General features: G+C 40.5%; 5 protein-coding genes across 8 annotated transcripts; 3 read left to right on the top strand and 2 right to left on the bottom strand.

Annotated features, from left to right (window-relative positions):
* The first annotated feature begins 27,339 nt into the window (after positions 1-27,339).
* fndc5b (fibronectin type III domain containing 5b) lies at positions 27,340-47,251 on the top strand. The gene is made up of 6 exons (XM_072675906.1): positions 27,340-27,681; positions 33,900-34,015; positions 35,900-36,098; positions 38,849-38,938; positions 40,506-40,692; positions 41,348-47,251. Exons 1-5 carry the CDS (start codon positions 27,612-27,614, stop codon positions 40,643-40,645), a joined length of 615 nt encoding a protein of 204 aa, XP_072532007.1. The 5' UTR covers positions 27,340-27,611; the 3' UTR covers positions 40,646-40,692; positions 41,348-47,251.
* Positions 47,252-54,761: 7,510 nt separating this feature from the next.
* ldlrap1a (low density lipoprotein receptor adaptor protein 1a) lies at positions 54,762-79,757 on the bottom strand. Of its 2 annotated transcripts, XM_072675905.1 has the most exons (10): positions 79,588-79,757; positions 68,777-68,919; positions 67,494-67,606; positions 66,520-66,634; positions 65,122-65,194; positions 64,436-64,525; positions 61,938-62,050; positions 61,038-61,072; positions 58,989-59,020; positions 54,762-56,071 (listed from the first exon to the last, which is right to left on the bottom strand). In XM_072675905.1, the coding sequence occupies exons 1-10, from the start codon at positions 79,646-79,648 to the stop codon at positions 56,025-56,027; spliced, it is 822 nt and encodes a 273-aa protein (XP_072532006.1). In that variant the 5' UTR covers positions 79,649-79,757; the 3' UTR covers positions 54,762-56,024. The 2 variants fall into 2 exon arrangements, with proteins under 2 accessions (XP_072532006.1, XP_072532005.1); XM_072675904.1 differs by lacking the exon at positions 58,989-59,020.
* Positions 79,758-81,434: 1,677 nt separating this feature from the next.
* On the bottom strand, positions 81,435-94,938 carry maco1a (macoilin 1a). Of its 2 annotated transcripts, none has more exons than XM_072675900.1 (11): positions 94,671-94,938; positions 92,862-93,003; positions 91,038-91,164; positions 90,075-90,198; positions 89,536-89,714; positions 87,573-88,086; positions 87,321-87,479; positions 85,464-85,646; positions 84,961-85,081; positions 84,222-84,396; positions 81,435-83,299 (listed from the first exon to the last, which is right to left on the bottom strand). In XM_072675900.1, the coding sequence occupies exons 1-11, from the start codon at positions 94,754-94,756 to the stop codon at positions 83,097-83,099; spliced, it is 2,013 nt and encodes a 670-aa protein (XP_072532001.1). In that variant the 5' UTR covers positions 94,757-94,938; the 3' UTR covers positions 81,435-83,096. The 2 variants fall into 2 exon arrangements, with proteins under 2 accessions (XP_072532001.1, XP_072532002.1); XM_072675901.1 differs by lacking the exon at positions 94,671-94,938 and adding an exon at positions 93,997-94,654.
* srfbp1 (serum response factor binding protein 1) lies at positions 94,695-100,039 on the top strand. Of its 2 annotated transcripts, none has more exons than XM_072675903.1 (3): positions 94,695-95,071; positions 97,245-97,786; positions 98,180-100,039. In XM_072675903.1, the coding sequence occupies exons 2-3, from the start codon at positions 97,268-97,270 to the stop codon at positions 99,623-99,625; spliced, it is 1,965 nt and encodes a 654-aa protein (XP_072532004.1). In that variant the 5' UTR covers positions 94,695-95,071; positions 97,245-97,267; the 3' UTR covers positions 99,626-100,039. The 2 variants fall into 2 exon arrangements, with proteins under 2 accessions (XP_072532004.1, XP_072532003.1); XM_072675902.1 differs by having other exon boundaries at positions 97,242-97,786.
* Positions 100,040-102,553: 2,514 nt separating this feature from the next.
* e2f3 (E2F transcription factor 3) lies at positions 102,554-112,414 on the top strand. Its single transcript, XM_072674780.1, has 7 exons — positions 102,554-103,022; positions 105,319-105,421; positions 107,070-107,289; positions 107,810-107,978; positions 108,498-108,608; positions 108,977-109,115; positions 109,489-112,414. The coding sequence occupies exons 1-7, from the start codon at positions 102,747-102,749 to the stop codon at positions 109,767-109,769; spliced, it is 1,299 nt and encodes a 432-aa protein (XP_072530881.1). The 5' UTR covers positions 102,554-102,746; the 3' UTR covers positions 109,770-112,414.
* The last annotated feature ends 11,117 nt before the right edge of the window (positions 112,415-123,531 follow it).

Raw genomic sequence — 123,531 nt, 5'->3', positions numbered from 1 at the left:
TCGCAAGTCTGAACAGCCAGATCAGAATTCATGCAATTTTAAGCTTGTCCAACTGGACATTTGTTAGATATCTGCTGAAGAGAAAGGAAAATGGACAACAGTACTAAGGCCGGATTTCCGTAGCACCGTGTTTGAAGAAAGTTTGAAAGAAATGATCGAACATCTACCAGTGGCTGCAGCATCAAAAGAAAAAAAGTTAAAAGAAAACCAAGGACGCAAACCAAAGAAGTGTCCATGGCTGAATAGCGTGTCCTTTTTATACCAAGCTCAAACGCACTCTCAGTGATCAGCCCAGCTGTCAGCCACAGAAACTTCTTGATAGCTTCTATGATGCAGCAAAGATGAAACTGAAACATCACATGAAGCTCTGCTCTCTCCTGCACGTGTACATCAGTTTATGAGCGTGAACTGTTCAGAGAATGTCAGATAGGTCACTTCAAAAGTGTGTGTGAACAGCCTAAAACATTTGGATTTGGACCATTTTACCTGCTGTGTGAACGTAGCCTATTTTTGCATGCACACTGCAAGCAGTAAATAAATAATAATAAAAAAAAAATTGGACAGTGTCGCCCGTGCAGCAGGTGATGAGCCGCTCGCAGGCGCGTCCATCAGCATGCAGGCAGGCAGCAAGTTGGTCTGAAATTCGTCCTTAAGCAAACCACGTTTTTGAAGGAACAGCAACCAGTATAAACAAACAGAGCCTATGTAGACTTTATTTATTCACTAAATGTTCACAACCCAAAAATGTATTTTAATTTGAAGATGAAAAAAATCAACCAATAAACTGGTGCACGTTCATTTACTTAGGATCTGCTGATTAACAGATAAGCAGCATTTCCTCTAATGCAAAATTTGAACTGTCCTTTGAAAATACTGAATCCTTTTCAATGGTATTTTTCAGCTATGGATACGAGAGTGCTTGTCTTGCTGACTGTTCGCATGCTTCACCTACGCTAAAAAAGCCAAGGTCAGTGGAGTGCATAAACCTTAATGCATTAAGTTAAACAGAGCTCAACTTGATCATCTTACTGAATTCGCCCACTTCTCATCACTTATGATCGCGCCCCTAAAGGCCACTGAACGTTGCTGACTCTCATTGAAAATGGAGGACTTTCAGTCGCTGTGTGCTTTCTCATGGAAGAGTCCTTGGACAAGACTTCTTACTTTACATTCTTCTACCTATGTAACATCGTTGTTCTGGATAAGAGTGTCAGTCAAACACCTTAAATGTTAAATGGGTTAGATGTTGAGGACACATTTTGCTGTACATAGTACAGTGACAAATACGTGCACCTTTACAAAAATTTAAAGAGGCATAAATATGGTCCCAGTGGCGAGGTGTGCTGTGGTTGGTCCCTGGTAAGATCAGTGGGATCAAATTTATGTGTTTTTCCCACATTGTACAATTCATCCATACAATACAGTCCAAACATGGCAAGGAAGCTTTAGGAAGTTTGCAGAAATGTTGTTCAAATTGATGTTAAAATCACACATGAAATTGATGATCAAATGTAGGGGTGCTTCTGGTCTTGTCACATAATCACAGTATCACATTTTTACCAGCAAATCCAGAGACCAGTGATTCATGACAATGTAAACACAGCAGTTCCACTAATCAGCCGTAACATTAGAACCACTGACAGGTAAAGTAAAGAACATTGATTGGGGCATTCTATAAAGGGGCATTGAGGTGGGTGTGGGTGGGTTAATTGGCTCTGCTAAATTGGGGAGAAAATTGAGTAAAAATGTTATGCCGTTGTACATTGTCAATATCTTTCTTGCTTGGTAGGCACACAAGAAAGCTAAGAGAAGCCCAGAGCACTCTGCCCCCGCATCAGACATTTACCAGAGAGGAGACACTTTTCCTGATTGATTTAATGCGCCAGTATTTAATAAGCACAAGTCCACACTTCTCTAAGAGTTTTGCAGAGCCCAATTTAAAAATCAGACGAGTAAGAGGCCAAAAGGCAATATTCTGGAAGGAGATGGCATCTATATTAACAAGCAGGTTCAACATGGCCTTTGAGCATGACAAAGTGGCTTGCAAATGGACTACCCTAAAGGATGGTTCCAAAAAAGTCTAAGATAATCAGAACTTGAAGAACTGGCAGGGGAGTTAAAAGATTTCAGTTTTACACTGAAAGGAAGTCTAATTGCTGAGAACCATTATGTTGATTTTCCCATGGTAGCCACAGCCAAAGGTGTTACAGTGAGAAGACCAAGGAAATCTAGCCCAGAAAAACACCTGGAGAACTTCAAGAACTTCAAGACATAAGCTGCTATTTTCATACTACCAGTACAAGTTCCTCCAGGAAGCTAATACTGTTAGTCAAACGTGGCGCAAAGGACAGTTAAAACAAATGCAAGAACAAATGAGCACTTTTGAAAAAAATGTTGCAGCAGCTCATCAACAAACAGTGAGCAGTTTAGTCCAGGGGCTTTTTTCCCCAAGCTCTAGGCTAGTTCAAGATAATTCTGCACACTGGCCCAGTTATAGCAACGCTCCTCTATATTTGTCAAGTGCAGATTTACTATAGAGTTACTATAGAGTAAGTTTGTATTGCAGAAATCACCCGCCCTAAAGATTGTGTAAAGATGTTGTGTACTAACAAATCTTTTGTTAAGTGAATGTTAAATGGTTGAGTAACTTGCGCAAAACATACCCTGTTCTGAAAACGTATTTGTTGAATCATATTGCACAATTTTTAACATTTAGGCCTACAAATGTTCAAAAAATACTCTGGCTAATACTCAGGTAAAGAAAACATTAATAAATCTGTGTGCTCTTTCATCAAGAAAGGGGGAACTCAGTGTAATGGCTCTGAACTGTCAGATACACTGGAAACCGTGATTACTGAGTAATGGTAAAGGTTTAATATAACATATATCAAACATATTAAACCTGAAACCTTGAAAGAAAATCACAGGTAATGACAGTTTCTCCTTTAAGGTCTTTTCACAGTACGGATGCTATTTTTAACATAGTGGATCCTTTACACCAAGTCAGGCGCATTTTTTGCTTTCCGTGCTCTGCAAACGGGACTACAATTCCCTCCTCCACATGAGTCATTAGTGAGGGAAGATCACAGTTCTTTGTGGACATGAACAGACAGGCACCTAGGCAAATTTAAAGATGGCTACCTGAAGTCATTGTAAAGTACTCATCATTGTTCTCTCATTTAGGCTGCAACTATAAAAATGGAGCTCTGATTTCAACGCATCAGTAATGCAGAAATTGAGCTGGGGGCATCTCAGTGATTGTTCGTCACATGTATCTCCAGATGTGCCAATCGTGAAGTTATTGAGAGAACAAGCAGAGACAATGAGCTTGGTCGCTATGTCAACCCTGAGGTTCTGCACATCTCTCCTGCCGTCTTCTCCATTTGCATTTCAAACGTCCAAAGGCTTATTCAACAACAACCCGGCCTTATCTTTGCATTTTGCCATTCCTCCTCCATAGGTAACACACTGCTATCTCACTTAGGCGTCACAATACATGGAAAATTGAAGTGATACCAAGCAGTTTACAAGGTCCCATAGATAATTTCCAGTTTTCCATGAATGGTGAAGCTCCTTCCCTTCTGACATCATGAATTCTGCTAAAAGGACTAGGGCAAATACCAAAATTTGCTCATGTCCTCAACTATTCCTTGAAGCTAAATGGATCAGAACATTTTTGTGGTTGAAGACTATGACATCAGAAATTCCACATTCTTCGAAATACTCCTGAAATTGTTTGCTTTCACATTTTTACAGAGGGCCAAGAAACAACGGTCTCTGCAAGGGCACAGGCTAATTCAAACACATGGAAGATGACGTAATGTGCAGCAGCTTGTGACACATCAAATTTATCAGAAATGACCATAAATGAATTCTGAGTTGGAAGATTTATTTGTTGTAAAACAAATAAATGATTCAGAGGTTGCTATTGATGGGTGTGTGCTATCTAGTCAGTGAAACTGCATAAACAACGCTTCCCTTTAAGGATTCCTGGCCTTTCTTTATCCAGTAGATATTTTTAGCAGCTCTGAAGATATTTGTTCACAGCAATGACTAGCCACACAACATAAGAAAGCTTGACAGCCTCCATGTTTTTTAACTTCCCACACGAACATTGTGAGCGCGGACAAGTCGGGTGAACAGGTTTTGCCTTGGAGAAACTTCCATCTTGCACTTAAGCTGCATAACAATCCCATTCCAGCACTGCAGCTATGCATGTGCTAACAGAACTCACTCAGGGTGAACCCATACAGATAACCAGAACTATTTGGGCAAGAGTTACAGGAGTTTTTTTTTTAAGGTTCGGCAAAGAAAAAAAGATTGGTCAGTCAAGACATGATTGGTGTATAAAGTTTCTTTTGTTTTGCACTGGAGCTATGGGGCTAATGTGCCTAAGAAGCTATTTCAAGTCCATGCGTCCATTAACAAACTGGATACCTAAAGTCTTCGAAGAAACAATAGCAGAGAAATCAAATTGCTAAGTCTATCACTACCACCAACAGTTTACCAAGAAAAGAAAAATAGAAGAACAGAAGTTGAAAAAGAATGAATTTGATAGATCTAGAGCAAAAAATGAGTGAACATCTGTGCTCCTGAGTGGTACAACTATCTAAATGTTGATTCGATCCCCTGAGTCAAAGAGAGTCCAAGAAAGTACGCAAAAAAGGGTTCTTTGGTTCAGCACAATAGTTGAAGCCTTTTTGCTATAGAACAATTTACTAAATGTATTTTTTTTTACAGAACAACTGAGAGGAATTTGTACAGATGTGAATAAAAGACCATTTCAGGATTTGTACTTGTAGTAAATATTATATATATATGCATGTGTACAAATTAATGACACAACCCAGACACACCAAAAGTAAACAGTAACAGCAAACAGTGAAACTTTATTACCTGAACCTACACTTAATCTACTACATCTAAACCTAGGTCTGAACTTAACCTAACCCTTACCCTAACCCCCGGCCTCAGCATAACCCTACTTCATCTTCATGCAAATATTACGAATGTCTTGGGGTGCACTTTTAATCATTTATGTACAAATTTTATCATTTGTTCCATCAGAGTGAAGAATTTTTTAACCATTTAAAAACGTATTTGCTTTTCCCACAAACCTTTGGGGGAAAACTGTTTATGAACTACTTGGATTTTTTAACTAGTCTTTTTTTTAGCAGAACATTCACCATCTAAGTCCTTAGGATCATGAGAAAAGCAATTTCTTTTCATATAAAATTTAAATACATTTTTTCAATTTATTCTATTACTTTGTTTTCAATTATATTGTGAAAGTGCAACCTGTAACCTAAATGATAGAGTAAGAGTGAACTCATTATGTAGAAAATATCATTTAAGTAAATCAATAGAATGTCCCTGATATGGTATGATATTACAATGGGTGTGAGAAGCATGAGTGTTTGCTAAAAACTCAACCCTGTTACATTTACCTCTTTACTCAGTTCATTTAAAATTAGCAAAGAAACCTTTTAAAACCTTATTCATTGTTTTTGAGATCGGTTGACAAAGTTCTGAAGAGGTCTAAGTGTTTGCTGAGTATGACCTTAAGTAAGGAGCTAAGCTTAGCTTCCATCAGAGATGATAAAGAGAATTTCATAAATGGGAAACATACAGTGTTTTCAAACGAGTTAGCAATGGACAGGAGATGAGGGATGGTTGTGGGCAGCCAGAGGCAGATCCCCCAGAGACTCATTCACACATCTACATTCATCCACTCAGATACTCAGATCCACTCATCTACACACATCCACACACATCCACTCATCTACACATCAACTCCTGCTCCACAACGTGACATTTATAAATATGCATTAGAGCCCACACAACAGCTCTACCGCACGCAAAAAGGTCTTCCATCAGCAAGCGCTCTCTCACTCTCTCTCTCTGTCTCTCTTTCGCGTTCTCTTTTTTCCACCCACACTGGCGCACACAAGCAGCACAGCTCTCATACTCTCTCACAGGAAGAGGCTCATTTCAATGCTCATATTTTCATATTGGACAAAAAAATCAGAGAGAGAAAATGAGAGAGAGAGAGACTGAGAAAGAGAAGAAGTGTAACTGGAAAAGGGGAGAATGAGGACAGAGAGGTACGTAGTGAGAAGGAGAATGTGTGTGTGTGTGTATGTTAGAGCGAGATAAAGAGAGGTGCTGGTCTTGCTTTGGAGGTCAGTGCTGATGGTGTTAGTAGAGCTATAAAGGCTGCAGTGTGCTGAAACTGCCTCTTTAATAATGTGTCTGGATGAGCTTATAACAGCCTTAAAACCAAATGGAAAGAGTCCGCAGCATTGCCTGAACATTACCACAGCTACTCCCACCTCTCAGGCCTCACTGATTACTGCCAAGAGCCCAGGACTGGTGTCCTATAGTGTATGATGTTCTCTGGATGATTGACAGGGGAAATATACATGCATGATGCACAAGCAGATGTTTCATATCATGTTCAAGGGGGGATCTAATATCACTGCAGAAAAACGGGGAAATCCATTTGGCCTCTGCAGTCTCATAAATCAAGTGACACTCTCTCATAAACACCAGCTTTAATGTCCTTCACATCATACAGAGACAGAGAGAGAGAGAGAGAGAGAGAGAGAGAGAGAGAGAGAGAGAGTATGTGTGTTTTCAGACCTGAAAGTCTGAATACAAGGCCTGAACCAAGGTTCTTAGTTTTGTCGAACTGGGGGCTGGATGGGTAACCAACACCAGAACAGCCTTACCTAGTGAAATAGGTTGATTAAGAAGCTCCGGTGAAATGGACGCATGAGGATTTGTGAGGCTATCAGGTAACACGGTGGCCTAAGCACTAACCTACCAGGCTAAGGCATCCACTTCACTGGAGCTTCATAACCCAGCCATTTCTGTCGGTAAGGATGCTCTGGTGTTGGTAACCTATCCACAAAATGGTAAGAGCAGATGTTTTTTTGTTATATATTTGACACTTTTACCCATAGACACATACACATAGACACTCTTCTATAGAAGGCGGTGGATATTAGTTATATTATATGATATATATGAGCTATATGGTGCCTCACAGCACACAGTGTTATTCATGTTATTGTGACACTCTCTAACTAAGCATATTATAGTACTCACTTTATGTTTATCATTGTTGTGGTTGTAATCTGTATCAATGGATCCACTGTAGCACTGGACATTCTACACAGAATAAACAAAGATGGCCACCCCCATTGTTAAATGGGAAGAAAGGTGGATACTTGACATTGATTGATTTGTAGAAGGGGCAATTCTGCGAGTTAGATTTCAGCACGAATGGATCTTGCAATTGGTCCAAAAGTCCATCCAAAAAACTGTTTTCATTATGCAAGAAACACAGACCACAGTCGGGACAAATTTTCGATTTGATCGTGGTTCACAAGCACCGTTTACACCTGCTATTTTAGTTCAATTCAATTCAATTCAAATGTATTTCTATAGGCTTTTCACAACAAATGTTGTCACGAAGCAGCTTTACAGAGATCCGGGTCCGAGCCTCTTTTGAGCAAGCCAGTGGCAACAGTGGCAAGGAAAAGCTCCCTCAGGTCAAGAGGAAAAAACCTTGAGAGGAACCAAGACTCAAAAGAAGAACCCATCCTCCTCAGTTCCACACTGGATATCACAATAAAAAACAAAACAGGAATAAAAACAACAAATGTGCCGTTAAGGCCATACAAGCTGAAAACCTGAGAGAGGATGATAAAGTCCATGCTGCTAAACAGTCAAAAGCACAGTCATGCAGTGAGGTGAGGCTAAATCGATGCGAGGCCCCAGAGCAGGACAGCAGGGCAGGCTGCAGGGTAGTGGAGAGCCAGGTCAGGCAGTACCGGGATGTAACAGTTGGAACCAGGATGGAACAGTTGGAGTTCTGACCAAACTGAAAAGTCTGAAGGTCCAGACCAAACAAGGTAGGAGTGAAAGGGAGAAATAAATAAGAGATAGAAAAATGACAGAGACAAGGAGAAACAGACAGAGAGTGAGAAGGACCCAAAGAGGAAGAGAGAGAGGGAATGTGTAAGGAAATGAGTGAGAGAGAGAGAGACAGGATAAGAGACAAAGTTTGAAGTCATCCACAAACAGAATGAGAGGGAGAATGAGAGAGAGAGAGAGAGAGAGAGAGAGAGAGAGAGAGAGAGAGTGAGAGTGAAAGGAACACATAGGAAGACAGAGAGAATATGACAGAAATGAGTGAGATGTCAGGATAAGGATAAGAGAGATAGAGAGTGTAGCTCTTTTTCTTTGCATTTAATTATTAGTAAACTATTGTGTGTATAGATATTAGCATGTAAAGTATTCATACATATTTTATATATATATCCTTATATAAGTCTTTATTTTAATTAATGCTATTTCTATTCGCTACTGTTGTCACTTATTCTGTAATTATTGTTACTTTTATTGTACTGTCATTATGTTATTATTATTGTTATTTTTGGCAATATTGTTGTCATTACAATCATACAGCTTCTTTGAATCTTGAATCTTGAGAGGAACACAGAGGAAGACAGTGACAAAAAAGAGTGAAAAGACAAAGAAATGAGTGAAAGAGAAAGGAGAGAGAGGTGGGGGCACAGAGGTAGAGGGAGAATATAAAGACAAATAAGTACGAGACATGATAGAGAGAGAGAGACACAGAAAGGAAGAGAGACAGACAGACAGAGAGTTAAGCGCAATTCAGAAAAAAATGTGAAATAAGTCTATTTTTTTTTCATTTAGATGGACGGAAACATGAGCGGCATCAAAACAAGCAAACTGGAGAGATAAGTCTGTCTTTGCTTTTAGTAGAAGCAGCTTTACGGTCATTTGTACTCCTTTTATGGCTGGTTTGTTGTTTGCAGTTCAGAGACGCTGGGCAGGACGGGCTGTGGCCCACCTAATGAGGGCTGAAATCTCTGTGCCACCTCAACGATGCCCACCATTTGGGAGCTCAAACACACCAGACAATTCTGGGAGAGCAGAGTAGAGCCATTTTTCAGATGAACTTTGGATTCGGAAATTCAGAACATGGAAAAAAAAGTTGTGTGTCGTGATTGGACCATCCATAGGGCCAGTCGTTTCTACAGTCACCTGAAAAAGAATCATCCTTTATTGTTTTCTGATACAAGAGCTGACAGACTCCTGTGCTGACCAACATCACTCTAGGAGTGATGCGGAGAGGAAGTGTCATCAACCCGCCCCTAAGCGAGCAAGGCCAGTTGTGCTCTCTCGGACTCCGAGAGAGAGGCTGAGAAGGAGACAAAGAAGACTAAGAATAAGAGACTGATTGAGAAAGAACTTTATGGAGAGCGAGTGACAGAATAGAGGCGAGAGAAAACAGTTAGGAGTGCAAGGATTACATGTGTGCTCTTCTTTTATTGACTGTTATTAATCCTGTAAAGAGCTCCTGTTCTGTTCAAATCTACAGCCAGTGTCTTTATTTCCCTTGCTAATGTTTGCTTGTTGATTTTTAACAAGGCTGTTGATAATGTATATATTGGAACGTTCATGCCAATAAAGCACCGTTGAACTGAACTCTGAGAGAGAGAGAGAGAGAGAAAGATGTAGGCTAATGTGATATTTCTCCCTCCCCAGTGTCCATGAATACAAATGAGAGATGGGAAATGGCCAGCAGTGCAGGAATACAATTTAAAATTCCTAGGAAGTATTCAGAGTGTCCTGGGGCCTTTCCAGCTAATTAAAGTGCACCAGGAGCAGCGACTGCTGGAGTAGGACTTTTAGACATCTCCTTTAATACCCCTCCAACACACACACACACACAAACAGGGGGAGCCACAATTTTCAGCCTACCCAACAGTGAGATTCAAAACAACATTTTATTATGGCAGGACCTTTTCTTTCATTGATCTTGGGAAAATGAAATGACATTTTTTGTTTTTACATGCAAGCATCACAACTCCCACAGGCTCACTTTTACATTATTAGAGACCATGTGCAGAGACGGCAAGTGAGATAAAGAAGAAGAGAGTGTTGCCTCAAGAGAGTGTGTGAAAGGGTCTAATGTCAAAACCCATTGTTCAGCTCATGACTTTGCTGGTTGCAGGTTGTGAACATCAAGGGAAAGATCAGAGCACCTTTAACTGCAGACTAATCCAGACAGGGTACAGAAATCCTGTGTATTTAGGAATATGCAAATTGTCTGTCTATCTAATGTATCTGTCTATCTAGCCATTCATCCGAACACTCTACTTCCATCTATATATATAGCGAGGTTTATCTCGTTCTATATATATACACAGTCAGATCCAGAAGTGGATGGTTACTGTGTGTGATTGAAGTGTAGACTGACAGCCCTTTAAGGGGTTTAACATAAACAATATATAAATCATAGAACTGTTTAGGAATTAGACATATTTTACATAGTCTCTCCATTTTCACAGTGTCAAAAGTAAATGGACAAAGTAACATAAGCCCCTTTCCAACAAGCACGGTTATCCAGAACCTTTCCTGAAGAGCTGCATGTGTGAATGAAAATGTCCGCTGTACCGACTGTACTAAGACTTGAATAGAGCAGAAGATTTTTCCCACAAAATTCACAGTGGGGTGCTGATGACATTATTTTGGATCAGTCGGCAGCCTCATTCTGCTTCTTTAGTGTGCTGTAAACAAAACACCGCTATTTTCCACACTTTTTTGCGTCCTGCTGTGCCTCCTATACATGCTACACAGGTGCTTCCCCTTGCCTAACATTTCCTGTAGTGAGAAGACATCAGACACCAAAAAATATCTGGCTGTACGCTACATATGTGAAAGGGTAACACCCGATAATGTCCAAACCTCCAAGAATTCATATGTAAAAGCAGTGATAATTAGACAAGACAAGCATATACACCATTTGTGTTGGACACAGATTGAATTTGGTTTCCACAGTGACAGTATCGAACCCACAAGCCTCTCATCAACCTCTGAGACAACACTGCCTCAAGTATACAGTGCCCAGTGAGAAATTATGAATATAATATTTTAAATACTTGGATGCAAATCCTTTGAAGTTACATGGACATCACCAAATGCTAAATCCCTTAAGATGCTTTGCAGGCCTTTACAGCAGCCACCTTCTGTTTCTGTTGTTTTCACCAAGGAAAGAATTCTGCTGTTTGGTTGTCTTTCATGGTCTTCCAGTTTTCTTGGTGTTGCTGAGCTCACCAGTGCATTCCTTCTTTGCATGAACTTACCAAAGTGTTGGTACTGGTACCAATGTTTGGTACTGATACGTTTGTTTTGGTTTTTCAGCCTAATGTTGACCTCCTTTTCTTGCATCGCCACATCTTTGAATCGAGAGTTTCCATGAACATCAGTGAAACATTGGAATCATCTTCCGATCTTTTATGTGCCAGATTTGCCACGAAATGCCAAGGGAACGGGCTATGAAACTGCTTATCAAACAATTGTCCCATTACTTTTGTAGCAGGCTCATAAATGACAGAAATGGTCATCATCCGAATACTTTAGGACTGTACAACTAACATTTATTGTTTACCTTATTTTATGTCTAATGTTTTCTTACACTTTCTAATTCTTATCTGAGAAATGACCAGAACGTAGCTCCACAGAGCTGCCACTGGATAGTCAAGCCAATGATACAGTGTCCAGTGAGAAAACACAACACCAGTATGTGCTGTGTTGTATACTTTGTGTCCAGTGAGCTGCTAGCCCAACTGTCTTCTGAATGTTCCCGCACCCACTCACAGGCTGGGTAAATATTTGCCGGGCAAACAAAGCCTGCGGTCCATCTGTGCTGAAGTTCCGGCCTGCGTGTATTCTTGGCCAAGTGTTTGCCTCCAAATCTGGCCACTGCTTTGGATGAAACAGGAGCAAATAACACCTAAATGATGACTGAGATCAATCCTGATTAACGCATGTTGCAAATGCAGTGGACAGCATACTCCAAGTATAAAGTGAAGTGTTTTTGGGCCTATTTGACTTATTCATTAAGATATATGTCACTTGGGACAGATCTCAGGAAGTTCACCAGCCAAAGGGACGTCTACCATTTGTCCACACCTCATAACCTATGGACCCGAGTGCTTTGGGGCCTAAAAATTAGATTTCTGTAACCTCCACCCACACACACACATATACGGTGCTATCTATAATGTTTGTGGGGAAAAACAAATAATTTAAGGGTATTTGCATACATTGCAGATCATTTCACCATGTTGAAAATACAACACTTTTTACACAGTCCCCCTAATTTCAGAGCACCATAATGTTTGGGACAAAACAATGATAGGTACATTAAAGCAGTTATGTTTAGCACTTTGTTGCATATATCTTGCATGCAATGACTGCTTGACGTTTGTGATACATATACATCATCAGGTGCTGAGTATCACCTCACCTTCCTCTAATGCAGCCATTTATATTTACATTTACGGCATTTGATTTACAAGGTCACTTGTATTACAGAGGTCGCGCCAATGTAGTGTTAGGAGTCTTGCCCAAGGACTCTTAATGGCGTAGTGCAGCATAATCATCCAGACTGGGAATCGAACCCCAGTCTCCCACATGCTGTGGTAGCTCACTGGCCAGTAGTGCTGTTATCTGTTGCGCCACACAAACCAGCCAGCCAGCCCTCCGCTTCAGGGCCTTGTTCTCTTAAGTTCTAAAGTTTTAAATTGGGTGACTGGTGAGAACTTTCCATTTTGTACTTTGAAAAACACCTGTGCATTAGCAGCATCATTATCTTGCTGTAGGATATGAAATGAAATGAGCCAGTACTTGTGACAGCCATACATGCCCAAGCAATGACAACTCACCACCATGTTACATAGATAAAGTAGTATACTTTGGATCATCAGCAGGATCTTAGTCTCCTCTGTCCACAAGACCTTTCTCCAGATTTTTGCAGGCTCTTTTAGGTTCTGTAATCTGGAATTCCGTTAAGTGGTTTGCATCTTGTATTGATATCCGACAGAATATCCAGCAGAAACAGACCAGTGATAATTAGCGATAAGAATGACTGACACTGGATTCCCCTTTTGAGTCTTAGTTCCTCTCAAGGTCTCTTCCTCTCGATCTGAGGGAGTTTTTCTTGCCACTGTCGCCACTGTCTTGCTCAAAAGAAGCTCGGACCCGGATCTCTGTAAAGCGCTATATGAATAAATTTGAATTGAATTGAATTGAATTGAATATTTTATGTACCAGAAACAGCTTTCATTCATGTTTCTGTTGCCAAACATGCTGTATTTTACTGTGTTCTTACAGTGATACATAATATGACCATTGTCCAATAAAGTAGAGCATATTGGTTTCGTAGTAGTTACTTATTAATAGCAAAAGATGAATAACTGAGTAATAAACCTGCTGATGGTTATTTAGGGCCAAGTGTTTCTGCAGGAAGAGCATGATGTGGAGCAAAGCCAGACAGCTCTGGTGAACACTTTCCAATCACAGGGATTGCACCCTCAGCAGCACTGTATTCTCATCCGTGCCCTTGTAGGGGCCGAGTAAAAGAGCTGACGTCAGATTCAGGGTCATTTACCAACTTCTTCCAGCTACTTTTGTCCAGTCTTGTCAGGAGGACAGGCTCTCCTCCAGTAGCCAGTGCCAAGTTTGCATTCCTGCACCACTTTAGCAGATTTACCCATGACCACCAATCACCCCCTGTGATGGCCGAGAGGATGAATGAAGACAGGCAGATTGGGAAGAATAGTGTTGATACATGGTTGACAAATTAAAACCCCTTAAACACTACAGGACCCTCACTTCTGTTTGCAATAGCTTTAACACCTAAATACAGTAGCTGAAAATAAAAAAATAAAACATTTTAAAAGGCTCTTATCATACATTAGTCTTGTATTTTAGTCTCGATCCTGTCCTGATCCTGTTTTCAACTTTTATGGCTTGATGGGACCTTTTTTGCTTTATTGTGATATCCGGTGTCGACCAGAAGGGAATGGATTCCCCTTTTGAGTCTTGGTTTCTCTCAAGGTTTCTTCCTCTCAATCTCTCAAGAGTTTTTCCTTGCCACTGTCGCCACTGGCTTGCTCAAAAGAGGCTCGGACCCGGATCTCTGTAAAGCGCTATATGAATGCATTTTAATTGAATTAAATTGAATTGAATATTTTATGTACCAGAAACTTTCATTCATGTTGCAAACTTCCCAACCATGCTGTATTTTTACTGTGTTCTTACAGCTGATACATATAATGACCATTGTTCTGATTGGCTGCCTTGCTGCATTGTACTCATTCAAAGCAGTCTGCATTAAAACACTCATATAACTTCAGTGTGAATAGATGGTGCTAAACTGCTGTGGTGACATCACTAGAACAATAAATCAAAAACAGGCTGTTTGATAAGCTTAATTGACATATAAGGACGGTATGGAGTAAATAGTACAGTATGATACTTCAACAATGTTTACCTACGACATCAAATCCCTTCATTTGAAAGTAAATCATGTTGTCCATGAAATGGGCCCTTTAAGATTAATAAAGGAATAAAAAGCAAGAAAGTTTCGAAGAGGGATTCTGATGAATAGGGCTTTAGCACCATTTTTAGCGTGGCTTGGTAAGTGCTGAATTTATGATTGTGTGTTATCAGTGACTCCGCAGAACAGGACAGCCTGAAAGAAGGACCGAAAGTGCGCTGCGGCCGCTCTCTCTCTCTTCCAGAATGTCAGCTCTCTCAACCTTGAAAAATCCCCCCTCGTCCATCCGTCTTTCCTTCTGCGTGCCTATTTCTATCTCTCCCTCATTCTGTCTTCTCTCTCTAGCTGTCCTGAACTGCATTCGCCCCTTCATTCCTCTTCCTTTCACTTCTCTGTCATGCTCGGTTGCATTCGTCAAAATGATTCTGGAGGTCATTCTCTCTTTTTAATGAGTATTAGCCAGGCTAGGATGGGGAACTAGATGGGCTGCATGTAACAGGAAACAGCAAGTAACTGGAATATATTAGAACTGCAGAAAACCACCAGATTATGTACAGGGGCATAGAGAGAGAGCGAGGCAGCAAAACGTGGGGCAAAATGTAATATGGACATTTTCAGATATTACATTATTTCTCAAAATGTACTGCTTTTGTACTGGTTTACTTTATTTCATCAAGTATTTTGGGGTTATTGAGTTGTGTGTCTAGATGACAGCAGCATTTATTTTCAAACAGGAGGCTGCAGAAAGGGGATAAATGAGGTCATTTGTATGTTGTATATCCACATATTTGTGGACACCCTTTCTACTGAACGCATTCAGCTACTTTAAGTTGCACCCATTGCTGACACATATGTACAAATGCACACACACACCACTTGCCTGGTCCCTGTAGAAATGTATTACCAATAGAATATAATTCTCTGGGGGACATAAACATGAACCTATTGGCACTATGCCCAATGACAGGCATGAGCTAGATGGGTGTTTTGTTTTGTTTTGTTGGTTGGTTAGGTGGTTATGTAAGCTCTGGTCCTGCACCATAACAAAGATATACCATGTAATGACTTGTATATACCTGTGAACGTTATAGTTCCTGAAAAGGGGACTGCTATTGTGGTGTGGAATAAACATTAATGATGTTATTAGGCCTTGAATACTTGTAATGCATTATAATATTTCTAAAACCATTGAATCAAATTACTTAGTGCACCATTTAGGGCTGCCAATCAATTTCTTCTCAAGTTAATTTTGAATAAAAAACTATGAATAATGAACAAAGTCTCTCTGCTGTCAGCTTAAAGACTCACTCCTGCCATTTGCTCTCAGAATCAGAATCAGAATCAGAATTAGACTTTATTGGCCAAGTATGCTTACACATACAAGGAATTTGGTTTTGGTTACAGTAGCTTACAGTGCACGATTACTGACATTACAGAAGTAACAAACACACCCAACCTACACACACACACAAACAGTGACATACACACACAGACACACCTGTAAACCTAACATGTGCAAAGTTGTATATTTAAAGTAAAATGCTAAGTGCAGCAGTAAAGAACAGTGTAAACTGGATTAAATAGATATGAATATGGAGAACATAGAAGTCACTGGTTGAGACGGTAGTACAGATTGTTCTGAGACACTATCAGATAAATAAAAGTGCAGTACAGAGAAAGGAGAGTGAGAGAACATCTGGATAGGATGTATGTGTGTAGTAGACTGTATTCAGAAAGTAGTGTTGTAATGTTCAGCTGTTCATGAGTGTGATGGCGTGTGGGAAGAAGCTTCTCTGTAGCCTGGAGGTCTTGATCATCAACTGGCTGAAACGCCGACCTGAGGGAAGATACAGGAACAGGTGATGTCCAGGGTGTGACGGATCACGGACGATGTTCTCGACACGCTTCCTGGTTCTGGCCGTGTGCAGGTCCGGTAGGGAGGGTAACTTCACACCGATGGTTCTCTCTGCAGACCTGATGGTGCGCTGCAGTCTGTGGGTGTCATGTTTGGTGGCTGAGCTGCCCCACACTGTGATGGATGCGGTGAGGACAGATTCTATGGTAGCGGTGTAGAACTGCACCATCAGCTCCTTGGGCAGGTTGAACTTGCTCAGCTGACGCACGAAGTACAGCCTCTGCTGAGCTCTCTTGATGATGGTGCTGATGTTGCAGTCCCATTTCAAGTCCTTGGAGATTATTGTGCCTAGGAACTTGTAGGAGTCCACAGCCGTTACAGTACTGTTGAGAATGGTGAGTGCTGGAAGGGTTGGAGGACTTCTCCTGAAGTCCACTCTCATCTCCACTGTCTTGGCTGTGTTCAGCTCCAGGTTGTTGTGATTGCTTCAGAGGACCACCTGCTCCACAACCCGTCTGTAGGCAGACTCGTCACTGTCCCGGATGAGACCAATGACTGTCAAATCATCTGAGAACTTCAGGATTTTGAGGATTTTGAGGGTTTCATGGATGTACACTCATTTGTGTATTGTGAGAAGAGCAGTGTGGTCAAAAAAATAAATTCAAACAAAAATATATACTTTTACTTTGGTTCAATTTTACATATTTAGAAAGTTGCATGCTCTTGTTAGCCCTCCTTTAGACAGAAATAAAATACTTGCATTCACACTGCAGTGCGAGGCCTTTGAATGTTATTTAAAACAAGCAGAAAGTAATTAATAAATGCTGTTCAGGTTGTGTGGTGTATTGCATTATTTTGCTGATTAGGCCAGAACTTTAATCAGGTCATCAGTAATCAGAGCCTCGCAATGAAAGCAACCTTCCTAAGCCCCGGCATTAGCATAGCTACTCTGGGAGAAACTACAAATGAGGAGTATAAATCATACTGTTAACAAACAAATACTAAAGCCAGTGCTTGATCAAAGCGAGCTGTTACAATGTATTACAGTGTTAATCTTTAATTGAGCACCCGCTAGCAGTTTACAACGTTAGTGAATGGAAGACTGCAGACGGCTACTTAACACAGTGCTTAATGGTTATTTATATGCATATTGCATCATGCATTTAATGGCAGGCAGTTTGGAAACACTGAGATCCGCACGTTTCTCCTCAGTCCCATTAAGGACGACTTAGTCAGGTAGGATTATAAAATCATCTTTCAGCCAGAGCTGGACTCAGCCACGAGAGGAACAGATCACTATGCCGGCACAGAAATCCATGTCTTCCGGTACCACAGGTACGAGCTGAGGCGAACTCCGTGGAGGACAAACATTACGCAGCGGTTATTGGAGCAGTTATTATGTATTGTGTTGCAATCTTTGTTTAAATGTCTGTTGTTGTTGTAATTAAATCTGTACAATGACAGGCCAGTACAATGCCAAACAATACGGTGTAAATGTCTACATCATTTCCACATGAATTAATTATACCAGCACAAATACTGCCGTTCGGTTTACTTCCTTTTGGCAGTCATAGTGTTGATGTAGTGTAGTTATTCACATGGAAACAATGAGGCAAGTAAATTCAATGCATCTCTGTTTTTCAGTGTAAAGAGAAACATTATCTTTATCAACACTGTCACTTCATCTGCCTCTCCCAGCTCCTTATTTTATTTGTTGTTTGACTGAAAGATTCAGTTTCAGTAATTAGTGCAGAGCAAATAAACCTGAATTAAATGATAAAAAACACTCACAACCTAACACTCCAACCTAATGAAGTGAGAAGCAGTGCAGTGCTGACATGGACCACGCTGAAACTGACAGCTAGATAACACAGCTTGGTGGCTTGGCTTGATCTAGATAGAAGAGCTAAATATGTACCTAATTTGTTTGTGTTTGTATGTTTATATCTGAGAATTGTACATTTACTCCTACTATTTAACCCCTCAAACAGCCTATGGTCTGCTGGCGAGCAGAAAGTGTTATTACCAGCTTCTAGAACCAAAGAATAGCCTCACTAGTTTGTACAGAAGTCATTACTAAGTAATACTAAGGTGCATTACTCTGTGTCGTTACTGAGTAATACACCTTAGTGTGCAATTAGCCTTTCTGCATTAAAGTGGTGCATCAGCAACAGTTCGGCTTGTCTGTTCCCTGTAGAGAAGTACTGTCTGGAGCAGAGAGCCCTACAAACTAACTGGCACTATGCCTAATATTAGTGGTGGGTTAGAATGGTATAAAACTCTGAGCTGTGGAACTGTGTTCTTTGGAATGATGGTGCTTCGTCCAACACTTTTGGGATGAGGTGGTGTAGTGATCCTCCAACATCCCTCACTAATGCTCTTGCATTGCTCTTGCTGAATGCAGTGGTGCAGTGGTGGCTCAGCGGTAAGAGCTCCGAACTATTGATGACAGGGTTGTGGGTTTGAAACCCGGACTCAGCAAGCTTCCACTGTTAAGCCCTTGAGCAAGGCTCCCCTGGCTCCCCAGACAGCGCAGCAATGCCTACAACATGTGTCCACTGTCCACTGTGTGTGTTTAACTGGTGTGTATGTGTGTGTTCACTGCATGGATGGGTTAAACTGATGGGTTAGTGGAAGCCAAATTCCATCTGAAAAAAGCAGGATAAACTCTTTTTTTATTTCCTTGATTTTGGAAGAACTGAAAAGGAGCAGGTATTCCAATATTTTAAGTATTAAAAGTATAGTACAAAAGTATAGAGAAAGTACATTCAGATCTGTCATAATGAGGCATAATCTTTAAGGTGCAGTGCATTCTAAATTGCCATAACTGCAAACATTGGAATTCAATTTAATTTATTATATACATATATATTATTTGTCAGCAAGCTTTAATGTTTTTCCTTAGTTAATTGATTCATTATTATGCAGATTAGTGATGCTGAATAACAATATGTGTAATATTACACCTGTGCTCATCAGAGACCATCTTTTTGTTTATTTCAGTCAGAACAGCCATTAAGCCATTAAGGAAAGAGTCAAAGGAAGATATGAGGAAAACACAAGAGTTTCTAAAATCTTACTAAAATATTCACAGAAAGTGGGACATGCAGTCCCATGGTAAATCAGAGGTTTACGGGTCTTCTCCAAACCTGCTGATACAGTTCTGTGTCACAGTGTACCTGCTGTTCTCAAAGTGTCCTCAGCCATTATACTTTAGGTATATACTTCAGTATGAGAATACGTTAAGTGCTGGGAATTGGAATGAGTACAACTAAAAGTGTTGAAAATTATGTTCACCTGTATGAACTACTCCAAGACTTGAACCTGTACCAGTGCTTATGTTTTAGTTATGATATTCCAGTATAAACTATTCTTCAGGGGTGTCATTTATTCTGAAAGAAGAAGCTGATGAGCAGAATGTCTTGAGAAAAGAAGAGACTGAAGAGAAGCAATGTCGAAAGAAATATGCTGTACAAACAACTGAACAACCTTTAACATGCTTTCACCTTGGGGGAACCCAGCATGAAGATCCTCAGAACCATTTGATAGTTACCTCCAGAGAAAAAGCCCTCACTTGTTTTCAGTGTGGGAAGAGCTTCTGCCATGTGGAAAACCTTGGAAAGCACCTAAAAAGTCGGACTGACAACCTCAAAGCTTTGCTAATGCAACTGGTTTTAAACAACATCAAAAGATTCTTGCTGGAGAAAAGTCTTACCTGTGCAATCTCTGTGGTAGGAGCTTTGCCCGCCTAGGACTGCTGAAAACACACGAAAGAGTACACACTGGAGAAAAACCTTTTACTTGTCATGTGTGGGAAGACTTTCTCCAGCAAGATCAACTTGCAACAATGCATCTGAAAATTCATACTGGTGAGAAATGTCACCAGTGTTCTCAGTGTGGGAAAAGGTTAATTGAGGCCAGAAATCTCAAAGATCACATGAGTATTCACGCTGGTGAGAGGCCATTTACCTGCTTTCAATGTGGGAAGAGGTTCTGTAGGCCAGACCACTTCACTGAGCATCAGAAAATACACACTGGAGTGAGGGTTCACATGTGCTTTCAGTGAGGGAAGACCCTTCCTAATGCCAGCCATTTAAAATACCATGCAAGTATTCATACTGGAGAAAAGCCGTACCAAAGTAGTGTCTGTGGGAAGAGTTTTAACCAGCGAGGATCACTGCAAAAACATCAGTGCATAGTACAAAAGGATCATGCTTGAACGTTCTAATGACACCCCTGCTCATCTGTATGAACTACTTCAAGCTTTGAAACTGTAGCTTTTTTCCTTTTCCTGGAAAGTTGACATTTTGGAGATGCAAGGTTTTGAACTACTCTTCTGGGGCTTCCTTGGTTCTGAAAGAAGAAGCTGATGAGCAGAACGTCTTGAGAAAAAAAGAGAGTGAAGAGAAGCAATGTCGAAAGAAATATGCTGTACAAACAACTGAACAACCTTTAACAGGCTTTCAGCTTGAGGGAACCCAGCATGAAGATCCTCAGAACCATTTGATGCAACTCTCACTCGTTCTCAGTGCAGTAAGAGTTTCTGCCATGTGGAAAAGCACCTAAAACGTCATCCTGTCAACCTCAAAGAGCATCCAAAAAAAAACATGCCACTGCTTTCAGTGAGGGAGGAGCTTTAACCAGTCAAGTGGTCTCAAAAAGCATCAGTGCATTACACATAAGGATCATTATTCATTATATCATTATGTCATTAATTTTTTTTTAGCATAAACACATTTTAAATACCATTAATAGAAACTTTCACTCTTAAAAATAAAGATTTTGTCTTTGTGATGCCATAAAAGAACCACATTTGGTTCCATAAAGAGCCAATTTTCATCATAGAGATGTAATGTGTGTGCTATAATGGTTTAAAGAACCTTCACTTTACGTTCATGCATCATCACAAAGAACGTTCTTCACGCTCTCTATTAAATCCATCTCTATTACAAAAATAATTCTTTATGGAACCAAAAGTGGTTCTTCTATGGCTTCACTCAAAGAACCTTTAGTAGCATCTTTTATTTTTAATAGTATAGATATCTTAGATGTGCTTTAGCTTCTCAAACTCAGGGTCAGTGATGATGGTCCATGTGGGATTAAGGTGGGCTGTAACGAGGGGGCCCATTTGGGAAACCCACCTTGCCAACGTTCCTCCCATGTGAGTCTCACTTGAGCATGAATATGTAAGTGACCAATGCCACTTCATTTAACGTGTATTAATATTATCATTAAGGGCATTCATTGGTAGAGAGTTTGTCCTTCGTTACTGCAGTTACTGCTTCTTCCGTTCTGGACGGCTTCATGCCAGATGCTGGAACATTTGCTGTTATGATTTGATTAATTGCATTCAGCCACAAGAACATTAGTGAGGTCAGGTACTGATGTTAAATGACTAGTTTTGGATGACAAACGCCACTCCAACTCATACCAAAAGAATTGTATTGTAGTGATAATTCTAGTGTATTCTACAGGCAATACCTTGCTAAGGAGATCACTCAAGCTCTGTGTGCAATATTAAATATCTGTGTCATCAGTCAGAGCACCTTAGAGTTGCTAGACTCACTAGCTTCAGGGGGTTCTGGATACTTTTGGACATACAGTGCACGCATCAAGTGTGGTTACATTCCTCCATTAAACAAAGGAGTAGCAGATTTTCATGTGACGTTCCTGAAAGATTTGAAATTGTGATAAAACAGCACCCGGCAAAAAGACAGGACACAGCTGCCTGCTGGACCGTTCTAATGCGATGGTTGACTATGAAATATAATGGTCATCAGGCTAGTGTTCAATATTCATGGCGGCTCTTTGGTGTTCTTAATTAATCCCTCTTTGAATGTGTGAATTTCTCTAAAGTGCATGAATCATCTGAAGCACCTTCAGGAAGGACTTGAAAGTGATTCATGAGGCTAATGGAAGAAAGGACGAAGAACACTATGATTTATTTTTTTATATTTAGGGAAAAAAGTACAATAAATATCTTAATCTGTCACTTATGACAGAGATCCAGGTCACAAAATATTCAATCCGCAACAATCATTGCTGTCCAAAAAAATACCCTTTAAAATAGTAACTTTACAGGAGAGGGAAAACATTCTTAACCTTCAAATTATTCCAACATTTGAATAATTTCTGTTGGCCCATTCATCATGAATTGTTCATTCACTGTAAAGGACAGCTGCTGTGATTAAATGATTTAAATGAAAAAAACGTTTTTTGTTGGGGGGGGGGGGTTGGCAGTGACCTTGAGTGTAAATGACTGTTAGGGAATTAGCTATTAAATTGTTTAACTGATATAGGCTATACGTCCAATTTACTTACTGTTATTTACCCTTTTTGTATTATAGCCAGTTACCAAAATAGTGTTCAAAATAAACCAAAATGAAATTCAACTAAACCATAAATCTATGGAAGCCCATTCCCACAATATATATAGAACAAACTTATTTTTGAAATTACATTTAATCACTGCTTAATACAACATGGCAAAAATAACAATAAAATAAATGAAACATGGATGGCAGAAATGGGCCTCCAAATGCATCTGCTCTGCCCTGTGTTAAAACTTATATAAAGATATGCTTTAATGGGGCACATATATTTGGGTACCTTGAGTGCGTACCAACCACAAACTGAAACAAGACAACCAAGTCAGTTGTTTTGAGGGCTGTCTAGTTAAGAAAACAGAGCAATCTATCAAAACCCCCTTGATCTGAGTACCTCTACCCACTTCCATTGCGAAGAGCTTGAAAAGATGTGAACTCAAGGTGAAGTAAATGTTTTTTTACTTTACCTTGATTTATGTTTACTGTAATAATCACAAGTAAGATATAAGAAAACCTGCAGCCTACACCATTGCCCTTTTTTTCTAAATTACATTAAGAAAAGCAGGGATTTGAGTTCCCAGGCTAGTCCTTACATCTGCAGTGAACCATGACTAGGTAGCGGTGGAAGTTGCCCTTTAATACAGCTCTGAATCTAATGTTCCCATTACCCAGAGAATAAGTGTAGAAGCAAGCAGCTAAAATGTGTTTAGAATGTAGAAAGTTTAGAGAAAAAATACTCAAATTTCCTCAGACCAATTAATTTGATTAAAACACACTAGCCTTCATACATAGTTGTTTATGACCAGATTCGTAAAATTTTAGATTAAAAAAAGACTTTCTTTTATATTACACTCAAGTTATTAATTTGTAAATTTAGGTAAGAGGTGAAATACTGAATTTGTGCTTTTTCTAATTTAGAACTAAGGTTTAAAATTGATTTCATTGATTTCATTTGAACAATATTTAACTGTATAATTATTATACCTAATTTGTGAGGTATGCAACTTTAGGTTCAGAACTAAGGATTAGTTTTAGACTTGGAGGAACTAGAATTTTGTGATCTATTTTCTTACAGGATTTTTATTGTAATGCTAGAAGGCAAATGTGTGTCCTGTACATTTAAAGCATTGTCCCATTTCTACACACAACTGTTTTACCTACGAGTTTTTACATTTGTGACACAAAGAGTGTGAGTATACAGCCTTTATGGGTCCTCTGTTGTATTTACCAAAATGTCCCACACTAGCTTGCTGAGATCATGAGACATGAGAGCTTCTACGGGGATTGTGGAAAATAGTAATAATAATAATAATGCTTATTCCAAAAATGGTTATTCCATGGCATTGCTCAAAGAATGCTTTGGAGAGTGTATCTGCTTTATCAATGTTTTCTGACACAACAACACAAAGCTGCACAGCCATCTAAGCATTAAACCCATTCTTGGAAATTGCTGGTTCAATTGGCTGATGATTAGGTCTGGAACAACAATTACGCGATTCACTTATCCTATAATATATGATTTTGACCTTGATAATTTTTGCTGAAGTATTGCCCATTGTGTATCAGTATTGCCCATTGTGTTGCAGTGTATTTTAGCAAAGACTTTAATTTTAGCCAGTCACACTGTTCTGTTCCGTCATCTGCTCTCTTTCGCCCCACAAGAGGACGAGTCTGCCACTGACATCTTTTGTGTCAGAAAAGAGTGCAGAGCATGCAATGGCAAATGCATCAATGATGGGGCCTCCATCAGAACGCATGTGAACTGTGAATTAACTGCCAAGAAGAAGGTATTTTCACCATGCAATGTGTGTGTGTGTGTGTGTGTGTGTGTGTGTGTGTGTGTGTGTGTGTGTGTGTGTTGTAAAACAAGTGACACAGAAAGGTTCCAGGCCTTGTGCAAAACAGCAGAACCGCTGTGTTGTATATAAAATGTGTTTACTGTCTGTCAGTGATTTTTTAAATATATCTCACTCAGCCAAGACTGCTGTAAAATGTGTAGAACTAATAAGCCTCTTAGGGAAGCAGAGCAAAGACACTACAGATACACACTGAGAGTACATCACTTAGCCCATTATGTTTTTTTATGTTTTATGTATTTAGGATAATTAAACATTTTTACATTTCAATTCCAATGTCTAAATATTCTCAATACTTAAAGGTTTATGGATCAGGGGACCACAATGGTTATTACAAACTTCTTCCAAAAAATAGCCCCACCAGTTTGGCCCACCAGTAAGTCCATGTAGTTAATGAATAATTACAAATGTGTAATAAGTCTTTCTGTGCTAAGGGGTAAAAGGGCTGTGATGGCATATATGTTATGCTATTGAAGAACCAGAATCAGTGGCATAAAATCTTGGTCTTAAAATGACAATAACATTGTTTATCACAATTATATATATATATATACTATATAATAAAATAGTTATTGTGACAGGCCTACTGGTGATGCCACAGCCATTCCGGTCCAGGAATCCCTGACAGCACTGAGAGTCATTTCTGGTGGGCACTAGCAGTTATCACTGTTATCAGCATTGCAGTGGCTGGATTCATGTGTCTTGAGGGAAACACATGCTAGCCTTCACTCTCCCACCATTGGTGGCATCGTGTGATGGGGAGTCCTGCCGACTGAATGCTGAAAGAACTAGACCAGTTCTCTCTCTCTTACACACACACACACACACACACACACACACACACACACACACACACATTCACACACTGTGTTATTGACTGTATGTTTACTTTTTCCCAGGGGTGAGTTATTTTCACTGGAGCAGCATGCTACTGACTGGTCAGGAAACCAGGATGTGGAACCGTCTCTATGGACCATCCACAACAGCAGGAAGTCACAGATTCACCTTTTACACCAATTTACAAACTCTCCACACACACACTGACCTGCTTGCCAAAGCCTGACCTCACCACAAGCAGTAATGCATTCGCTGCCCTGATTTCTCTCTTTTTTCAGCAAAACATACATTAAAAATGGAACCATAGAAATGCTAACATGCCTACAGGATGTGGGTAGAAATGGAGGGGAGCATGTGACAGCATTATGTGGGCCTGACTGCAGCTGTGTGTTCATGTGTGACATAAATGTATGTACTGATATATGTATGTGTGTGTGTGAGGGAGTCCCTGGTGACTTGGCTGTCGTCCGCTTCCCTGACTGTGTGTGTTCTCTGGTGGAAGGATGATGCTGAAGCACCTGCTGAACATTTTTGAGTGGGCTGTGGACTGCACTTGTCAGAGACGGTTCCCCTGACAACAGGTAATGGCCTGAGGGACTTTTCCTGGAGTCCAGTATGTATACTCATCTACCAACTTTGCAAGTCCACCCTCCAAGAGTCATTTGTGCATTTCTTCTGTTTGTTTGTTTTTACAGCAAAAACCTTTTCCAATTTCACTGGCATCCAATTACTTTGCTGCCCAGGTGGGTATTACAGTTTACTTGCAGCGTTACATTTCTATGCAACCATTTTCAAATGACTCCATTGTGGGGCATTCCCCGATCAGCCATAACATTAACACCTACGGGAAATTGTTAAGGAGCATCTGTCAAGAGGTGGATATATTAGGCAGCAAGTTCTTGAAGTTGATGTGTTAAAAGCAAGACAATTGGGTGAGCAGAAGAATCTGGACCACTTTGAATTGTGAGAACTGGACGACTGGGTCAGGGCATCTCCAAAACATCAGGCAGGTCTTGTCGTTTTTTTTTTTCTGGCATGCAGTGGTCAGTACCTACCAAAAAGGGCTTCAAGAAAGGACCACCAATGAACCGACGACAGGGATACAGGCACTTAGGAAGGTTCACTAATTCAACCCATGGAGGCCCAATCTCATAAATTACAGGATCTACAGATTTTTCCTTGAAGAACAAATTCATAAACTTGGCCCATACTTTTTCACAGCAGCTAATTTATTGCAACCACTTGTGCTTGATATTCGATTAATTTCCTCATTTATGCTTTTAAAAGGCGATACCAAGGATAACAATTTTTGCTCCTATAAGGAACCATTTTTGTAGAAATAGATGAGAGTGTGAAAAACCTTTAAATTAACCAAATATATAGATATATTTACGGTGATTTCTCTAAAAGGTCTCTAGAAGGTTCTTCACACCTTCATCTCATCTCTTCTTCCATGGCATCACACGGTAGCACCTTTATGTAGGTTGTAGTGTTGTAGTGTTGTGGTTCCCTGGATGGATCAGTTAGCATTACTGTTTTCTTTGGTTCTGAAACATTTTAAATAGCATCTACGTTTGTGTGATAAAATGGTATTTGGAGGTTGTCTACAGAAGATGTTCAGACATGCTGCAGCAGATTTGACTCATGCTCATTTTAAATGCAACCGACATTGGACAGGGGCTCATAATAAACAAAATGTGTGAGAGAGAGAGAAAAAAGAAGAAGAGCAGTGAGCCTCTTTCTGCAGTAAAGAGTAAACTAGCTAGCTTATTTCGCTGTGAAATGGGTCGAGCAGTCCAGCGGTCCTCCCGCTGTCCTCCCTTTCGCCGTTCATTTGTACAGCGCTGCTATGTTGTACTCAACGTCACTCTGAAAAACCGTTGGTGTTTAAAAAGCGTCCTAACGGCCATGCGCGCGAATCGAACGCTTTTTTCCCCCACCTGCATTGAGACAAAGCTCGCTGATTGGCGGGTCGTTCGTGAGTGTCAATTAAACGCCAATCGTAGTGCAGGAGCTCCGACCACCGCGCCAATCACTGAGTAGGAGGGGCGGGCTTTCTCGGAACCTAGGTGGGAAACGAAAATGACGCCGCGTCTCAGGTAGACTCCGCTCAATAGTGCTCTGATGGCGCCTTTCCGTGTGAGTGTGTACGAGTGCGTGTGCGCGCGCGTGTGTGAGGGAGTTCTGCTCTTCGCCGTTCGCTCATGAGACGAAAAACGCGGCAAAGACGACGAGCCGTGGCGAATGCTCCCCCCCCCAAAAAAGCGGCCCGTCCTAGCTTTAGCCGAGCGACGGCCCTCTTGCGAGTAAATGGGATTCAACGTCGTCCGAGAATGTAAAGACTCTTCTGAAGGATGGGAGGAAAAGGCTTCGCTGCTACGCTGCTGTTTTTGGGCTGCATCTCCGTGTCCTCGGTCGATGCCGGTAAGTTTAGCGTGGCAGGCAGCCTTAGCAGGCTTTAAACGGCATGTCTGAGGTAAAGTCTGTGTTTTCGGTGCCTTGAGCTGAAAAAAAAAACAAAAAAAAAAACACCCAACAACAACATCTGGCTGGAATGAGCAAAGGCATTAGGCAGACACTGTGGGACATGGTCAGCGAGAGTAAGGGCAGAAGACATGGACAACCTGTTCCTCACATACATGCACGGAGCAACAGTACGGTCAGCCAGTCCAGTATGCATAAAGATGAAGAAATGGCATAACCTGGGCCTCAACCCTGCATTCTGTGGGGTTTTAGGATTGTGTGTGTTTGTCTTCATTCATCTCATCCTCTGCTCATTTGTCATTGTGAGCCAGGGAAAATGGATCGTGCTTGGCAGGCAGTACGGAAAGCTTCAAAGTTTGATTAGAGGCTGCAGATTGGGTCTTAATGAGGGGCATTTGTGTGTCATTTTGCCTAAATGTCGTCTGTTGATAGCCACACAGCTTAAGGTGGACTGCTGCATGCACAATCACGACGGCAGCTTTCCTGGAAACCACAGGTTAAATCATGCATTAGACAGACACGTTTCAGGACCTTTCATCAATAGTCAATCCCCGGTTCATCAGGGTCATTCATTGGGACTGGGCTGACTTCAGCTGATTCAGATCAACAGAATGATTGCTTCACGTCTTTTATCTGCATAAGATCCAGACCACTTTCCCCAACATAAGATGCTCTCATAATGCGAACTAGTCAGAAATAAGAATAAGGAAACCCTTCAGTACCCTTCTTTTTATGTGAGAAGAACAGAGTGATCTGTGCTCACGTCAAGGCCGAAGAAAAGCTCTGCTTTGTGTATACAGTGCATTACAGCCCTAATAGTGTTTTGCACAGTTGTTTTGATCAGCAGCACAGTGGGCCTGTGGTTCTGCTAACCTGTAATATTCATTGCAGACCAACCCAGCAGGTCTGATCCCAACCACCCACGCTCCATTATCCCCACACGTTCAAGGAGATCCACTTTGAGCTTTGTGTGCGCGCATGTACCTTTATGAAACGAGGAGCAAATGAGCACGGTTGAAGAGGTGTGGAATCCAGGCTGTCTAATGGGATTACATGTTCAAAATACAAATCAGTAATGACAATCCTTGAATAAACAAATAGGTAAATAAGCCATAAACAGGTTGGATGTCTGTGTAATTTGCTCTCCTTTTCTCAGTATAGAAGAATGTAAACAAAATGAACTGCAAAAGGAGGCAAACACTGATGCTAAAAGCATAATCTCATGAAGGAATGTGTGTACTGGAGCTGAAATGCAGCTGGGTTTTTTTTTAAACCAGAAAATTGTCCTATAAACTGAGTTGAATCAAAAAGCAATGAAAGATATATATATATATATATATATATATATATATATATATATATATATATATATATATATATATATACCGTGTGCACAATAATCTGTAACCCAGTACATCTCAAATAACCTTGTGAACAGCATAACCCATCACACGGAACAAGCAGCATCTAGTTTTCCCTTTCATGTGAACAGGAGAGGCTCCATCAACAAAGCCCCTAACCATATCATCTCTAATCAGGCAATGCAGCAAAGAATGGCACCGATGCACGGCGAGAGAACAAACGGCCAGCGCTTTCACTCCTAATTGAGGGAATAACCCAGTTTACAGACAGTCAGTTTACTACAGAGACACAACAAAGACGGCAGGTGATGCCAACATGCAGCAAATGTGCTAGAACGCTGAATAGCCACAGTGGTTTCATGCGACACTTTATCTGCTCGTTGTGATGAGTGTGTGTGATGAAAGACAGAGACGTGAAGAGCTAGGCTCTTCTCCCTCACTCACTAAATGGCTGTTTCGTCTGACAGCGACAGTTGTTTCATAAAAGTTATGAGAGGACCTCATGAATATTGCATGAGGCTGATATTGTTTTGCCCAGATTTGTATGCTTCCAAAATACGCAAATTGCACACAGAATGACGACACAAATCCAGCCCTTTTTGCATATGTCACAACAAAGAGATTTGAAAATGCAGTGGAGGACATTCAATAAAATAAATACTACACTATAGTATAGTATATTGCAAATGCTATACTTTAAAATATATAGACCCTTTTCACTAGAACCGGTTTACTGGGACTAACACAGACAAAATTCAGACGGCGTTAAACTTCACAATGGCACCATTGGCCTGTCAGACTTAAAGAGACAGAGTTGCTATTTGGCCCAAAAGCTAGAGCTTGAAGCTCAGAGGGCTAATCCGCTCAGCCTAAGGCTGGCATCCAGTTTGGAGTGCTGCTGACACTGACTGCGACATGTGAAAAGAGATGGGAGGTCTGTTGAACGAAAAAAAAAAAACAATTAACAAGAACCCCACTGATTTCCATTAATACATTTTAAGCATGTTTTGGGACTGGCTTGCAAGACAACGTCAGTATACTTTCACTACTATTTTATTCTACTCACTGCCATTAATAACAGACATTGCATTAATAATGCAAAACCATATATACACTCTCTAATTAATTATTTAAAGAAATGTATTTTTGGCTGCAGTTTTTTTTCTTTGTTAAGCCATTGCTGGCATCACTTTAGTTAATTTTGCCATAAACTATATAGTCTCTATCATGAACAACTTAATATCACTAAAATGACAACTTTTACAGTCGAAAAACCCTTATTTGGGGATTTGTATTGGTCCAGATTTGACACAGTGTAAAGAACAACAGCAAGATTCACATGATGTGAAAACAATGGGGACACAAGGCTTTTTTTTGCATGACAGCAATGATATGTATCATTTTTGGTATTGGCACATACATTTATTTTTTTTAATCAGCATCGGACAGCTATTTAGATTTAACCAATTTCCATCCAGTATTTGACAACACATTTATTGTACTTTGGAAGAGCAGAATATTTAACCATGTACTGCATTTATTTATGTAACTGCATTTGCAACTCCACAGAAAGGATTCTACATACAGGTGGATTTAGTCCCAGTTTCTACATTTTATACATGCTTATAGCTTGCATTATATATATATATATATATATATATATATATATATATATATATATATATAGACATTGGCAGATGTGTATCATAAATGTACATTTATTTATGTACCATAGAAAGTCCATATTTACCTTTCATTTTCTGAGTTCATTCACAGCCTGTTCCAATTTTTCTTTTAGGGCTTATTCAGTGTGTTGGAATATGTGATGTCAAAATTATCTTAAGAAAATCCATAGTTTTGAGACTAAGTCCACAAAGTCCATCTCTGTGAAGCTAATTCCCTTTACTGCCAGCACAGCTTGAGATGAATTATATTTCTATTCACTCTGTAAGTGAGGGCCAAATGTGTCTCCTCAATTTACAGGTTTATTACACATTTCAAGCAGACTTGCCAAGACAGACTGATTTCCAAGTGTATTTCATTTTAGAATTCTCCTCATGTGTAATGTGTGTACTCCATTATTCCTACCTGTAAAACCCTGAATGAAAGATGTATCTACAGTACACTCCCACACTTGTACAACTCTGTGGGTAGTAGCTCTTTCAAGTCAGTCAAACAGTGTCCAATTGAATGATCTTACATTTATAAAAGAGTAGCGTTATATAAGTTAATAACTGTGAGTCAAGGCTGAAGATAGTTACAGTCACAGCTGCATACTCGCTCATCAGCCAGGCCTGCGCACCCCTCTTCACTCTTCACCCTTTTAACTAATTTGCTTAGGCTTGATTGTTCCAAAGCGTCCCGAAAAAGCTGCTTGCAATCAGATGTTGACACAAGAACAATGGGAAATCACACAGTTAGGAACTACTTCCGCGCTGCATCTGTGTTTACATTTAGAAATCAGTTGAAAAAAAAAACTGCATTCACATTGTACTTTTTAATGATCTTTAAACAACAGAGTTTATCCAGAAGCACTGGAGATGTGTTAAGCTTTAGACTCTGGACTGAAATTTGCCACAATACATATTTCCTTTAGCCTGCCTCAAGCAGAGATAGATGTTGTGACCCGGCTTATTTACGAGTCCTGGCATGGCCAAGGGCTGAGGAGGCGGCCAATCCATGCCAGCATCCTCAGCCCTCAGCCCTGGTGGAGTAAATCACTGCAGCAGGCGCAGGTGGTGAGGAAGTGAACCGGCTATGCCTATGTCCTACATTTTTCACACAGCTCATACTCACGCTGCCACTGATAAACCTACAGCAGATAGAACAGCACAGGAGATCGCGACTGTGATTAAAAACCTTGCAGAGCTTTAATGTAACCTTGTGTGTGGGCTTTAGTGTGAAAGTAAACACCCCATGAATGCTACAACCTTGTTAAAGAACTTGTGATGGCATCACTTCTCCACCAGGTTAAGGCCAGAAGCCAGAAATGACAATACAGTGGCATCACAGAGTAAAGGTGTTTAATAGAACTCTTTTGTACAACAAACAGTATCATTTTCAAGTGGTTTCAGCACTAGTTCTAGCCTGAAAGGAACAAAAATGAAGCACAATTGTCATTAAAAAAGAACTACACATCACTCCAGTTAACTGGATGCACTTGGATGCTGGACTGAGCGAATGAAATATGCAGGAGGGTTACAGAGCTTTGGGTCAAGTGGAAAGCCCAAGAGCCAATCAATAGATTCAGAACACATTTGTCTCTGAGGACAGACCAATGCACTTTGCTTAGGCACGATTTGTGAATCATGGGGAATATAGATCACTCAGGCAAGTCCAGTGAGACGAGTTATTACTAGGCAATGAGATCCAGTTAAACTAATTGAACACACTGGGACATCATTTTACCCTTGATAGAGTAACAACTGCAATGTTTGGTTTTAGCACCATTTGAAAAATGTGGTGTTCAACAATAGACTTGGGCTTTAATTTCCAGGCTCACAGAGTTGGTTGTAGAAACAGGCATGGCCATGGAATCATCACTTCCATTTGAGAAGGGATATTTCTGCTCTACCGGTGGAAGAAACAGTGGTAGATATGCACTATCCAAGTAAAATCAACAAGCTTTATTAGGTTTAATGGTACTGGTACTGAAAGTTCAAACACATCAGTAGTGTAGTACCCTCACGTATTGTGTTGCTGTTGCAGTATTAGGTTCCTCCCCGATCCACAGTGAGTGTATGGTAGAATCCCCTCAGGTCCACAGTGACACTTTGCTGAATCCAGGTGTCACTGCAGAAATCATGAGATCATACCAGTGATGACTCTGACTTTTAAGCTTTACTTCCCTTGTTATCTGTGCCTGAGGCCTGATGTATAAATCCATCATTCACTGTGGATCACCTGCTTTAATGCTGGACTGTTGTCTGCTATTTCTGGCTAAAATGGAACACCTGCAAGCAAAAGGGAATATGTTACATCACTAGCCCCAATATGACACTATAATATATATCTTAGAAATAAACAGGCAGAAACATTGTGATATAGAGACAGTGAGAGTCAGCCATTTTCTTTATCAGGCCCCAAATAGAGAATAGAGTAAGTATGTACTTAGTGCTCAAGTGTTAAATAAGATGAAGTTCCCCTTTAAATGTTGTTGTCTTTTAAGATATTTTTCATTTTTAAGGGCAATGGATTTGTGATATTTTGATAGATGGTGCAAGGCAGATAGTATCCTCCTTTGCTGTCAGGAAACATTAGGGATGACTAGGTATTAACTGCGGTGATTTATGCATCACCACTTTACTATTGTGATGAACGACAACACAGTCACAACATCTGAGGCCTTTTCCCTGCATGCTTCTCATTTAATTCATGAGGACAAAACGCAGTGGAAAAAGGCAGACGGCAGCATGTGCTGTGAGCTGTGCCGAGCCGTTTGTTTTGTTTTCCGACCATTAAAGACACTGTGGCTAGTTCAGATAACAATGTGAGAGCTCCCACATGAGTAAATAAAAGTAAAATGTAATGGAAGTATTGATTGAGAGCAATCTTAGAAGATGTTCAGCATCAGTGGGCTTCTGCGAACTGGAACTCAAATACATATGGTTCTGTTTGGTGTTAGAAACGAGAGAGGGAACATTTGTGTGAAAAGCAGCATGTGATCTTTTACACACGTAGACAGGGATGTTCTCAGATATGCTGCATGTGCTGTGAGTCAGAAATGTTAAAAAGAGATGTGATGGGATGCCCTCTCAATACCCTTTTTCTCTTTTCTTTTGTGACTTTTATCTTCAGACAGTTTGTCTGCTCCGCTCAATGTGACCATCAAGACACTGGAGGGCAACTCGGCTGTGGTCACATGGGACATCCTGGAGGGGGACCCAGTCATCGGCTTTGCCATAACACAGCAGGTACTGACTGTTCAAACTCTTGAAACTGAAATGTAAGGTAAATTATTAACTTGTGTTGAGGTAAGTATGTGCTTGTGCTCATTGCACTTAGGTAAGGTAAAAAATATTGGTTTGGACACATTTTACCAGGTTTTGTTATTTTAACCGTGATGGTGTACAAACTGACCAGTTCTCCTCAATATAAGTTCTCACATCAGAGGATTCTGTTTGTTACCGTATAAAATAATCCACTAAATATTGATGCTTTGTTAGTGGGATTTTCACAGATCCTGATGAATCTGCAGGATCTCAGTATTGGGCAATATTATCATCCAACTGATATATTAGTCACGTACTTCTACACTGATTCTCTTGTTGATGTGCTACAACACATTGTTGACTTGTGCCCACATCCTTTTGTATGTGTGGGTGTGCATGTCCAACAGCGGCTCTGGTGAGATTGACTGATAGTCTGTGTGGACCAGTAATAAGGACAAGAATGATTGTCATTGCTACCTGTCACCCAAATCCCACACCAAACACTATATATACACTGTGGCTGTGTGTCCATAATGTTAGCTTTTATAGCATCTTATGTCAACTTGTGGATAATAAGGTACAATCCGGGTTCTTATTAATTTTAATTAAACAAATGAGGCTAAAATGCAGAATCATGTAGGCTGAGAAACTGGATAGCTTAGTTAGCAGGATAACTGGCTGACTGAAAACGCACTTATAAGCATTTAAACTATGATGATTTGGATCAAGGGAGTGCTGTTGACAGGACACTGAATTTAAAGATTTTTTCTGTGGTTTTGGACCTGTAGCCTATTCACTGTGCTAGCGTTGCTTTGCTAGCTCACACACCTAAGAGCTTAGAGTTGGAGTGTTTTAAACTATTTTCAGGCACATTCAGCAGACTGGTTCATCCAAGCCTGCATGCTCTGCTTTTTGATCGAGCTAATCCAATATCCTGTTTTTTAACATTCATGTGGTTCCAAATAGTTAAGATGCTGCTGTACACTTCATTTCATGCTGCTGTCTTGTATATCATCTATAAAAATGAGTGATCCAGTAAAATATGCCCATACAGAATGTTTGCTGTGGGCCACATGCATGTTACTATTTGTAGGGTTGCACTAAGATATCAATCATATTGGTATTGGCAGATAAAAAGGTAGATGATTAGATAATTATTGTGTTCTGGAAGAGCAGAATGTTTAGGTGACACTGGATCACTATGGTACAGTCTGGATTTAGCATTAGTGTCTACATAAATGTTCATAATCAGAATAAATACGTAGGTGAAAAAATCTACATTAGTCCAGAATTGAGTATGGTTGACTTATTTAAAGCATCAGGTTGAAAAGTAACTTTTGGTATCTGGTTGGTCCTCATGTTGAGAGACCAAAGATATAAATGGCCATTCTGCTGTGGAATCTAGAATACATGACATTTTGTTAGTTTCCTTGTACATAATTTAAACATGCAGTGAAACAGCTGGGAAAGAAACACCTGAGCAGCCACTTGTGCAGTATCTTTGGGTCCTAAAATGGTCCTAAAACAGTCTTAAAGCAGATTACAGTTGAGTAATAAACTATAATTATGAGTAGTAAATGAAAATCATGCTGTAACGATCAAGCGGAATAGTATATTTTAAGCAGTACAAATTTGCTTATGTATTTGGGGAGAGATCTTTCACAGTGTTTGGTCCTGCTTTTGTAAAAACTGCAGAATTGAGAAATACATTAATGTGATTGATTTCCCCCCCACCCAATATTTTTGTGAAATGTATTCACATTCCTATTGCCTAAATGTGAATATTAACAGAGATATAGACAGATAAATGTAATGTGTGGGGTTTGGGTCCCTCATGTTTCTGTCTGTGTGTTTGGTGTGTTGTAGAAGAAGGATGTGCGCATGATGCGCTTCATTCAGGAGGTGAATACCACCACTCGCTCCTGTGCATTATGGGATTTGGAGGCAGATACAGAATACATTGTCCATGTGCAGTCCATCAGCATGAGTGGCACCAGCCCTCCCAGTGACCCGGTCCTCTTCCGCACCCCTAAAGAATCGGAGAAACTCGCCTCCAAAAGCCCTGGTAAGTCAGGGTAAATGCTTCCATATCTGACATTTAGACTAAGTATAAACCTTTTAAAACATCCCCTTCCAGAGCACGTTTATTAGTACAGATATTGACCAAAAGCATTAAAGCAAAGGTTATGGTCAGCTTATCAAAAAGGGCTGAAAAATGTTTTTCAGCCAGAGCTTTCTCATTGAATGTTGACTGCATGAGGGGATAAACATGTCAGGGTAGCGATTATACAACCACTCTAAAAATACACTGAAATGAAAGATAAAATTGCTTGAGTTTGTGCATTTTCCCATAGAATTCCAAGACAGCCTGTCTTATCTAAAATAACCCACAATATAGCGAATTTTATAATCCATTTAGTGACCCACTTATTCAAAGAAACTTATATTTATCCTGGAGATATTTGGTCTAGAAGTGCCGCTATTTCATTATCCGAACGGTTTCCCAGCACCGAATAACTGGGGTAACCGATGCTGACATTTAGCTTGAAACCTTGGCCATGCAGTAAGAGGTCAGGCATAATTCACACTGTGCAGGGGCTGAGGTGACATGGAGAGTGATGGAAGACTGCTCCGGTAAGATAGAAAGGCTCAAGCTTTGCTGGAGGCCCCTTTTTAACTCCAGACGTCTGTAAATACTTGACCATAGCTGCCAACATTTCTTGTGACTCCCACATCCATTTCTGAGAATGACCAAACGTTATTTTCCAAGAACCATCTAGTGTGACTCATACAGTCTCACACAAACAATTGGAGCCTTCAGGAGAACAACCTAAAGCCAGGTAAAGAACTGACAAGCAAACAAAAACTAAATGCATTTTGTTTTAGATTTGTTTCAGGTAGGCACAGTTATAGACGGATGACTAAGTGATATGTTGATTTTATTGCTCAAATGTTGACCCTTGATGTCTCCCTTTTATTTCAGTTTCATTTAGAAATCAACTTTGTAACAAATGTTCACAAATTACCTAGGAGAAACAGCATTAGACAAGAATGAGAGCCTATATCTCTTTGTTGTCTTGATTTAATCTCTTTTTTCTGTTGGAAGGAACAGAAGTAACTCAGTAAAGCAATGAAAAGCTAGCAATATCATTCTGAAGTTAAGGACTACATTTCTGTAACTCAAATTAAACATATACAACTGTCCAGACAGTTTTACCCTTTATTTTGGAACCTTTTGTTTCTTGAACAGAAATCATTTTGCATAGTTTCTCCAGAATATCCTGTCTTCTGTTTGTTTCTTCAGGTTTATTACTAGCTCATCCATGATTCCCTTGTTTATATCCCTCCATCTTGTTGCTAGTCATCCTCTGTGTCTTTTACCTTCAACTGTTCCAGACATAATCGTTTTTTTCCAGTGAACTGGTTCTTCTCATAATGTAAAATAAGAGAGCTTTAGTTTGGTTATCTGTGCTTCCAGTAAGAGAGGATGATTTGTTTGTTCAAGGATCACAGATACTGCAAAATCGCTGGTTTATTAAAATAAAACATTCATAAAACATATTTGTTGGATGTGCAGGTATTAAGTTTCATATTTAGACTCATGTCTTTTGTAAACAAGTATCATTTACAGAAACTTTACAGAGATCTATACTAAAATGCAAGAGGAGACACGTGAGATTACTGAAGTCTCTATCTTAGGATTTTTCTATCCTCAAGTTTTCTAAGACTGCTAAATGAAATCATTACTGTTAGCGCATGCTCATATTCTGTAGGGAAAAATTGCACATATTTCTAAGCCACTGCCATTTCCTAGACGTAAGCAGATATTTACACTGATCCAGTCTCTTACTGCCATCAGAACGCGAGATGCTTTACAGCTGGGTCACACTGAGCTGATGGCACGTGTCAACTGTGACAGGCAGATAACAGGAGCATTTACTAAAAACACTGTTTCATAATCAGCCATTAGCACTCACGGTACTCTCCAATTAATCAACCAAGCAGTATTACGCTTCACTTCATTTCACATGGCTCGAGGGTGGCTAATGAACACGGACAGTTAATCTTTCTCTCCATACGCCTCCCCTTCTCAGCGCTTCGGGGTGGCTCCATGTTGTTTTTCTTACTGGACTCATGACATGTATTGACATTGATGCTGAGCTGAAAAATGCCCAGACTTTCACTGCTCAGAAGCCTGAAATAACCGATAACATTTCAGTTTTACCTGAAGGGTATCGACGTTTTCATCCAAGCCACGGAGAGCAGAAAAGAGACAAGTGGAACTTCTTTCATTCGTTACGAGACACTGCTGCTCCATCAATCCAGCAGGCCACTGCAGAGTGCCTACCCTCCAGGGCTTGTCTGAGGCTAATCAGTGAACACAAATAGGAAACTCACAAATTATCTTAATTACCACCAGGCACTTTAGATCTACTGCCAAGAAGAAGACCCGGTCTTTTCTCCTGGCAATGTGAGACATCTCTTTTAAGGCAGGGACTGAAGAAGCCTTCCCTAAAGGGAACTTCTGAAACTCAGAAACTGATCAAGGCTCTGGCGTTCTTCAGTAGTCATCTTCATCATCAAACGCAACATGAAATAGCTACTATTCAAATGTGCTGTCATGAATCTAGTTGGAGACAAAAAGTAATAAGTTACTCTCTCGAATCGTTTCACACACCCCCTGTAGATAAACACACGTTTATCCAATCAATGTACAGCTTCAATTTTTAAATAGCAAAATTTGGAATGATCAGCCAGGGTAAATTAGAGCTTTCACCAAACTATTGCTTTAAAACTGCCTGTCTCTTCTGTCAGATGAGGTGACAATGAAGGAAGTTGGCCAAGCAGCCCAACTGAGGGCTGGAGAGCTTATCATCATAGTGGTGGTCCTGATCATGTGGGCAGGTAAGGTAATTTTTTTGTTTGTTTGTTTGGTTTTGTTTTTTTTTTTTTTTTGGTTTTATATACCACTGTGAGAAACAAGCTGTACTGCTTTTTTAAGACAAGACAACCATATTCACTATTTGTGTTGGACACAGTGTGTTGGCCTCCACCTATAACCCCTCTGTGCAGTGAACACACATACACACTAGTGATCAAACACACAGTGACAGTGAGCACATGTGCCCGGAGCGGTGAGCAGCCATCGCTGCGGCGCCCAGGGAGCATAGAGGGTGAAGGGCCTTGCTCAAGGGCCCAACAGTGGCAGCTTGCAAAACCCAGGTATTAAACCCACAAACCTGTCATCAGTAGCTTGGTGCTCTTACCGCTGAGCCACCATTGCCCTAAAGAACTTGAGTCATATCTAATTAGCCAATCTTTTGACACCAGTGCCACGCATAAAATCATTGTGTAACTGTGTAACATAATGTAATGGTTTCTTGGCACCCTTTGGCCATGATAATACCAAGCAATCGTTGTTTGAATACCACAGTCTATTTGAGTACTGTTTCTGACCATGTGCATCCTTTCATAGTAACAGTTTACCCATTTTCTAATGGTTACTTCAGCATGATAACTCACCATGTCTCAAAGCAAAAGTCACCTCAACCTGGTTACATGCCAGTTAGTACAGTGTTACTCAGTGGCATTCCCAGTCACTGGATCTGCATCCAATAGCAAACCTTTGGGACGTAGTAGAAAGAGAGATTCGCAGCATAAGTGCTTCTGAAAAATCAGGAACTGTGAGACTCAATCATGTCAACATAAACTAAGATTTCAAAGGAATGTTTCCAACATGTTGTGGAATCCATGACATGAAGAACTGAAGCTGTTCTGAGAGCAGATGGACACTAATAACCTCATTCTTATCTACACAATATTCCTCTCTTAACAAAATGTTTATTACATGTAAGATTGCGCATCAGCTTAGCAGCATTGAAGCCTTGCTGTATTCAATTAGCGAGTTAATGATATCAAAACAGACCTTGCATCAATGTCCTGAGATTATGATTAGATACACCTCCTCACCCTACACTCTGATCCAGCTGTGGGTATGTTTTCCTGCAGCAAGTGAGACTTGTTTGAATGATTCCCTGCTGAATGGTGTACAAAGTGGCTGAAGTCCAATGGGAAAAACCTCTCACTCAGCATGTGTGTGTGAGAGAGGGAGAAAGAGAGAGAGGGAAAGCGAGTTGAGTGGGAGTTTCTTTTGGTCTAATTGGACCTTAGGGGCTTTCCAATCTCTGTGTAGTCCCCATCAAGCCTGCGGAAAGACCAGAGAATAAATCATCAAAAATGACAGTTGTGGCACAACTAAGAAAAAAAGAGAACAGCTCATCACACTTCCTGAGTTCATTTATAATTGGTTTGTAATGTTTTTGGTCACAAACATAGAGTGATCCATCATCAGGTTTTCTATTATCTCCTTCCTCCCCCTGACGTCCCTCATCTATCACTGTCCCTCTCTTCTCTTATGCCCATCTCAGTCTCTAATTCTAACTCTCTCTCTCTTTTTGTCCTTCTCTCTCAGGTGTGATAGCTCTCTTCTGCCGTCAGTATGACATCATCAAAGATAATGAGCCCAACAACAACAAGGACAAAGCCAAGAACTCGTCAGAGTGCAGTACCCCTGAGCACCCCACAGGGGGCCTCCTGCGCAGCAAGGTCTAACAGCGGCCTTCCTCCACAGGCAATAACAGGCTTTAGCCTCAGGACACGTAAGTTTGTTTTGAAGTCATTATTTCAGGCATTTATAACCGACCATCTTTCTGGATAAAGGTTTAGCTCAGAGATCTTCGTTTTTTGCTGTCTTTGAGGGCTGATGTCCTGCCTTTTTGTGGGTGATCGCCTTCTAAAACACACCCACAAATGCTGGCAATTACCAGATGAGGTGTGTTTGTACAGGAACATCAATGAAGTTTCCACAACTGAAGATTTCTGCTTCAACATATATTGCCAAGATCAGTCTTGACATCTTATGTGTCCCAAGCTTCTTCAGTTTTGCACTCAAAAAATGAAAAAACTTTTTTAATACAGTGTAAGAAACCACATATGCAAGCCTATTTGAGATTATTTAACAACTCAACACAGTTTGAGGCCAATGTTTGATGCATTTAGGCATGTAGTTTGCAAAATGCTAATTGGTAGGGTATACACATCCATTAAGTGTTAGCTATATAAGCCTTTGTCTCCAGTGGAAAACTAAAGAAGCAAACATACGCAACTAGACTTAGCTTTGACTGATTTTTGTTTTACTACCTTCACTTTATAAAACATACATACAATGAGTTCCTTAAGACTTGTGCTTAATTATCCCAATAACCCAATACAATACAATACATAACTCCATTATGTTTATGTTTCCCCCAACAGAGCTCTGAGACATAATAGAAAGCCATCCCGTGACTTCATTGTGAAACAGACTGCCCATCCTCATTTGAAAGACTCTTTAATATTATATTCTATCAAACATGGAACCATGGACCTTGGTGCTTGTCTGCGAAGGACACAGAGACAACCTACCACTAGAGCACATCTGAAGAGCAAAGTGGACGTAAGAAGTGGAAAGTGCCAGACTGTGGTGCAAGGTATTCCCTCGGGTCTGGATCCAAACTGGGAGACGGTACGGAGCTGCTGCCTCAGCAGGATGTCCCGGCATGCTGAAAGCTGGAAAGCCTAGGATGCTATACCACCTGAGGTGCATGCCTATGCCTCCAGCGTCGCCTCACACAGATAAGGCGAAATGTGTCATCCCCTCGGAGGCAGATGCTAAATAAACCAGGGTTGTGCGATGAATGGAGGGGAAAGATAGTTTTCTCTGACCTTTTTTTTCCTTTATCAGTGCTGAAGCAGCATCATCAGACTACACTTACTGAGGAAGGTGATAAACTAAAGATATTTTATGCATTTCTCTCATTCCCACTCTATAATCTCTCGCTTATGTTATCCTTTCAACTTTATCATAAAACCTTTTGTTTTCTTTTCCATCCTTTCTATTTCCAAACCTGTAGTTCTTATTTTATGCCTCCAAAGCGGTCACAGCTGTAAATTTGATAATGTGTATTGGTGCAGTGGGATATCTCTCCATAAGCACTCTCTTGCTCTCAGGGCATCCAAGTAAACATCCACAGGATAAATAATAGAGTGACTCATGCAGAACTTCATCCAGAACCATTTTGACTGAATCACACCGTTCAGAACCAACCACACCACTGAACCAATTACGATATATTGATGGTATATTCGTCTATTAATACAGTGATAGAAAAATATATTTAATCACTTGTGTGTCTTGAGTAAATCAACAGCTCGCTGTTTCTAATGAGCACATAATTGTACAGTATAAGTTATTTTGGTCCTCATAACGTAGTACGATCATTAGCATATGTTTTGATATGAGTGCCGCTGTTATGCTTCTGCTGTGAAGTGTGGCTACAATAGAGAATCAGGTGCCTTTCCTCCAGGCATTTCCCTAACGTTTTATGCCTCCTTTAACACCTTCACTCTTAAATTCCCTCTCCACTCGTTTACAAGTTCTTGTGTAACAATTTTTTCTCTTTTGACAGTTTAAAATGAAGTGGGTGAGATGGCAGTGCAGCTTGACAGCAGACTGTCACAGATGGACTTGTCAGTTACTGCACAATCTCTGATGTGGCCACTGTCCTTAACAGCCAGTCCTCCAGAGTGAGCTGAAGTCCTCAGTTGTCAGGCAGCAATAACGAAATGTGCAGAAGGCAGGTCGGGGGTCGACAAAGAATTGATTGTGCCTCTCACAGGCACTGCACACACATTGTTTATGTTAAGAATATTACCTAAGATAATACTTCGTCAGTACTGAATTAATGGGATTTAGCCTAAGCATGCACTCCACTTGCACTGCAGGCTAAAGAAAAGAACTACACTGTTAATCCAATTATTTTTTTACTGCATATGACTACTTCATGTCAGTGAATTGGTAATAATTGACCTATCCATGCTCTTTTTGTAAATTCATTCTTTTCAAGCTGCTGTTACTAAGAAACACACCCACGTTAAAAGAAATTGTGGCCACTGTTTAAAATTGCAGTCCAGTCCAAAAATATGCCACCAAGCTAGACCATAGTGCTGTGCAAATGTTTTAGGCACCTGAGAAAGCTATGTTTAAAAAGCTGTTTATGGTGCTGCCATGTGCCATTGACATTATCACTGAGAGATCGCCAGCGATGGCACAACCACTCGTTGCAGGAGTCCAAGAGAGCATAACTGGCCTCTTTCTCTGTGGGTGGGTAAGATGTTCTTCCCTGTTGCCCAATAACTCAGCATACTAGCCAGCGTGGGCCTATGTTAGTTGAAGTAACTGAATTGTACAGTTAGTGTGTATCCGAGTGGATATTAAAATGTCTAATGATGTTGCATTACTGGCTGTTTCAAAAGATGCGGTGGTGCTTCACCTGAGTTGGAGGAAGCATGTTCTAGCCTTCACTCTTCCAGCATTGGCACAACTGGCCTCCCTCTTCTTAGGCGGGTAAGCTGGCCCTCCTTCTCCCCCCATCACTCATCTGATGTAACAGAACTGGCAAATAGTGCTGTCCTCTACCTACATTAAGCTGTCCAATGGCAATGCGTCATAGCAGCAGTTAATAAAAGACACCTCATGTGATCCTCCGAGCATAGATGGGCCAATTATTGTGTGATGGGGGAGTCACATCTACTTGCTTAAGTGTTTTGCACAGTACTGTATGCGTTTCAACTACGCTTAACTGGGCAGTCTGGAAGAGACAACAGGAACAGGAAAGACAACAGCGTTAGGAACAATGTCCTACTGCTGACCTTTTACAGACATGCTCAATAAATAGCACATTGTCATTTCCATATTTTAACTCTTCACAAGTCAGTTCAGCAGTAATCTGTACATTTAAATTGGAGGGTTTGAATTTAGGTCTGAGTTGAGGCAGAGATTTCTATTCAGTTCTCACTGCTCAGATTGATGGCAGTGTTAATCAGGTGTGTTGAAGGGTACCTGAAGGAATCTTGGCGCAATTAAACAATTCTCCTGTACGGCTAGTGGCCATTACCGTGGCAGCAGGGCTAAACGGACTGTCCTCTCACTCCGTGCCCATCTCATCTGCTCCATCGTTTTTCATGCCGCCCCTCCCACCGCCATTGCCAGAGACCCGGTAGTTCTTTTTTAATGACTGCTAATTAACCTTGGCCACGGGGGAGAGAGGAGGAGGGCTCCTGGGTGAAAAATGGCTGATATCAATACTGTGTCTAGGCAGCTTACATAAAAGGACAAAAGGGAAGTCGGGTGTGAAAGTTGGTTCCCACCAAAGAGGATTACGGTTTCCTCTCCACAGATCATTTTCCTCCCGTATTCACTGTGTTCCCTGCTCCAAACAGATACGACAGGGAAGTGGGCTGGCTAATGAGAAAAAGGCTGCAGTAGAATCTGGCTCAAGTCAGCCGCAATGTTCCTAAGCAGTGTTCTGCCACATTGACCGCAGACGATATCAGACTGGGCACTCTGGCTGCTGACCCAAAAAGCAACCAGAGCAGCAAACCCTCATTACTAAACTGGAGCCTTGCAATCACAACCCCTGAGTTACATTTCAAACTCAGTATTGGCTTTCAAAGGCACTCTCACAGCGTTCTGGGCTCCTGTTGCTTACACCTTCAAACTCATCCACCTCTTTGATTTCAACACCCTTCCTCACTGCAAATCTTCACGTAAAGAAAGTGCTTAGTAATCAGAGTGCAATTCTCCTTTCAGCTGTTAATTCACAGGCAGCACAGTTTCAAAGTTTTAGTAGATCCAAGAGGACGCACCTGTAAACTGCACCTGTCTGTTTCCATTTGATTCTCTTACATCAGAATGTAAAAGCAGGAGTAATGGTCTTATTTGTTCCGTAATCGATAATCAAATAATCTATGGTCTGATTGCTGTATTATTGTGACTGTAAAAAATTACACTCAAAATAATAGTGCTTTAAAATGACTTGTTTACATCGGTTCCACATAAAATGTTACATCAACACAATTACTACCTTTCAGCTGACTTACAGCTACAGCATTTGGCAGACTCTTATCCTCTTTAATCATGTTAAAGAGGTAGGAGAAAGCCGAGTCCAGAGTCTTGCCTGAGCACTCCTATTAGTATAGCATGGCATGCTTTCTCGGGCAGGGAATCGACTTCCAGTCTGCTGTGTGGACAGCAGTGGTGTGGCACACTATGCTGTGACAACCACTAGTTTTGTGTTGTGTAATCTATTTCACTCATGTGGAACATTAAGTAAATGGTGATTTTTCTTTTTTTCAGTAAAGGCATAGTCCAAAGGCTTTGGGGTATGCATACCCCAACATATGTATAACAAACGGAACGTGGTATGTAGAACCAGGTTCCACTATGGTGTAGAACAAGCACCCCATAGATATTTTCCGATAAGGCCCATCATGTACACTACATTTTGGACTCATTCCATTAATAATTTGGAGGAAAAACAAAAGGAGGCAATTTGTGTCTATCGTAAAAGAAAGGAAATATCTCTATATCTAACTAGTATCTTAAACTATGAGCAGTTCTACTAATCTGCGTGTTCATTCACACATCAGTATTTGTGAACCATAAAGCAGCTAATATAGAGATCCCACAGGTCTGTGTACATTACAGGAATGCTTCAGTGAAGAATCAGAGTTACTCAGTTTTCAGTTTAGTCACATAGGACCTGTGTACACCAGGCACTAAAGCATTTTTGGTGATCGGATCACATTCATTTGTCCGCATGAAAAGCCAGGTGTAAACACCTCCAAGACGCATAGCAATCAGACAATTCAAAGGTGGTCAGAGACAGAAATAAGTCTGTCGGAAAAAAGCATTAATACGAGTAATCGTTACTGTGGATCTTGGCTTCTCACTCCCTCCTGCTTAATCTCTCTCATGCTCTCTATTATTTTCTGATATAATGTGAGAACCATCTATTTTATCCACAATATTGTAGAACCCCGAAACAGATCAGTTTTGAAGATAAATTATTGTTTGCAGTACAACGGAAATTATGTACATTTTGGTTTGCTTTTTGCTTGGCAAAATAAAATCTGATCCCATCTGGTCATACTGAAAACATATTTTAATGACAGGTGTAAACAGAACAGGTCAAAGTATGTTCAGATACTGTCCGGATACAAAGTGCATGTTAATGCCTGGTGTAAACAGGCCTATAGACCAATTGTACCTCTGTGTTTGTCTGGCAGCTCTAATTCAGAACTAAAGAAGCAAATTTAAGATGCCAAAATGTGTTTTGGTGGATCTACAGTGTTTGGGATAAGGGGGAAAATGGACTGAATCTGATTCTTCAGTGAAGCGTTCTTTTAACGTACCTGCTCATTCTTTTACACAGACTTATGGAATCTGAACCATACCTTTAAGGCTTATAAACAACCTGCTGGACGTGTATTTGTGAGTGTAAAATCCACATCAGGCTTTGATTGTTTCCTTAAGCTCACTGCGTTCTGCTGTCATTGAGCCTACGTATAGATCTGCATTAAGGTAATTTAACATGTCATGGTTGAAATCACAATCAGGGATTATCAACAACAAAATGGTGGTCACCTCAAGCACTCAAGTCCCCTCCCCCCACTAAAAACAAAAGAGTAAGACAGCAAAAATAATATGAAGAAAGATTCTGGAAGATTTCCATTCAGTTTCTCATTGATGTCTTAAAATCCTTCCCATTTTTGTTCATGCTGAGATAATAAGACGGAATGAAACATCTACCAGGTGTTATCTTACAGAATATGTGGGACACACGCTACTGTAATCTTGCTGTGACACCAAACAGCTTTTTTAAATCCCTGATTATGGCTTTAAGATAGTAATGTTTAATAAAAAAAAAGAAAGAAAAACATTTCTTGTACATAGATCTGTGTTGTGGCTACTTCTATAGCATTCCCAATAGTCCAGTAGGCCAACGGTAAGCTAGGAGACCAAGCCTTAAAGCAGCTAAAAGAGAGAGATGCTAATAGCGTAAAGGTGGGACTTACCTTAAGTTGCATTCAGGCGTAACTGAGATGGTCATGAACATCATTTGGTTCACATATTTACTATGACGCATGGACTACAAACAGAAGGAATGTTTAATGTAAATCATTGAGTCTGTTAATTGTTGTTCATAAAACAATGCTTCATGAGGGCTAGCATGTTTCTGCTATTCTATACAAAGTTATACAATTTATATGGATAAAAAATATAAATGTCTACTTATGTACTGCCACAAAAATAATAAAGTACCGAATATTTTCAAACAGGCCACGATTCTTTGTTTTACATACAGAATTAATATACAGCCCAGCCAACTCCCAAATGTTGAACAACAGGCCCAAACCAACAACAAAAGTCACAACGTACAGATGCTTCCACTCGACTCTGCACAGCGTTCGTTGTCTATTCAGTACTACTTTATTATTAATTAATGAATTGTTATGAATTATATCATTCAATTATGCTAAAAATTCTAAAATGTCTTCCCTAAGCCAAAGCATCTTAAACTCCAGTTTCTCTGGTTCAGGTGGTCAGACAAAACCCATGAAAAACCCACCAAAAACACAGGTCTGCCATGAACTGGAAGCTTCTGCAGTGTCTTTGTGGACTGAGGAGTCAGCCGTCCAAGAAAAAAAACCTCCAAAATTGACGCCTTAAAGCTGGATTAAATTTTGCAGCTGACCACATGGACAAAGAAAAAGGATTCTGGAGGAAAGTTTTATGGTCAGATGAGTCAAAGAACAAGAACACTGTACCAGCTGCTCAGCAAAGCAGGGGTAGCACCAAATTTGGGATTGAACCGGCACATTGCAGAAAGTGGATGGAATATTAGGAGGACTAGAAGTAGGACTACCTCAGAGTTCTCCAGCAAAACCATCAGCAAGATGAAACTATTAAGCTTTTGGAGTCCTGACCTTAACCCTATCAGAAATATTTGGACTGTGCTTAAAAGTTGGGTATGTGATAGGAAACCAACACATTTAATTAAACATCAGAAGTTCTGCCAAAGGCTTGTTGGCGGCTGCCAAAACCGTCATGCTAAGGGACAGTTAACCAAATATCAGGTGTGCTGTATGTATAACCTCGGTCCTGTGTTGATTTTATAAAACCCTCCAAAAGGTTTAACTGGTTTGCACCATATCCTTGTTCTTTACTATTAAAAATGTGTTGTACAGGCTGAGAGTGGCTAAATCCTGAGCCATGCTGCTTTGCCATCAGCAGCCGAGTGTCCAAGAGAGCACAATTAGCTGTGGTTAGATGGCGCTCAAGCTTCTCATCACTCTTAAGCAATGTTGGCTGTCACAGGCATCTGTACGCTGGTGCGGTGGAGATGGGGACCCAATGCTTACTCCTGAGCACGGCGGCTGTCTGGTGATGCCACATTGGGGACAGTACAAAAAGAGGCAGAGGAGACGTGTCCTTATTCTACTGGGTCGGGGGCAGTGCTAGTGCTATGGGAAGCTAAGAACAGGTGGATTCATTAAAAGTACCAAATAGGGAGAAAAAAAAATTACAAAAAAGAGTGTAACATAAATATAATAAAGAGGGGCAGCATTAGACCTGATTTATTAGGACACGTGCCCCAGTAAAAAGTTGCAGTGCCCCACTAAAATCATGGTCTAGCTCACATGAGCTGACCCGAAATATCACAGTTTCACACATAGTTTCATGCTGAAAAGGAAATAGTTCAGTGAGAGTAATATTACTAATATAAAATACAATATAATATAATATGAATAATTGGTCATATTTAGAGGGGGTGGTGGTTGTGTTGAAGGTTGTTGCTTGGTGCTAGCTCTCCATGAAATGAGTTCTTGCAGGTTGGGATGTCTGATGACTACTTAAATAACCATTTGGATGCCGAAATGGGTCTTTGCCTGGTTGAATGGTTCTTCAGATTGGTGAAAAAAACGTATGTGCCATGTTCTATACAGCACCAAAAAGGGTTCCGTTATTGTTGTGAGTCAAAGAACCCTTTTAGTTTAGAGTGAATCCAAAGATGGAAGAGTATAAGATAAGCCTAAGATGCTAGATCTTCTCTTGCTGATCAGTGAGTGAGTGAGTATCTAATATTAATGTTTGCAGAAGACCGTGGCAGGTGGAGCAGCCCGTCTGCTGCAGTGAAACATATGAGGCTTTGTGTTGCTCCAGCATCGTAAGCATTCATCTCCGCAGCGCCGCCGGTGAGGGCTTAAGTGCTTTTCCTAAAGCAAACATATGAGACGTTGCTCTGTATGATTGTGATTGATTCTGCAAGGCTCTACACTTAAGGCGAGCTTATGTTTGAGAATCATCATCATCATCATCATCCTTGAAGCATCCATAAAGTCTGGCCTTCGTCTATGCCGGCGGCAACATCAAAGTCATCCGTTTGACTGCGACACACACACACACTTATCAGATTTCCTGCCTATGACCTAGACCATCAACACGACGCGGTGGAAATTAGAAGATTTCTCAAGGAGGAAAGTGAGTGTGGGGACTGAGCTTCAAACAGAAGGTTCAAGAGAGCAGTCATGCATCATCGGGTAATCACTTGTTTCCAAAGAGACATCCATCATTCTCCCAGCCTTGAAATGCTTATCCTCTGTAAGTCTGATTAAATAACATCAGCCACACTCTGGCAGGTCTGTACACACCTTTATGTCACACAATCTTAACCCATAAACCTTAAAAGACCTGAAAAGGAGCATTCTGCTGGTCTTGTAGGTTAACCCTCTGTAGGTTCTCCTCTGGTTTCCAGGTGATGTTTGTCTCGGAAATCACACAAACACACACTTACACACTCACTTGGTCAGAAGTTTACATACACTCGTCGTGGACATAGCAATGTTGGTCTACAATGATTTCTTTGGACTCATCTTTTTCTTTTGTCCTCATGGACAAAAGTATAAGGACACCAGCCTATTTCCTAACACTGTTTAACTAGATTTTGGAGCATTGCCCTGAGGATTTGATTGCATTTAGCCATTAACTCTCCCAACTCATCCCAAAAAATATTGGATGAAGCACCATCATTCCAGAGAACAAAGGTCAATGAAGAGAGTTGTGTTGGCAGTACTTCTCTACAGGGACTAGACAAGCTGTTTGCACATGCGTGTCAGCATATATGTCAGCAGTGCTTTGGTCAAGTCAATCAGTGCTGTCAATCAAACCCTTTTTTACATGACAAGCTACCAGCTGTAGTTTGTAATCATGATTTTACTAAAAGAAATAATAAAAACCTGTGGATCAAATTCATGTTTAATCTATTAAAGAATTTTGTTGGACAGTCATTCTGCTCCCTGTAATGGAACGTAAAACTGTACACACAGCCTGTACCCTCACTACTTACCCACCCACCCCCCCGACCTGAGGAAATCAAATATACTCCAAATGCAGTTGATTGGCCAAGACATGTTTGGTGCCCAAAGTTTGCTGCTTAAAATAAACCCTGGATTTCATTTTTTTTTTACACAACTTCTATGTGTAATTGTTTCGGTTATTGCACCTTCTGAAATGATATATATGTAAATGACCACTATTCTGACTGGCTGCCCTTTATTTCGTGGTCCACAAAATGCAGCAGTCTAGGCTGAAACACTCTATAACTTAGAGGCAGGGGTAGGATCCATTATGCTGAATAGGTGGATATATGTAAATATGCTGTTTTTCTCTGGCATCATAAAAACAGTGAACTCAGCTCTTTGCAGATTATTTCCATAAATCTTTAAGAGCTTTTTCAATCTGGATTTCACACACATCACATTACTGAAACTGCTGAAACTCTTTTCAGGAGCTGTCAATGACCTGCTTTTACCTCAGACTGGTCATCTAATCATCGTTTCCTCCTTGGTTTAAGTGCAGCTTTTGATACGGTCAGTCACAATATGACCAATATTCACCTTTTCTTCACTGCTCTGGTACTACAGCCACTGCTCTAGCTTGCTGAAGGTTGTATCTTTCAGAACACCTCGGTTTGTCATCTCAGGAAAACATAAATCTTCCACAGTCTCGTCACACAAGGGGTGCCCCAAGGATCAGTACTTGGTCCCCTTCTCTTTAATATTTATTGCCATTGGACAAATCATCCATTGCTTAAACTTCCTTGTTATGAAGATTATATTCAGTTATACCTAAGTGAAGATTCCACCATCCTTTCCAATAATACTCCTGAACGGTTGAGAGCGTGTAGCTCTAATCTCAACATCTGGATGAACGAAAAATTGTATGCATTCGATTAAATACAGATAAACATTTTTTATGTTTGTAGGTTGAAATCTCCAGACTGTCCAAATTTTCTGTGACTATATTGTTCTTGACAATTTCACTTGAAGCTCACATTTCATCTGCTACTAAATCTGCCTTCTTTCACCTCTACAACTTCGCCCACCGCCACCGCCATCAGCCTTTTCGGAATATCAATGCAGCTAAACTTCAGGTTCATGCCTTCATCAGCTCTTGTATTGATTGTTGCAATCCCCTGTTTATCAGCGTTCCTGCTCAACATGTGAACAGACTTCAATACTTTCAAAACACTGCCAGCGTTGTAACACACACACACACATCTTTGTGAAGCGAGTGTGGGTAGGAGAAAGGTTTTATAGAAATGAAAAAAAAAAAAAATAAATAAAATACATCTGTACATCTAAAAAGACATCATGTACATCTAAACAAAAGCTCCCACTTTATAGTAAATGTGACCGAAAACTATAGTTCCACATTAATGATCAGGCAACAATCTAACTGTGCTGTATTCACTCTTCTGACTGGATCACAGTCAGGATTGTCCTGATCCCATCCAGCGGATTCAGATCAAGGCCGATCCAGGCATGTTTTAAATGTATCGGGGATGGGCCATTTTAAACCTAGTCCAGTTCCAAGTGTTTATTTTAACCACAGCGCTCAGAGAACCATCTGGCGTCCTCAAGGCACCATCAATGGACATTACTGCCCAGTCAGCAGCAGTGTGGACGTTCTCAGAAGGTGAATAAAAATCTGCTGTGTGGAACATGAAAACAGACCATAATAGCTGAGACTTCATAAATCTATGACTGAAGCGCCCTGTTTTACCAGCGGGAGAACCGCTCACCTTTCTTTCATTTTAAACTAGCACTGAAGAGCAGATTCAGAACCAGAATCACTCCTGTAATTATACAAGTGAAATACAATGGCTGTAACAGCATATTCTCACTTATGTGATCCTACATGTGTAAGATGATGAGTAATAATAATCATTGTATATTCTATATGAACACCTGCTATTTCTGTTACACCTATTAGAATACACTTTACATATTTAGTCACAGCTGATACACATGTATTTACACAGGCTGTCCTCTTGTAATCCATCTGTAACAGCGAATATAGCGCCAGCAGGTACATTATTACATTGTTGTTAATGAGTAATTGCAGACACTTAATATGAAGTGTGACTTTTACCTTTGGAGTAATGGGTGGACCGGGGGGGGGGGGGGGGGGGGGGGGAGTTGTAATTATTATTTTTATTAGTTTTCGATTTAATCACAAGCTCGTTTAAAGGCCTTGGAGATGGAACTGGATGTTGGGGAAAGCAATATCGTCCCATGTTTGCCTCTACAATGCCTCTGAATGAAAGAATAAGCAGGGCCACTGTTCACACCTGGTCTCTTCATGCGTCTTGAGTATCAGGAGTGTATCTGGATGAGGCCAAGCCAAGGTATAAACACATCCAAGACAAATCTGATCACTCAAACCACTTCAGGAGGAGGTCTGAGACGCATCTGAGCCGCATGTTCTAGCAGTGTAAACGCATCAGACTCATTCGACAAGGAAACCCCCTCCCAGTACAGCCAAAACACCAGTAATATCTGCAGAGCTAAGAGCAAGTTAGCATATCCTGTCCCACACAGCGATCAGATTTCAGTCAAGCGCATTTCACTATGGAGCCTAAGAGCATGGGGCTGAAATCTTATCAGGATATAATCCAGACACTAGTCACATGAAGTGACCAGGTGTGAATGGGGTCACATTAGCTCCCATCAAACACTCCAAAAGCTGTGCTGCAAATTTTAAAAAAGAAAAAGTGCAAACAGTAATTTTCTAATGATCAGCATGGTGAGAACGCTGGAGGCAGAGGCATTGGGACTAGGGGCTAAAACACAGGCTAGTGTGTGTGTGTGTGTGTGTGTGTGTGTGTGTGTGTGTGTGTGTGTGTGTTGGTGCATGCGTGCTGAGGAGGGAGAGAGGAGAACGTCCCAACGTTTTTCTGGGTCCGTGTGCCGCCCCCACGTTTCCAGACACGTTTTATTGTAGAGAGAGAGAGAGTGTGTGTGTGTGTGTGTGTGTGTGTGTCTCAAGAGTCTTCTGAAGGACTGTGCGTCACATGGTTCAACCCACACACAGCTGGGCTCAAACACATGTGCTTACACACACACACACACACACACACACACACACACACACACACACACACACACACACACACACACACACACACACACACAGGGGCTCGTGGACTTGTGAGAATTCATCTTGACAATTTACTTAGAAAAGCTGCATTATTTAACACGAATTGCGTCACAGAGGAAGGTTCCTGTCTGCTGCTGCTGCTGCTGCTGCGAACAAAGGCAGAGGAACAGGAAAGAGAAGGAGTTCAGCAGTCTGTCCCTGCGTGCTCATAAAAGCGAAGGGCAGACAGGTGGATAAACGCATGTGGACCACTGTGTGGAATAACAAACAGGTCCTGGGTCATTCTAACAGCCTTGTAGAACACACACCCTTGAGATCCTCTCAGCTGAGCCCTGCAAGAAAAGCCTCACAGCTTTAATAGGCACCGAGAACACGGCTCTCTGAAGCACTAGGAGCATGTTACAGCATGGCACAGGTGCCGCAGTGAGGGGCTGATGTCAATCAGATTATGACTATGCTTATAGATACACACACACAACAAATGCATATAAGGCAAAAAAGCAATAGCAGGTCCTAACTGGACGAAGATGATTACGATGATAATGATGAAGGTGTGTGTGCGTGTGTGTGTGTGCGTGCATCACTAACAGATGAGATGAAAGTGGAAATAGCATTACATGTGGAAATGCTGCCCCCTGCTGGTCCAGAGAAAAAAGCCTCCCAAACAAAATCTATATTTAATAACTGCAAGATTTATTAAAGTTATATACAAATATTACACCACCTCAGTAAAATTCTACTGATCATCATTCACATGGACTGAGTGCTTAAAACACTAACCGAGGAGGAAAGGCCTACCCATACAAAAACTTTCAATAGTGAAAATATATTAGAATTTATATTGTGGAATACACACAGACATAATGATATGATTGATTTTCACTGGGGGTGGGGGGTGAGGGGGGGCACAATATACTTGTCTGGGCATATTGTGGATATCTGCAAGTTTCTATTGATTAGTATTGTTTAAGAATTTGTTGCTACAGCATGTTGTCTACATATCAAAATATTATGATAAATCTTGTGTATTGCAAATATGTCTTTAAACATAATGACATAGCATTTTTACCATATCACCCCACCCCTCCACCCCACTCCCACTGTTCACATATTACTGTGAAATGAACCAGAGGTCGAAGTGTCGGAAATAGCCCATTTCTATTGGTCAATTTGTTGTGTTCAAGAAAACAAAAACTTTGGAAAAACCTGAGCAAATGAGCAGAAATCATTTTTCTCTTCACACATTTCATAGGATGTGTTATAGTGGCAAAAAGCAAATACATTACTGTGCAATGCTTTAAAAACAGCAACTTGAGAAGGAAAAAATACCTTCTTAACATTCAATGAACGTAAAGGTAAAAGATTTTATTCCAACTGATTTTGAGCATTTCTATTTGTCCATTCATCAGGAAATATTGACACAATGTACACAACTCCTCCCTAATTTAAATTCTGTGAAAGGTGAAAAAATACAGATACAAGGTTTTGGTGTGACAGCAACGATAAATAGGTGTTAAGTGTCCCAGTGTCATATGCTGAATACAAAATAATTATGAGTTATGGAAGATTCTACAGTGCATCTGAAACCTGTAGAGCATGTAGAATTACATTTCTAATACAACATCCGATATATTTCTCTTCTTTAACAATATCATCTTTCAAAAGTGAAGATCAAATCTCAAGGCAGAAGACTGTCATGTAAATATATAATTATAGTACATCATTTAATCATAGATTACATCATTTATATTATTGTAAAAGTTTCCAAAAGGCTTAAACAGCAGTGTAGCTCTCAGCTTTATAGAAGAAATACTGCTACATGGAAATAATACTGACACTAGAAGCAAAGGTGTGGTACACTACATGTCCAAATGTTTCCAGACACCCCTTATAATGACTGATTCTCCATAAAAAAAATACACCATCAATAGAATAGGATGCTCTTGAGCAAGCCTAAGCTCACCATGTCCAAAAAGGTATAAAGCCCTCCAACATTAGGTTGTGGTTCTTTGGAGATTGGTCCCCCACTGGTTCTAAATGACCCAGGACCCCATTCTAACTAGTGAATCTAGCTACTACTACTGGGAACACTGGTATTCATTATTGAACACTCAGCTTGTGCAATCTCCACAGAAAAGCCCTACCACTAGAATAAGATGCTGTGGTGAAGTAATGGAGCTCCACCCAATTCCTTTAGGATAACTGGAGCCAAATCCTTAGAAGTAATGTTCCAACATGTAGTGTAAAGCATTTCTAGTTAATGCTTTTACTGCAGCAAAAAGGCACAAGCTCTTGAGAAATGTTGGATTAGCAGCTGTCCAGGTTTTTGGACATGTAGTGTAGCTCTAGTATTGACCAAGCTCTGAAAAACAGACTATATTGCTTTGGTGTTTGAGCGGTTGCCTCAGTCTGGATGGCTGGAGTCTGGAGTCCAGTTTACTGGAGCCAGTTTGCTTTTTTTTTTACTCTCTTGCAACTCTATCATCTCAAACATCTTCCAATGCGGTAGCCTTCCAATCCGCTCTCAAAGGCAAAAGAGGTTGCCAGTGCTGGCTGTGTTACTGTTGGCTTTGTCGTTTGCTGGGTCTGAGCTGCAGCCCAGAGGGGTCAGCCCAATGTCCAAGACCTGGGGGTTAGTACGGGACTCGGCAAGTCTGGGCAGAGGGAGACAAAGATAGTGTGAAACACTGTTCAATGAGTGCGGTAAAGGACTAGGACTATGACGGTCAGGGGAACACAGAAAGACATAAAGGAAAATCCACTGCCACTGTGAACAGAATCAGTTATTATCACTATTACTGCTACTAATGTTATCAACTACTGCTACTGTAAGAAATTAGACATGTTACAGCGGTATCGGTAGATAACGGTATCTGGCTGATATTAGCAGAAAATGCTGGATGATATTAGGGGGAAAAGAGAAAGAATCCAATGGTGAGGTGACTTTAACTGTGTGTTAAATACTGAGGGATAGTAGTTGAGTTGCCTGGTTATAGATGCTCATCTTAAAGATATTATCAATAATAATAAAAAAATCAGTATAATAATTAACCCTTTAACAGGCATTGTAACCGCTTGGTAGACCTGTTGGTAGAACTATTGACGTATGGGCGTATTGGCGTGACACGGCCCTTAAGATGTTTACTTCAAGTTACATGAAAAGTTTAAGGAGGGGGAAACATGCGTGACCGCTCAGTTGAGTTGCCCAGTTAGGGTAAACAGAACTAAACGCCAACAATAGCTCTGAATAAACACTGCACAAGATCATGATACCAATTTCTTTACTACACTGAAGTACATATGTAATTGGCAGATCATTAAAGTCATTTACTCTACACATAATAATAATAATAATAATAATAATAATAAGATAAAACCTAGTAGTACTCATTATTTCTGCCATAGCAACTTTAGCTGAGGCTGACTAAAAAACATGGAATAGCTACAGTTATTTACACAGGCAGCTAGCAATAATTATACTTTAAACATGTGAGTCTGGAATTCAAGGCATGAAGATATTAGTCCATGTTTGATTTGTGCATAAATAAATAAACCTTATTATATTCTAGCCCCATTGTTTTATTGTGACTGTTCTATATGGCTAGAATTACCCCAACGGGGCAAGTCAACTGGGCCTGGATCAAATTAAATTATAACTTAATAAACAAACAAGCAAACAAACAAAAACAAACCATCCACAACCCATATATCAAATGAAATGCTGATAAAAAAGACCTAGGGACAGATTTTTACCAATAAATATATTTTGGCAAATGTATTTCTTAGTTTTATTAGTATTTCTTAGACTGCATTTCTTAGACTGTTAAAAGGTTAAAGCCTAGTAGGATAAGTACTGGATCAGTATTGTTATTCAGTTTTCACTTCATTTCAGAACATCACTTCATTTTTAAACATTAAAAACTAAATAGAAAAGCAAATTATATAAATATTTGTATTTTGCGCTATTTGTAAGGCTAGATACAGAGATACTGGGCAACATACACAGCCTGTTCTGAAACAGAAGAACCCAATCTTATCATTAAAGGGCTGGTGTGGCTGCAGGTTTTATTCCACTCAAGTAGAAACACCTGATTCCACTGGTTTAATCAGTTGGTTTCAGTCCTTAAGCAACTGCTTTGTTTTAGGGCTGCTCAACTGAAATGAAAAGCCACAGCCACAATGGATACGAGCTGTGTGGATGAGATCTGGCAACAAACAACTTGTAGAGAAATCAGGTGGGGGAAAAAAGTGAAATCTGGTGAGGAACAAATAAAACAAGGCACACCAAAAGTGATGCAAGTTTAAATGGACTAAGTACTATACCACCGAGTAAGGCTGCACAATACACAGTATATTGGTTAATCATTATGAAGTTCTGGGTCTTTGTGATACGGATACAGAGTCCCCAATCATGATTTTCTACCATGTGTTGGAATTATCCATAACAATCATGGCATCCATATGATCCAACAAATGTACATTTTTGGTGAAATTAAGGCAGATCTTACCTAAATTAAGGCAGATCTTACCTACCTGTGTGATGGTAAGAGTTTTCAACTGTGCAAGACACTACAGGCAGAAATGAGCAATTTGGTCCAATTAATCATATATATATATATATTAAAAGAAAACATCTTTGCTTTTAATAACTCAGACAGTATTAATCATAAAGTTATAAATATATGCTTCCGCAATATGCAACCCAATTTGCATTTGCTCGGGTGTATATTGCTTTTCCAAAAGTTTTAATGAACACTCAGCTCAGCCACACTGCCACATATCACTGAAGAGCTTATTTTTCTCTAAAATCTAATTATAGCATGCAAATATGTCAACATCCTTTGTAATAATGACAGCAGTCCAACAAATGAAGCATGTTTTCTGAAATGTCATTGGGTAATGCAGGTCTGAGGCCCATTCTTGAAACTGTGTTTCTCATAAATCAGTTTTTCCTACAAATTTAAAGCCAAAAGTGGTGTGGTTCCATGGAGTTTAAGAGGTTAAAGAATATAAGTAATCAACTAGCAAAGATTAACAGTGATATGTGCCATTTAAAAAAAAAAAATCACCTGCAGTGTCTTACCTTATATATCAATAGCAATAGTTAAGTAAAGTTAAAAATAGTTTTATTTACTTATAGTGTATTTTGGTCTCCATGTTGACTTGTGTGTTTAATAGTACCTAAGGTATTTTTGGATCCTAGTCTATACAAACTAGCTAAGGATATTTTTCTGAGTATACAGCAAAGCTGTTTAAGAGCATCTGCTAAATGCCTTACATATCACAATTTGATATTCTCTTCATATTGTGCAGCCTTCACATAAGTGGAAGAGGATGACATCGACTGACTGATTTGCACTACAGACATCTACTTCTTTAGTGTGCAAGACTCAACAAATGTAAAACAACAAATGGGAGTTTGATCCAGAATCATTTGGAAGTAGAAGATGTGGGACGGGAGGAGGGGAGGGTGTTGAGGACATATACACTGGGATAGCATAATTGGGGATTGTAATAGGGGAAGGGGTGAGCGGAGATTGGGATGGTTAAAACTGGACCATCATTCATTACCTGGAGAGTATTCAAAGCTATCCAAACTGCAGCTAAAGACAGAGAGAGTGAAGCAGAGAGGAGCTTTAGTGTGCTGCTACTTCTCATTCAAAATCTCCTGGTCCCTTCCAATAGATGGTGCTGCCAAAGGGCTCTTGACTGAAGGGATTTACCACATCAGTTCAGTCATCAGATGATGTATTACTTTCTTACTGAGCACGAACATGAGCACGCATCACATTAAAGAGGAGACAGTAAACAAACAAAAAAAACATTTAGCAAATTGTTCAAACAACAAACAAATAAAAATTCATATTAATTAAAGCACTGTTTTATGACTGCTTTAGTGAGATGAACTTTCTATAGACTATAAACTCAATTAGGATTTCCCAAACTTCCTTTACACTTTAAAAAATTAGGCATGTTCTTCTTTTCTGAAGAACATGCCTTCAGGGTTGATCTATTAATAATTCAAATTAAGTTTAAATTAATTTAGGTTTGAACAAAAAATTATTATATTTAGATATATAATTATATATATATATATATATATATATATATATATATATATATATAATATATAATTATTTTATAAGTTTTATTTTCCATTTTCTCCCCAATTTGCATATTTTACCCAATAACATGCAACACTCCAGACACTGGGAGGAAAAAGACCGACACGTCTCCTCTGACACATGCCCAGCCAGCCAACGGCTCTTTTTCTGAACCGCCAATGCAGCATCACCAGGCAACCAACGCGCTCTGCGGAAAGCACAGTGTACCTGGCTCTGACAGAGTGACAGTGCCTTATTCTGCTGGACCAGAGGAGCCCATTTTAAATCGAGGTAATGTTCACTCTGCCCTAGCCTTACATAATTTAACCACTATATCCAGTATAAACTACAGAAAACTGTATTGAAATAAAGCTTGAGTTCAGAATCGTTAGACAGAAGATATTGAAATTTGTCAGCAAAACAACAACCATTAAAAAAGGTTCAGAATAACATGGAAAAGGTTTGAATATGTTTTGCCTTCTTCTGTGAAATTACCATGTACAAGCAAAAGGAGTAAAAGGAGAAAAGCCTAAAAAATGACAAAACAGATAAACAAGAGGTTTGTTTAAAGTATTTAAAAGTGAAAAGTATTTAAACTATTAAAGTAATTGTTGAATAAGTTCAAAGTCAAGTTTAACTGCTTGTTACCACATTAACTATTTGGTTTAGGTTAAAAAGACAACTTTTTACAGCATAGCCTAAACCCATAGTAAAGTACAAAAAGCAGAAGATGCTCACTTTACTACTTTACTGTAAGTAAACTTGTAGAACTGAGTAACTTGTAGAACTGCAGCAGAAGTGTGTCACTTTTTTTGAGACACTTCAGATCCAAAATAAATCAGAATGAACTGAAACAAAAAACACGTAGAAACTGAAAAATAGTGACTAATTGGATCTGAGGAAATAGTTGAAAACTTTCCTCACAAACATACAAGAGAAAAAGTAAAGGTTATGCAATAAAGGCAAATCCTTCAAAATTGTACCTGGGTATATGTAACTAGATCCTAAACACAATGTTCTGCAATTGTCTGTAAGTTTTTACTTCAAACAAGTCTGAAAGATTCTTTTATTCAGCTCTCATAGACTCAAAACATTTAAACATTTGCTGCATGTCACACATGTTAAATAGCCCTTTATCAAAGAGCTAGTGGTCCTTTAAGCAGGCCTTCTCTCCGAGGGGAGGATTTGCAGCTACTGAGAAACGCATCACAGTTCAGTTCACTCAAGCTGATTAACTGAAGGCCTCAAGAGTCTAAACTCAGACAATAATTCACAAGTGACCTTTTCATGCAAGTTCTCCTCAAGTCCCTCAAAGGCGCCATTGTAACACTGTAGTCAGAAATCAGTGTGATATGCATGTGTTTATCAGAATGCTCTTTTCATGCTGTTATGCTGCTCAAGGACGCAGACCTTCCAGGTCTAAGTGGAGGAAGATAGCGAGGATACCGAAGAAGACATTGCAGAGAGACAGCAGGTTACAAGTGTGTGCATTTCTGTGGCTTTCAGTGGGTTTTACCTTGAAAAGGCTTCATCCAGACCATCATCTAACTCCTGCAGAGAAAATGATATATACAAGTTTGCTGAAGAACAGATTTAGTGTCGATTTTTGTAGAATGTCCACAGTTTATCACAGAAACGCTGTTACCCATTTGAAAAATAACTAAATATGTATAAAATATTTATGTTTCATAATGTAAAAATGCTTTTATGTGTGCAAAATCATCTTATAGTATAAAGTAATGTGACCCATTAACACTCCACAATATTACATTGTAACTACAGGTATTCCTCAGCAACTACAGCTATCCAAAGTATTCTATTCTAAAGTAATCTGTGACGGTTAATTTTCCAGTCCAAAAAAAGAACAGGTAGACAACATTCAGGAACCTTCATGTTTGAGAAAGTAACCCTTTCATTGCTACACACTCTATTGCTACAGTTCTTTGAGAGATGCCATAGACATACTACTTTTGGGTCCATAATAGAAGCATTTTTCCACAGAGATGTTTGTGTGAACCTTTTAATGGTTTAAAGAAGTGGACGTAATAGTAACAAGTTCTTTACGCTCATATCTATCTCTCTCTCTCTTTTATGGTTCTTCATGAAACCATTTACGGCATTTAAAGAGCATCCACATATCGTAAAAGCTACCAAGGATTCTTCAAACTAAATGGTTCTTTCCTCTCGCAGATCATTTACAACAGTGGCTCTTGTTAGGACTAACCACTGAAGGTTGCTTGATGAACCAATAATTAGTTCTATAGCTCTACCGCTCTACAGTTTAATTGTACACTGTAGTAATGGCCTCAAGAATCTTAGAGAAAGTCCTGTAGTACTACAGTAGTTCTTCATCATAAGAGCATGTCAGGTTTCCATGACACACACACACAGGGTGAAACTTGAGTGTGAATCTTACCCAGATAGTGTTGTTGTTCTCAGATTCATTGTGGTTGTCCACATGGCTTTCCTGGTTGTCAGTATTTTTTATGGGGTTGTCCTCAATATCCAACAGGTTTCCTGTTGCTGCATCTAGAGCCAGCACATGGCAAACATTTTAAATGGGGCATTATATAGCATTATTTCAAGACAAGTTTTCCTCAACGTGTTGTTTGTATTATTAATTAACACAGATCTGACCATCTGACTCCACAAGATCTCTGAAGGTGAAAGTGTTAGCAGCAGATCCTTTAAGTTCTGTATGTTGTGAGGTGACCCTGTCGCTGGTTTAACAGTTGTCCTTTCTTGAACCACTTTTGGTAGCTACTGACCACAGCATACCAGGATAAAACCCACAAGGCCAGCCTGATGTTTTGGAGAGGTTCTGACTCAGTCATCTGGCCATCACAATGTGGCTTCTGCTTTGAACAGATCACTTCAAGACCTGACTGTTTACTTATATCCACCCCTTGACAAATTCCACTGTAGATGAAGTGACTTTATGTGCCTTTATGTAGTTCTCAATTAAATCGGATCTGGCTCTTTAAGGTACATATACATAACTCTTACATTTAAAAACTGAACATTTGCTTTGTGTACACTACAAGCTGACAAGCTACAGTTTTGACAAATGATAAAGAACTGGTGTACTGGTTTTGGGAGTACTAGGGCTAAAGGCTTGTAGTAAAGGGTCATTTAAAGTGGGTTTGGTGTAAAAGAGTTTAAACTCAGATTTCTTTACAACAGAGGCAAAAGGTCTTGAACACAAATATTGCCATATTTTTTGGTTCTTATCCAAAACCACCAGCGGACCTACATGTCTATGTTTTTTTTTAATATAAGGATGAGGAAATAAAATAGTGATGAATCTGGGGAAATAGAACTTTAAATGTACTTTAAAAATGACTTTCAGCTCCAAATTGTGACACAACAACCCAGGAATCATCATTTTCATACATCATGAATACTATGGTATTTTCTTCATTATCACAGGTGTGTTTTAATAAAACGATGACACTGCATGACTTCAATTCATGTGTTCACTCATTTGAAAGAAATAAAGACCACAGTATCCCATACATTTATCCTGCAGCATGAAGCTGAAATTCCACCTTAAAATAGCGCTGCACTTACATTCTGGCCCTTGTAGCTTCTGCAACATTTAAGATGGAAGGGAAAATTCCTGTAAGCCGTCATTAACTCCAGCCTTGTTGGTGCAGCTGTGTTTGTTTACAGGGTCAGAAATCACCACGTTCTGACTTCAGAGGCAAAAGTGTTATACTGAGGCCATGTGACAAGATGGTTAAATGATCAGATGCTGGTGTGACACATGGGGACATTCCCACACTGCTTTAGTGAGTAACGAGGGAAACATCACTGGAGAGTATTTTGAGCACAGAGTTTAAATGAGAGCAAGCGTGACGCCACTATGACAGGTTAATGTACGCAGAAAGAAAAGCAGCGGTTGTGTTTTTTGCATCTTGTCATTTCCAACAATACAGAGACACAATGATTTCCCCTGAATCTTAGAAAAGCAGAACAGCAACCTTTCATCACCAACAGTGATGGGGCGTTCAGTGAGAAATGGTGGTTAGAAATGTCTGTATTTTTGTCTGTGCCTGATTTAGCTGGTATTTTAATATGTGGAAATAACTCTCATGGAAAAAATCCTTTGGCTCTGGATGTTGTACAAGTCCAGTCCCAATATAAACTGCTTACAGTTCTGTACCCTTTGAACATGATGAGTGACATTTCTGAATCATAGCACATGCAGGAATTACCTAATATACTCCACAAACACTATAAATCCTTTATGCATAAAACTTGCACATATAAATACATACAAGTACACTAAACTGACAAAAGTATTGGGACACCTGCCTACTCATTGTTTCTTTCAAAATTAAAGGGTATTTAAACAAGAGCCTTCAGTGAAAAAAGCGTTAGTGAGGTCAGAATGTTCACCACCACACCTCATCCCAAACTCAAGTAGTGGAGTATTGGATGGGAGCACCAGCATTCCACTTAAGGCAATTTCACTGCTCCACAGATCAATGCTGGGGGCTTTATGCCCCCTTAGCCCACTCCTGGCATTAGGCATGATGCCAATAGATTCATGTTTATCTGCTCCAGAGCCTCCTAGTCAATTGGCAATACTTCTCTACAGGGACAAAACAAGTTGTGTGTGTGTGTGTGTGTGTGTGTGTGTGTGTGTGTTTGCAAGTTTTGCAATTAAGCAAACTTAGCTGACTGCATTCATTAGAAAGGGTGCCCACAAACATTTAGACATATAGTGTATCAAATCACTGTTGGTAGGAATTCTATCTTACCTTTCGCAAAGCTACATGGAAAACCATACACAGGTGAAAAGGTGGCAAATTGTTCCTCTGCAAACTTCTAACCAGTGTCTAACCAGCCAGTGTATAATGTGCATGTGTTTATGGGTTTATACAATATGTATGGCTGTATGTGTAGTACCTGTTCCTTTCAGGCTGACTATGCTGTCTGATGTGTCAGGTTCTGTGCCATTACTAATCTCTGCAGCTGGACCGGACTTTTCTTGCTGCTCTATAAAATAAAATACATAAATAATAACAGTAATTAAAACCCAAATATAAGACACAGAACATTAACATACCATAATTAAACACATAAAATACAAAACTCATATAAAACTAAATACTAGGGAAGTGACAATACAAGAGAATCGCAGCATATCATATTGTATCGTTTCAGTGTTTCATTAGCTAAAGCATTGGAGCGGGACCCTATAAAGCACGGTTTACTTTCAAATACTGTCCTTTTCAATTTTCAAATATGTCATATTGTACATTTTCAAATAGTTTGAGTGTTCTAAAAACACTCTAAACTAAAAATGGGGAAAAAAGAACAAAAAAAAGAAAAGACACCACAGTGCAGCAGATCCAAACACCACTTCTGACAAGAAAATTAAAGTGCAGTGGTCACACCAACTCCCTTAAAGATCAAAAGTGTCGGTGGCCTTTCCTTCAAAGGCTCCCCTAGGACTGTAGCTGTGGCTTCTGGCCAGTCCAATCAGGCTGATAAATGAGAACCCACTTCAGCCTAAGATCCTCTCAGCTGGCTATATAGCACTGCTACTCGAGGTGTGGACAGCTAATAGCAGCTCTTAACTGACACCATACCTTCTTTGGCATGCTGCCAGAACTCGAAGGCCACTCTGAAGGCTTGAGCTACGGTCAGCGTTACGGCCTGGGCCTGAGAGAGCAAGGGAGAGAGGAGGACGGTGAAAAGGCAATGCTCTTGCAACACTCCACACAATTAGGCATCCGACTTACTACTAACAATCTTACTTCCTTTATTCCTTAAGTGTTTTATATGCCTGACAATAAATAATCACAGCATTTTCCTTGGGAAACCTGGAAAGACTATTTCAAGAACTTCTTTAACAGCTGTGTCTGCTCTATCTGATATTTTAATATTGTATAAAAGTAACCTTCACGAAAACTTTTTACAATAATTGGAATCTGGCAGTTGTTCTTTATATTGGGTCACAAGAAATGGACCAATAGAAATGCACCAGTCTTGGAATAAAATCTTTTTTACATTGACTTGAATTGAAAGTTAACACATTTTTTCCTTGCACTATAAAGGTTGCCTTTTGGAGATAAAAGGTTTTTATATATTGTTTATATATAATTTATAACATTTAATTGATTACACTGCTGTAACAACACTGAAGACAGTATTAGGCCTACTACATGGATGACTATTCATAATTACAACATGATGTTAAACAACTTTAGACAACTTTGGAACTCACAAATAAATGAACGTTTATAGGGTCACCAAACTATAACTGTTAGAGTTAACAATTCCATTTTCTTAACCCTTAATACATGCCCAACAGTACTGTAATAGCACATACCCACCCTTTATGACAAAAATTACCCTTTTAATAAAAATAACAAATAATTAAATGTCTATGCCTATTAAACATGCTTTAGAATGATCACTACAAATATTTTAAATAATCTTTGTACTATAGCCAAAACACCCTGCTCCTTAGTGGCTACACAGAGGTTGGACAAGAACATTAACATCTAAACCGTCTCAGACTGAAGGTCTTACCATACTGGGGACACAATATCCCCAGTTCTACAGAACAATCTTATCCACAACGTACATTTCATGTTCAAAACCAAAAGTACAGCACACAACTAAACAGCATAGTAAACGGTCAGTTTTGTCCATCTATTAAAGACTACATAACAACCTGACACAATCTGAGGCAAGTATGTAGTGATATAGAGATGTGGTCTGCACAATGCCAACTGAAACACACCTAGTTCTCAATTGCTTTGATAAACATATAATTGTAAAATCTAATGACTGTGAAAAATGATTTCCAAGTTGAATTAGGCTAAAATAATTGCAGTCAAGTGATCATGTAATATTTGTAACAGGCTTGAGACACACAGGTAATTATGATATGTAATCAAGAGGGCCTACGTCTGCTCCTTGGCTCTGAACAAAGTTAGTTTCAGACGTAAAACCCCAGACCATGCAGTAAAGACACTCACCACTTTCCTCTTGGCACAGAGGAAGGCATGACACTCCAGTGTTTCATTTTGTTGGTTCTGGGCAATGTAAGCAAACACCTTGTCATGCATTTTGTCTGCTGTACAATACGATATTCTGCAAAGAACAGGTCCCAAACAGGTCAAAGTTGATTATTGTTACACTGACTACTGTTCATAAGTTAATCAGTATTAAGGGATGCACCAATATGAAAACTATCCACATTTTGTATGTATATGAAAGAAAAACAAGATTTTTGAGGAAAGCAGTTGATATGTGATCTAGTTTAAAGAACAAAGCCTGCTTCCAGATTTCTCTTGGAAGTCCCCAATGTAATGGATGTGTTCAACTGCATCACCAGCTCACCTGATTTAACACCATGAATGCATGAATGTTATTTGTATGCATTCTAATACTAGCACTTTAGCGAGCAAATAAACACTTACTGTCAAGATAAGCAGCTTTTTCATTCTGATTTCCATAGGAGCCTAAACCTTTTGCCCAGTACTGTATATCTGCCACTACATAAACATTTATAAGATTTACCAAGATTACCATTAGAGACAAATATAACATTTACCTCAGTATGGAGTTCAATAAATGCGTCATCAAATATTGATTTGCAAACTAAACATCTGATCAATGTTGACATTTTAATCAAATATCTATAGAACTGAACCTGATTTAATCACTCATCCCTAATAAACAATGTGTTTTAGGTTTTGGGCTTTTTTTTGTTTGCATAATGAAGAAATGCTAATTGGTGGGGTATAAGCTCCCATCACTAATTAGTTACAATGCAGTGTTAATGCAAAACTAAGGATGCAACTTCAAGGTTTGACTACATGGACAGAACACACCCCCTTTAATATTAGTGCTACATCCACACTAATATTAGAGATTTATTGCTTGGTCATTTGAAGCTTTACGAGCATGAGGTGGTGTTTTACACAGGTGGAGTTGGAGAGAGCTTCACCTGTATATAGAGACACTCTCGATCAGCTGATTGGACACATTGTCATAAAGAACGATTCCCTGAGGCGTGACCTTCAGGGCCACCTTGGGGAGCTTCCTTCCACTGGCTTTAGCCTAGGAATCAGTACAGAAGGAGAACCTGAGAACAAAGCAGCAGGAGCCAAAGGAAAACTACAAGAAAGGTGATGGCCAGATCTACAAACAAAGAGCTACAAACATGGACAATAGTACCAATTACAAATCTAAGTAGGCTACTGGGTACAGTGTTTTTACAATACCGAGAAATTTATTATTAAGAAATTTCTTATTTCTTAAGCTTAAACCAGTGGGACACAGAAAGTGACAGTATTTTCTGACCACCATGTACTGTACACTAATTGAGAAGAGCTGATGCAAATAGCACACATACAGAACGCAACTGAGATTCATCAGCATTGATTTTGGAACAAGCCTGCTTATTAGCTCAAAAAAATCCTCAAGTACTGTAATTTGGTTCTGAAAGACATGGAATTATTTAATAATCAACACTGGAAACTTGGATGCCATTCATTCATTTTATATTCACAATAGATAAATACATACATACATACATACATACGTAAAAACAGGCCTAACCGAATGAATGAATCAAAACAGATGGGTGTACTGGCATAGAATTGTTATATGATGAAAAGGGTTGTTTAGATCTAATCAGATCCAATGTTTTACATTAAAAAATAAAAATAAAAGGTTCCTAAATGTGCAGTTCTAAGAAAACTGTAATGGTATAGAAAACTTGAATTATTAAAAATGAAAGAACAGTACCATAAGAAAGGTTCTATCCACATTAATCCACTATCCACGAGTGTCTAAACTTGAAACTTGAATTTTTAGCCTTTTCAAACTAGCTGAGGTTTTTCTTGGGTAAATAGCAACACACTTTTTTAAGTCACTCTGGATAAGAGCGTCTGTTAAATGCCTTAAATATAAATGTAAATGTTAAATATTATTCATAGAACTTTATGCTCTAGCCAAGAACAATTTAGTAACAGTGGGATGAGATGGGGTGAGATGTTTGATGGGGTAAAGCCTTTAAAAGCCTTTACTCAATTTTCGTTTCAGGCAAACCTTTGAGTAATGTAGCTGCATTTTCTACAAAGTCTTACTATTTGGTTGCAGGCAGAGGTGACATTTAAATTGTTCATTTGTTCGCTCAATTTAAATTAAATGAATGAATAGTTATGAAAATAATAATAATAATAATACAATTATTACTGTGTGTCGTCATTGTGTTGCCTTACTCACTGTTGCAACAATCCTCTTTACAGCAGCAGCTGATTGATCTTCACCTTTGGGCTGGTCCACCAGAGTCATTCCCAAATGCCGTAGGTTAAAGGTCATGCCCTCCACGAGGGTCTCCTTGGTGTCTGTCCAGTTCTCTGGAAGCTCTGTGAAAACAGGACAGGGTTTATGGTTTATGACACAATGTTAAAAATAACAACCTTTCTGCAATCGGCCCAAGGTCAACACACACAAGCCTGCAAAGAAACATGCTACTGACAGCAGCTGTGTGTAGAGTTAAAGTACAAGGCTGTATGTAAACACATGTACCAGGCAAAATGGGTTGGAAAGATATTGCACATTATAAATGTCAATATTTGTTTTATTTCAGCTGAGCCTCTCAGCCCCTCTAAGCCCCTCAGCTCAAAAACATTCCTGGAAAACATGCCGGTTGTCCTTGCCGCCTTTAAGCCACTCCTTGCTTTCCCAAAATCATATCACAAAGTTGAGGCCCAAACATACTCAGCAATAATCGAAAACAGAGCGGCTCCAAATCTCCAAGGATGAGCGCTCTTTATCTGAGGCCAAGTCTGGGTTACTGAGCATGTGTTTATGAGGCACTGCGACGATCCGTGGAATGTACAGATAAGCCTTGATAAGAATCATAAAAAGACCTGAATATGGCCCAATTTTCCTTTGGGATGGGTGGAACTGCCTCATTTCTGCCTTTCGTCCTTCAAGTCTCCTCTTTACGTTTAACTTTGCACAGTATATATTTGACAGTAAAGGAAACCCTGTGAATAAACAGCAATGTGTAACATATAAAGTTGTGCAAGATTACGATATTTTACCATATTGTGAGAAATTGTTATCATGTTAACACTATGCTTTTCTAAGCATATCGAGGATATTGTTAGTGCTAAATAAACACTGATCGTCTGCACGTTTCCTTACAAACAGTGTAATTAGACTGATTTAATTAGATGAGATGAAGCAGATGTTGGGGGAAAAAAAAAAATCACAGACAAAATACATAAATAATAAATATTGTGCATTGTGACAAATATTGCAATTTAGTATTTTTACCATATCGCCCAGCCCTATCTTCATATATTCTATCACGTGTATAATAGCTTGTATATCTGCAATAGAATAAATAGTGAATATGCATATCCTACATTTCTTTATTGTGTATATGCAATGTATATTTTATTACCGCAAGGGACAATGCAACTACATATTTCACTCATCTTTACACCTGTGTTCATGTGACATGACAAGAAACAGGGTCTGATTTGCTTTGATCTGCACACCAAGGCAGACCACATCTTTAAAAAGCTCTATTACCCTTAAAGTGAACCCTGGATGGTAAGGGGTTGTCCATGTTGAAGATTATATTAAATGATGATGTATACACCAACTGGAAGTGCTTATGAAGTGTTTAGTATTAAAACCATGACAAATGGGGCTAAATCTGTCTATTAGTGGGTCATCGCTGATGTACTGTCATGAGGTCATATGGTTGTACTGATCATGTCACACCAGAGCTGGAAAGGTTGACAAATAGAAAATAAAACAAATATAAAAGTATTGGGATACTTGACCATTCATTGATTCTTAGATGAAGATCTGATTGTATGGAGATTTGATTGTATTCAGAGTCAAAAACATTAGTGATGTCAGGACTTTGGATGATCACCATCCCACTTCATTCCAAAAGTATTTGATGGAGCACCATCATTCCAGAGAGCATCACTGAATGCTGGGGATCTTTTTACCCCTCTAGCCCCAACCTAGCATTAGGCATGGTGCCAATAGATGCATCTGCTCCAGAGCAACCTACAGAGACTAGACAAACTGTCTATGTGTGCATTTAACCAACTCTGTCAGCAATGGCTGCTACCTAAAGTAGCTGAATTAATTAAATAAGGTGTCCACACATATTTTGACACAGTCTATATTTGAGTTCAATTAGAACTTCTGTTCCTCGCTCAGAGAGTGCAACAAAGTCAACTATTACTGGGATTTTTCTGTGTTTATTAATAATTAAAGTGTACACATACTAATGATGCATACATAGTTTATCAATTAGGGTTCCCTTATACATATACAAGGAAACCAAATGCACACAAGAAAGTTCTAGTCCATCTTTAGAAATATGTATAATAATTGACCAACACTTTTGGCTGGCAGTGCTGTATTTCGAAAAGGAACACAGTCCATCTAAAACCTGAGAATAACACACACACACACACACACACACACACACAAAATAATAGATTCAACTGCTATGGCTTTCTCAGTCTCTTATTCGATACACATAAAGGCCATATAAGATGGAAAACTTCACCTTTCAGGCCTGACTTATGGTCCCTCACCAGTACCAAACTTTCCCACAGTGATTTAGGGGTCTGGAGAGAAGACTTTACTGTATAATTTCCCAGACTACCGGTCCAGAAATAATATATCCTGCACAGAGATTATTGATGATTGTCCTCTCCACCTGGAAGGCATTCTCAGAAGCTCATAAACAAAGAGGGGCGTAATAACACAGCTGAAGTGATGGGCAATCTCACTAAATACTGATTAGTGGGACCCTCAGAAGCCCTTAATCACAGTGGAAAGCTCTACTTTACTTGAATGATTATCATCGGGTACCATGCAAGGGTGGAGTGACCAATGAAGGGTTCAGACTGTGAACTTTGCACTGCACAGACTTCCCTAAAGATGTCTGAACAGATATTAGGAGATGATTTTTTATAACATTTCCGAAGTTGAAGCAGAAGAAAAAGCAGTCATTTTGACCCCTTAGGACATCTTTGTTCAGATTATTTAACAGGAAATGTCTGCTGCCAGGAAACAACCCAAACATCATAATGTAAACTAAAAGGAGGATATTGGTTAGTTAGAAACTTAGGAATGCCTGGAATGCTAGGATTAACTTCACTGGATCTAGGGCAGATTGAGAGGCTAACAGATTTGTTTTGAGGTCACTTACAAGTTTAATTAAAGGATAAATTTGCCAAATGTCAGTTAAACTGCTACATTTTATAGCCTCAGTTTAGAAAAAAAAAATCATTTCAAAATAGCTAGAAAAAAAATTGATTTAGGAGCACAAATACGTTTTTTAAGTTTTCTTCCATCAAAAAATAATTTCCATTAGCAACAATGCTCACCACCAACATGCCCCAATATCAACACATTAAACATTTACTAATCACCCCAAATCACCAATTTATCATCAACAGAAAACACTTCTTGAGATCATGTGGTAAACCAGGACTTACAGGACAAGGCCTTTTTAAGCCACAGATATCATATAATATCTCACCAATTTAACAGCAATGCACAGCAACACTGCCTGTGACAAATGAAACACACTTAATGAAAACCTCTAAGACACACATTTGTTTTATCCGAACACATTTATGTATCGTTGCTAGCCTGCAAAAACCCTACATGTCCATTTTTTTATCACTTAATTTCTATTGATCCATAAATCATGACCTTTTGACACCATGCACAAACCACTGCTAGATTTTCAATGTGTCAACATTTAATGATGAACAGACCAATAGAAAAGCTCAGAAATTACTGAAACGAACAACATCTTTTTACACGACTTCCATCAACAGTTATACTGTACACTGCAGTTTTATACAATTTACACACACTCTTTCCAGGGCTGTACCAATATACAGTGGGGGAAAAAAGTATTTAGTCAGTCACCAATTGTGCAAGTTCTCCCACTTAAAAAGATGAGAGAGGCCTGTAATTGACATCATAGTTAGACCTCAACTATGAGAGACAAAATGAGAAATAAAAATCTGAAAATCACATTGTCTGATTTTTAAAGAATTTATTTGCAAATGGTGGAAAATAAGTATTTGGTCAATAACAAAAGTTCATCTTAATACTTTGTAATATATCCTTTGTTGGCGATGACAGAGGTCAAACGTTTTCTGTAAGTCTTCACAAGGTTGGCACACACCGTTGCTGGTGTGTTGGCCCATTCCTCCATGCAGATCTCCTCTAGAGCAGTGATGTTTTGGGGCTGTCGGCGGGCAACACAGACTTTCAACTCCCTCCAAAGGTTTTCAATGGGGTTGAGATCTGGAGACTGATCCACTCCAGGACCTTGAAATGCTCCTTTGTTGCCCTGGCAGTGTGCTTGGGATCATCGTCATGCTGAAAGACCCAGCCATGTTTCATCTTCAATGCCCTTGCTGATGGAAGGAGGTTTGTATTCAATATCTCACAATACATGGCCCCATTCATTCTCCTTCGACAGCTCTTTGGTCTTCACCATAGTGAGTTTGGAGTGTGACTGTTTGAGGTTGTGGGCAGTCTTTTATACTGTTAATGAGTTCAAACAGGTGCCATTAATACAGGTAATGAGTGGAGGACAGAGAAGCCTCTTAATGTAGTTGTTACAGGTCTGTGACAGCCAGAAATCTTGCTTGTTTGTAGGTGACCAAATACTTATTTTCCACCATTATTTGCAAATAAATTCTTTAAAATTCAGACAATGTGATTTTCACAATTTTTTTTCTCATTTTGTCTCTCATAGTTGAGGTCTACCTATGATGTCAATTACAGGCCTCTCTCATTTTTTTAAGTGGGAGAACTTGCACAATTGGTGACTGACTAAATACTTTTTTCCCCCACTGTATCAGCTATGTGGGGCTGATGCCCCATGGCCCGAGCATGCAAGGGACTCAACGGATGGCACTGAGCCGCATAAGCAAGTGTTTATTCTGCATCTAACTTTATTTAAAAGTGAAGACTTATAGAACAATAATTATTTCATTTCCTGCTCAAACAGGAGTATCAGTCTTCAAGCTACAGAACCCATGCCCACCCCCAGTCCTGTCTCTTATCTCCTGTAGCTTAACGTTTCTTATCTCCTCATATTCTGGAAGCCTGTTTACACCTGCCATTGACATGCAAGTATCCAGATAACATCTGGATGTAGGTTGACCAGACTGTTTTCACATGTCACTAACATGTGTCCCAAATGGGCTTTACTTCCTTAAATGTCAGTTTCTCATCACAGTCTTTTAACGGTTTTGTGGAACGGTCGGGTTTCCACAACGCGGTAGAACAATGGATGGTTCTCACATTCCTATAACGATTGTTAGAAGAAATCAGAAAAAACAGTGAAGGACTACTTAAACTGCCAGGGAACACATTCTGCAACACTGACATCATCTACCAGTAAACACACACAGACAGAGCGAGAGAGAGAGCAAGAGGGAGAGATAGGGAGAGAGAATCCACAGTAAATTCGAACGTGAACCATTCACCCTCCAGCGCATGTTGCTGCCAGTTGCAAACAGGCTCAATGTGTTGTAGCCCACTAGAATACTAGTTACAGACAGGTAACGGCCCACTTATCACAGTATTGTGGAGAGTCAAGTCTTTGTCCTTCATTTTAATGTACATTCAGATGCGTGTGTGTGGGTGTGGGTGTCTGCCTATGCCTGCATGCGGATTCGCCAAAGCATCAAGGCCCAGAATATGGTCAGACTCTTTTAGAAGATTTCTGGCAACTGACACCAGGTTAGACAGCTCACTGACAGTCAGTGACACATCTAACTTCTATATGGCACATGTTGTTCTTTATGGACGTGTAAACCTATTGCGGTGATGGATTTCTCACTCAATGCAAATCAGTGTGTGAAATTGTCAAATGTGTCACTTCCTAAGCAGTTAAAATTGGCATGTAAAGGATTGAACCCATTTTTGACTTTACCAAAAATCAGACTCCGGGTGAAAGATCTTGGCATTCATGACCCGTGTTGCTGATCATTTACTTTTACATTTATGGCATTTAGCAGACGCTCCTATCCAGAGCGACTTACAAAAGTGCTTCCCTAATTTCTTAAGAATAACCTCAGCTAGTTTAAATAGACTAATAGTTCAAAGATCCCTCTAAGTTTAGACACTACTAAACACAAGACAATAAGGAGACCATAGTACTCTACTCTTCTCCAAGTACAGAAGAGGTGCGTTCAGTTTGCGTTTGAAGACAGTGAGCGACTCTGCTGTTTGGAGACCAAGGGGAAGCTCGTTCCACCACTTCGGTGCCAGGACAGAAAAAAGCCTGGACGCTTGTCTTCAGTGGATTTTGAGGGATGGCGGGTCGAGCCGAGCCGTACTCAAAGCTCGAAGGGCTCTTGGTGCAGATTGGCTTTTGACCATTGCCATCTAGTAGTCAGGGTTTTGAATCTGATACTGGCAGCAGCTACAGGAAGCCAGTGAAGAGAGCGCAGCAGTGGAATGACATGGCTGAACTTAGAAACATTGAGGACGACCCATGCCGCTGCATTCTGGATAAGTTGCAGGGGTCAGATGGTGCGCAGAGGGAGACCAGCCAAAAGAGACTTGCAGTAATCCAGTTGCAGAGTATACTAGTTGCAGAGTTGATCAGTCGTGTAGGGTGAAAACCACAACCAGTAAAAGATTCCTGATCACACGACAACAAGTTGAGTAGTGTGTAGAGCACACATCGGAGTTGTGTAGCATGAACCTGGCATTAGGGATAAAGAGAATTTGGAAAATGGTCATGACTTAAAAGGAAATAAAAATGCAGACCATGGGCCTGGATCATGATCTTAGAGAAACATCTGCTAGTCAGTACTTCAAGCCTCGAAACATGAGCAGCCATTAAGTGAGCGGCCTTTTACGAAATGTGGCAGCTGGAAAGGCTTGAACAGCTGCTGCTGACCATGTTTTGCTGGGGCATACCCACCCCCAGTCTGCATCAGGTCGTCCACCTGTTTAGTATGAGCAGGACACCGACACACAAGAGATCCTAAGCACTGGCTATAAATCGTCCCCCTATAGGTCACAATAAAAAAGTCAAGTCCAGTCACTCTTCATTAGAAAGCCATGTTTGTTCAATTGGCGCAGCTTCTCGTTTGAGGTGTGTGACTTTGCAGCTCTGGAAGGGCACCCATATGCTCCTACCCTAATGGGGAGTTACTTCTATAAGAGAGCGGTTGGGTGGCTTGTGAAACGGGAAGGGACTTCCCGTTTGCTTCAAAACATTAGTAAATGAGCTGCTGCTGAAATTGCTCAAGTATTTAGTCAAATTTTAGTCTGTGTTCCTCCCTCTAAGTTTGTTTACTGTTTATTTGCATCTGTAGGTTAGAACTTCCCCTATCCACCTTATTCCACCACAACCTTTGTGAAAGAAGTTGCGGTCATTTCGTATCAAATGGTTTACAGTCATATCCTATTGAGGCGAAGACTGATCAAACAGCTAGCTATGCTAACCCAACAGTTCAAAAGGCTACTTAAATGTTATTTTGGGCTATTCTGAGCAGAGCTTACTAGCTGTTCAACACAACACAAATATTTTTGTGGGTCTTGTGGGGCACCATATCCAAAGAAGTGGACCTGTGTCTGTGGTTGAAGGAACTCAATTTAAACCATCCACCCAAACATCCATACATCTGCTCTAACAATTATTTGGAGGGGAAAGATGGATAGGGAAGTGGCATGAGGTACGACGTTAGTCTAAGAGCTACCCTAGCCAGTCAAGAGCCTCCCAAGTATCCGACGCATTTGCTTTATCGATAAAAGATGTTCTGGAATTGGTGCCCCTCCACAAAATGGCAAGAACAGCCTTATAGATAGTGGTTCGCCTTAAACTTCAGCCACAGACTCAGGTCCTTTTCTATGGAAGGTGATGGATATAAGTATATGTATGTTCAAGCAAAGTCCTCATCTTCTTCGCAATTACTGCAACTGACGCCCTCTAACTGAGCATATTACACCACTCACTGTATGTTTATTATCGCTGTGGTTGTTCTCTATAATCCAATATAATGAATCCAATGTAGCACTCGAAGTTCACAAAGTAACACAAAGTAAACAAAGCCCCCCGTGGAGGAAAATGAGGTGTATAGCTTTTGTCAATGGAGCATGGAGCACTGAGGCCTAGCTGGGATATGAACGTACGATCTCCTCACACTTGATGGGCAGCCAGTTAGACTATTCTGCCACTCCAGTATTGTGAAAGTACACTGCATTTAGGGTGCACGGTCCTCCTTTGATTAGTGTGATGGCTCTGTTCCATGCCTGAGCACAATACAGTGAAGTACAGCACAGGTCCACTTGAAGAGGTTTAGCTGGACTCGGACACCGTGCCCGAGCACAGAACCCGAACATGACTTCAGTGAGGCTATAAATCGATATAATCGATAAATCTAAAAGGCATGTGAGAAAGCTGTTTATCAGCGTACCTAAATCCACTCCAAATGAGCCACAAGTATATACAGTCCATGCCACCTGCTTGATCAGGACTGCACACGTGGGTTAATGCACAAAAACTTCGCTCATTTTTGCAATAAATACGATATAAAAGATCATTAAAGCGACGCAGATCAGGTATCCAAAGGGTCTCTTTCAGTGTAACATCTCTGGATTAACCGCTATCCTCCTGTATGAAGTTCTGTGTTCTGTCCAAATCGGGCAGGTGAAGCAGATCAGGTAGCAACGCTTTCCTTCAACCCAAAAGGCTGCATCGTGATGTAAGCATGCTTGGGATGAGCTCGATATGAGTGGAGACCTCCAGGGGAGGGAGGAGGAGGGGGGGGCAATAGTGCTCGGGTACAGTACAAGGCAACCAGGCCTAGTGTGTGAACACCCTAAAACATAGTGCAGAGTACATTTACCTTTATTTGTCAGGAGACAGGAGATAAGCACCAGTTCCCACAATACCACAGCCCTCCACCAGGAGTGCGCTACCTACTATGCTACACCAGCACTACCTAGAAGCAAAAATAAGGGAAGTTCATAAAGTACCGTAGAGAACAGCCTTATTTCTCTTGTTCACTTTCACTTTTCAGACTTGGGTAAATAACTAAAGAGCATGGGCTTACAGAGTCACACAAGAGCAAGGCACCTCACTGTGCTTGAACTTGGCCGAGAGCTTGAGCGACAGGTCTAGAATTCCTTCTGAAGGCATTCCCGCCTGTCGTCATGGTGTTAAGCCCTCTCAACCTCTAAACAGCTCTTATGGGGGTCAAGAGAACTCTCAAGTTCTCACTGTTCCACTTAGGGAATGTCACAAATCAGGCAGAGCTGAGAGGCTCCCAAACGGTAAGGGCAAGGTTTTTGCAGCTATACAGTCAGCTATACTTCTACTGAGAACTGTAAAAAGGCAAGTCCAACATTCCTTGGGTATTTCACAGCTAGCAAGCTGTAATTTTGTAACAACAAGGGTCCCAGGACAAAGTCAGAGTGGAAAGCATTGATTCTGCATGGAACAATCCTTTAATTAACGCTGAACTCTAGCTGTGACCTTACTGAGCAATGCCCCGAAGCCAGGCCAATGTCAAAAGCTTGGGTATTTGGGACTTTGTTGAGCTTTACTCCCTGCAGATTTCCCTGCAGCGAGCACATACAGGCTACCTTCTTAGGCGATATAACGATATGGTGGAGGTATTTCTTTGTGCAGTAAGCATTTAGATAAGAATCGATACAAATAAACAGACAATAATGAGAGGGATGTGAATGAGCGTGTTAGCTTAACCATTTCCAGCACTTTCCACACACCAGGAGGAAGGCCAGTATCTTCAATGCTCAGTCAGGGCCTAATCAATCCTGCATTAAAGGAAATCAGGTGATCCGCTGGTGGCTTACTGAAGCATACTCACCAGTTTCTAACAGAAGAGAACGCTTCAGGAGATCAGGTTAGGGTCAAAAGTTCAAAATCAGACACAAAGCAGTTCAGACCTCCAAGTTCCTGAAAATTGGGAAAGGAGCTGTTTATTAGATCAGACAGATCTTCAAGAACTTGAAGAACATCAGAACTTAAACACCAAAAGCTAACAACTGGGGTGAAGATGTACAGTAGGGTCTAACCAGTCTGTTTGTTTGTTTGTTTGTTTGTTTGCATCCCTGTGGTTTTGTAATGGTGGCTAATGGTTCGTAGTGTTATTCTGTGTTTTCCTGGGCTGGGTTTCCTGACAGCATCTTAACGCAACTAGCTACAGCTCTTAAATTGCCAAGCGAGCGCCAGACTGACCACTTTCTATAGTGGTTCAGATGATCCTAGATGCCTTTGGGAAACTGATGGGTTGGGATCAAAAAAAAATAAATAAAAACTATAAAAATATATACACACACACACACATTATATATATATATGTGTGTGTGTGTGTGTGTATAAGAGGCATAATAGTTTAAAAGACAGTTTAACAGGTGATTAGTGACTGATTCTAGACATGTTAGTGCTATGATTTTCTAATGGGATCTAAAAGGTTTCCTACAGGAAACCAGTGGTCTCTAATGGCAGACACTGAAGCAGTTCCCACTAGGATGCAAAAACACCAGACTGTAATCCTGTAATCCAACAAAACAAACACGTTTAGTTTAAATAGTTGCACATTTTTAACGTCCACACTTTATTAATATTATCTTTGTACCCAAGCATCGACGAGGAACACACACACACACACACACACACACACACACACACACACACACACACTGTGGTCTGTCCTCTACAACACACCGGCCAGTTCAGCTCAACTTTTCAGTGGGTGGCTCAAGAAAGTCAGTAAAAGACCCGGGGTCAGTTCTTACACTGGACGGTAAAGAGATTCACCCATTAAAGAAGAAGGAGGAGAAGCGACTGGGTAACACTTTAAAGACGAGGCTGGATCTACACCTACACCTCGTTCCCCCTTAAACGGGACAGCAGCAGTCAGTCAGCAGTCAGTCAGCTACAGTCAGCTACAGTCTGGCGCCTCTCTGTTTAAGGTGGACCTGGAAGTGCAGGCTGGTGAAAAACAGCGAGCTGCACTTTTGGAGTTACTCACTGTGGTGTTTGCTAAAACTGGGACTGCGCAGAGCTCTTCCGGCTGATTTCAGCACATCCATCCCCGAGTCCTGACAGAAACCGAGCTGAAGAAGCTGAGAGACCCCGACACAGCTCGACCTCCCGGCTGCAGCCCGCTCACCCGCTCACCCGCTCCTCGACTTAGTGTAGGAGCTCAGCTCTCTGGAGCCTCGTCCTCCCCGTGGGCGGAGCTACAGCCGTCACTCAACTGGAAACCCCTCCCGCTGCTTGTTTGATGTGTGCCACTAAAACGTGGGTTTTCTTTTAAGCTGGAATTAGAGCCAGCAAAGGGTCTGCAACTCTCCACAGAATCGTCCACATGTGGACCATGTCACCCCCATGTGGCTATCAGAGAAATCATCATAAGGTTGGATTTTTATTTTCCCATGACCGGATCATGTAAAACTGAAGGCAGTTTAGGTTGTTCTGTTTCTTCCCGCTTCAGTTCTTTTATTTTAGGTTTAGTTTAGATTAGATGTGTTAGATATTTGGCATATCAACAACCCTGATCAATATTCCCTCTCCTGGTTCAAGATGCCCTATGACATCAGACTGTATTCCTCTTAGACAAGACTGTGAACCTTAGACAACCATTTTCACCATTAGTGTTTGGACACAGAGGGTGTTCAACCCATCCGTGCAGTAAACACACACAGTGACAGTGAGAGCACACGTGCCCGGAGCGGTGGGCAGCCATTGCTGCGCCGCCCAGCGAGCCAAGAGGGTGAAGGGCCTTGCTTAAAGGCCCAACTGTGGCAGCTTGCCAAGCCTGAGTATCGAACACACAACCCTGTCGTCAATAGCACAGAGCTCTAGTATCGCTGAGCCTGGCATAGTTGAATAATTAAAGCATGTGGAAGTGACATACTGTGACCCTTAAACACTGTCATGGCCTCCAAAATGAGGCTGGAAAAACAGCCAATTCCAAAACTCCTGAACTATTCCAGATCAGTCTTGACTCATTATTTTTATGCCCCCGATATTTATTTAATCCTAGCCCGAGCGTGAAAGCCGTAGTCAAAGCTGGTGAAACGGTAGAACACGTAGCAGACGTCCGGGGAGCGTGCTGTTGTTGACCCTTAAGAGCAGCACATCTCCACCAGCCTCTGCTAGGGGTGCTAGGAGAGTCAGGCCTCGCAACCACAGCTGTTCCAGTGTCCGCAGAAGAGGACCTCAAAGCTGGCTTAAGCAAACGGGGACCTGTGAAAGGCTAAAAGCTAATGCTATTCTACCATCCTAGGACCACTTTTTAATTATTTATTTAAATAACAGGGTTGTAAATAGGCTTGTAAAACTATAGCTGAGCATTCTTCATCCCAACCGGTCACATACTAACTATTTACACATCATATAGAACAACTCAATCAATGCATTCCTTGGCATCTTTAGCAACATGGTGTCCAGTGTTTGGTCAGACAATGGGTCTGGGGAGACAGTCCACTCTTACTTTGTGTCACAACCATGTTCATATTCAAAGAATATGAAAGGTGTCTGTCTCCCCGGACCTTCTGTCACAGTCATCTGCCACAATTCTTTTTTTTCATAAATGCGCAGATATAGTGTTTAAGCTCATATTTCTACTGTAGTGTATTTCTTTTTCTTTTTTAAATAAAAGTACTTTTAACAGTTGTATTGTGAAATGTGTGCATGCGATTTTGTATGAATTGGTACTTTAAGTACAAGCCTCCTGCTTTAGCTACAGCAACTCATACTGTACAATCACAATAGTGTATGATCATGTACACTGGTATTTATGTATGTTCTAAAGACCAAAAAAAAAAAAAAAAAAAAAAAAAAAAAAAAAGACAAATCCAGAAATAACTGCTTTCTTCTTTACTCTCCACAAAGTTTACCAAAAAGACCTCAAAACAACGCCATAGCAATCCACAGAAATACTTTTCCAAAAAAAAAACAAAACAAAAAAAAAAGTCAGGGGAAACAGTAAAAATCTAACATTTGTCAAATCATCCCTGTAGCAAAACAAGATCCAATCCCAACAAGCTTGATGCATGACGCTAATTTCAGAGCAATCACTTAAGAAAACGTGAACGGCAAGAATAGCATAAACTGGGCTGATTTTAAGGTAAAAGATGATGGTCAATTCTGCCAGCACTATTAAGATGACACATTTACAGTGCATTTCATGTATACCTATGCTATTCCCTATGGCTATCTTTAGCTCTCAGATGACGATTATCATGTTGATGATGATGATGGCGTTGATTACAGTAATGTTGGTGGTGAAGTACTTGGTACTTTTTTTTTTTTTTACTGAAATTAAAACATTCAGCAGGATTTGTACAAATGTTACAATTTCATAAACAAGCATACATTTGGAGGGCCACTGGAAACTGAGACAGAGTAAACCTGACCATTCTATGACATCTGTGTTTGTTGCCCAAATAAAACACGAGAGCGCTGAACAGAAGTACCACAACTGTGAGAAGGGGGGGCGGGGGGAGGGGGGATAAGGGTCAGGAGTTGATTGAATGAGAACATCCTCCATGTTGTGAGTAAAGTACTTTTAACAGGGGAGAAAGGAAAAAAAAAAAAAAAAAAAAAAAAAAAAAAAAAAAATCAAGGCACTGCGTAAAATCATAAGTGGAAAGATCAGCTACCCACACTGTGCAAGTTCAGCATTTCTGCATATTTGCTAAACTCGATTCTTAATTTGGTCCGGTAATAAAGATTTGCATTGACCGCAAAAAAAAAAAAAACATTCCGAAATATTTATGCAGCATCCAGTGAACACAACATCAAGATTCTTGAGTCTCTTCTGGACCTCTTCCTCAACTTCGGCATCACCACACTGGAAACACAGGTGAACTAAGCAGCCTCGGGGGGCAGAACAGAGCATTTCAGTTTTCTAAGATGAAAAATACGGAACTAATCACGATTCTTTATCCATACAGAAACACATTTGTTTCCAAGAAGAGAAAATTACAATACTATGGTCAGAACAGAACTGAAACATGCTCTTTTCAACAATCACAGCATCTGGATAAACCACAAATACTCTCTTATCTCATGGTAATAAAAGAACGAAACATGATGTAATATTTCCTTTTCTTTTACATTCATTGAACTTACCATGAAAAAAAACAAGTCCTGCCTTCATTCTGGCACTTAAAAATTCCTTATGTTTAACACAAAAGTGGGGAGAAACAAGTCTCTGTTCAGGAAAGGCAGCTAACACCTCAGAACAGAGGGACTGGGAGGGCGCACAAGCACCACAGGCCATAGTGCTGTAACCAGCGAAAGAGTTTGGCTGAGCGCTGTGAGAGCTTTACAAAAACAACCCTAAAATCCAAACTGGGCAGACTTAGCCACTGTAGCATCCCTTTTTTCCTATCTTTCACTCCTCTTGTTTAAGCAACAACAGGATACTGATTACTGAGAGGGTGTGGGGGTGTAAAAACACCTTTAAGAGGTACACATACTGAGCCTGGTCATTTTAGAGGACAAAACAGAGGGCAGGGAGAAGAGCTTTCACTTTTTCAGTGGCTGGTATACAGAGGCATTGGGGTCCAGACTGGAGGGACTGGTGTCCATGAACTTAGACGAGTAGTGAGGCGTGACGGGGGTCATGTTGTTTGTGTCGGCTGAATAGGCGATGCTGGGCATGACCGCCATGACCTCGGCTATCTTCTTCTTCAGCTCCTTTATCTCCTGCTCCTTCTGCAGGATCTGACCTGCACACAAAGCCATTTAAGAGCAGGCATGAGACAGAGAGACAGAGAGGGAGAAAGATCGTGCATTTGCATGCATGCTTGTCTGTGTGCTTACAGCTAAGAACACTTCCCACACTTGTTGGGACCCTCCAGCAACTGACTATTTAGGTTTGTGCAGGTTTGGGTAAATTTGGGTAACGTTATTTATCAAATGGTTGATGGGCTCAGAGGTTAAAGGCTGATTCATACCTAGTGTGGACGCAGCAGCAACATACTGTCCACATTGTTCAATGTTCATACCTCACGAGCCGCCTCCGCCCCTGGCGACTGCATATTTGACACCAGAGCTGGGGTAGCGCTGTAGCACAAAGCTGTTCAAGCACAAAGCTGGAAGCTGCTCTTTCTCCACAAGAGAAACAAAGGAAACAGACCCCACTATTTAATGTAAAGTGGAGATGAACCAACATTTTTCACTGAGGCAAAAACTAAAATGTACCTTATGAGGTACAATCATCAGCAATGTGGGGTTTGTTGGGCTGAAATTAGATTAGGACAGTCCCCCCCCCTTGGGTGCTACCTTTAGGATCTCACAGAATCTGGCTGGAGTCAGGATTAGACAGAAATCTTTTGGTCTGCCATTGGATAAAGAGAGTTTTTTGGGTTCTACCCTCAGTATCAGAGAAAATTCTGTCTTGCTACAGTTATACTGGGACTGCTTTTCTTTTTTGTGCTATATAGTCAGTACAGACAATATTGTGACAAGCTACAAGCAGGATCAGACAGAATTTTTCTTGGCTACAGTCAGAATTAGACAGAAGTTTGTAAGGTTACAGTCAGGGTCATTTTGTCAGAACATGTTAAATTAAGCAAATAAAGTTTAATGTCTCTTGAAATAAGACATGTGTGCCATTAAAGTGGTAAATGAGAAATAAGGAAAGGTAACCTTGTGCGATCTCTAGCTGCCTCTTGGCATCTCCCAGTGCTGAGAAGAGGTCCAGCTTGATCCGGGTTTCAGCACTCAGGCTGTTCTCTAGGTGCTGGGTCTTATCCTGCATGGCTGACAGTGCAGACATGAGTACCTCTGTATCTTTCTCGTTTTCTTTATACTTGCGCAACTCCTGCCAGGCAACCGAGAAAGAGGGAAGATGATCAGAGACATGAACAAATACACAAGAACTTTCTTTTTATCTTCATTTTTACCTTCTACTTCATTTCACTAACCCCACTAATGCAGAAAAGGGAATGCTACTTAGGTGTCCTCAAATATGCGTGAGCCAATCTGCCACATTTATTAAAGCCTCATGCAGACTTGCCATCTGCCTCAACATGCTGGAAGGAGAATGCAAATCTTGACTTGACTGAGATGCTAAGTAAATCAGCAAGTCACTCCATGAAAGAGTGAACCCTACTGTTCAAATCCATTTCTGACAAGTGTGTAGCCAATTACACTGCCCAGCATGAAGTTTCTCCTCTCTAATATTCCACTGAGGAGTCACAGTACACAGCAATATATTATTCAGCAATATTCAAAGGCAGTCTTGATGAACTGATGAACTGACAGACTGGATTTATAACAAGATGGCCATCCAGTTGCAGTATATGTACCTTCTAGCACACGTCTAGGGCTGGCTTCAAGGGAAGTTGACCAGAGGAGACTTTAATAGTGAATGCCTGCAGCTCACCTGCGCTTTGCCCTCCAACTCTCTGAGCTGCTCCTCTTTAAACTTGACATCATGGGAGAGTTTCTTGCATTCAGACTCTAGCTCTCGGATACGTGTCCTCAGGGAATCTGTGCATTCCCCTCTGTAGAGTTAGAACATGCAGTGAGCTTTCCACCACAGAGGTATTAACATAAGCTAAATCAAGAACAATTGGTCAAAGTATAACAGGGAAAATAATGCTATGTTTGTAGCTGCTGAAATGTCCACCTACCAAACCGGTTTATACTGGCACAGATTGCTAAATAGTAGAAACCAGGTTTTAGGATCATTTTTAAAATGCAAACCAGGCCCAATTTACTGTGTATCCCATTTAGTTTTTACGGCCTGCATTGACTGAATGACCAGTTTAAACTTGCTCAGAAGGAGAATTATTAGGGTGATGGAAAACATAACTGATGTATGAAAACAGGCCAACGCCTCCATCACAGTTTGCCATGCTGTGCCATGTCCTGCGTGGGCTTTACCTGGAAGCAGCAGCCAAAGCAACAGCACGGGCAGCTGTGGCTTCCTCCAGCTTTTTCCTTTTCTTTTCATCGGCTAGCTGTTTCTCTATTACAGCCCGTGCCTCCTGCTCGGCTTTCAGGCGTTTCTCCAGCTGAACAATCGTCTGCTTGTCCTTCTGCTTGGCCTGGACCGCATTATGAAGCCTGATGAAGACACACAAACAAAACACCATTAACACAAGCAAATGCTGGCATACTGACGCATCAAACAGAACCAGGAACACATACTAGATGCCATGTGGTACGCAGGGTCATTACCTCACACAGAAAGTTTATACATGCTTATGTTGTTGTAAGTGAAGAACAACTAAATGTAAAACTTTTTTCTAAAATGAGTGTAAAGAGGGATCTTCAAGTAAGTAAACCTCAGAACAACTGACTCCACTATTAACAAAAAAAAAGGGCTTAAGAGAGACAATTGCGCCACTAAACCACTGAATCACAGACTGTGTCAAAAAAAAAGTCACAAATGCATAATGCTGAGCAATTTATAATGTGAATAATTGATTATTTGTTTTTATTCGAATAGCAAAATAGTGTTCGTTGCAGCCCTATTGCAAAAGGCTTTCAGTTCTGCGAGATTGAACAGTCTTGCAAGTGCTGCTCTTCTGAGGTCTAGCAACAGATTTTCAACAATGTTTAGGTGGGAGGACGGTAAGAACCATGGCAAACCCTGAATTCATTCCTCTCTCTACCAGTGAGATATTCCCTGTGCCACTGGCTGCAAAACAAGTCCAAATCATGATCAATCCACCCTGTGCTTAACAGTTGGAAAGCTGTTATTTTCATTAAGATGAGTTTCTTTAAAATGTTTGAGAACACAGGCAAGGTTTTCTTTACATGACTTCAATGAAAGTCATATTTATTCAGATGTTGTTGCACAGTAGAACAGTGCACCCCTACTCCAGTGTCTGCCTCGACTTCCTGAAGGCTTTTTTTCTGTTCAGATGGGAGTTTTGATTTGTCTTTCTAGAAATTTTGTGAGCAGTTCTCTTCTTTAAAACTCAACTTAACATCTAATGTTCATAATTTCTTGATTACATTACAAACTGTGAAAATGGCTACCTGAAAACACTTTGCTATCTTTTTATTACCTTCTCCAGCTTTGTGGGTATCAATTACTGTAATCTTCAGTTTACTAGGGTTCTGCTTAGAGGACCCCATGGCTGCTTATTGTTCAGACAAGCTTTGAGGAGTCTACTATATTTATAAAGCTTTGCACTTTGCATCACGTGGTCTTTACCAGTGATGACCATGAACACGCCAAAGCTTAACAAGCTAGTAAAGGTCTGAGACCTTGGTAAAAGTTATCTGAGAGTTTTTGCATGGTGCTCCTTTACCCTTCTCCATTCCAAAACACAAAAACCAAAGATAATACAGTAATGCTGCCAATTCTAAGAATCTTTACCTTTATCTTTCCTTCTGTGCTTTTTAGAGATTAGTTCATCTTCTCACTCACCCATTTTTAGTAACAGAAACCAACCCATTTTTTTAAAAATAGACAATAGACAGCTATATATGAAGCCTGAATTGAGTCTGTATAAGACCGTTGCTACTGCCTATGCTACTGTCCATTTTAACTATGCAAACCATGTCCATTTTTATATATGATATTCGATGTGTCACACAGTGTCACAAACCACAAAATAAAATGTATCATAAAAGTATATTGTATATTACTTAACTCAATAAAAGTGTGTGTTTCTTTTGTTTTTTTTTTGGCCATCGAAGTTAAAGGTGTCTCTAATCCACATTGTTCTCTTGTTCCGGCAGCAAATAAGCTATAGCATAGAACTGCATTGCATGGTGAGCTCTCACTTGTTCTGCAGCAGCTCATTCTCCTGGCGGAGCTGGCCAAGCTCTGTGCGCATGCTCCTCTCCACGCTGCTCAAAGAGCCGATCTGACTGCGCAGGTCTTGCTCCACCTGGCGACTTGCCTGCAGGTCCGCCTTCAGTTTCTTTATGTCCTGCTCCAGACTGTACAAATACCAAGCACAACAATGTTCCATTAACCACCAAAATGACCTGAAACAGACATTTCTAGCATGAGCTGAAGTCGAAGCCTCTTACCGCACTAAAGCATCCGGCTTACTGAGCTGGTTGTTGGGTATGTAGTTCTCCATCACATCTCGATGGGTGCTGGCATTCTTCCCTACACCCTTCTGCTTCTTCTCACTTCTGTTGGATGTGGATGAAGAGGGCACGCTGCCATTGGTGGAGTTGTGGTTGCGGGGGGAGGAATTTTTGTAATGTTTGGTGAAGGAACCTCCACCTGCGCTGCCCAAATCCTCTTTGTGGAGCTGGTTCTCGACACCGCCTCCCAGCTCATTGTTCAGTCTCTTGCTGCTCAGGTAGTTCTCCATATACTCAATGTCCTGCAGCTTAGAGTCCACAGTCTGTAGGATGTTGTTGTTTATTCCAATACTGTGCTGCTGCTGTTTCTTGGACTCCCTGTCTCTCCCACCCTCTTTGCCCCGTTCCCGGTGCTCCAGCTCCGGGAAAGAAATCGGCAGCTTCTTGGAGGCAGGAGTGCCGTTCTGTGCCAGCAGCGTTGCATCTGCCTCCAGCATGCCTTTAGAGACAGCTATGGAAAGAAAGAGGGAGATATCAGTCTGGAGAATAAGAACATGATGTCCCATTGTTTGTTGTTTTGTATTCCACCACCAATTACTGAGGAGCAATGTTAATTAATGCCATCCAACACACACACACACTTTTTTTTCCTCTTTTAATCTGTGTATCCATTGAGTCATCATCTCTTCTGCACATCTTGGCAACCATATCACAGACACTGCCAAGAGGAGAAGTAAACACAAATGCAGCCTGAATAGGAGAGAGAAAAAAGCAGGACATCAGCTCTGAACCTTGCTTGCTGGTTGTCCTTCCTATATCCCTGCAGCAATGGCTGTTTCGGCAGCTGGACTAAAGTTCACCAAGGATGGACATCCAGACCAGCTTTACTAAATACACAAAGCATTAACTGTCTTATGAATGCTGTAGTGATTGTTGTTGCTTTACAGTGCAACCATTAAACTACTGTTGTTGATAACGTATGGCCAATACCTATGAACACAAACAACGTCTACGAGTTTAAAGTGCAGGATGTCAGCTTTAATTTAAAAGGTGTTTGCTTCTATTCATGTCAAGACATTGTTTTTTTTTTTTGTTTTTTTTTTTTAAACACAGCCCCTTCTGGTACACAATCAAGAAGAAAGAACACACAGGTGAATTTGGCAATAGCAAACACCCTGGCTGGCAATGGAAGTAGTGGATTACTCATGTTCTTCTCAAAGCAGTAATTTGCAAATCCCACCCACTATTTAGGACTCTTTCCATCACACAATGCTGGTAGTTAGAGGATGAAGGCTATCATGTGCTGAGCCACATGAAGCCAGCGTCCACTTTTCGACGCTCTGTTATGTGAGCACCGTGCTAACTGATAGGGAGGAACGCTGCCCATCCACCCACAGAGAGCAAGGCCAAATATGCTCTCTTGGACTCCCAAACAAGGACAGCTATGTTGTCCCTGGGAATCAAATATGCAGTCTGATAATGATGAGGCCAACTCTTAGATGGCTGCAACTACTTGGGAGCCCTGAAGTATAAGATAATTGAACAAGGAAACATAACGTCATTGACGCAAAGCACAAAAAGCTATTTGAGTACTAACAGCGCCACTTTGTGGACAATTTTTACCCACATGACCTCAATAAGTTCAGCACAAGAACAACCCCTTTCTCAACAACAATTTCTTTCTTTGAACAAAATACAATAAAAGTACTTTACTTATCCTGCCAGAGAAACATGCAAATAACTGTAATACTTGGTTATTCTTCCCCTTGCCTTAACAGTATCATCAATTTTGTATCATCAGGTCAGGATGGCACCAGTTTCTTGAGTGTTCCAGTGCATTGTAGACCACTCGTCTACAGACTGGGAGCACATTTCAGCTGCAGTTAATGTGCAGCTATTTTGGTGTTTGGCGTTTCACCTGCTGTTCCAGATTGAGAACTGGGATTTGTTCGTTGTTTACCTTCCTCTGCCTCTCGCTCCTGCCTCTGTAGCATTTGCTGATCTGGTGGCAGGGCCTGCTGCAGGAGCTGCATGTAGAACTCGTTCTCCTTCTGCACCTCCTTCTGCTTTCGCAAGCGCATCTTGTAGCTCACGTAGCTTTTAAAACCGAAGCCCAGCGTCACCACAGGGTAGCCAATGCTTTATAAGAACAAAAACAAATGAGACATGAGACATCTAAACACAAACTGTTGTATAGAACAGATGTGTAAATCTGCAATGGTGCATCAATCTCATAGGTTTTGGAATGTTTTATTGTTCAATCTTAATATTATTAAGATTATTGTATGCACCCAATATATTTTTTTACTGTGTGAACAATTTGTGCAATTTTGAGTCACATTTGTGCATTTAGTGTTTTTCAACCCCCTGAAAATTCTCTCCCCAAATAATCAAACCATACTGTGGTGAAAGATGTTTTTTATGATGCACTGAAAGGTTTAAGATTTACACCCGTGTTGTGCAATTACGACCCAGCCCTTTTATATTATTCCACCTTACCAGTGAGCAGCAAACGGACGGCACAGGCCAACGTGAAAATTTTTCAGGTCTTTGAATCGGATGGCTGCTTCGATATAAACAAAGAGTATCCACAGAGAGACCGTAGGCAGACACACCCCTCGCTCTGAAAAGGCACGAACACAGAGGCCATTAGCCAAATTCATTCCCCGTGTGGTAGAGAGATTTCCATTTCCCATCAGACAGCGCACTCACATTAACATTAATAACAACCATTAACATTTACACTGCTGGGAAAACTGGGACAACACTTACAGAAATCTAGACATTAAAGAAGTTCCCACAATGTTTATTTTCACTCTAAAGTCTTCATCACGTCGTTATCACTAGTCCATTAATGTGTCTTAGCGGGCTTCCTCCGACCTAATGTCAGGGAGTTATTTCAAGCAACAGAAACATTCCAGTGTTTCCCATTTGAGGTGAATCTTTAATTAAAATCCATCCACTCCAAATTCATTAACCTTTCGTCAGTGACCCAAGAGCTACAAACAAAACACTTTCAAGCTGCCAACACAACAATCCCTTGGGCTTCCTGCCAGCACTCTCTTGTACAGACTTGCTTAAAGATAAAACATCAGCAGTGGCGATCACTGCTGTAGTCCAAGGCAGGGTGAATCTTACTGAAAACTCTCACTCTGAATAAGCGCTTCATTACACCCCCTTCTGAGCAATCCTAACGAGCAGGAAAGTGATACATTAATCACAACAGTGCCCAAAATATCCATCTACTCTTCTACTGAGTAGAGTCATCTACTGAAGACACAAATTTTAATTATAGCTTAACCATGTACATTTGTAATACAAAGTTTTAGTAATCTTATTTTGGTCTTAAATAAAAGCATTTCCACAAAGTAATTTGCATTTCAGACAAATATATGTTTAAATAGACTATGGAAAAAAAAGGATTTAGAGATCATAACGTACATACATAGAAGGTTAAAATACCTGTGTGCCACACATATTGTACCCAAACGTAAGTGCTGGCAGCGAAAAACAGCCATTGCATAGGGATGAAGAGGAGGCATATGATGTCTGACGTGAATGCAACGCAAACGAAGAACACCGAGAACGCCTACAGAGAGGAAAGATAAAAGAAAGCGAGAAATGTAAACTGATATGTATTCACGACACTTTACTAGAATTAAACAGAGCGTTAAACCGACTTCTCATTGGTAAACAAGCGCCGCTGCGTCATCTCTGAGACCTGAGGAAGCAGATATAGAATCCCCACTGGGAATGTAATTATCCCTGCATCCTGCTTTTGCCCCCATACTGCCAATTACAAATCTCTCGCTTATATACGTTTAAAGAATGGCTGAGTCAAAACCTTTACCACAGCCTGTGTGAAGAACTACTTTAGATTATCACACTTGTGATAAAAAAATGTGCTGAAATTTAGTGCGCAATTAAAAGTACGTTTTTATTAAACCAGCAACCAGTTCAGCTCTTTTTCCTAACTGCAATTTCAGCATCAGCTTTAAATGAAAGCCAAACATACACTGTACTGTGGATATACTTATAAACATTTAAAGGGACCATAATACAGAAAAAAAATTCTTAAATGTAAAAAGTTGTATGTTACATTCATGTAAATGACAAGTAATTGTAATTTCCGATAAGATAAGAGAAGATAATCATTTATTAGTCCCACAGTGGGAAAATTCTCAGTGTCACAGCAGAAAGGCATAGCAAGACACTCAGTTACAGAAACATAGATAAATTACACTATATACACAAAACAAATAATAGAAGTACAAAAGCAATATTATTTACAGGTTATTTACAGGTAATTGTAAATGACTCTTAATTGCACATGTGGGGAAGGTATAGTATTTTTACATTGAGGGATCTCTATTCCCTGAACATGTGTGTGTACTTAAGTGTGTGCATATGTGGTCTGATAATGTTGATAAGAGTGTGGGAAAAGAATTTTGCTTACGATAGGTAGGTTTGAGGATGTTTGTACGTCCTATTGATGTCATGTGATTGACAGCAGAAACAGCAATCAAAGTCATGCAAAGTTATGTAGCAAATAGTTCTTAGCTACAGCCCTTAAACAAAGGTTAAAAAAATGATCTTGACTATTGTTGGTACAGAAACAAAAACTGTTCTTCTGAGCATAAGTGTACCTCAGAGGAGACAAAGCACACTTACAGAAAATGTATGGGCCCTTACAAATTTCCCCAGGATAAAGGTCTTATCCTTACTGAACCAATAAACACAACGACGATGAGTTTATTGTGGGTTAACAAGGACAGTGTGGAAAGGGGTCACCTAACTTTCCTTTACTACCTTTGTTTTGCCCGTTTGTACACCTTCCCTGTGTACTTTACATACTACAGCACTTTGGCTGGCTCCTGCAGTCACTTAAACATGCTCTAGAAACAAGATGACTTGACTTGACTTGAAAAAGGGCTGGTGTAGCTGCAGGCTGTCACTGCAGTCAAGCTGGAATTCATCTGATTCCACTGGTTTAATTAGTTGCTGTCAGGCTTCACATAGTTGATTAGATATAAGAGGTGTGCTCCTGTTTGATTTGAATGAAAAACTGCATCCACACAGGCCTTCTGAGGCTAGGATCAGTGACCCACGGTATATAAGCTACTGGGACACTGAAACACATGCCTTCTTGACGAACAGTTCCTTAGACAGACTCATAGGTTATTTAATGTTGACTCATACTGTGTGTTTCTATGGTTCGCTCCAAAAACTTAAATTGCTCTTTAGGATAAATGGGATTTTGATTTTTGATTAAGGGGTGACACTCACCAGTCCCTGGTATCTAAAGGAGTCATACACACTCCGGATAAAGAGCCAGAAGGGCCATAAGTACTCAAACCGGAACTCCAGCACAAAGTCTGCCAGCAGCACCAGAGCCCACACCAGGAGGAACTTCAGGTAGAGGAAGGTGCTTCAAAACAAAGGAGAGACAGAAAGCTTAGAATTAGACATATTATTAGGGAGATGGATAAATTCACATTTACATTTCTTGGCTGCACATACAACTCCACCACACAACCATAACTCATGTTTTTTACTAGACCAGAATTTGCATATTGTCTGAACCCAGCTGTGCCAGGTAATACGTCATATTGTGATGAGAGGGCAAGGAAACTTGGAATAACTCAATAACTGACAGGATTTGCAGGACAGGTCTCTCGTCATGCCTGAATGTGTCAGGGAGAAAACAGCTTGCTTGCTCTTTTCCGATGGAACTGACACTTAAATGTTGGAGACAGACAAAGCTGGGCAGTGGTGCCAAGAGACTCTGCCAATGGTGCAAATGTGTGAGCAAGGACACTACAGAAATGACCACATCTGCTGGATAAGCAGAGAGGTTCCACTTCTTCCTTTCTGTTGTACGCCAACATAAAACGGACACTTTTAGGATATGATTTGATTTAATGTACAGCCTGTCTGATCAGACTGAGATTAAAACTGGGATTAAGAGCAGGTCTACACTGAATTACCCCAACCGGCCATTGCCCCCTAACCAAACTCTTCTACTGGTAGCAGATAAAAAAAAAAAAAAAAAAAAAACAACAACCTGGAAGTTGCCAGAAATGAGCAGACTACTGTTCGGCAAGCATGATGGGCTTTCACAAAGAAAAGCTTAGGAGTGAGAAACAGTTTCCTCAGTGTCTGTGAGGAGCTGGAGACTGAGCCACAGGCTGGCATTAGGCATGGTGCCAACAGGTGCATGATCATCAGCTCCAGACGGTCCATCTCTACACCTCTCTACAGGGACTAGACAAGCTGTGTGTGTGTGTATGCATGCATGCATGCATTTGCATTGCATCTGTGTCAGCAATAGGTGCACCTGAAAGTAGCTGGACGCATTCATTATAAGGGGTGTCCACAAACATTTGGACATACAGTGTAGAACGCTAGCTAGCTAGCCTACCTGCTCAATGTAGCAGATGTGTTTCCTGGACCTCAATTTGTTTACAAATTAAAAAATGAAAGAAACTGAAGCTTTAGTGTGTTGCATGTGTTGAAGAAGTAACCGTAATTAGACCGTAAGTTTTTACCATCAGTCAGTCAGTCAGTCAGTCAGCTAGCTAGCGCCTCACAACAGGCTGCAGTAACACTAGCGTTAGCTTAGCCACAGCCGTGTACGACCAGCCCGCTCCTCTCCAGCCCGCTCTTTAAACTCAGTAGCTAATGCTACTAGCTAACCGTCGCGTTAGCTGCGAGTCGGCTAACTAGCACCAGCTAGCGATCCAACCCTGAGAGAGCCCCTAGCTGTCTATACGTGAACCAGCCGTGAGGGGTTTCACAGCGCTGTCTGGGGGGCTGGCTGGCTAGCTAGCTAGCTAACGTTAACCGCTAACCGCTAACCGCTAACGCTACAGCTGTGACAGGCCGGAGGGGAGCTGCTGCCCAAGCCTGCCCTCATCTGTGTATGACAGCTGGCATCAGGTAGCTAGTCGTTGTGAAGGCATACGGAAGGCTGGCGTGGCTCCGACCCGGTAAAATCCACCCCCTCCTGAGGTGGAAGCCCCGGTTCTTCGGTAGCTAGCTAACTAGCCAGACAGACTGCTATCTATCTATCTATCTATCTATCTATCTATCTACCTGCTCTGGATCCCCTCGGTGATTCGGTTCCGTTTTAACGGGCGACGGAGCTTAACGTTACTGCAGTCCGCATTGCGCCGCTTCATTCTCCCTCCAGAAACTCTCCGGCTGACTGAAACGGGCTGTTTCAAACGCGCTAGGACGAAGAGGAGGAACCCGACACTTGCAGGAGCGCCTCAACGCCGACGCGCACCACTCCTGAAACGCGGAGAGGACATTATTTCAGCTCAAGTAGAAACAAAGAAATACAAAATAAAAACACTCCCCCTCGCTGGCCGCACGTTTGAGGACGCGATGACGTCAGTGCGTCGTGTGTGTGTGTTTTACGTTTGTTAAGAGCAAGATGGCGGCGCCCTGTGAGAGAGGTGTCCACGCATAAGTGTGGAGTTTCTGGTTTAAAGGTACGTAAAGAGAAATGGAAATTCAGCCCTGTGTTCAGAACTGACCCGGGGCGGACATTAGCTCTCCGCGGCAGCGCGCTGTTTTGGGGAAAGGCGTGTAAATGGCCCTGTCGCGCGCGCTCATAGACGGCAGCATGGTGCCTCAGGCTGTAGCCCACCCTTACAGTCAAAATACCCCAGCGCTGAGCTGCGGAGAAGGACGGGGCTTCTTAAGCAGTAAGGTAGAAAAGTATTTATTTAGAGACCTAAAAGGTTCCCACGATTTAATAATCCGATCGCCCTCAGTTTAATAGCTAAATGGTTTAGTTAAACTGACGGAGCGATGTACTGAACTGAAGGAGATCAGACTGTTAAACTGAGGGAACGATTTATTAGACCGAGGGAATAGTGTATTAAATCTAGGGAACGATTTATTAGATTGAGGGAATAGTGTATTAAATCTAGGGAACGATTTATTCGATTGAGGGAATAGTGTATTAAATCTAGGGAACGATTTATTAGACGGAGGGAATAGTGTATTAAATCTAGGGAACGATTTATTCGATTGAGGGAATAGTGTATTAAATCTAGGGAACGATTTATTAGACGGAGGGAATAGTGTATTAAATCTAGGGAACGATTTATTCGATTGAGGGAATAGTGTATTAAATCTAGGGAACGATTTATTAGACGGAGGGAATAGTGTATTAAATCTAGGGAACGATTTATTCGATTGAGGGAATAGTGTATTAAATCTAGGGAACAATTTATTAGACGGAGGGAATAGTGTATTAAATCTAGGGAACGATTTATGAGATTGAGGGAATAGTGTATTAAATCTAGGGAACGATTTATTAGACTGAGGGAATAGTGTATTAAATCTAGGGAACGATTTATGAGATTGAGGGAATAGTGTATTAAATCTAGGGAACGATTTATTAGATTGAGGGAATAGTGTATTAAATCTAGGGAACGATTTATGAGATTGAGGGAATAGTGTATTAAATCTAGGGAACGATTTATGAGATTGAGGGAATAGTGTATTAAATCTAGGGAACGATTTATTAGATTGAGGAAATAGTGTATTAAATCTAGGGAACGATTTATGAGATTGAGGGAATAGTGTATTAAATCTAGGGAACGATTTATTAGACAGGGAATCGTGTATTAAATTTAGGAAACTATTTATTAGACTGAGGGAATAGTGTATTAAATCTAGGGAACGTTTTATTCGATTGAGGGAATCGTTTATTAAATCTAGGGAACGATTTATTAGATTGAGGGAATAGTGTATTAAATCTAGGAAACGATTTATTAGATTGAGGGAATCGTTTATTAAATCTAGGGAACGATTTATTTTTCCACCTCTTCCTCTACTGATTACGGGGCTCCGTAGTAAAGGATGTAGACAGCGGTGATCCCAAATCTGAGGACTGTATTCTTAATAACTTGATATGAGGGAGATACTTATGTACTTATGTACTTATTAAACTAAAACTTTAACCGTCTGGTTGTTTTCTCTACCACTGTAAAAAAAAAAAAAAAAAAAAAAGGTGTCTCTAATTCTACACAAAAACTCACAAGTGCCTTTGTTTACATCTTAACCATAAAATTATGCAGAAATTAAAAAAGGTGAAATTTAACTAATCACAGTCCAATCAGAGAAAGATTCAGGGGCTCCTTTTACTGGAGGACATATTTGGTTTGTTTGTTCATTTTTGAGCAGTGGAACCAATCAAAGTTTACACCTACTTACATCGCCTGATTCAATTTAACACAATTTATGCTTTATACAATACATTTTCTAGTATGGCAAAAATAAGCGGTGCCTGTAAATTTGACTTAGATTAACATGTTAATGTTAGGAACTGCTTGCTTAATTTGCGTTATTATGTGCCTACTAAATATCCCACCATTGTAATGACAATAGTAAAAATAGCTGCCCAGAATTGATTGATAAATTAAAAAAAAAATCTCCTCCTGCAGTTACAGAATCTGTATTTGTTCTGTATGGCTGTTCATTCGTTTAAATGCTGCAAATGAATGTGGCAAGATCCAGATCACTTTCGTTTGTCGTTTTTAAATGAGGAAAGGGGGTGTATGTATAAGATACGAGTATTTGATATTACAGGAACATGTGTCATCTGCACCCTTAACTGGTGTGACTCTTAATATGTTGTTCTTCCCATAGCAGTCTGCAAAAAAAAAAGGAGAAAGATGCCTGCACCACTAAACCTCAGCAATGAGGTGGTCAAGATGAGGGCCGAAGTGAAGAGGGTAAAGGTGTTGGTCATCCGTAAGCTCACCCGGCAGATTGCTGTGCTGAAGAAAAAGAAAGGAAAGGAGGCCGACTTGGAGAAAAACCAGAGGCGAGCAGCGAGGTTACATGAGGAGATCAAAGAGTTAAAGGTACTGGCACCAGACACCATCACCAAGGCCGCCCTGCAGAAGGACATCAGCTTTGAGAAGGTGTGCCAGAATGAAAAAGCCAGCCTGTCCGAGCGCGCCACGGCACGCATAGCCACATACCCAGACTTCAGCCAGAAAATCCAGAACCTCAAGAAAGCAATCGAAGCCTTCGGTACAGAAAGGAAAAGTGATGCTAAGGCTGAGAAAAAGACACAAAAGGAATCCAAAGACATTAAGCCACAGAGTGAGTCAGAGCTAGACAGTGACGATGAGGGTGCAGAGGACGAAGAGGACATGGAAGAGTCTGGGAAAAGCAAGGACGAAGAGGTATTGGATTATTGATTATAGCAACTGTGATCCTCAGAGTAAGACACACTGTTATGCTGTACTGTGGGAAATTATATAGAGTAATTCTGCTCTTATCCACAGGTCTAAAAACAAAGATGGGCGAGAATACCATAAGGGGTGTGGGAGACCTTTGACTATATGGATATTCAAACCCTGATAGCATTTGTTAACTTATATGGGAATGTTAAACCTGTTTTTAGATGTAAAGCACCTCATGGACTTCCAAATTATACTGACCATGATTACTTTTTTAGATGCAAAAAAGAGGGGAAAACCTTTTCTTAGACATATAGATAAAGCATCCCAAGTTTAAACTACTGCGATGGATATTTTAACTAAATATTCTCCTTGTCTTGCTTTTTCCCCCTACAGAAATCCTCAGAGACAGACAGTGCACCAGCTGAGGTGGTGAGAATGAGAAAGGTGGTAAAGAAACTGAGGATGCTGATTATCCGGAAGCTCACTCAGGATATTTCCAGTCTGAGGAAGATGAAGGGTGAGGAGTCTGAACTCAAAGGGTACCAAGAAAGTGCAGCAGGGCTTCAAAAAGAAGTCCATGTTTTGAGAGGTCTTTTACCTGACAGTGTTACCACAAGAGCCCTCCAGGGGAACATTAACGTGGAAGACGTGCTGCAGGACCCAGAGTCCAGTCCGCTGGAGAGAGCCACGGCACGGATCGCCACGCACCCACGCTTCATCAAGAAACTCCAGGCTGTTCGGGAATCTATTGACGAGAAAAGCGCTAAGGCTGCACAGACTGAAGAGACGAATAAGGACAGAGAGGTGACGGTGGCTGACGATAGTGATAGTGATGTTGAAGGGGAGGAATCGGAATCAGAGGATGATGATGGTGATGAGGAAGAGGGGGAAGAGGACGATGATGACGGAACAGCTTCTGATGATGCCAGTGATAATACCAAAAGAGACGATGAGGATGAAAAAAGGAAAGAACTACCTTTAAATGTGATTAAAGGGTCTGACGGTGTAAAGCCACCAGAGGAGGCTTTGAAAGCAAACGAGGGAGTGACTGATCCAGCTGTGAAAACATCTGCAAATCTGAAAAGCATTTCTAAAACCCCAGCAGTCACCCATAGCGTGCCAGCCAAGAGCAAGAAAGCAGCACCAGCAGGACAACACATCCAGTCTGAAATCAGAAAGGCAGAACATGAAGAAGACGAAGAGGAAAGTGACTTGGAGCTGTCAGATGGTGAGCAGGAGAAGGAGTATTTTGATGACAGCACTGAAGAGCGTTTCCACAAGCAGTCTTCTCAGTCTGAGGAGAGCGATGACGACGACTTCTTCCTTGGCAAAGTGAGCAAGCTGAAGAAGAAGAAAAGCGCAACATCTGGAACGGAGAAAAAGAGTGAGCCTAAAACAGCAAACGAAGTACAGAGCGATAAAGGTGCCACCGACAAGTCCCGGGAGTTCAAAATGCAGTCAGTATTCTGCTCCACCCTGTCCAAATCAGGTGGTACCTCTCAGAAGGGGCAGCATCATGGTCAGAAGCCACCACGCTTCCAGAACCAGAAGAAATGTCCTGATGGAGTTATTGATGTTAAACCATCTTGGTTTAAAAGCCAGGGCCCTGGAACAGACAGAAGGCCTTCAGCAGCTGGACCCAGGGGTCCAAGTTCTAGAATGGGCAAACCTGAGTTCACTCAAGGTAATAAAGGTGCACCTGGCAAGCCTTTCAGACCTCCCCACCATTCCCAGCAGGCACTGCACCCTTCGTGGGAGGCCAGTCGGAAGAGGAAGGAGCAGCAGTCTCAGATCACAGCTTTCCAAGGGAAAAAGATCAAATTTGATGATGATGATTAAAATCTGTTCATGGTTATAATGGTCCACTAACACCCACTAAAGACCTCTGAAGTTTTGACTGTGTTTTTATTTAAGACATTTCTTTAATAGAGAAGGCTCTATTCTCTTTAGACATACCCTGCAGCAGAGTTTGACAGATCTTTGCTATAGTTTTATTCCACTATGGATCACAGAGAGGGATTACGTCTAGTTCTGGACAACACAACAGTCTGAATGGAGATTGTATGCTGAAAGGAAAGTGCAGTCCAGGACTAAGCTTGATCTGTGTTTAGGAAACTTACTGTCGAATTAAGCATGATATACCTTAGTTCATGTTAACTGCTTACAAATGTCTTTTCCCATTGAGTTCATGGAGTCTTTGCAACTGTGAATTTAATGTGTTTTGAGAGCAAAGATTAAAACACTTTTCCAGTATGTCTTTAATGATCATCTTTTATTTACAGTATATTAGTTTAACCCTAATTTAGACATAGTGAATTACATAGATAAAAGATCTGCGTCTTTCACAAGGTGTAGCTGCTGTTTGATATTAGCTTTGAATATAGTGAGGAAGCAAGGCTACGTTCATATTACCAGGCTGTTGTGACTCAAACCTGATTTTTGGTCTTAACGACACCGTTCACTCCTGGCATTATCATGTGTCCTGGGTGATCCGATCATAAGTGGCCAGCACTAAGTACAGGTGGAAACAGGTGTAGTCCGATCACTCAAACCACTTTCGGAGGTGGTCAGAGACGCATCCGACCACATTATTCTTGTAGTGTGAGTGTCAATGTGTCTCGATGCGCCACAACAGTAAAGCACCGCCGGCATCAACTTGAGCTGAAAATACATAATATGAAAATACATAACCATGCTGATTGATGTGTCAAATTTCAGTTATTAGATATGAGTGACTTTCATATGTGGTTCTAGATCAGATGCGTATCCATTTCGTGGGCATGTGACGTGATCGTGAATGGTCGGATCAGATCATCAGTCTTTTTGCCTGAACGCATGTGCTTAGTGCTGTTACTGACCAAAGTCCATTTAAGGAAATCTGTTCACTCCACTGCCACCGGGCAGTTATTTCCAGCACAAAAGGCCAGGCTCCAAGCTTTATGAATAAGGAGAGACACATATTCAAAACTGAAAAATAACCGTTTGTTAGGATTTGACAACACCTTCCTGAATAGTTTGTACCCTTTGGCTCAATAATGCACAAAAAACTTGAATTTTCGTCGACCCTCCTCCACTAGTGTAAATGCGCAGACCTTCATGACGTAACCAGCAAGCTGATTGACTCTTTTTGTCGAAGGGTGGGAATCTAGCCATGAACAGACAAAATGTTTTGATTTTTCAGCCCTATTTCCAATGTATCTGCGGAAGTGACGTCCATAAGAGTATCAATGTGTGCATGTGTGTCATGGGTCAGATTCGTTCACATTAAAGACAGATACAGGTCACTCACATTTATTGAAGCATACTGACAAGTAGGGCTGGGCGATATGGTAAAAATACTATATCAATTATCACAAAACATGTAATCACAGGCTAAATGAATCAGTAGCAACAGATTTTTAAAAACTACTATTCAGATACTCTCCTGTACTGAATAGCAAAATTTTTTACTCCAAATCTGCTGCACTTCATCCAGATAAACAGCAATAATTGAAACGTGCAGCTGATCAGGCTTATTTAAGCACTGACAGTATGCTCCATATAAGATAAGATATTCCTTTATTCGTCCCACAGCAGGGAAATTCTGTGTCACAGCAGAAAAGGGATAGACATTTAGATGCAAAAACGTAGATAAATTACCACTATATACACAATATAAATCATAAAAGTAAAAAAAAAGTAATAACAATATTATTTACAGATTATTTACAGATAATTGCAAATTGACTCTTAATTACATGTAAAAATACAATAATTGCACATTGTATTTTTATATTGAGGGACCTCTGTTCCCTGAACATGTGTGTGTAGTTTAAGTGTGTGTGTGTATGTTGTCCGCTGGGAGCAGTGCTGGTTGTGGATTATACTATTGAATATTTCTAATATGCTTAGAAAAGCATATTGTGTACTATGGAAACTTGACATGATCAATTTATCAGAATACGATCAAATCTGATAAAATATCGTCATATTGCCCAGCTCTAGCGTCGAGATCCAATCTGAGCAAAATCTGAATTGTCCAAGTTGTACTACAAACAATATTATGCCACTCTTGACTACAAGAGTACAAGAGTACTGTTGTCTGATAGCCTTTGATTTGATGGCAACAAACAATATGTTTGCAATTTTACAAAAAAAAATGTTTGAACTACCTAAAAGTAGCTAAATGAATCAAACACAAACATGAAAAAAACTGTAGAATACATGAAGACCTCTGTTCAGGTTGTAAGCAGAGATGTGTCGGAACAGAGACGACCATACAGAAGAAGATATTTTGATGTGTTAATTGCCTTTATCAATATTATTGTACACAGGGTACCTTACTAGCTCATTTGAAAGACTTTATTTGTACCAGCTAAGTCATGTAGTCATATTATTTCAAATGTAGGCCTATATTGTGTTAGTATTGTCAAAATAATAATGTCAACAGAATGTATACATAAACATATATATATATAGATATAAGTAAGTATAGGTAATTAATTATTTGATTTATTAATTATGGTGTAATAATAGTGAGTATTAATATTAAAACTTGATAAAAACGGCAGCGCTCCCAGGCTTCTGCCATTTGGTTGGTTGGAAGAGGTACGCATTAACCAATCGCGGCGCAGACTGCACTGGGAACAACCAATAGCATGCAACATGCAAATTCATTTCAAAAATTTCCCGGGAAATCTGAGTTTCGCGGGAGGGCGTTTGGCGCGTAAACCGCATCCCTTCATTCATTGTCCGCTTCCTGGAGCCATTTTTAAGCGCCTAAGAAGAAGTTCGCCTCTTAATCTTAATCGGTTCCATCTGCCGGTTGCTCCCGTCGATATTACAACATCTTTGCGGATACTGGTCAGTAAGGGTGTCCTCTGTCGGTATTGGTGGCTATTTCTGGTGTTTGTTTGTAGAATCTGCAGTAAAAGGTTCGCAAACAACAAGCGGCATAAAGGAGAGTTGGAGGGTGTTGAAGATGAAGAAGGAGCTCTCCTCGGCCCCACACAGGGCAATAATATCGGGGCTCGGTGGTGCTGCTATGGAACAAAACGGCGGTTTGTATAGCTCCTCTGATCGCCGTACTGCAGCGTATTCTTCAGCAGCCTACATCCAGATGATCACGCCGCCGTCCTGCGCTTCACAGTCCGCCGATGTCCGGGTGTCTGACCCCGCGGTGGGCAGTTTGTACACAACTCCTCTACAGGGGCCTCCAGCCGGGGCAGGGCTCCGGGCCGCTGCAGGGCGTCCTCTGGTAATACACACACACACACACACACACTCTCTCTCTTCTGTACTGTGTGTTTGAAACTCGCTGGCTAAGCAGCTAGGCTAATCAGAGTGTCATTGCTATCTCTTCGCGGTGTTTTGGTTGCATACAGCCCTCGAGTCTGTGGGGCTTGAGTACTGAATGCCTGCAGTTGTGACCCCCTTTAGTCCCCTGTAGTGCTACCTGTTCAGACTGGCGCGGTTTGGGGGCTTTGGAGACCTGGAATAATCCAAAGTGAATACTTCGGGGCAAGTTTCAGTGTCGTGTCGGACTGCAAGTTTGTTTATTAGCATAGCGAAACTGCAGCTGCAAGCTGTGGACTAGCTGTATAGAGGCTAGCTGGCTAACGTCTCAGTGTGAAAGCCTCGACTAGCAAAGTCAGGCTTCTCGTCTCTAAAGCTTGGGGGGATGTTAGTGAGCCGTCGCGGTAGAGACATGTCTTTAAAAACGGCTATAAAAATATGAACCCGTCTAAGGTTGCTAGCTACATGGTCGCAGGAGCCCTGTAAATGTGTGCGTTTGAGAGGAAAAAGAAAACGAGCAGCTCCTTGTTGGTGTAACCGAGGTGAGCTGAAGCCTAGGCCTTGGCTAACGTCTAGAGGGGGGATGGGGTCTCTCTCTTTTTGTGTGTGTGTGTGTGTGTGTGTGTGTGTGTGTGTGTGTGCGCACCTTCGTTTAGTGGGGGTTTAAGTTTTAGGCCTCGGTCTGCCTGTTTTCGTGAATTCAGCTGTTTGTGAGCAAAAATTGGAGAACAGGCAGTGGATAAGTGTCCAAGCCAGTCCTGACCTCAAAACGCTGATGTTGGCAGAGTTGGTGCGTTCAGGGTGGTGGTGAGGGTGGTGGTGAGGGTGGTCGTTGGGGAAACACGCTGTTGTTGATCATAACATTCAGGATCACTGTTTTTCTGAATAGATCGTGAAATGAAGGGTTTAGATTTGACCTGAAGAATCATTGAGCTTGTGCTTCCTAAAAAAACAAGTGCTTGACTATGCTTGGGCTGGTCTGTCTTCCCTTTTTGTCTTTTTTTTTTTATTTTTTTTTATTTTTTATTTTTTTTATTTGCACCAAAGGGAGTCTTACACAACACTGGAAGCATTAACCAAGCCTGGAAACACATGTCCAGAAAGAAGGCAAATGAAGAGACCTGGCCAATGACCTACATTCCTGTCTAGGGATTTATTGGATATGGGAATTGTGGTATAATGGCTGTAATGTGTATCGCTTGAGGCTGGGCGATATATGGTGTGAATACTACATCACGATATTTAGACATCCAAAATCCACAGACAGCATCAGAGACTCTCCTGTACTGAGTACAGTGATTTATATTCAACATCTGCTCCACTTCATCTAATGAAATGGTCTAATCGCACTGTTTGGGAATGAAATGTGCTCTTTTAGCACTGAGGATATCCTCAATATGCTTAGAAAAGCATGTTTATCACAATAACCAGAAATGATCAGTATGATTAAATGGATCATGTGTCCCAGCCCTGGAAATGTTAAAATATGGAGTAGATCTCCCAGGATTAGCAAGAATATGAATCCTATTGGATGTGTCTAAGGTTAAAACGTAGTTGTTTTGGGTGCAGTAGATTACATATTGTGCTCTTGTGGAATTTATCCTATGTATATGTAGTGTGTATAAGTAAAATTGGTGATTATTCAGGTCAGGATCAGTCAAAAGCTTGATTATCAGGCATCTTTAAAAGTGATCAGGACCCCCACCCCCCCAAAAAACAACAAAAAAAACTCAAAAGCAATCTCTGTATACTCAGATGATGGTTTCCATCTCTACACTCAAGCAATGGCCTTTCTGGAACCTGAGCCATGATGTGATCCATGATGCGCCACTGCGTTTCTAAGTCTTTTGGATTCTGTGAAGGGTGGCGGCTGTCTAATGAAGAATTGTGATTAATTTTAGTGTTGATGGACAAGCTCTAGAAGTGCTGGTTTTCAGTCTGCATGACGGCAGATGAAGTGTTTAGCAGAGACAGCCACACATTGTATTCTAATGCAAACCACTCAGTGTAGCGCTGCCTTTGTTGGTCAGTTGGATCCAACCTATTGATTTCCGCTTAAGTCCATTGACTGCCGCTTTGATCGCCACAAAGTCCTCGTTGAAGTGTTTGCTATGCTAAATCAGTTTTCAGTTTACAGCAGTAGTGCTGGTGTGTTCCAAGCCAGAGCTGGTAGTGTAATCTGACTTTTGTGCTCAGTTTGGAGTTAGAATGTGTCTGTTTCATTTTAATGTGCTTCTGTTAAATGTGTGTCTGTTCAGGTTAAGCGTCGTTTAGAGCTGGACACCGTGGACCACCAATACGGTGAACCGACAAGGACGCCCAGAGGTCGCAGATCTGCTCTTCGAGTAAAGAGTCCCAAAGGTATCCTCGCTATCGGCTCCTGAGCTTGGTGCGAAATGGTCATCACTGTGGCTGTACGGTGTCTAGTCTAGGTCTACTCCAACCGGTTTGGCCTGCAGCTGTTCATGAAAGGAATGTGTTTTCTTAACAGCTACAGTAGGAACACCCATTATAATCTCTTTATGGCTTGGTGTGTTTACTGTGTGTTAAAAAAAAACAATTAGGGATGCAGAATCATATAGGGGATGTCAGTATTGGCTGCTGACTGCTTAAATTGCACCTGTCAGATGCTTTGATTTTGAGTGATGTTTATTGTAGGCCAGGTGTCGAAACAGTTGGGTGATTACAGGAAGTCAGTTTTGTTTTACTGTTTTTTTTTTTTTAACCTATAAAAATTAAGAATGTAATTAATAAATATAAGAATACTAGCTGTGATGCCAGTTCAGGTAGACCTTCACATTTATAAATGCTTAGGTATCCGAATCAGCTGGTATGTTTATAATAAAAAGTTGTGAATATTGGAGTCAGCCTGGAGTTTTCACGTTGGTGTATCTCAAATATAGTCTGTTTTGAAAGTGCTTAAGCTAAAATCTTGCTAAGCTAATTAGCCCCAGATAACTGAATTGGTTTAATGGATCCATGATCATGACTCTGAACTAACAAACGTTTGGCCCTCTGACACTGAATCTGGCAGTATTCTGGTTCTCCAAAAATGTGTGCAGTTAGCTTGATTGTGCCAAGCACTGAAATGTGTGGTTGTGGGGGTTTTTTTGTTTTGTGGGTTTTTTTTTGTTTTTTTTTTTATAAATCTTGGTTATGTACAGCAAACACATGGCTTGGATAAGTCTGGAGAATGCCAAAAGACCAGTTTTTTTTAACGTGACCTGTTTTTGATTCCAATTGAGGTGCAAAGCTGATAAAGAAGCCCCCTCCCCCCTCCAAACATGGCACAGCCAAACGGGTACAAAGTCTGGCTGTGCTTTACAACAGTAGACACCTTTGCGTAATGTTGTCTCACAACTAACCATGAGAGGAATTCATGTTGTGCTTCTTTTTGGGTATCATAAAAAAAAAAGCTGACTTTTTCTTGGCGTTGCTAGATAAGTGTTCATTGTTAGCAGCTAATGCACCACCATGGGGTGGTGGGGATTTTGTACGAATCCCAAGCCACGTGTCTCTGCCTGTAGTTGGGAGTCTGAGACGGCATAATTGGTCATGCTTTCTCCAGGGTAGTTGGTGCGGTCTCCCCCCTCATCACTCTGAAGCCATGTTGGCCGGCACAGGCGTCTGCTAAGTGGAGCTGGGGACCCGGCTTTCCTCTGAGCGTGTCTACTGCCAGCAGTGCCGCACCGGCAGCAGTTTGAAAAGATGTGAAAAGTCCTTACCCTCCAAGTGTCAGGAGCATTGCTAGTGCTTGGGCGCTACGAATGGGTGGGTTAATTGGCAGTACCAAATTGGGAGGAAGAAGGAAAAATTTTATGAATTTTTAAAAGTAGCTTATTAAAATTCAGTTTAAGTGATGCATGTTTCAGTGGTGAAAACAAATTAAGCAAGAAGTTGATAGCACAGGCAAGTCACCTGGACTTTGTACACTGGTTAGTTCTGTGCTCAGACAGTATTTAATGTATTGCACAGACAAACATGCTGACCTTTTATCTTTATTCAACAGCTCCTAAAACTCCACCGGAGAAGACTCGTTATGACACATCCTTGGGCCTCCTGACCAAAAAGTTCTGTCAGCTATTGGCTCAGTCTTCAGACGGCGTGCTGGACCTGAACCGGGCTGCTGACTTGCTCAATGTACAGAAGAGGCGACTGTATGACATCACCAACGTGCTGGAGGGTGTTCATCTCATCAAAAAGAAGTCCAAGAACAACATCCAGTGGCTGTAAGTGTGTAGCTGGTAGATGGGTAGGGAGACATTTTCAGAGGCTTGTTTGACTATCTGTTTAACATGTCCGCAGCAAGAAAGGATGCTATAAGTAGCTTGCATGTATAGCAGTACATTCGATTGGCTGTTCGATGGTTTCACCTAAACACATTAAATGCAAACTGACAGGAAACCCCAAACGCACCCCAAGCGTGTGCGTCTAACCCAATTACTTGACAATGAAGTGTGCTATGAGTGCAGACCTTCATTTAACAGGTGAAGGGAGGGAGTAGAGCAGGTGAATCTACAATGGATTTTGTGGCTTCTGTATGATCTCGTCCTATGTTAATGCTGAAATGATCCGAGTTCGGTTTGCTCAGAAAACCTTTTTAAACACTTTGCTATGATTTCTATTAAGCGGGTTGCCAGATTAAGCTTGTCTTAGTTTAGCCAGCAGAGACCCAGTCAAACTTTTAAGAATTAGTCTGCTTACATTGTTGGTATGAGTAGAGATGACCTGTGCCTTGATTTATTTCAGGGGTTCCAGCCTGCCATCTGATGCAGGGCCGCTCACTCTGCTCCCCCTGCAGACCTTGAGCAGAGAAATGATGGTCCTCCGAGATGAAGAGAGACGACTAGACGAGCTCATTCAGGCCTGCACGAGCAACGTCCAGCAGATGACCGAGGAGACTCACAACCAAAAATATCCTTTTCTACTCCAGTCTGTGTGTACTTAATTTAGCTGTAGACCACAGTAAGCAAATGTGTGGGGATGGGATGTTTAGGGGTTGGTGTTTAGGTTGTATAATGTGTTGGGCCTGCATTATTGTTGTGATGCATCCAAACACCCACAGGACTCCTCGAACAGGGTGTGGTTGAACTGCTCACTACACACACTGCCAGAACGATTTCACATTGAAGAGCAGCATAGAAGTTAATATTATTCAAAATTTAGTGTCTTGTGGAGTTCTACTGGAAATGCTGGAAGGGCACTGCTATGGCTGGTTCAAGGGAACTGATCACCCAGTCGGTAAAACTCTACACCAACCATATGTATGTCTTGACACCAGATCAGTTTCTGTCGGTTGCAGTATTAGTGTTTGCATATAGTAAATCTTAGAAATCTCACCTCTCTGGTCCCTCTCCTCTAGTTTTTAGCAATGCTTTGACTCTTAATAGTTTGTCATAACAGCATCTGCATAGTTTCCTTATCTACACCTACATATGCCTACGTCACGTATCAAGATATCCGAAAAATCAAAAGTTTGCAGGATCAAACGGTGATCGCTGTTAAAGCTCCATTGGAAACCAAGCTGGAGGTGCCTGACCCAAAGGAGGTAAAGTCCCTTACTTCCCCCTCTTACATGTTTGATTTACTGTTGGCTTAATCTGTTTGAAACAGCTGGGGTGGGTAATTCTGGTCCTGGAGGGCTGGATTCCTGCAGTTGTGTGGTTTGTTTTATACATAAAGCTTTTTCTGCTCTAGCACATCAGATTCATTCAAATTTAGACCTCAAATGGTATATGCTTCTACTGGATGCTTTTTGGCCATATTTCTTCCTTTGAGTTTCTAGAATGAGTCGGAGCTTTGGCTTATCCGGATCTGCTGATACTCACAATTTCAGTGTTGAAACAGGAAAAATCAGATGTCGCAAATACCACCATTTAATAATCTAGCTTCATTTTTTTGTTTACTTTGCTTCAGAGTTTACAGGTCCACCTGAGCAGCTCCAAAGGACCTATAGATGTGTTCCTCTGCACGGACCCCAGCGGTCCCGGTAATCCATTAGACAATGGTGTGGATGTGAATGGAAATGACACTGCCTTCCTCAGAGTATCCAAAGGTGAGGCAGACTGTTTACCTTTAACAAGGCAACACTGTATAACTAAATCACTTATGAAGGTAAAGCAGGGGTTTGCAAAATGTGTCCTGGAGTGCTCCCATCAACACCTCAACACAGCCTCTTTTGCTGGTTGTTTAAACATTTGGTTCCATAAAGTATGCAAACAAATGTTTTGTTTCAAAGTCAGTAAGCTTCATGGTAGCAGTGCTCTATTGCCGATACTGTGTGCAAGTGCCAGTTTCTGCACCGGTACAGTTTCAGTGCAACACTGGTCAAAATCTTTTTGTTGTTGTGATGTCAATTATATCACCACTGAGGAGAACTGGTCAGTGATCTTTACTTTTTTTTTTCTTTCTTTTTTTTTTTGTTCAAGGTGCTAAAGCTGGATTGGTGAGTGCTGGTCAGATGAACAGCAGCTGTGCTAATGGTCCAGTTAATGGGAGTTCTGCACAAACTGGCAACATGTCGCCACTTAGCTCCTCCCTGTCCTCCATCCTCCAGCAGCCCATGGAGCTGGTACCTTTTGTACCACTCTCACCTGCCCTGCTCAGCGAAGACTACATGCTAGGCCTGGATGACGAGCAGGGCATCAGTGACCTTTTTGACTCCTGTGACTTGGATATGCTTCCACTGGATGACCTGCTGATGGTATGAGCTGTGCTGCATTCTGCAGGTCAATGTGGAGAGCAGAAACTGTCCACTGGTTGGGATTGACCAGTGAGTTTATGTTCAATGAAAACAGACAGGATCAGTTGAAACCACCACTCTGTGTGGTGACTCCTCCCTTTTTTTATATAAATACCTGCAGAAATTGATTCAGTTTTGTTTGTTTTTGGATGGTGTACTTGAGGTCACTTCACCCCCCATAACAAAGATCAGGAATCTTTAAATTTACTTGAATTGTCATGAATTATCTGTGAAGTTACACACCAAAAATGCCACATTATGCCTCTGTCCTGCTGTAGTGCTGAACAGTGAACAACAAATGAACTGCCACTAAAGTGGCCTTTTTTGGGGGGGGAGAGCATGGATTAGGGAATTCTTTAATATTGCAAGACTGAAATTTTGCACTGAATCACACTCATAATTTCAGCTATGTTTACAAGTAAACTATTTTTATGCTCATGGTTGGTAAGTGGAATGACCATCTGGCTGGCCGCTGCATTTCTGGACAGGATACCTGGTTTCGCTACATATGTTTGGCTATATATGTAACTTGTATACTAACATCTGTGTATTTTAATCCCAAAAAAAACCCCACACGTCTGGCTTAACAGTGTGGTGAGGAAAGGCTATATTTCTGTACGATATTTTGTGGGGGTGGGCACTCGTAATGCTACAGAGGTCTGTAGGTTAGAATTTATATACTGTGCTTTTGCAGTACTCACTTTCTCAGGGTAATTACTAGAGTTCCCCCTTTCACAAAAGCAATGTGCAAATTTTTGATATTAAATATTGCTATTTAACTGCCCTCGGCCAGTATAAGGACTGAGGACTGACTGCACACTTTTCCGAATATAATGTCCCCCACATGCAGTGGTCTTGTGTATAGACTCTGTACTGTATCATGCATAATATTTTAAATTGCATTATGTAAAGCATTAAATACAAAGTTATAGTAATGGTGGGTGGTGTAAGTTTAAAAGAAAAGTAACTTGTATAAAAATAAATCTCCTTAAACATTGCCTAATTTACAGATTTTGTAAATGAACTGAACAGTTAGGCTATTTTGACTAATGTATAGTGCAACTTCTTGGCAGCTTCTTGGCAGACTGGTAGATGTATATGGGGTGAAGCTTTTGAAACTATTTGCATACTTCATCGCTGTTCACTGAGAAACCTGCATTCTCAAATTGGTGACTTTACAGTAGATGACAATGTAAACTTTTTATTCCAGGTAACTTGGAACAGTGAAAAGGGCAGCTATAGGGTTCAAACAATAGAGAAAATGGAGATGTTATAAAATTGAACAGTGATATGCAGTGTGTGGCTTACATCAACTTCCTGCAGGTTATCTTGCCAATGTTATGATCAGTGAAAGAGGCTGAACTTGTGACTCATTCTGTTACCTGGACCGAACTAAATGTTGAGTGGAGTCACCCTGTACTTTTTTTTTTTTTTTTTTTTTTTAATAAATAGAAATAAACTTGATTTAAAATCTGGGCTTTTTCATAAACAAGACTTGTTTTACTAGATTTCGGAATGTGACAGAACTGCACTGCAGGTGGGGGTGTGAAGCCACTTTTGTTTTATAGGTTAAGACTAAAGGCCCTTTAAGTTCATGTGACTCCTCTTCTGGACTTCCCTGCAAACATTGTTTACTATTGCTTTAAAGGTGATTCTAATAGTCTAACTTTTACATTAAGCAGTGGGAAATGTAAAGCTTTCTTTGGGGACTGTCGTCTTAATGTCTGGCATGTACCCCTTTACCATTTAATGTCCTTAACGTACCACCATTTCATTCAATACGTTGTTGAGCCTTTACAGACCAACACTTCTGACATTGTAAGCATTTCTAGGATATTGTAGAGCAGGGTACATCTTATTTTGTGAAAACTGAACCCTCTTACGCTGTGGATGGGACAGTTTGTCTTCGATGGTCGAGTAATGTTTTTGAATTAAGGTGTGCTGAAACAATTTGCCCCCCCAACCAGTCTAAAGTTGTATCCAGGGCCGTTGTTTAAAAGGTACTGGTCAGGCTGCCTCCTAAGGTGAAGAATGTAGCTTTGACTAGCTTAATCGTGTAAATAATGACTTTCAGATCCATCAACCATTATTAAACTTTGCTTTTGCCTTGAGGTTCTCATTTATATATATTTTTTTTTTTCTGAATGAAGGACATGTACTTGTGTGGGTGTGGCTTTCACTCTCTCCCTCTAATGATTATTGGCTTGGACAGTGCCAGAACTAGGTGTGGAGCTTCATTAAATATTTATATGGGGTTCTCCTATGGCATTATTTCTCTTAATTTATTTTCGGGCACCTTTTTGAGAATGTATGGTGTGACTGGGTAAACATTTTGGTCAGCATGTTTTAAATGCTGCCTCCTGGTTTGCCCTGACTGTTGGCTTGTTTTTCCTATGGTGATTTTGACAAATGTTTGTGGGAGGCCTGCAGTATTTTCAGTAAACTTTCACAAATTGACAAGTGCATGTAATTCAGTCCCATCTCTCTACATCTTGCATCAAAGTGCAAGTAGGGCGTGTGTGTGTGTGTGTGTGTGTGTGTGTGTGTAAAGCTGTTTTGTATTTGGTGTGGTCTGTACAGATTGTTGCAGACTGTTTTTAATAAAGTTTTGAGTGCTTGCTTTGTGTACTGCTTCCTTTAAAATTGTGCACACTGTTTTAACCCAGAAGGCTTTTTGTAGTGCACACATTTCTCTGAGGCACTGCTGCTGTGTTCTAATATTTAAAACAGTTTTACCAAAACCTATGACCCAATATTATGTTGGTCTTCCCGCTGCCACCAAAATGGTTTAATCTACACAACCTCTGAAGGTACCCAGGGTATCTGATTACCTTTCATTGCTCCAAGTTCCAGCTTTGACACTATTGTCCTTTGTAGGCACTGTCCAAAATTTAACATGCTCTCACTTGACAGCTCTTAAGCTGTGCAGCAGGGTGTGAGGTAGACTAGCTTTTAAGCAGATTCAGATGGTCAACATGGGTGGAAAGCTGGTCATCTGTACTGGTAAACAGCTACTTAAGAGGCAAGCTCTCCTAATTTGCTGTTATTGCTCACAATTGACTAACTGAGCGCTTGTGTGTCCATACAGGAGCTTGCCAACGCTCACCATAACGTAGAGAGGGATGACTAGACTTACACATGAGGAATGCATTTGAGCCATTTCTAGTCATCTGCATGTAAATTGTCAAATTCAACAACTCTATGCAAGTAGGAATTGTTGGGCTGTGTAATACTGTCTACAGTCAGGTGAGTTTTACATTGCCCTGAATTGTGAGGCTGCTATTCAAGAAAGAAGCCCCTGCTCCAAAACAGACCATTTTAAGCTCCACTGAAGTTAGGGTACATCTTTTTGGGTAGGTCTATCAGCATGGCACATGTTGACCTGGCAATCTTTGCTTGAAAAAGCACTCAATCTTTCAGATTACAATGGCCTCTCCTGTACACAGCCCCCTTCAGATTTTCAACTGGATTCAGGTCTGGTCTCTGGCTGGACCATTCTAAAAACAATATTCTGCTAAAGCCATTCTTTTGTTGAGCTATTTTTGGCCATTTTTGCCAAAAGAAATATTCACAATTCCTACCAATTTAAAGCCAATGTTCCAGAAGAACAGCCGCCCCCAAGCTGCAATCACTGTGCTTTACTGTGGGCATGGTTCTGAGGTTCAGTGTTTGTGGCAAACACACCTTTCAGAATTCGAGCCAAACTGTTAAAAAAAAAAAAAAGCTGTATACTTGCCACCCTACCCAACAGACATGGGAATACAGGAGATTGTCACATGTAGCATACAAACCTCACTTGCCAGATATGCCTGTAGCTCCTTTAATATTGCTGTAGGCCTCTTGGCAACATCACAGAACAGTTTTCCTGTGTTCTCAGCAATTTTAGAGGGACACCCAGTTCTTGGTAAAGTCAGTCAGCCAACATTTTAATCACTTGTTGATTACAATCAGCGTCCCATGATTAATGTAATGCCTTGGAATTTGTACCCTTCTCCAGACTGATACCCTTCAATGAACTCTTTGTAAGCTCTTTGCAGACCATGGTTTTTGCAGTGAACTGCAAGCAAGTAAATGTCAGGACGGAAACTACTAACAGCAGAGCTTTGTAGTTAATCAGATTATTTACATGATTCTAAATGGATTTATGTAGCACTTTTTTTTACAACACTGCTTTACAGAGACCTGGGTCCAAGCCTCTTGAGCAAGCCAATGGACACAGTGGCAAGGAAAACACAAAAAATCAAAACCTCCCAAGAACAAGAAAAGTTGAGAGGAACTAAGACCCAAGGGGGGACCCACACTAGATAGAATAACAGAACAAAAATAGCTGGACAGAGAGCTTGCTGTATTAGCCAGCACAGCAGTACTGTACATGGGGTGGTGTCCGCCCTCTAGCCAAGGGATCTAAACAGAGCAGAGGCCCACGTGCTGTGGAAGGTAAAGGTGCACCTCTTACCCCAGATGTTTGAAATCCCAGATGGCACATTTAACAATTGAATCTTTTGCACAACCAGGCTAGAGTGTGCTGGCAAAATGTACCAAACCTAAGCACACTATAACTATAACAATAACAATTAGAGCCCCAAACCACAAAAGCATTACAGCAATCCTCCCACAATGGTGGTCAGCTTAGCTCCTGCTTTTCCTCCCCGGCTCTTCCTTCACAGGTGTACCTGCTCACCAGCTCTTATTAGGTGAGAATCAAGATGACCAATCAGAGACCTGGCTAGACTCATTGAGGAGGACACACAAATGCACAAAATAAAAAAGAGCTTGGACAATTCGAGTGACATTAAATCCCAAATAATCCACAGATTTACAAGCATAGCCTAAAATAAAATGAATATCTAATTTAATTTAATGTAATTTAATTTCTGTGTCTACAAACTAATGACTGACGGGAGTTTTTGACCAATGAGAACCAAGCATTTGCTCAGTGCAACTCCGCCCCCTGGACGTTTCTACAGTGTCTAGCTACATCTCTCCAGGCAAACGCGCCCGTTTATCTCAACATTACGCGAATAATTACAGTTACAGAGTTTTATATTACATATTTACTAAAATACCTAGTCAAAATAATAGCTAAATGTTTTTATTTTAGCTATTGGACAGTTTTCAGTGCAAAAACACTGACACTGGCAGGATGGATTTAGCTAGCTAGCTACTTCACTGTGAAATCCGGCTTTTAGAAGGTGAGGAGTAGCACTAGCTGTATGATTGAGTACCCTTACTAAAAGTTAGTTACACTTTCACACTGAATTTACACACTTAAATATAGTGTTAATAATTATATATTGGTCAGTCTTGTCACATTTAAAAATGACGAACGTTGGTTTAGGTCGCTATGCTAGCTAGTGCTAATGCTAGTGCTAGTGCTAGTGCTAGCGTGTTAGCGTCAGGTGTTGCTGGCTCGACTCTGGCCTCGTGCTGTCGGAGCTCTGCAGGATTTAAGGGGGGCTACAGGTCTTGTGCACGTTTGAGTGGTTAGTTAAATCGACAGAAAGTGAAGGATAGAAGGCAGAAACAAACGGCGTCTCATGTGATCTCTAGCAGAGTGGCTGGTAGCAGTTCTGCCTTAAAACATCAGCTTCATAATATCGGTGGTCCGCTGGCGTGCAATAGGGAAATGCAGGCTTCGTCATTGCCTCTCCAGGCCGTATCAGAGGGTAAAGTGAAGGTAATTGAGCTGATCAGGAACAATCAAGCAAATATTAACAGAAAGTTAAGGCTGTATAATAACCTGTTGGAAAACAGAATTATGTTAAACACATAAAAACAGAGAACTGTCGGTCTGCACATTCTGTACCTCTCAGTTTGTCCACAAATGCATGTGTACAAATCCTGTTTATTGTTGTCACATTACACAAGTCTAAGATAATGTACAGGTTTAATAGACAATCTGAAATGTTTACCTTACTATTTACACTACTATGGTGGTGAGGAGAAGTCTTTGTGGGTGCAGTGTGGCAGAGCATAGGTCGCAGTTCCAGTAAGTAAGTGCAGGGTGCAGAGTGTATTTGTATGGGGTGGAGGTGTGATGAGACCGGTGTGATAACTTGTGGACTGTGGAGCGATACACTGTGCTGTTTTCTGATCAGCAGCCTAATTGCCTGAAGGTAGACGCTGTCTCTGAATTGACTGGTTCTGGAAGCGCAAAGTGTGATTTGTGTACAGCAGTGGGGTAAAGGTGAATTATACTGCCCAAATCACTTAATTACAGCTAAACATTATTAAAAGTAATTTTATTTAAAATCTGATGAACTGTTCCACTTATTTGATGAATGTTTTTTGTTTGTGAATAAAGATCCAACCTACAACAAAAAGAGCCAAGAGCGGAAGAGCATTGATGTGTTGGTGGGGAAAGCACCCTTTGAAGTGAAGTAGCCAGAACAAGCCACAAATCACTATTTTTGTGCATTATTGAGCCAAACGCTATGAACTGAGATTTTAGTCAGATTTTATCAAATCATTTCAAATAGTTTTATGAAACATTAATTTTACCTTTAATTTTAAGTATTTTGATCACTCCTCATTCAGACAAACAACGATCGTAATGGCCAAACAAATGTGATCGGTTCTTCTCTAGAAAAGACAGTGTTTTTATTTTATTTTATTTTTTTAATTACTATTATTATTTTTTTATTAAAACACCGTCAGTAACATTTTCCATCATTCTGTTTTTTAATATTTTTTTTCTCTGTGTGTTTCTGTGTGACAAGATAACATCAGTCCTGCTATTTGTACAAACTCAGGTACTCTGGTTCTACTAACCACATTTGTTTTACAGCTAAAATTGAAGTAACAAATCAGCTGACTGTATCAGGTTTGAGAACTGATCCTAAACCAGCAGGAACTAGAGGTGTGTGACGTGACAAGATATTATCTCAATATTTTCTGGGATTCTGCCGATAATTACACAATACTTTTCATCCTTCAAAATGTGTTTGTAAAAGTCTTGCATTGTGTTAGCTTCTTTTGTCTTTATTTGCTTAAAACTGAAGCAAGTTAAATGAATACAAAAACAGCAGTGCAAGTATTCCTGACATACCAGAATTGTAATTTAAATTGTAATTTAATGTAAAAATACTATATTTATATTTAATATTATATATTATATAAATAAATGTTTATATTTAATGTTATTTATTGTCATTTTCAAAGGTTTTAAGTTATCATTTTACTTTATGTATGTTTAAACATCTTAAAGATCAAGATCTATTTCACTTAAACAGTAAATTGTGACTGCAATGTTTCTTATAGAAGTATACAGGGGTCACACTTTCTGGCGGCGGCACATTTTGTCACCCCTCCTTACTTGTAAAAAAAAAAACCCAGTGCAGTTACATAATCTGATAATGGCTCTCTGTCAGAATATGTGACTGCACACAAGTAGAAATATCAGAAACTACCCACTGAGGTCACAGCGGACTCACAAGGTTTTTGTAATCTTCATAATCAGCACGAAAGTTTGTTGTCAAGCTGTCAAGTCTTCAATTGCAACCGATTTTCGTTTGCAGCAAATAGTCCATTATGTAAAGGTGATGCTCAATGTTATTTTTAGAATATAGTCGAAAGATAGCAAAGGTCATTAACGTGCTGTTCAGCATCATTTATTGACCACATGTGCATTGGTTTACAGTATTAGAATTATCTGACCGATTACAACTACCATACACACACTGTAAAACCAGTTATGTTTGATACTAAAATAAAATGTCCATGCACTGTTTATATTCAAGCTTTTATTCATTTATTATTGTAGCGTATAGGCCTCTATTTATGTTTAACATCCCTGCACAAAAAAAATGTAAAATAGGTAGTGTAAAGTATAAAGGGGGGGAAATCAACCACCAGCATGGAACATAATTAAGATTCAGATCTGACAAATACATGTTTTTCTGCCTTAAAAAAACAGAGCAAGTTCTTTTTCAGTAACTCCTGTTTCTGTAATTCTTTTTTGCCTCAGGTCGGAGACCCCAATTAGCTCTGTGCTAATTAGCAGAATGCCCTCTGTAGTGATTGATGGCCTGCTCTTGGTGGTGGTTGGGTACACTCAGGTAGAGGGGACTCCCTGCTCACTGTGGATGCCGGTGGGTCACATTTAAGAGGAAATGTTAAGTGATGACCTGTCTGTCCCCATTTGTCCATCTGTGTCTTATTTGATGTCTTTCTCACTTACTGGCTCTCCTTGGGATTGTTGTGCACCAGCTAATACTGCAAGAACTAGGCATGTATCTAAGAGTGTGACTGCCCAAATGCTAGCAAGCAGTAAAGAGCATGTGGGTAAATGCAGAACCTTTGAAGTCACTAATGACAGTCTGAACACTGTAGTGTTTTGTTAGTTGGAGATGTTGATAAGAGCATCTACTAAATGCCCTAAATGTCAATGTAAATTCTTAGAATCAGGTTGAAGATGGTCATTGTTTATATTAAACTAATTGAAACACTAGGCAGGCAGGAGTCCTGTGGTCAGAAATTGACTAAATAATCAAGGACTGTGTAAGGAATGGAGATAGTTAGTTCATCTCAGTAGTGAAGTTGAGAGGATGGCTAGTAGTGTCAGTGTTTAGTTTTGACCAATATTTCCAACAGATATTTGATGTATTTATTGAGCTCAAAGAGCAGAATGTCTAGGAGATACTCTATGAAAATATTAAAATATAAATTAATGTGTTATTCAATTTCCTGCATTTGTAAGCCTACATGGAACATTTCTTGTTACTTACATTTGCAATTGGATGTTTTATAAATGTTATGTATTGACAGATTGTTCCCATATTGCATTCCTAATGTTATTCTTAGGTTATTCATCTAAAAGCTTATATATTCATATTTGTTTTTTTTTAATCCAGCACCACAACACACAAGTACAGTTGACATCTGTACATGCTATGTTTTGTGTGTGTTTTATTCTGTGTATTGTTGTGCAGTCAAATTTGCATTTCTTCTTTGTTGGAGGAATTTTATCATTATTGTGATACATTTTATTGTGATAAATTAGCTTTTCTGAGCATATCGTGGATATCGCAAGAAGGCAAAGAACATTGAGCAACTGCATGTACAATGAGTGAATTTTGTCGTTGTGTCATGATAAATATGTATTGTGGGATAATTATGTATTGCCATGTCACCCACCTCAGTTCCGGTCCTAAAATAATTGAATTTGTTTTAAAACACTGTAGCAACCCTCATTACAACTGCTGGAAACGTACTTAAAACCTAAGCATTATACCCTGTGCTAAGCTTTTGGACGTGTAATAAACCCTGTCACAAATCAAATAGTTAAAGCTGTTTTTTGCTTTTCCCTTTAGATGACACTAGATGGCAGTGGTTCCATTTGAAAATCACTTGGAGAAATGAGCATCTCTCAACCAGTCTGGATGATGTACATGTAAGAGTAGTATACTGTCAGGGTGTTTATTGGACTTTTAAACTAATAAACAGTGAGGTAGTTTCCTGCCTTTGCAAGCAAATGCTGGCTCGCAAAGCCAGGTTTGTTTTTTGTCCTAACTATTTTGCGTCTCCTGTATTGATTTAACATTTGTATTTTTTGTATGTACCATTTGTATTATTAACAACAGTTAGTGTGAGTCATGCACCAGCCTTTCTTAAATGCAGGGCATAAAGCCTCAGGTTTCTCATTATGAGTCAGGACACAGGAGCAGACAGCGCAATTAGAACGGGCCAGACTGGCTGGCTTATTGTACAGTCTTCTCTTATCTCCCCACACGCTGAATAATGTGCCTTGGCTCCCTGGCTGGCTGCTCTTTGTCTGAGCCAGCGCTACGGTGAATGGACCAGAGAAAGCTGTGATGTAATTCCCTTGGAGTTGCTGTCTTTCTGTCTGCACATAGGTGGCACTGTTGATACATCGAGGTGGGTTAGATCGCACTTAACCCAATTCCCCACTTTTGCTTGCCAGACAGAAAGTTCATGGAAAGTGGTACATTTTTTCTTGTTGTTGTTTTTTCAGGCAACAGGGCTGACAGACTTTATTGGTTTTGAGAATTGGATTCAGATTTGGGGTTATATGTGAAAAATAGTGCATGTGATCTTTACCTTGTCAAAGCAACTGTTGCTGTCATCGCTCTTGTATATGCATACATACATGGGAGTGTTGAGTATAGATTTCACTGTGTAGTTCCAGTATGTGATGTTGTTTTTGTTGGTTCAGGGTGTCCCTTTCAACTGTCTCCAGTTCACCACAGTCATTTTTTTAATTTAGAATTTTTTAGATCACATGATCCGGTGTTGCAACGCAGTCGCTCAACGATTGTTCCAGAACAGAGAGTGAGGCAGCAGCAGCAGCGTTTCGGAAAAGCGCTGCATACCCATGCTGCAAAAATCTGACTGCACGTGTGCGCCGCGAGCATAAGCTGCGCTCCATTCATAAAATCACACGGCGTGTTTTGGTGGAAGCCGATTGGCTGAGGCATAGGCTACGCTGTGATTAGCGGTCTGCGCTGTGGCCAATCGTAGTGAAGCTGCGCTCACTGTCTCAGAGCAGCGTCTGTAGAGGAGTAGAGGGCGCCGACAGGCTACGCGCTGAACCCCGGCACCATCACACAGTGCACTGGGAGCCAGTGGTCAGCAGTTTGCCTGCAGAGCACCACTGCTGATGTTGCACAGAGAACAAGAGAGAGAGCGCAAGGTTCTTTGGGCCACTGCCTGCCCTGAATCATCTGATTCGGCGCACAGCGGAGTAGGGCAAATTACAGAATAAGAGAAATCTTTTAAAGAGCCCATATTTGAGATTTTTGTTCTATTTTATTTTTCCCTGCACCTCCTTTTATGAAATTTGTGTGGTTGTATGTACCTAAATTAGCCCTAATTATTTTTACATGACTTTCCAATCTTTTTTCCTTAAAATCAAACTGTTGTTACTGTGTCTTTATGACTGATTCATTCAAAAGAGTTCTGCTCTGATGTGGTGTGCTGTATTGTGCAGTCCGGACTGAAACTGTGTTGCTTCACCCTGAATGGGCGGGGCTAATCTGCGGTACAATGAGTAGGCAGATGTATGTAACTGTATTTGTTTCTGTGACATGACAAAACTAGTGAATTCAGAATGGGCTGTTCTTGCACCATATTTTTCATTTCTTGTGTGGGGTACGAATTGGGGAGTGAATGGCTTATTTTAAAACTTCATCAAATTCTTAATTTGAAAAAGTGAGAAACATTGACCTAACACTTAATTCTGATAATCTTTTCTCAGATTTGCTTTTTGCCATGACGATTTAAGTTTCCTGTTTGTGAATGACCCAAAAGTATGTTTTATCAAGTAAAAGGCACTGTTGTCCCTCTGCACTGGATGATGACCACAGTGATGTGCATGTGTCCAATAAAGTGATAGAAAGCACTACATGTTTTTGCATACTTATGGAGGTTCTGACTTTCTGTGTGGCCAAATGTATGTTTAGGCAATGTTCACTTTTTCTTACCAAGGGAGGACAATGACTCATTGCTTTCATTTAGTGCAATGCTAAGGTGATTTTAAGGGCAGGAGTGTAGCGATGGGAGGAGCTCATGGAAAGGGGAGCTAGGCCTTCTCACTTGGAAGTCAGGTTACCCTTATAATACACAGTGAACCCAAAGCCACTGAGTTTTTGTGTGGTTGCATGGGGCAAAGCTATCTTTTAATCATGACCAATTTTTATCTGCAAATTTTATGTTAAATACTATGGCTATGTTAATTGACGTTCACATGGCTGCATGCTGCCACTGGCTCTGCAAATGTTTCCTTTAACTGGCAACTAGGGGAACTTAGCTGAGCTGTTCTAGTGCCTAGCATGAGTTGAGCTAAGTAAACTGAGCTGTCTAATGAGCTCAGTAAACAGTGAAGCCTATATTTTAATAAAGTGGAATAAAGCAGAAAAGATGACGAGAATCACAATCTTTAACCATTCACCAATACTCCTAGATAAGCTGTAACATTATAACCAACTGCCTAATGTTTTTTAGGTACCCCTTGTGGCACCAGCTCTGACCTGTCAAGGCATGGACTCCACAGCGAGTATTAACTTTTTTTGCGACAGGAGCTCCATTGTGGGATCAGACCAGACAGGCTAGCCTTCTCTCCAAATCACTAAGTCTTGTGACCATGACCCTATCACTGTATTACTGCTTGTCCATCGTTGGACCCCTTTCGTAAGTATTGAGCACTTCATACTGGGAACACCCCACAAGACCTTTTATAGATCCTCTTACTCTGCTATCTAGCACAGTCTGGCTGTCTGTCCCTCAGAGCCTTACACTTGTCCATCAGTGTGAGGATTCAAGACAGGCCTGTTCAGTTGCTGCCTAATATGTATATCCTAACCATTGTAATGAGCTGATCAATGTTATTCCCATCACTTCATGACAGTGGTTTTAATATAAAGACTAATACTAGATACTATTTAATGAGTATCTATGTCATGACATCTAGACTTCAGAATCTGACCATATTGATTCATTCATTGGCTGGCATTTAATGTGCAGTAGGAGAGTAGCAATACCAAGTAATCAGAAATTTTGGCTGCTCTTCTTGTAGTTTGAACAGCCTCACAAATTGATTCCTTGAGAAACGGCATTTTAAGGTGAACATAAGTAACAAAACTTTTGCAAAAAGTGTTTCTGCAAAATGCACACCTGTCATTTCTTTTCCTGGTTTTAGTTTCAGTGCACAGCTTGGTAGAAGTTGGCAACACCTCTGCAGCTTTCTCAGTGTGCACGCTCTGTACTCAGGCTTATTGTTTTGTATAAAACAGTTTTCTTGGACAAAGTCTGTAGAAAGAACAATTCACAGGGGTTGCATTTCATGTACATTGTGGGCACACACATTACAGCATATCAGTCGCATCGCACATAGATTGTTGGCTTTGGCCGCAAACAATTGATGACTCAAACATAAGTCACGAGTGTGACTTGTCACTAAAGACTAAGGTTTCTAAAATCGTACAGCAAAAAAAAGTGCTGCGAGAACATCCTGATCAACCCCTGGTCTTTCAGCTGGGTTGAAACAGTTTCTTCGGATATTTGGATGATGGAAATCCTTGTCAAATTTTGCCTTTGTCACAATAAAACATCACAATATGTAGGAATTGCAATATAATATCCTTGCCATATCATGCAGTCTAGATGTCTGTGTGATAGACAGATTAATTAATTTAAAGTGTGTGATTGTGGTTTTGTGCCTGTTGATATCAAGCAAGATCAACATTCTGTGTGGTGTGATAAGCTTTTGTGAGCTGGTGTCTTTGCTAGAAACTAGTTGTTCATACCTTTCCATAAGCTGCCCACGTGTTCTCTCCCTCTGAAAAAATGTGAGGTGGCTACATACTGAATAAAACACGGAATTGAAAGGTAATTTCTGCCCTTTGGGTGCCTGAGTTTGTCTCCACAGTTTTATTTTGTTCATTAAACTGCTGAAAAACAGCATTAGAAAAGGCAGGCAGTTTGATTAATGAACCAATCAAACATATTTGCCTGTTGTCAGTGTGAAATGACAAATTGATTGATTGTTTCTGGACAAGGGATACTTTGTCAGGACACTTTGGGGGGAAAATGCTTTATGCAAGCAAGCTTTTTTTTGCTATTTCTAGCTGACTTATGAAATGTTTATGTAATGTAATGGTATGAAGTCTATACAATCTATAGCATTTCTGTATAGGAAGTCTGAGTAACTCACTTTTTCCTCTTTATTTTGGTGTCCTTTTGACTGAATATGTGGACTGCATAATAAAAGACC

The sequence above is a fragment of the Salminus brasiliensis genome, chromosome 3, assembly GCF_030463535.1.
Source record: "Salminus brasiliensis chromosome 3, fSalBra1.hap2, whole genome shotgun sequence".
Classification (NCBI taxonomy): domain Eukaryota; kingdom Metazoa; phylum Chordata; class Actinopteri; order Characiformes; family Bryconidae; genus Salminus; species Salminus brasiliensis.
Note: the sequence above shows the minus strand (reverse complement) of the source record. Positions and strands in the feature narration are given on the sequence as shown.

Excerpts from the sequence above, each read along its gene's own strand:
- fndc5b (XM_072675906.1), top strand. The coding sequence starts at position 27,612 with ATGGGAGGAAAAGGCTTCGCTGCTACGCTGCTGTTTTTGGGCTGCATC. Across the intron at positions 34,016-35,899 it reads GCTTTGCCATAACACAGCAG|AAGAAGGATGTGCGCATGAT; the intron begins GTACTGACTGTT and ends GGTGTGTTGTAG. Across the intron at positions 38,939-40,505 it reads GGTCCTGATCATGTGGGCAG|GTGTGATAGCTCTCTTCTGC; the intron begins GTAAGGTAATTT and ends CTTCTCTCTCAG.
- e2f3 (XM_072674780.1), top strand. The coding sequence starts at position 102,747 with ATGAAGAAGGAGCTCTCCTCGGCCCCACACAGGGCAATAATATCGGGG. Across the intron at positions 107,979-108,497 it reads AGACTCACAACCAAAAATAT|GCCTACGTCACGTATCAAGA; the intron begins CCTTTTCTACTC and ends ACACCTACATAT. Across the intron at positions 109,116-109,488 it reads CTTCCTCAGAGTATCCAAAG|GTGCTAAAGCTGGATTGGTG; the intron begins GTGAGGCAGACT and ends TTTTTGTTCAAG.
- maco1a (XM_072675900.1), bottom strand. The coding sequence starts at position 94,756 with ATGAAGCGGCGCAATGCGGACTGCAGTAACGTTAAGCTCCGTCGCCCG. Across the intron at positions 85,082-85,463 it reads GCTTTGGCTGCTGCTTCCAG|AGGGGAATGCACAGATTCCC; the intron begins GTAAAGCCCACG and ends CTAACTCTACAG. Across the intron at positions 83,300-84,221 it reads GCAGCTAGAGATCGCACAAG|GTCAGATCCTGCAGAAGGAG; the intron begins GTTACCTTTCCT and ends CTTTGTGTGCAG.
- srfbp1 (XM_072675903.1), top strand. The coding sequence starts at position 97,268 with ATGCCTGCACCACTAAACCTCAGCAATGAGGTGGTCAAGATGAGGGCC. Across the intron at positions 97,787-98,179 it reads GGAAAAGCAAGGACGAAGAG|AAATCCTCAGAGACAGACAG; the intron begins GTATTGGATTAT and ends TTCCCCCTACAG.
- ldlrap1a (XM_072675904.1), bottom strand. The coding sequence starts at position 79,648 with ATGGATGTGCTGAAATCAGCCGGAAGAGCTCTGCGCAGTCCCAGTTTT. Across the intron at positions 66,635-67,493 it reads GAGAGTGTCTCTATATACAG|AATATCGTATTGTACAGCAG; the intron begins GTGAAGCTCTCT and ends TGTTCTTTGCAG. Across the intron at positions 56,072-61,037 it reads CTGGATGAAGCCTTTTCAAG|ACTTGCCGAGTCCCGTACTA; the intron begins GTAAAACCCACT and ends CCCTCTGCCCAG.